At 40.8% G+C, this 138,220-nt stretch overlaps 8 protein-coding genes across 13 annotated transcripts in view; 1 reads left to right on the forward strand and 7 right to left on the reverse strand.

The window, feature by feature from the left end:
- The first annotated feature begins 11,382 nt into the window (after nucleotides 1–11,382).
- Nucleotides 11,383–18,295, forward strand: LOC133662722 (bolA-like protein 2). Its single transcript, XM_062066848.1, has 4 exons — nucleotides 11,383–11,501; nucleotides 11,732–11,796; nucleotides 15,077–15,174; nucleotides 16,798–18,295. The coding sequence occupies exons 2-4, from the start codon at nucleotides 11,734–11,736 to the stop codon at nucleotides 16,895–16,897; spliced, it is 261 nt and encodes an 86-aa protein (XP_061922832.1). The 5' UTR covers nucleotides 11,383–11,501; nucleotides 11,732–11,733; the 3' UTR covers nucleotides 16,898–18,295.
- Nucleotides 18,296–24,567: 6,272 nt separating this feature from the next.
- On the reverse strand, nucleotides 24,568–31,670 carry LOC133661685 (protein C-ets-1-like). The gene is made up of 8 exons (XM_062065081.1): nucleotides 31,478–31,670; nucleotides 29,467–29,586; nucleotides 29,186–29,389; nucleotides 29,052–29,120; nucleotides 28,845–28,982; nucleotides 26,241–26,420; nucleotides 26,060–26,178; nucleotides 24,568–25,991 (listed from the first exon to the last, which is right to left on the reverse strand). Exons 1-8 carry the CDS (start codon nucleotides 31,605–31,607, stop codon nucleotides 25,779–25,781), a joined length of 1,173 nt encoding a protein of 390 aa, XP_061921065.1. The 5' UTR covers nucleotides 31,608–31,670; the 3' UTR covers nucleotides 24,568–25,778.
- A 476-nt stretch (nucleotides 31,671–32,146) lies between these two features.
- Nucleotides 32,147–49,367, reverse strand: LOC133661674 (glycogen phosphorylase, muscle form-like). Its single transcript, XM_062065062.1, has 20 exons — nucleotides 49,019–49,367; nucleotides 47,193–47,294; nucleotides 47,046–47,124; nucleotides 46,864–46,967; nucleotides 42,084–42,215; nucleotides 41,906–42,017; nucleotides 41,747–41,829; nucleotides 39,447–39,590; nucleotides 39,278–39,370; nucleotides 39,049–39,195; nucleotides 38,826–38,989; nucleotides 38,637–38,751; nucleotides 37,943–38,044; nucleotides 37,727–37,874; nucleotides 37,588–37,646; nucleotides 37,078–37,219; nucleotides 36,778–36,985; nucleotides 36,568–36,702; nucleotides 36,423–36,489; nucleotides 32,147–32,327 (listed from the first exon to the last, which is right to left on the reverse strand). Exons 1-20 carry the CDS (start codon nucleotides 49,259–49,261, stop codon nucleotides 32,178–32,180), a joined length of 2,529 nt encoding a protein of 842 aa, XP_061921046.1. The 5' UTR covers nucleotides 49,262–49,367; the 3' UTR covers nucleotides 32,147–32,177.
- Nucleotides 49,368–55,813: 6,446 nt separating this feature from the next.
- LOC133661663 (splicing factor 1-like) lies at nucleotides 55,814–77,678 on the reverse strand. Of its 2 annotated transcripts, XM_062065045.1 has the most exons (14): nucleotides 77,558–77,678; nucleotides 75,680–76,107; nucleotides 73,019–73,279; nucleotides 69,082–69,213; nucleotides 62,805–62,880; nucleotides 61,252–61,404; nucleotides 61,087–61,176; nucleotides 58,016–58,199; nucleotides 57,835–57,950; nucleotides 57,653–57,760; nucleotides 57,391–57,580; nucleotides 57,106–57,310; nucleotides 56,873–57,037; nucleotides 55,814–56,788 (listed from the first exon to the last, which is right to left on the reverse strand). In XM_062065045.1, exons 2-14 carry the CDS (start codon nucleotides 76,083–76,085, stop codon nucleotides 56,466–56,468), a joined length of 2,409 nt encoding a protein of 802 aa, XP_061921029.1. In that variant the 5' UTR covers nucleotides 76,086–76,107; nucleotides 77,558–77,678; the 3' UTR covers nucleotides 55,814–56,465. The 2 variants fall into 2 exon arrangements, with proteins under 2 accessions (XP_061921029.1, XP_061921028.1); XM_062065044.1 differs by lacking the exons at nucleotides 55,814–56,788; nucleotides 56,873–57,037; nucleotides 57,106–57,310; ... (7 more) ...; nucleotides 69,082–69,213; nucleotides 73,019–73,279 and adding an exon at nucleotides 73,832–75,188.
- A 343-nt stretch (nucleotides 77,679–78,021) lies between these two features.
- LOC133661665 (RNA-binding protein 4.1-like) lies at nucleotides 78,022–81,177 on the reverse strand. The gene is made up of 4 exons (XM_062065046.1): nucleotides 81,026–81,177; nucleotides 79,891–80,317; nucleotides 78,783–79,556; nucleotides 78,022–78,715 (listed from the first exon to the last, which is right to left on the reverse strand). The coding sequence occupies exons 2-3, from the start codon at nucleotides 80,300–80,302 to the stop codon at nucleotides 78,790–78,792; spliced, it is 1,179 nt and encodes a 392-aa protein (XP_061921030.1). The 5' UTR covers nucleotides 80,303–80,317; nucleotides 81,026–81,177; the 3' UTR covers nucleotides 78,022–78,715; nucleotides 78,783–78,789.
- Nucleotides 81,178–81,624: 447 nt separating this feature from the next.
- Nucleotides 81,625–119,503, reverse strand: LOC133661661 (mitogen-activated protein kinase kinase kinase kinase 2-like). 4 transcript variants are annotated; one of them, XM_062065041.1, is made up of 32 exons: nucleotides 119,210–119,503; nucleotides 106,500–106,557; nucleotides 106,340–106,430; nucleotides 106,204–106,268; nucleotides 106,068–106,123; nucleotides 103,439–103,486; nucleotides 103,319–103,361; nucleotides 103,167–103,239; nucleotides 101,158–101,289; nucleotides 101,006–101,068; nucleotides 99,957–100,038; nucleotides 99,782–99,892; nucleotides 99,637–99,715; nucleotides 96,468–96,526; nucleotides 96,340–96,389; nucleotides 95,993–96,031; nucleotides 95,626–95,659; nucleotides 94,909–95,065; nucleotides 94,680–94,837; nucleotides 94,458–94,499; nucleotides 94,197–94,281; nucleotides 93,000–93,079; nucleotides 92,865–92,925; nucleotides 92,670–92,793; nucleotides 87,809–87,867; nucleotides 87,624–87,727; nucleotides 87,363–87,540; nucleotides 87,225–87,293; nucleotides 87,061–87,147; nucleotides 86,707–86,777; nucleotides 86,576–86,631; nucleotides 81,625–83,308 (listed from the first exon to the last, which is right to left on the reverse strand). In XM_062065041.1, exons 1-32 carry the CDS (start codon nucleotides 119,300–119,302, stop codon nucleotides 83,221–83,223), a joined length of 2,595 nt encoding a protein of 864 aa, XP_061921025.1. In that variant the 5' UTR covers nucleotides 119,303–119,503; the 3' UTR covers nucleotides 81,625–83,220. The 4 variants fall into 4 exon arrangements, with proteins under 4 accessions (XP_061921025.1, XP_061921024.1, XP_061921026.1 ...); XM_062065040.1 differs by having other exon boundaries at nucleotides 96,340–96,392; XM_062065042.1 differs by having other exon boundaries at nucleotides 93,000–93,055; nucleotides 94,680–94,840; nucleotides 96,340–96,392.
- Nucleotides 119,504–120,209: 706 nt separating this feature from the next.
- On the reverse strand, nucleotides 120,210–134,253 carry LOC133661662 (menin-like). Its single transcript, XM_062065043.1, has 10 exons — nucleotides 134,117–134,253; nucleotides 128,383–128,842; nucleotides 128,111–128,319; nucleotides 127,920–128,048; nucleotides 123,874–123,914; nucleotides 123,707–123,794; nucleotides 123,508–123,644; nucleotides 121,540–121,684; nucleotides 121,282–121,449; nucleotides 120,210–121,136 (listed from the first exon to the last, which is right to left on the reverse strand). Exons 2-10 carry the CDS (start codon nucleotides 128,819–128,821, stop codon nucleotides 120,603–120,605), a joined length of 1,890 nt encoding a protein of 629 aa, XP_061921027.1. The 5' UTR covers nucleotides 128,822–128,842; nucleotides 134,117–134,253; the 3' UTR covers nucleotides 120,210–120,602.
- A 792-nt stretch (nucleotides 134,254–135,045) lies between these two features.
- The window catches only part of LOC133662723 (macrosialin-like), a 10,173-nt gene continuing 6,998 nt past the window's right edge, over nucleotides 135,046–138,220 (reverse strand). For both annotated transcript variants that reach the window (XM_062066849.1, XM_062066850.1), the window contains exons 5-6: nucleotides 138,099–138,220; nucleotides 135,046–135,530 (exon numbers count right to left, since the gene is read on the reverse strand). The exon at nucleotides 138,099–138,220 is cut by the window's right edge and continues 52 nt beyond it. In XM_062066849.1, coding sequence (XP_061922833.1) covers nucleotides 135,391–135,530; nucleotides 138,099–138,220 — 262 coding nt within the window. In that variant the 3' untranslated portion in view covers nucleotides 135,046–135,390. The remainder of the gene's footprint in view (nucleotides 135,531–138,098) is intronic.

Below are 138,220 nucleotides of genomic sequence, written 5' to 3' on the forward strand. Positions count from 1 at the left end.
CACATCCACCTCCTCCCTGCTCAGGGCCTCTTTGGCAGCACCATCAGCAGCCTCGTTGCCCTCAACCCCCACATGAGCTGGAACCCACATGAAACCCACTCTACTTCCAGCTTGGTTTACTCTGTAGAGTGCGGTCAGCAGCTCACAGACCAGATCTGGTCTGACCTGTGACCTCCCCCCCTGCAGAGCCATCAGCGCAGCCGCCGAGTCCGAGCAGATAACTGCCTGCTGCGGTCTCACCTCCTCAACCCAATTTACTGCCCAACTGTCGCTGATTATGGAAACGTTCAAACGACACTCCTACTTAGTAGTCCGTGAAACTGCCTGATGATAATGAGGAAACAAGATATTTTCTTTTCGAGTACTAATAAACGTTGGAATAATTAAAGATAATGAACAAATCTCCCAGCTGTTTTAAGTCCACCATGTATGTTTATGTTCACGAATTTCTGATTTAAACTTCACCCACGTTGAAAAATGTCAGGCGAACTACAGACCCCGCAGCGAGTTTAGGAACACTTGCGCAGAGCAGGGATGACCACGCCCCGCGCTCCCCGGAGCTCATTTGATTGGCCGCTGCAAAGTCTCTCGCTTGTGCCTTGAGTACTGAAGGAAACACAACTCTACCTTTGCAAACCTCATTATACTATTGGCTAAGTTTTATATTCGTAAATGTTAGTTTCTCAATACCCGACCTGTTTTTTGTGCCTTTAAAAAAGAATTAGAACTCTACGTTAAAACACTCTCTACTTCTAACAACCAAAAAGCTGTGAAAACGATGATGCTGTGTTCCAAATTAAAATTATTTACTGAACTTGTGTGAGCCTATGGCTGTTTTGTACTGTTTTTGTACTTATTTTGATTATTATTTCTCAATTGTTTGTAAATGTTGCATATTATAAATGAAGGTTTATAAAATTAAAAACAAAACAAACAAAAAAACACAAAAAAAACGCAACTCTCCTTTTATTCGTAGATTGTGTAACTGTTCTGGGTCGGCACAATGACGAGGCTTTTTCCACTGTTCACAGCTTCATTTATTTTCCTTCCAACCTGCGGGCGACAATCAGACAATGTCGGTACCCGGTCTTTCTTTGGCTTACGCCCTCAGCCATGTAAAACTTTTCTGTCCATATATACATTTTTAACCATTTACAATGAAAACGCCAGATACAAACAGTCTGTAAAATATTGAAATGTACATTCCAAGCGCCATTCCGTGGCAGAACAAAACATGTAACATTTGCTATAATTAACACCTTAGAAAATAAAATAAAACCACAAACCTGCGGGCGACAATCAGACAATGTCGGTACCCGGTCTTTCTTTGGCTTACGCCTAAACACACAGAATAACACTGTTACCTACGCACATAAGCACACACACGCACGCACACACTGAACAAGTATCATTACCTACACATGTAGGCACACACACACACACGCACGCACGCACGCACGCACGCACACACTGAACAAGTCTCATTACCTACACTTGTAGGCACACACGCACGCACGCACTGAACAAGTATCATTACCTACACATGTAGGCACACACACACACACGCACGCACGCACGCACGCACGCACACACTGAACAAGTCTCATTACCTACACTTGTAGGCACACACGCACGCACGCACACACTGAACAAGTATCATTACCTACACATGTAGGCGCACACACACACACACACACACACACACACAAACACACACACACTAAACAAGTCTCATACAACAAAGAGCGGCCATTTGGCGCCAATGTTAGCGATGTAATGTTACCTGGAATCTGAACTTAAAACTAGAGGACAACACAGGTAAACATATTCACATTCTTGGTACACACATTCATTGATTAAAGACCTAATTTCTACCGAAAAACAAACAATAGGTCGGTGGGATCGTCCGACCGAGACTCACCCTCAGCCATGTAAAACTTTTCTGTGAGGGAGAAAGGGAGGGGCTCCACAACCCAGGGGGACTACAGGAACTCAGAAGGGACAAACATATATTAAACCGCCCTTTCACAGGTGAGCAGAAAAGAGAACTATTTGGAGATAAAATTCACAAACAAAATATAATAAATAACAAAGGTGTATTTTAACTCCGTTACACCCACCCCCACTGAATTTTAGCGAATTAGAGCACACACATTACAGTATACAAGAGACTGTCACAACACGAGAAATCACAAGGGGCCAGCGCAATGGTATCTAACACTAAATGTTTCCTATAAGGATGAAGTGGTACGAAGGCAGCACTTATCCCTCAATCCATCAACTGGCAACAGGGTGCCTTCTACACCCCGTAAGGCCCCATAAACAGCACAGTACTAGCTCACAATACAGGGGGGGGGGGGGGTTGAGCCCCCACAGAAGCGCAAAAATGCCAGTAAAGGCTACCCGAGTTAAGTCTTAGTCAGTAAATGTCTGGAATATGGGTCGATACGTAGCTTTAACATTCAACTCCTCCTGTGTCACATCTTGCCTAGACATGGTCTGTATCAGTCTGTTTACAGGCTTAACCAGACGACCAAATCTTGACCTGACGTGATTGTGTGCGTCAGAGAAGACAGAGCAAGTGGGTAAGGTCTGGTCAGATGTGAGGCAAGTATCAGTCTGTGTCACCTTGCCAGTAGTACAGTCTGGGTGTCTCGCATGAGGGGCAATACCTGCAGCCTTCAAAAACTTACAGTCACCAGGCACAAACTGATCAGACACATCGCTATCAGGTGAGACTGAAGCCGCATGGAGGTCAGGGGTCACAATAGTTACGTCAGTGATGTGCATCCCCGATAAAGGTGAATCAGACAACTGTGTGACCCACTCCACGGTCCTCATTCTTGAGTCCACAGGTTCTGGATCAGTTAACGGGGCATTTTCTTCATCCACAGGTGAGGTAGCGTCATTTCCAGCGTCAAGGCATGACTCAGTCTCACAGAGAGACTCAGGAATGGATGAAGCGACGCTGGACATTTCACTTGCTTCAATCACAGGGAGGAAATTGGCCAGCATCAGCAGGTTCCTGTGAACTACCCTTTCTTGTCCAGACACAGTGTCACAAATCCTGTATGTGTGCGTCTCTGAGTTCACATCCACCACAGTGTAGATTTTTGACTCCCATCGGTCGGCAAGCTTCTTTTTACCCCTCTCCTTTTTGTTGGCCAGAAGTACCCTGTCACCAATCTCAATGGTGGACCCCTTCACTCTCCTGTTGTATAGTTGAGCGTGTCTGCCCTGTTCTTTTTTTGCATGGTCTTGAGCTATCACCATCGCTTCTTTCAAATCGTCAGCGAGAGATGCCACATACTTATCATAACCTGTCACAACTGAGTCATGGAGGACAGAGCGGAACAGAACATCAACAGGAAGGCGAGGGACACGACCAAACATCAGGTAAAAAGGAGGGAAGCCTGTCGTCTCATGGACCGCACAGTTATACATGAATGTCAGCGTCTGCAGTCGCCTAGGCCAGTCAGCTTTTTCTTCAGGAGACAACGCACGTATCATACCACCCAATGTCCTGTTAAACCGTTCCACGCTCCCATTACCCATCGGATGGTAGGGGGTCGTGTGAGACTTCCTGACACCTGAGACCTTGAGGAGCTCACTTATCAGGTGACTTTCAAAGTTAGTACCTTGGTCGCTATGGATTCTTTCTGGAAACCCAAAAACACAAAAGTACCGGTCCCAGAGAACCCTTGCCACCTGCCTAGCTGTCTGGTCTTTGCATGGAAATGCCTGAGCCATTCGAGTAAAGTGGTCAGTAACCACCAAAACGTCAATGGATCTATTTCTGAAGTCTTCGGCTGACCAGAAATCTATACAGACTAGCTCCATTGGTCTGCTCGACGTTATGCTCTCTAGAGGAGCCCTTCCTTCAGGTTCAGCTGTCTTGCTGACAATGCATCGCTGACAGTGACGTACATAATCTCTCACATCTCTATCTAGGGACAGCCAGAAAAACCTTTGTCTTGTTAAGCTGAGGCTCCTGAACTGACCCTGGTGTCCAGCACCGTCATGAACACCTTGCAGAACCTCAGGCTTAAGTGCATCAGGAACAACATATTGAAAGCGCTTTCCCCTGGTTTTCAGATCTTTTGAGATTCTATACAACACACCATTAATCACAGTAAACCTATCCCAGTGTTTCAAATATCTTATAACAGGGACAGACTCATTAAACCTCTCTCTCCTAGAAGGTCTCCTGCGCCTCTCAACATAGACCAATACACGAGAAAGGGTCCTGTCCTCCAACTGTTTATCACCAAGCTCTTTTTCAGTGTAAGCAGGTAAGGTGTCTAGGCCAGGCGGAATCAACTGCGGCAGGAACTGCAAGACATCAACAGCACGGGCCCTTGAGCCAGCATCCCACTCAATGTGAGACTGCAAGATAGCAGACACATCCTCTGACGCGATACACTGAGTCTGCATGGCAAACGGACCGCATGGGGACCGGCCAATTTCGCTTGGTGGGAAGGGTTTCACATGACCACTAGATGACCTGAAGGCGTCCTGAACCAACACATTCGACATATCTACAGCTGTAGAGAGGAGACCTGCATAGGGTTCAGCAAGTAGTCTGCAGCCAACACTCTCTTTAACAAATGGCACACGACTCAAGGCGTCAGCAACGTTGTTCTGGTGGCCTGGTACATATTTAATACCAAAGTCGTAACTCGCCAATTTAGCAACCCACCGTTGTTCACAGCAGTCTAGCTTCGGCTTTGTTAGTATGTGAGTCAACGGGTTATTGTCTGTCCAAACTGTGAATTTGTGGCCCTTCAACCAGTGACTGAACTTGTCACAGACCGACCATTTCAAAGCTAGAAACTCTAAACGATGAGCTGGATAATTTTTCTGGGACTGAGACAATGACTTGCTGGCGAAAGCTATCGGTCTGGCACGCGCTTCACCCTCTTGAATCTGTGACAACACAGCGCCTATGCCATCCAGGGATGCATCAGTTGACAACAGGAAGGGGCGTGTGAAGTCAGGGTGGGCTAGGACCACACTGTGAATCAACGAGGATTTCAGTTTCTCAAACGCTTGTTCCTGTTCCACTGTCCAGTCAGAAGAGTGCAGCTTCCTGCATGACATTTTGCTTTTATGTTTCAACGCCTTCATTTTCACACCCTTTAGCAGGTTAAAGAGTGGCTTAGCAATGGCAGAATATCCTGGCACAAAATGTTGATAGTAATTTACCATCCCCAAGAATGATCTTATCCGCTTCTGGGATGGGGTCACACCATCGAGTTCCATTAAGTCAGCACTTGTCATGTTTACGATGCTCTCAACTTTGCTCGGGTCTGTTGAAACACCTTCCTCATTTATTATGTGGCCTAGAAACTTGACAGACTTTTTGAGGAGAAAGCACTTCTTAGGTGCCAACTTTAAGTTATGACTGCGCAGCTTGTCAAAAACCATTTCTAGGCGCTGCAAAGCAATGTCCTCATCAGGTGCAAACACCAACAAATCATCCAAATAGCACAACAGACTTAGATAATTTTGGTCCCCAAAAATACTGGTCATCATGCGCATGAAACTACCAGGACTGTTGCAGAGACCCTGGGGAAGACGATTGTATTCATATAAACCCATGGGAGTAGTAAAGGCAGAATACTTTCTATCATCTTCATGTAGTGGCATGTTATAAAAACCTGAAGTCAAATCCATGGTACTGAAAAGACAGTTGCCTCCCAGAGCGGCCAAACAATCTGCTTGGTGGGGAAGGGGATGAGCATCCTTCAGAGTCCTCTTATTCAACCAGCGAAAGTCTGTGCAGATGCGGAGGTCTCCATTTTTTTTCCACACCAGCACCAGTGGCGATGCGTACTCGCTGGTTGACTTTCTGATGATTTCTCTTTGCTCCATGTCACTCAGTACTTGACGCAGCTTCTGGTACTGGCTAGGAGGCACTCTCCTGTATGGGAGCCTGAATGGCCTGCTGTCAGACAGATGAATGCGGTGCACAAAACCCTTTGCCTCCCCACAGTCCAGTTGGTGGCGTGAAAAGACATCTTCATACTGCAAAACAAGATGAGCCAGCCTCTTCTTACAATGTTCTGACACCTCACACGACTCAATGTCAATGTTGCACAGTCCAACAGACTTGAGCTTGTCTATCACAGAGTCAATATCAGCGGCAGGTGGCATAGCTGATTGGGTGCAACTGAGCAGGGGAGCTCCTGAGAGTTGGGCAACATCCATGTCTTCAAGGGCAACACAGGAGTAAACATCAGCCAGTTTAGCATTGCGCCTCAATAGCACAGGCCTGTCAGAAGTGTTAATGAGTTTTAGAGGGACCCACCTATCTCCCCACATTGGGGATACGATCCTCGCAACCAACACACCTCTAGGAGCTGAACGGGATGACGTCGGCTCAGTCATGACGGCGCTGCCTGGTGAAACCGCAGTGTTCCTGGGTAGTTTTCCCCAGATGAGGTACTCACGACCAGGCTCCAGGCAGACAGCAGAGTTGCACCTGACTGTGCCGATCCTGTCAGGAGCATCCTCACCTCTCCAGGGGTTCAGGCCAGCCAGCATGGACAGGAAACATTCCACCTCTGGATCTGTGTGTGAGCAGGGACCAGAAACTGTTCTCCAAAACGAGTCACATCTTTTAGACTGGTGTAGAATGTATTTTAAAACATTAGTTCCCAGGATTAACTCATCCTGTTGACCAGGGACAACAAGTGTGGGGACCAGCATTTTACAGCCATACACTTCCATTTCAATGTCAAAAGCACACTTTGGCTTCACACGTAAACCCCCACAACCAATAAGAGTCACATTCACATCGATTTGATTTTGGCCAGATAGTACACCAGTCTCCCTCAATCTCATTTCCACTGTCTCACTAATGCTGCAGGCCATCGAACCACTGTCCATCATGCCACCCAATGTAACAACCCCACCCACAGTCACAGGTGTGTAAAAGAGACTGTCACTCTGTCTAACTCTGTGAATATTCTGATAAACAACTTCAGAGTCATTGCAGGAGGCCTTGGTGGATGTGTAAACCGTTTCAGCATCAGACATGTCATCAAATAGGGAGTTTGTGTGAAGACCTGTACTGCCTCCCTCCGAATACAGGTCAGCTAGTTTCCCTCAGACTGGGGCTGGGGGGAGTTATTGGCAGTACAGTTCAGTTTGGTGTGGCCAGGAGCAAAACAGGTGAAGCACAGTCTGTCAGACATGCAGTGGGAAATGGTGGTGTGGCGCGGATCATCACAAATTCTACAGGCTGCCTCCCTGGGACGTCGACCCCGTGTGGCACGCTGGAATCTCCCACCTTGACTTTGATGAGCAGTGTCGCCTCGCTGCATCTTATCCATCATCATCTGGAACATGTCAACCATGCGGGTGAGAAGTCTTTCTTCTGTCTGTTGGAGATTTTGCACCACCGCTAGAGCAGGGGTAAGGCTTGGGGAACGCTGGTGTTCATTTGGAACAGAGGCAGACATTGGGGGAGTGAGAGGGGAACAGTACACATGACGCTGAGCTTGGGGAAAGAGAGGAGAGGGAACTGGGGCGCGACACTCTTCAGACACTGGCAGGCTTACTGACGGTGGACCGGCCTGCTCAGAGGCCACAGCGGTGATGTGACTCTTTAACTGTGCAGTACCAGCAGCTCTTCTATTAGCCCTTGACTCTCCCTGGTAGTCATCGATTCTCTGTTGAACATCACGGGACGTCCACTCATGAAGTGGCTTACACTTTAAAATGCAGGATAGTTCCGGGTCAGGACAGTGTTTGACAAACATGAGAGCCACTTCATCATACATGTTCTCTGCCCGTTTTCCTTGTCTGTGAAGACCCTCAAGAGCCAGGTCTGCTGCTTTGTTCAGTCTTATCCAGTAGTCTACTGGGTTCTCTCTGTGCTTGGGCAGAGTAGCATAAAAGTCAGCAAGAGGGAGACATGACGGAGCATCACTGAAATACTGGAGTAGGATATTGTATATTAGTTCAGGTCTCTGTCTAACATTCAGTCCAGGATCACTACGCAATGCTATCTGCACTACATCCCTGGCTTTGCCCATCAAATGGTTCAAGATTTCCTCCGCCTGATCATCTACAATAACATTGTGTCTCTTGAGGTAAGTCGTAGTCATAACAATCCAGTCTTGCACTGAATACCTGTCAGTGTTGTCACCTCTAAATGTCTGGAGGTCTTTATCTGACTTAACTTGAACTGTCAAATGCTGGAGATCATGCTTGCTAACTCCATTGTGTGTGTTCTGCACAGCAGGACTACTCTGACAGTCACTCTGCATATTCACAACACCAGCTGACATTAGCTTTTCAACAATGGATTCACCAATTTGGGCACCTAACTGCCCAACCATGTCAGTGAGGTGGTGGATGGCATCAACATCACTGTTGGGTGTGGAAGTGTGAGGTGTCTCCCTCATGGACTCGTCAACAGGGGTGAACAGCAAACCTCGACCCAACCCCTTATTTGTACACCCATCAGCTGTAATGCTGGAACGCCCCACCTCCCTACTATTAGTGAATTCAGAACACAAAATACCCCTACCTCTTGATAACACAGGGGTAATAAACTTATCCATCGTGATGCCAATAATGATCTGTACTTGCGTTGTGTAATTATACCGGAACAAACGGACTCGGAAAAAAAAATAAGACGTGTTTTAGCACAAAAATAATGTACTACCGAAAGTTACCAACCCACTGAAAACAAAAGAGGGAGAGAAAAAAAAAAAATCACTGTACCCAAACACACTGTTTTGAGATCCGACCACACAATAATCATCAACTGTAGATCAGGACAGCAGCGCAGCATCCGCGGCGACAAGCATCAAGCCGATCTGAAGATCCGGGTCACGGCACCAGTGTAACTGTTCTGGGTCGGCACAATGACGAGGCTTTTTCCACTGTTCACAGCTTCATTTATTTTCCTTCCAACCTGCGGGCGACAATCAGACAATGTCGGTACCCGGTCTTTCTTTGGCTTACGCCCTCAGCCATGTAAAACTTTTCTGTCCATATATACATTTTTAACCATTTACAATGAAAACGCCAGATACAAACAGTCTGTAAAATATTGAAATGTACATTCCAAGCGCCATTCCGTGGCAGAACAAAACATGTAACATTTGCTATAATTAACACCTTAGAAAATAAAATAAAACCACAAACCTGCGGGCGACAATCAGACAATGTCGGTACCCGGTCTTTCTTTGGCTTACGCCTAAACACACAGAATAACACTGTTACCTACGCACATAAGCACACACACGCACGCACACACTGAACAAGTATCATTACCTACACATGTAGGCACACACACACACACGCACGCACGCACGCACGCACGCACACACTGAACAAGTCTCATTACCTACACTTGTAGGCACACACGCACGCACGCACGCACGCACTGAACAAGTATCATTACCTACACATGTAGGCACACACACACACACGCACGCACGCACGCACGCACGCACACACTGAACAAGTCTCATTACCTACACTTGTAGGCACACACGCACGCACGCACACACTGAACAAGTATCATTACCTACACATGTAGGCGCACACACACACACACACACACACACACACAAACACACACACACTAAACAAGTCTCATACAACAAAGAGCGGCCATTTGGCGCCAATGTTAGCGATGTAATGTTACCTGGAATCTGAACTTAAAACTAGAGGACAACACAGGTAAACATATTCACATTCTTGGTACACACATTCATTGATTAAAGACCTAATTTCTACCGAAAAACAAACAATAGGTCGGTGGGATCGTCCGACCGAGACTCACCCTCAGCCATGTAAAACTTTTCTGTGAGGGAGAAAGGGAGGGGCTCCACAACCCAGGGGGACTACAGGAACTCAGAAGGGACAAACATATATTAAACCGCCCTTTCACAGGTGAGCAGAAAAGAGAACTATTTGGAGATAAAATTCACAAACAAAATATAATAAATAACAAAGGTGTATTTTAACTCCGTTACAATTACATGCATAACTTGCAAAATGGCCGAAATCTGTAGTTTTTCCTCACAGAAATCTTAGTGAATGTCTAACGTTTGATGACCTATATTGTTTAAGCACCACATATCAACTGCCTGTGGAACTAACTTCAATCATCAGGGTTCCAAATAGTTTGTGAGGGAAAACAGCATTACAGCTTGTGAAGAAGTTTTCACAACAAAGGGCCACATAGCATTAGCATAGACTACTAGAGCAGTGTTTTTCAACTACTGTGCCGCGGCGTACTGGTGAGCTGTGCGATACAGTCTGGTGTGCCATGGTAGATTATCTAATTTCACCTATTTGGGTTAAAAATATTTTTTGCAAACCAGTAATTATAGTTTGCAAATGACGTGTTGTTCTTGAGTGTCGGTGCTGTCTAGAGCTCGGCAGAGTAACCGTGTAATACTCTTCTATATCAGTAGGTGGCAGCCGCTAGCTGTTTGCTTTGTAAATGTCGGGGAACAGCGGGAGGCAGTGTGCAGGTAAAAAGGTATCTAATGCTTAAACCAAAAATAAACAAAAGGTGAGTGCCCCTAAGAAAAGGCATTGAAGCTTAGGGAAGGCTATGCAGAACGAAACTAAAACTGAACTGGCAACAAAATAAACAAAAACATAATGCTGGACGACAGCAAAGACTTACTGTGGAGCAAAGACGCCGTCCACAATGTACATCCGGATAAAAACAACTGATTGCTAAAACAAAGTAGATGCGGTAAATATCACTCAAAGGAAGACATTAAACTGCTACAGGAAAATACCAAAAAAGAGAAAAAGCCACCAAAATAGGAGCGCAAGACAAGAACTAAAACACTACACACAGGAAAACAGCAAAAAAAAATAAAATAAGTCACGGCGTGATGTGACAGGTGGTGACAGTACACCTACTTTGAGACAAGAGCTATATTGATGCATGCTTGGTTATGGTTTAAAGTCGTATCCAACAATTGCGACAACAACTTTTTACTGTCAACGGAGTTTAGTTTTTTAATGATTTCTGCTGGTGGTGTGCCTCCGGATTTTTTCAACGCAAAAAATGTGCCTCGGCTCAAAAAAGGTTGAAAAACACTGTACTAGAGCATGCAGTTGGCAATCACAATTTAATCCTATTTAACAGTATTAATATCATGGTCTAACCTACCCCTAAAAGTGGATGTTCCTGCTTCCTGGCTGCTGGTAGTGTGTACATTTGGCATGATGACGACTGGCGAGTGTCAACTTTTCATCACATCTTTACTTTACGAATGCTTCCTTCATTCAGCAGGTGTCATATTGAACACGACAGCGACCGATGGGGGCAAAAGTGGCGCACTGCATGAGAAATCAGGGATAGTAGCTAGAAGAAGAAGAAATGACTTTGCAGCGACCAATCAAATGAGCTCTGGGCCGTCTGGGGAACGCGGGGCGTGGTCAGACCTACTCTGCGCTAGGTTTCTAAACTCGCGTACAGGAAATACAAGAATTATCAGGACATACAATCTTCCGTATGTACAATATGTTTGTTTTTAAATATATAATGTGTTTAATTAGGTTTATGCTTTAAATCAAACCAAGGATGAAGAGTTAAAATGGGGGTATGGGGAAACGTGTACTTTCGGTTCTGGTTTGGCTAGCAAAACGCATTGTGAATCAGCTGTTTATGCAGGGAGGTGGTCCATTTTAAACTAAAATAATCAATTTACTTTTTCTGTCATCGCTTGTTTTGTTGTTCTAGAAATGGCCGTAACCTCTGATCATATCCGGGACAAACTTAAAAAAGAGCTTACGGCTGAACACGTGGTAGGTTTCTGTGTGTTGTTTGTTATTAGCATGATTGTCATTCAATGTGTCATTTTATCTATGGATGTTCTCATTCATCATTGTATTCTCAGGGCATTCAGTGGATTGCAAGTGTATTGTTCAGTTAATTTTAGGAATAGGGCTTTCAAAATTAACGAGTTAACTGATGTGATTAATCACACAAAAATATTGCATTAATCATTTAAGTGGATTAATCCTGCAATATAGTTTGACCATACATTCCTTTACCTTATCAGACTCTACTCGCGTTCTTCGATTAAACAATCAGAGGCCAGGTCTTTCAACAAGTCACAGGTGGAGAAAATCCTCAGTGCTGAACTCTGTAGAATTTTCACCTGGCTCGCTGACAATAAGCTATCCATACACTTGGGTAAAACGGAATCCATCCTATTTGGGTCCCAGATCAACCTTAAGAAAGTCAGTGACTTCACTATAAAAGTGGGTGACATTGTTATCACCAGGAAAGATGAGGTCACCTACCTAGGTTCCATTCTAGAGGCTAATCTTTCCTGTGATAAAATGGCAACTAAGGTAATCAAAAAGGTCAACCAACGAACGAGATTTCTCTATAGAATCTCCTCACTGGTCAACAAAAGCACCATGAAGATTCTAGCGGGAACTCTCGTTCAACCCTTTTTCGATTACGTATGCACCTCCTGGTACCCTAGCACCTCCAAAACCTTCAAATCTAGACTCCAAACATCCCAGAACAAGCTAGTCAGATTACTTCTAGACCTCCACCCCAGATCCCACCTCACTCCTACCCACTTCTCCAAAGTGGGCTGGCTCAGGGTGGAGGACAGAGTAAAACAACTTGCACTGAGCCTAGTCTATAAAATCCGCTACACCTCCCTGATACCTAAGTACATGTCAAACTACTTCCTTAATGTAAATGACCGCCATAACCACAACACCAGGGGGAGCTCCACTAACCACGTTAAACCCAGATTCCGATCTAACAAAGGTCTTAACTCATTCTCTTTCTATGCCACATCAATATGGAATGCACTCCCAACAGGTGTAAAAGAAAGGGCATCTCTATCCTCCTTCAAAACCACACTAAAAGAACACCTCCAGGCAACTTCAACCCTAAACTAACACCCTCCCTTCCACATCCTACCTCCCCGTTTTGTAAATAATAAAATGTAGATACTTGTTCTTATGCTTTCTGATCTTTCTCTCTCAATATGTCCACTACTTGCTGTACATATCCTACCAAGTCAGTCCTACACTGTTCCAATGTCCATTTCTCTGATGATGCAATTGTTGATGACTGAAGTGTTGATATCAACCAAACCTAAACCCCCCCCCCCCCCCTCCACATCCCACACACCAGATTGTATATAATGTCAATAATTCTATGTATATACTCTGATGATTATCTTGTGTGATGACTGTATTATGATGATGGTATATATCTGTATCATGAATCAATTTAAGTGGACCCCGACTTAAACAAGTTGAAAAACTTATTCGGGTGTTACCATTTAGTGGTCAATTGTACGGAATATGTACTGTACTGTGCAATCTACTAATAAAAGTTTCAATCAATCAATCAATCAATTTATTCAAACAGGCCACAGTTATATGTTACAGCACTGGTCTCTCACCTGCAGAAGCCTCACCGGCTGCGTACGTAAGATCCACTGGCCAGCTTCTGCCCAAAAGTGAGTCGCCATCACAAATTGTTTGCTGTTCTTATATATAGACCTTGCCAGGATGGCATCTTTAGGGCCAGATTGGGTTCTCACGAAGGTGGTAGCGAGTCTTTTCAAAGGAGGGGGTGGGAATCCAGGGGCCAAAACAGTAACAGTCCTTGAGAAGATGGCCATCTTGAGACACCAGAGTGCTGCCATTGTTAATACAAACAGACAAACAAAAAAAAGTACACATTCTGGAAAGGCAGGCCAGATGGTACGAAAGAGGAGTGAGGGAAGCTATCTATGTCAAGGTTGAAAAAACATCCCTGAACAGAAGAGGTGTCCTTTCAACCATTCCCAAGAGACTCTGCAATTTAGCCTCCTACAAATAACAGGAGTTAGAAACATTCTGGTCACAGAAGGTGACTACAGTGCAATGTGTTTACAACTGAATAGAATGATTCCGACTACTTTGGACTGGTAGTAGTCGATCCACAGCGATCGTTCTGCCACACAATACCTGAATGCTAACGAGGGGAAATTACACTTCAACGACTGTCGCTGGCTTTGACAGTTAGGATTGTTTGTTTGCATCTTAGCAGTTGTTTTTCTCACTACGATAGGGCGAAACCATTCTTGCCTAGGCACACCTTCCAGGTTTGGGAGTATTATTATTTGGGGTTTTGGCACCAGTCGCCAGACTAGATCTGACCAATCTAAGTCTATGAGCATGAACTAATGAGGCCGACTGAGCTATCGGCACCAGCCGTTAGACAAAATCTAGGTCTTATGAGCATGAACTGATGAAGCTTACAACGATGAGAGGCGAAACGTCTTCTCAGACAACCCAAACAGTCCAGTTGCGATCGATTGCATGCCCTGAGATGACAATGACCTGGATGAATGAGAACATCCATAGACAAATATTAGGCTCTTTTTCAAGTTATTTTAAATTATGCCAGCAACTAACAACCTGTGATTATTCATGACTGATCCAAATTTAAAAGTGTGATTAATCAGATTTTTTTTTTTAAATAAGACGTTTCGCCTCTCATTCAAGTAGGCTTCATCAGTTCATGCTCATAGACTTAGATTGGTTAGATCTCGTGTAGATGCTCGTGCCAAAACCCCAACTATTTATCGTTCAACACAAGGAGGGGTGTGCAAGAAGGGTTTGGCCCTATTGTAGTGAAAAAACAACTGTTGAGATGCAAAAGAGCAACCCTTTAGTCAATGCCAATGTCAGTAAATCCCCCTTGTTAGCATTAAGGTATTGTATGGCAAAACAATTACTGTGAAACGACCACTACCATCCCAAAATCAATTGTTAGACTCACTAGAATCACCCACTTAACATGCTACAATCACTACCATGGGGCGGAACCATCCTTGCCCGGGCCCCACACTCCTTGTGTTGAATGATAAATAGTTGGGGTTTTGGCGCCAGCTTCTGAACTAGATCTGACCAGTCTATGAGCTGATGAAGCCTACATGAGGCATAACGTCTTCTAAGACAAACTGAACAGTCCAGATGCGATCGATGGAATGCCATGAGAACATTTTATGTATTACTATTACATATCACATTTGGTGCTGATCACTTGTCTTGTGTTCTCCAGGACGTGGAGGACACATCACCCAATAGATGTGCAACCAGCTTTAAAGTGCTTGTGGTTTCCACCCAATTTGAGGGCAAGCCATTATTACAGAGACACAGGTACTACAACATAGCCTACACACAAATCACAGAGTGGCCATTTAAGTGCATTACTGTGTTCTATAATTGTTTAATTGCTAAATTTTGTTTAAAAAATGTGTAAAAAAAAACAAAACCAAGAGAATCATATAATATAAACAAATTAGATGATAAAAAATAGACATTTAGCAATTTTTATGGGTGTAACCTTTATCTGTGCTTTTTCACCATTTGCAGAGGTGCCTTGGAACGTATTCATCCTCTTTATATTGCTGGGTTGCATATCACATCACATCCATTTTTCTTCTTCGCGGCTTAATTCACATGATGGTCAACCGGCTTGAGCGTAGCATTGAAATGAGTGCATGTAGAGTTTGAATAGAAAATGCCATATTTCTGTTCTGCTCTTGGGTGTTCCAGTCGTTCAAATAGAGAGACAGAGTCCCGAAAGAAGTGCTCATAAAGGTAAAGTCAGGGAAAAAACAAAAGTACATCGAAGAAAATGGCTCTTAGAAATATCACTTTCAATATGTGGTGGAATGCAATCGGACATGCTTGTGTCTGCAGCGATCACTTTGTATAATGTTTGTTAGAACAGTTGATTTGTTTGAGAAACTCTGTGATGCAATCGAGTTTATTCTCTACTATATTAGTAGTGTTTGAGAGCAGAACTGAACGTAAAGACTGGACAAGAGAACGCATTAGTTTGTGTTCTTTTGTGGTTGCTATATAAAATAACTTCGAAGACCTGCTTGTGCAAATAAACCATTGTCATAAATATTGTAATTGTTGGTTCAATCCACCGTATGTCCATTGTCTATTTTCATAACGGAAACTAAAATCCTAGTTGTTTTGCAGGAAAGTCAAATGTCGACAGGGATGACCACAAAGTGTCTTTGGTGATATTTGTTAGCATCAAGAAAATATCCTTAACAGTATTAATAAACTAGATGAATAAATCTCTCAACAGCATATACGGAATCTTGATATTGGTAGCAAACATTGCTGAACAACAGGGACATCTAAAGCTAAATAAGACCAAATATGAACTTCACACTATAAAAACAACTGCAGACATGAATTGTGGATGGGACTAATATTTGAAGCAAAAATATTTTTTCTCAGCACTACGGCACTCGTTATTTTAATCAAATACGTTACTTTCATGGATTAGTGGACCACTCCAGATGTAACAACGTGATGTGCCTCCAATAGTTTCTTCTCTAAATTCGTGTAAGTGTCAAATGAAGTGAGGCTGTAGCGAGCAGTAACGCCTTGCTGATGATGTATGGTTTAAATCTTTCAAAAATATTTTTTCTTAATAGTGTATAAGTCCACTCCATCCCATTTAAAAATAAATAAATAATAATAAAAAAAATTATTAATGATCGCTTATATATATATATATATATATATATATATGCCTCTAAGGCCATGTCTACACAAAGTCGTTTAACCCCTTGAACAAATAATTATTTAGCTTTAGCCCCGTTTCAGCCACACTAAACCAGCGTTTAAAAAAGCATATCACAATATCAACCTTAAACTTTTATTTTACATAAACACAACAGTAGTTGTGCAATATGACTGCACAGTGCATGAGTGCTGCTGTCACGTGACATTAACAAATGTATCTGTTAACAGGATGGTGAATAGCTGCTTAGCGGAGGAACTGAAAGACATCCACGCCTTTGAACAAAAGACCCTCACCCCAGAACAGTGGGAGAAACAGCAGCCAAAATGACCCAGACATGTAATGTGATGCATTACATACATAAAACAAACAAGTGCCCGTCCCATCAGTTGATTATGTGGAGACTATAGAAATATATTTCAATGTCCTGTTTTCCCTTTTTTCTGGTTTTAAGATATGTATCAGTTCCTTATATTGGCGGTCCAGCATTTGCTCCCTCACATATTTGCTAATTTTTTTTCTCTGCTTAAATTGTAAAATTAGAAAAGTATATTGAAAGTAAATTGATGGCGCTATCTGCAGGGAGGGAAAGAGTGCTCCAGCGTTTTTGTAAGTGCAACACTGAATCCTGTCATTGTTTTTTTAATGTGCGAAACAATTTAAAATTTTATGGAAAACAGTAAGAGGATTAAAGTATAAAACAAACACTTCTAGGGCTTTTAAAGGTTGCATCCAGTGTTAGTGGACGCAAACAATGCAAAAAAGCACAAAACCTCCGGAGTCCAAATAAAACTTCACATGCATGTGTGTGAATAGAACATTAACCAACAATAGCATTTGAATCAAAGTGAAAACCAAGCAATGACTGCTGAATATCAAGTAGATGAACACTTCACTGCGTAGTGCACTTGTTAAACCGAGCAGAGGTGTCCCTAATAGTGGACAGACGACCCCCTGCCTGTGCAACGCATTAGCCTTGTGTACTTTGTTCGGCCAGGAGCTCCTCTTAGGGATCTATTGATTTCACAGTCGGCCATCTGAGGTTTGATGACGCCGCTGCAGTCACTCACAGCATTTTAATCCAAGTTATTAAGTACAATGTAAACATTTTCATTGTAAATCCACAGCAAATTGCTGGTGAATAATCTCATTACTTTCACAATAATATTTATAGTATTTTACTTAAACTGCGTGACTGTGATTTTACGATTGATTACAATAAAGCTTAAAACTATCAGAACTGTGATTTTACAGCTAATTACAGTGCCTTGTTGTAACACAGTTAAGTGCCTGTTTTACATATTTAACGTGAAAGTAATGTAATTATTAGCCGGTAATTTACTGTGAGTATACAATTATGCAAATTAATTACTGGAATTTACCACATCAGGTAAAAAACAAAACAAAAACAATGTTCAATTCATCATCTTAATTACGGTTCAAAACATGTTTTTGAAACATACAACCATCAAATAAATGCACAGGGTTCAAACACGTCAGAATGTTGCAGTGGAGATTTGAGGCTGTCTCCAAGTCAAAGATGGCAAGTTTCAAACAAGGTCTGCATGGTTCTGCAAAACATGGGAATCCCAATTTTCTTGCTGAAAAGACAGCCAATGTTGGGGCAATGTGTTTTGGTTGGAAATAATTTACTTTTTTTGTTATCATTGTTGTTGGACTTCTCATTGTCTTGTTCTGCTTTTAAAAAAAATAAAAATTCTAATGGTCTTACTGCCATTCATTATGGGAAGTCGCAGAGGGACAGTTGATAGGGAACTTTTGTTTTTTATAGAAATGAATAGAAAGACAAAATAATCCATCAAGTCAAAAACATAACATAGTTTTTTATAGAAATGAATAGAAAGACAAAATAATCCATCAAGTCAAAAAATAACAGACTCACTCAAAAATACATTTGTGCCTGAATAAAGAAAAGTCAATTAATTAATGATTGTGTCTCCTGATAGCTGATAAATAATAGCAAAAGTGCCTCGCCATCCAGGGCAGCAGATCCAACTCACTTTGGCCAGCGTGGCTTGCTGGGGGTCGAGTAGAGCGAGGAGCAAATATGGGCAGTCACGCTAACGACAGTGCAGCATGAGTTCTTGAGTAAAATATAATTTTGTGATGCAGCTTGTATTGGTTCTATGGAGCTCTTAATGCAAAACACTTGTATCTCAAATCAAAATCTCCCGTTGAAATGAATTGAAATCAATTTAGTTGATGCTCTGCCTCTCCAAAACAGCACAATTACAACATATAAAATATTTTTAAAAAGTAAAACAAACTTTTAGATAAGAAATATTATATAAAAACAATAACTGCAGTAGTTTTATGAAATGATGTAATAATATTGTACAACACAGTATCTCCTTACAGCTGCTTCTCCATCAAACACAACATCCACAACATTTTCATGGATAAATGTCTGCCGTTTAAATAATATTTTAATATTCTTGGCTTGTGTTAGACTCATTCTATTTCAGCATGATGCAAACTATTAGTGATACGCTCGAATTGCTTCGCTAAGTTGGCGACACGCACGGTCATGTTTTGATGATTTATGTCTTTATTTCAATGAATTTTGTCCTCTTCTTCTCAGCACTGTCATTCACACTCACTTTCCTCGTTCCAATAGTTGGAAAACAATCTAGCTATAAGCTAATGGTGTAAGACAGTGGTCTCAGACACGCGGCCCGGGGGCCAATTGCGGCCCGCACCTTAATATGAAAATTTTATGTTAGTGCGGCCTGCAAGTTGTATATGAATGCCGCTTGACAGCGTCATACTTCCAACCCTCCCGATTTTTCCGGGAGACTCCCGAATTACAGGGCAACCATTCTCTCGAATGTCTGCCGATTTTCACCCAAACAACAATATTAAGGGCGTGCCGTGATAGCACTGCCTTAGCGCCCTCTACAACCTGTACAAACAGCGTGCCAGCCCAGTCATATGTTGTATTTGGCTTCTGTACACACACGTAAGTGACTGCAAGACATACTTGGTCAACAGCCATACAAGTCACACTGAGGCTGGCCGTATAAACAACTTTAAAGGCCTACTGAAATGAATTTTTTTTATTTAAACGGGGATAGCAGATCCATTCTATGTGTCATACTTGATCATTTCGCGATATTGCCATATTTTTGCTGAAAGGATTTAGTATAGAACAACGACGATAAAGTTCGCAACTTTTGGTCTCTGATAAAAAAAAGCCTTGCCCCTACCGGAAGTAGCGTGACGACACCGGAGGAAGGGCTGCTCACATCTGCACATTGTTTACACCAGCAGCGAGAGAGATTCGGACCGAGAAAGCGAAGATTACCCCATTAATTTGAGCGAGGATGAAAGATTCGTGGATGAGGAACATGAAAGTGAAGGACTAGCGTGCAGTGCAGAACGTATCTTTTTTCGCTCTGACCGTAACTTAGGTACAAGGGCTCATTGGATTCCACACTCTCTCCTTTTTCTATTGTGGATCACGGATTTGTATTTTAAACCACCTCGGATACTATATCCTCTTGAAAATGAGAGTCGAGAACGCAAAATGGACATTCACAGTGACTTTTATCTCCACGACAATACATCGGCGAAACACTTTAGCTACGGAGCTAACGTGATAGCATCGGGCTCAAATGCAGATATAAACAAAAGAAATAAACCCCTGACTGGAAGGATAGACAGAAAATCAACAATACTATTAAACCATGGACATGTAAATACACAGTTAATGCTTTAATGCCTGGCGAAGCTTAACAATGCTGTTGCTAACGACGCCATTGAAGCTAATTTAGCAACGGTACCTCACAGAGCTATGATAAAAACATTGGCGCTCCACCTACGCCAGCCAGCCCTCATCTGATCATCAACACCCGTGCTCACCTGCGTTCCAGCGATCGACGGAAGGACGAAGGACTTCACCCGATCATCCGTGCGGTCGGCGGCTAGCGTCGGCTAGCGCGTCTGCTATCCAAGTAAGTCCTCCTGGTTGTGTTACTACAGCCAGCCGCTAATACACCGATCCCACCTACAACTTTCTTCTTTGCAGTCTCCACTGTTCATTAAACAAATTGCAAAAGATTCACCAACACAGATGTCCAGAATACTGTGGAATTTTGAGATGAAAACAGAGCTTTTTGTATTGGATTCAATGGGCTCCGAATACTTCCGCTTCAACTGTTGACGTCACGCGCGAACGTCATCATATCGAAACGTTTTCAGCCGGAAGTTTGCCGGGAAATTTAAAATTGCACTTTATAAGTTAACCCGGCCGTATTGGCATGTGTTGCAATGTTAAGATTTCATCATTGATATATAAACTATCAGACTGCGTGGTCGGTAGTAGTGGGTTTCAGTAGGCCTTTAACACTGTTACAAATATGCGCCACACTGTGAACCCACACCAAACAAGAATGACAAACACATTTCGGGAGAACATCAGCACCGTAACACAACATAAACACAACAGAACAAATACCCAGAATCCCATGCAGCCCTAACTCTTCCGGGCTACAATATACACCCCCGCTACCACCAAACCCCGCCCCCCACACATCAACCCCCCCCTCCGTGCGTCGGTTGAGGTGGGCGGGGTTGGGTGGTAGCGGGGGTGTATATTGTAGCTCGGAAGAGTTAGGGCTGCAAGGTGTTCTGGGTATTTGTTCTGTTTATGTTGTGTTACGGTGCGGATGTTCTCCCGAAATGTGTTTGCCATTCTTGTTTGGTGCGGGTTCACAGTGTGGCGCATATTTGTAACAGTGTTAAACTTGTTCATACAGCCACCCTCAGTGTGACCTGTATGGCTGTTGATCAAGTATGTCTTGCAGTCACTTACGTGTGTCTGCAGAAGCAGCATACAACATGTGACTGGGCCGGCACGGTTTGTATGGTGAAAAAGCGGACGCGACAACAGGTTGTAGAGGACGTTAAAGGCAGTGCTATCACGGCACGCCCATAATATTGTTGTCAGGGTGAAAATCGGGACAAATTCGGGAGAATGGTTGCCCCGGGAGATTGTCGGGAGGGGCACTGAAATTCGGGAGTCTCCCGGAAAAATTGGGAGGGTTGGCAAGTATCAGCCCTTTGAGACACTTGTGATTTAGGGCTATATAAATAAACATTGATTGATTGATGTTGCTAGGGCGGGATAGCCATTCAAAGAAGGTGAATTCATTAAAAAGTGCATGCTAGATTTTTTTAAGAAAGCTTTTCTTGCGGCCCAGCCTCACCCAGTTTCTGCATCCAGTGGCCCGAGGTGAAATTGAGTTTGAGACCCCTGCTGTAAGACCAGATGTTTTGCGCAGATCTTACGGTGTTCAATGGGACATTTGTTACGCCAACTAATGACTGGGATGCTTGTAATTCACATTGCTGGCAACTTAAAGCATAACAATTAGTCGAGAGACAGCTCTTATCTCAAAACACTTACGTTTGGGCACTCTTTAGTTGAAGTACCCCTGTATTTTTTTATGAAATCAATACCATTTAGAAATTTGCAGGTTGCAGGTTGAGTCAAGGTTGCAGTTTCTTTTCGATTTTTTGTGTAGCCCGAATTCACATATAAGTTGAGCAGGGCTAAATTGGGGCTCCAAGGAGAATTTCACATAACAAAAATGTTTTAATGCTATTTTTAAGCAACCTTGAATTGTATTTGATGCATGTTTTGTACTAAAACTAATTAATGGGAAATAAATTGTTCAATTACCTTATCAGTGCAAAATAACAAATTTAACGTAATTAAAACATAATTTGCCTATCTTCCTGTGATAAAAATATAATCGCAACACTTTTGTTTTTGCCCTCATTTTTCATGAGAAAGATCTAAAACTTTTACCATATACACAAAATACATATTCCTCTGAAATACTGTTCACAAATCAGTCACTGTGTTAGTGAGCATTTTTTCTTTGCCAAGAAAATCCATCCCAACTCACAGGTGTGGCATATTTGGATGCTGATTAAACAGCATGATTATTGCACAGGTGTGCCTTAGGCTGCCCACAATAAAAGGCCACTCTAAAATGTGCAGTTTTATCACACAGCACAATGCTACAGATGTTGCAAGTTTAGAGGGAGCATGCAGTTGGCATGCTGACTGCAGGGATGTCTACCAGAGCTGTTGGCCGTGAATTGAATGTTCGTCTACCATAAGCTGTGTCCAAAGGCGTATCAGAGAATTTGGCAGTACATCCTAACGGCCTCACAACCGCAGACCACATGTAACCACACAAGCCCAAGACCTCCACATCCAGCAGGTGCTCCTCCATGATCGTCTGAGACCAGCCACCCGGACAGCTGCTGCAACAATTGGTTTACATAACCAAATAATTTCTGCACAAACTGAGAAACCGTCTCTGGGAAGCTCATCTGCATGCTTGTCGTCCTCATCGGGGTCTCGACCTGACTGCAGTTCGTCGTTTTAACGAACTTGAGTGGACAAATGCTCACATTCGATGGCGTCTGGTACGTTGGAGAGGTGGTCTCTTCACGGATGAATCCCGGTTTTCCCTGTTCAGGCCAGATGGCAGACAGCATATGTGGCGTTGTGTGGGAGAGCGGTTTGCTGAGGTCAACGTGAATCGAGTGCCCCATAGTGGGGTTATGGTATGGGCAGGTGTATGTTATGGACAACGAACGCAAGTGCATTTTATTGATGGCAATTTGAATGCGCTGAGATACCGTGACAAGACCCATTGTTGTGCCATTCACCCGAGACCATCACCTCATGTTGCAGCATGACAATGCACAGCCCCATGTTGCAAGGATCTGTACACAATTCCTGGAAGCTGAAAACATCCCGTTTCTTGCATGGCCAGCATACTCACCGGACATGTCACCCATTGAGCATGTTTTGTATGCTGTGCATCGGCGTACACAACAGCGTGTTAAAGTTCCTGCCATTGAAGAGTGGACCAACATTCCACAGGCCACAATCAACAACCTGATCAACTCTATGCGAAGGAGATGTGTTGCACTGCGTGAGGCAAATGGTGGTCACACCAGATACTGACTGCTTTTCTGACCCCCCCCCCAAGAGCCCAATAAAGCAAAACTGCACATTTCAGCGTAGCCTTTTATTGTGGGCAGCCTAAGGCACACCTGTGCAATAATCATGCTGTTTAATCAGCATCTTGATATGCCACACCTGTGAGGTGGGATAGATTATCTTGGCACAGATTTAGACAGATTTGTGAACCCTATTTGAGAGGAATAGGTATTTTGTTTATATAGTAAATGTTTTACATCTTTGAATTCATCCATCCATCCATTTTCTACCACTTGTCCCTCTTGGGATCGGGGTACACCCTTGACAAGTCGCCACCTCATCGCAGGGCCAACACAAATAGACAACATTCACACATTAGGCCAATCTAGTGTTGCCAATTCTTATGGAATTGATTTTAAATCCTTCATATATGTACTTTAATATAAATGCACAGGTCAATGTGTGTGCACAAGATTGTTTATCACACTCTTCACGGAGTATTAGGTGTGCAGCCGAGTATGCCAGCGTTCGGTGCGTGTGCCGTGAATTTGTATGACAAATTATGTTGATTTTATTGCCGCAAAATTGTCCAATCGACATAACCTACACTCGGCCACCAGGACAAAGACTCTCCTGTCTTCCATTAGTGAAAGTGGTGGAAGTAATCCTAGCACACTCGCTCGCTGTGTGTGTAACACCTTGTTCACTGACTTGTAAAATTAAATCAGTGTGGGCACTTGCCTTTTTATCATGCTTTAAAAATCCATGTAAACGTTGACATCACTTAAAGGTTGTTCAATATGGAGGCTGTTAAAAACATGTATCTACCACTGTTACCATTGTTGCCTTTAAGGACTGCCCATTAAATATTAATGCATTATAAAGATTAGTTTTAAAGATAATATGCCTCTGATTACACGTGAGATGAACTTCTGTTGAAACTTATGACCTGACTTTGAACAATGGCTAAGCTGCTGCACAGACCTTTGACTAACTTTTAGTTTGATGTGCAGTATCTAGTACAGCGGTGTCAAACTCATTTTAGCTCAGGGGCCACATGGACAATAATCTACTCTCAAGTAGGCCGGTCCAATCACGGCACGATAACTCGAAAGTAAAGACAACTTCAGATTGTTTTCTTTGTTTAAAAATAGAACAAGCACATTCTAAAAATTTACAAATCACAATGTTGTTGAGGTTTTTTTACACTTACATGTTGCGGTTAATTGTATTCTATCTTTATTTGTCGTTATTTATACTTTCTGAATGAGTTGTGTGTTAATGTTCATCAGTCAACTGATTGGTGTTCATTTTCAATCTATCAAGATAAAAAAAAAATATCAAAATCAAATTACAGGATGTTATTTATGTAGTTTGCTCATTTTCCTTGACTGGTGCACTAACAAGTGTTGTTGTTTTTTACATATGTAGCATCATCTACAAAGATACAAAGAATTGCCATTGTGACATGTAGTGGACACATTTAGAACAGCGGTTTCTTTAATTAAAACATTTGGGCTCATTTTTATACCTGACAAACTCATCCGCCATAAGTTTGACACCCCTGATCTAGTATCAGTATAGAGGAAACAGAAATTAGACAGGCAAATTTTGTTCTTCAATAGACTGTAATGGATTTTGCTTTGTCACTGATCAAATCTGTTTGGTTAAATCACTGGTCAGCACTATGCTCAGACGAGACATGTAAAGTCATCAATAAAGAGACAGAGAAAGTCATCCGAAACAAAATTTGACTGTCGAAGTGCTTGCCCACACACGATCCAGCAAAAGTTGGTGTTGTGTCGACAACAACCAAGAGAGGCTCTGTAAGTATATGTCTTTGTGTTGATGCAAATAAATGTGACAGGTGGAATATTGAAAAGAGTGTCTGACAAAGTGTCTTCTCCCTCTGATCAAAAGGAACATGCAGCGAGTGGATTGAGTGCAGGTTATAGGAATCCATCGCCGAACACCACTGTGGCACAAAAAGTAACGGAAGATGTGTTTTGAAGCGCTACAATCCGAATGACTTTCGGGATAAACCACCCGTCTCGTTTAGAATGAAATTTTGATTCGAATGTCCGTGATCGGGTCATAATATTCCGAATGGCATGTTTACATGAAGCATTTTAATTCCGGTTAGGCTCTTAACCCGATTAAATGTGTCCATGTGCACATAGCTGATGTGTATGTAAAGTGACAATGCTGCTCGCGCTCACGTGTTCGTTAGCGGGCCTTGGCGCTGATGTCCAACATGGCGTGCAACTCGCCTGGCTCGTATCCCAGCAGCCCTTGCAGGTTGCATACAAAGCGGTAGACGTAGCGCTTGCCCGCCGTCTTGCGGATGATGTTCTTGTCGTAGTAGTAGCGCAGGCCGCGGCTCAGCTTCTCGTAGTTCATCTTGGGCTTGTGCTTCCTACGACCCCACAGCAGCGCCACCTGCAGCAACGAAACACTTTTGACCGTGTGCACTTTAGTTGTGGTCCGCGTGAGCTAACAGGTTCTACCTCATCCGGGTCGGTCAGCTTGAACTCCCAGCCGTCTCCTGTCCAGCTGATACACGACTGACAGCTGCGGTCGGTCAGCAGCTCCAGTAAAAACTGCCACAGCTGAATGGGACCACTTCCTGTGGACCCATCAACAGTCAGCTAAAATCAAGCGGGATCTTGACTCTCACAAGTGACTCACCAGTGTAACCAGCGAGGATGGCTGCCGGTATCACCGCATTGCCCACCTCGGTCTTGTCTCCCACATACTCCTTGAAGCTTTTGTACGGATGTGCTAAAGTGAATATGTCTTCACACTGAACCCCGGTGCCGGTCCACATCAAGTTCCCGCTGGGAAACGTCTCTGCTTCGGAGTCGCTCTCTGGAAGTTATATATTAGAGCAGTGGTGTGAAACTCATTTTAGATTGGGGGCCACATGGAGAAAAATCCACTCCCAAGTGTGCTGGACTGGTAAAATCACGGCACGATAACTTAAAAATAAAGACAACTTCAGATTGTTTTCTTTGTTTAAAAATAGAACAAGCACATTCAATGTTCAAATTATGTTTTTTTTACACTTACATGGTGTGGTTATTAGTATTCTATCTTTATTTGTCGTTATTTATACTTTCTGAATAAATTATGTGACAATGTTCATCAGTCAACTCCTTGGTGATAATTTTCAATCTATCAAGATAAAAAAAATATCAAAATCAATTTACAGGATGTTGTTTATGTAGTTTGCTCATTTTCCTCGACTGGTGCACTAACATCATGTGGTTTATTTTGTACATATGTAGCAGCATCTACAAAGATACAAAGAATTGCTATTGCGACATCTAGTGGACACATTTAGAACAGCAGTTTCTTTCATTCAAAAATTTTGGCTCATTTTTATACTTGGCAAACTCATGCCGCGGGCCGGATAAAACCTTATCAGGCCCGCAGGACTTACGTTTGACACCCCTGTATTAGAGCACCTGTACTGATAACTAGTGAAGCGACAGTAGGGAATAAAGAGCTGTCTCTAATTGTGCTTTGGGTTTCAAAAATTGGGGTTAAAACCCTCCCCACCACTTGTTTGCGTGGTAAATATCATAGTGAACTCCAAAAGATTCGGCCAAAACATGAGGTTTTACTTGCTAGCATTATCTTATAGCAAGAGAGCGACATAACATTATTTTTCCAACCATGGAAATGTGACTGTGTGAGTTCCCTCCGGCTTCCTCCCACCTCCAAAGACATGCACCTGGGGATAGGTTGATTGGCATCACCAAATTGGCCCTAGTGTGTGAATGTGAGTGTGAATGCTGTCTGTCTATCTGTGTTGGCCCTGTGATGAGAAATGGATGGAGACGAAGAAAGTGAGTGTGGAGAAGAGTGCTGAGGAGAAGAGGCGGGTGATCTTCATTGAATTAAAGAAAGAAATCATCAAAAACATGACAGAGCGTGTCTGCACCATACTGAAGCAGAATGAGTCAATAACACCAGTGAAGGACCTTAGAATCATTTCTAAACGACAGACATGTATTCATGAAAATTTGAAGTTAAAGTACCAATGATTGTCACATACACACTAGGTGTGGTGAAATTTGTCCTCTGCATTTAACCCATCCCCTTGTTCACCCCCTGGGAGGTGAGGGGAGCAGTGGGCAGCAGCGGTGCCGCGCCCGGGAATCATTTTTGGTGATTTAACCCCCAATTCCAACCCGTGATGCTGAGTGCCAAGCAGGGAGTTAATGGGTCCCATTTTTATAGTCTTTGGTATGACTCGGCCGGGGTTTTAACTCACAACCTACCGATCTCAGGGTAACCACTAGACCACTGAGTAGAAGAAGCTGCTGATAGTGTGTTTGACGGAGAAATAGCTGGAAGGAGATACCATATAGAAGTCCGCTTTCCAAGGTAAATGCTGTACATTATTTCATAAAACTACTGTAGTCATTTTGTACTTATATTCTATATTACAGACGATTTATTTAGTTTATTTGGAAACAAATACATTTTACTTTTTTAAATGATCATTTTTATTTACTTAAGTAATTTAAATGTAAATCACAAAGGGCCGCAACTACCAATTATTTTAGTAAAGGAGTATTGATGAGTTTGTTCAATTAACCGAGTCATTGGATAAAACTGACTTTCTACCCTCAGTGTGTATTTTATGGAAAATATTTTTTTTTCTTATACGTGGCCCATTTAAATTGTACTTTTTAACAAATGTGCATTAATAAAGAATAAATAATTGGAAAAACTCCACCTCAAAGAACTCGGCACCCACCTACGTCTCTCGTGTGCGCTCTGTTGCAGCATCCGTGCGGAAACCGTGTATGCATACTTAAAGTTCCGGTCACTCTATGCGGTCCGAGTTGTCTTTTTTTTTTTTATTAGTTACACTCAAACGATTAATCAAAAACATAATATAAGTTGAAGCTTTTTTCATAATTGATCGATTAAAAATTATACTGTTTTTGTATGATATTCAGATTTTAGGGACACTGTGTAAAATAGTGCAGCATATCATTGCACTTGACTAAAACGTGTGCATTATAATAATGGCTTACAAGCACGTTGAATACATTTGCACTAATACAACAGGCTTCCTGGCTGGTCCAACATGACCAAATATCCCACATAAATCAATTAAGTATTCTTGTATAATAAGATGAGTTCTTGTCCTCTTTGCTTTTGGAGTGCAAATTAGACCCTAAAAACAAAGACATAAGCACTTTTAACATGTACTTACAGCGGTGAACCAACCCTTATTAATGATCATTGCCTATTATAGTGTTTGTGCATTTTTACCGCTGTTTGTTGCTGTCTCAGAAGCCTGATTGTTCCTGTTTGGATGTTGGCTTTTGAGCAGATAGTATTGATGCTGGGCTTCCTCCACAGAATTGTGCTGTGTCCTCTCAAGGTACTCCACTTGGTAGCTTTGCTTGTCTGAGATAATAAGCAAGGAATATTCATTGACAGCTTTTAATTGCACACAATGTTGTGGACGATATTCACCTTTAACGCTATGAAGCTGGCAGAGAGATGATTCTGTGCACGCGATCTGTGCAGCATTGCAGTCATTCTCTGCAGGTAAGAAAACACAGATGAGGGCTTTTGCATGATGGCCGTAGGTGTTGCCGCTTCTTTACCACGTCTCATGATGTCCAGGTGCTCCCACAGGATCTCTCCAGCCGTGTAGTCAGACGTGAGGCCCAGGAACGCGTCACGGTCAAGGCCACACAGCTCGTGACCCTGCAGGCCCTTCAGGTCTGACCCTAGCGAATGCAGCCCAAACTCGGCCCGGCACCAGTCCAGCCAGTGGTTCACCTCCCACTCGGACCATAAAGTCACGTCTGGAGGACAATTAAACCCACCCCCCCACTTTAAATCTGCTCATGGAGGCCTCTTGAAGGTTGATGAGGTGTTTCACCTTGCGGGAAGCGATGCGTGAGCCTCTCCTGAGTGAAACCGGCAAAAGTTGCGCTCAGGGCCTCGCATAAAACCTCCTTACTGGTTGGGGTTAGAGGGGGAACCTCCAGGGGGTCCATCTCTGTCACACACACACACGCACTGATATCACATAATACCCCTTTAGCATCTACTAATCCCCATTTGAACAGGTTTACAAATAAGGAAATGTAAAGAATAAAAAACATTTTGGCAATGTATTTTTCAACAATTGTGTAAATCGTATATTTTGTACATTACAAATGCTAAAATCAATCTATATAAATATATGCTTTTTTTTTAATCTAGTTTTGCCTTTTTGTAATAATTCACCTTGTATACAAATTGTGCTGTATAATTGTAGAAGATGAAGACATTGTAGAATTACATACTCTATTAGTGATGTTCAAAGCTGGAAATAAAGTTCTTCTGAAAGACTTACAAAAGTTATTTGTGTTCACGTCTAAAGATGAGAACCACAGAAGGCCGTATGATTTTAAACATCCAAGAGTGCGAACAAATTTGAAGCAAATGTGCTTGTCAGCAGCTTGCTGCTGTTGTGAAAGCATGGAATTCTCTAGACAAAGACTTAAAAAGTTGCAAGAATATCTTTGAATTTAAAAAGAGTTACAAAAAGAGACCACTGGAATTATATCAAACTGATTTTTGATTTTGATTGGACGTGTAATTTTGAAAATGCTTGAACGAAAATTTAAAGTATTTTGGAGTTCGGGTGTTGGAGGGAACAGTGATAAAGTCATCTAAAATAATTTGTGTTAAAAAAGGGGGCAGATAAATATAAGAATAGTATTCTTCCATCTGCTCCTTTCTGATCATGGAAATGTATAAGAAAAAAACAAAAAAACAATGAAAGTGTCAACTGTATATGGCTTGTATATATGCATTTTCATGAAAGGAATAAAAACAAATGATGATTGTGCCTTATCTTGCCTATAAACTATCTTAACACCACACCTTAACTTCTTTTGATAGGTGACAAAGCAAATTAGTATATATAAAATATCTCATTAGAAATGTATTCAGTTCATTTTTAACAATATGCCAAATATAAATTAGCTGCAGGCTGACTCTAATTATGCTTTTTATTCATGACATTTCATGGAAATTTAACCAGTATAACCCAGCAATACAACAATAAAACACAAAGTTTGTCAAATGCAATTTAGAGATGTCAAATTGATACTGTATTTAAGATAAAGCCATAAAAAATAAAAACATCATATGGCATATTTTTAAGACAAACTGTATATAATAAAACATCACACTTCCATAATTCTATTCAAAGCACACACATATATATACACACACACATATATATATACACACACATATATATATATATATACATATATATATATATATATACATATATATATACATACACATATATATATACATATATACACACATATATATATATATATATACATATATACATACATACACATATATATATACATATATATACATACATACATACATATATATATATACATATATACATACATACATACATATATATATACATACATACATACATATATATATATATACATACATACATACATATATATATACATACATACATATATATATACATACATATATATACATATATATATACGTATATATACATATATATATACGTATATATACATATATATATACGTATATATACATATATATATACGTACATATACATATATATATACGTACATATACATATATATATACACATATATATATATATATATACATATATATATATATATACATATATATATATATATATATATATATATATATATATATATATATATATATATATATATATATATAAAATAAACTTCATTCATTGAAACCTATATATATATATATATATATACACAACAGTAAAAAATAAAAATAAAAAAAAATTTATACAAGCCTAACTTTAGAATAATTATTAATAAGAAAACCCAGCAATGACTTACCATAAGCGCTGCAATCCATGTCGGAGTGATGAGCAGCCTCAACAAACGTGGTGTTGGGTGGGGGATCAGGTAAGACCTCCAATAGTTTGATGTGACAAACAGGGAAGGTGGGAGAGGAGGAGTCATACATTGACTGACAACTGTCAATCACTGGGCAGTGGGCAGGGAATATGTTAATTGATTCATTGGCTCCACCTGCACAGCCCGATTGGGGTTAGGATTGGGGTTGTCCGACTGCACCAATTGTGTTTGTTTTTTTTTAGATTCTAAAGAAACCAAGACATAATTTACATATGTCGACTAGTTTTGTCATTTATTGACCAAGAGACAGTTTAGTATTACAGTACTGGGATTAAATACAGACACACACACGTCTAACAGAGTCACGTGTGTGAGGGACAGACAGCCACATGCATTAAACGAGGGACACCAGAAGACAGCAGGAAATCACGTCGTCCTCCATGGAAGACCTACAGTAGACACATCACAGTGGAGTACACTCGGCGTTCTGGACTGTTTTTAAAAGGCTTTCAGGCATAATGGGCAGGGAAAGGCAATGTGGTCCCAAACGCATTCACAACTCATGTTTGAATACATGGATTAGTGCTACACAGTGAATGCTAACAAGCTTTATAAAGAACTGCGCAGGGGTTTGGGGGTGCGTTAGAAGTGGGCGGGGCTGGGGGAGTCTACGTGCACTTTAGCGGGGATCATCTGGGGCACCCAGCTTCTCCAAACTGGGCTCGATGTTCCAGATCTCCCTGGCGTACTGGGAAATGGTGCGGTCGCTGGAGAATTTACCAGAGGCGGCAATGTTCCGGATCACCATCTTGGTCCACTCTTTAGGGTTCTGGCCAAAAAAACACACAAAAAAACAGGATGAGGCTGAGCATGGCATGGGATGGGTGGGTCCATCCAAACAGCGATACTCATACAGAGATGTAAAATGCAGTGCACTACCAGTAACCACATGTTGCAAAAGGTTGAGTGTGCAGCGATTGCCCATAAATCACCCCCAATAGTCGCCATCTTAGCTACACAGCTGAAGGAGAGAGAGACTAGACGAGTGGTTGCAACTCACAATTAAAAAAGGAGAGAGGACAAAGAAAGTACCGTAATGAATTTGGGACACTACACTGTCAAAATCATTGCCCTCAAGAACAAAGTACACAGTATATTACTTATTGAAGTGTACTAATGTCCAAGTACTTGCCGTGCAATGCATTTTGCAGTACTGCACCTGTATGCACACAAAACGATGTTATACTAAAAGATTTGCGTGTATTAAACATATGCAAACATGATAGCGCAAACTAACCTTGCGCGCAGAGGATTGTCTCTAATGAATGAGTGAAATAAGGAAGGAAATCCATCTAGCTTGTCTGTATTCATGATCATCTGAACGCCCACAATAGTAGGAAGAGGAGACACAAATATAATCATTTAGCACTCAGTGTGATTTATCAAATTGAAACCGTTTAGCAGCCGCTGTTTTGTGCCTATATTTAGCGCGTTTGGAATGTGCGTGCAAAAAATTATTTCCGGGTGCGGCCACCGCTGCTGCTCACTGCTCCCCTCACCTCCCAGGGGTTGAGGGTGATGGGTCAAATGCAGAGCGTAATCTCACCACACAAAGTCTGTGTGTGACAATCATTGGTACTTTAACTTAATTAACTAGCAAAGTTACACACAAACGGCCTTGCTGCATTCAGAAGAAGGCGATAGCTACAATATGTCACCCGGGAAGAGAGACTCTTCCGTGCTCATGTTGACGATCGACATATTTCTAGCAAATCGTCTGTCCAGAAATTCTATTTTTATACTGATAAATTAAGGACTGATTTGGAGACACCAAAACAATGTCTGCTGGTGTTTTTTTGTTTATAATAAAGGTGTTCCTTTTTCATATGTTGGCTATAACGCCTATATAGGGAAAAAAACAAGTTATTGCAAAATGCATTTTCATTCCAGTGCGCTATCGCAGTTACTGCTGGTGTTGTCGTGCAGTCTCTTAGAGTGCATCTTCAGCATGCTAAAAATAGGTTTGGTTGTCTAGACTGGGATTCTGTATTGCAGTAAGGGTGGTACAGATTATAGGATATAGCGTTGTGGGGACTGGCTAGCCATTGTTGCTGGACAAAGTTTTTGTTTACATAGCTGTACTCTAACAGCGGTATTGTAAGAGAGCAATTAACTGGATTAAAATGGATCGTAGTGAAACAAACTGCACCCTGTTCCAAAAGCTTGCCACATTTGAGCAAGTTGACGAATTTGTCCCGTATCTCGATCGTCAGAGTTAGTTTTTACACAGGTGAAACATTTCGGAATGCCAAGTCGGTAAAGGCTCTCTGGGTATATGCAAAACCTTGGAATTTTACATCAGAAAGAGATGTAAGTCAACAGTACTTTATGTCAAACTAAATATATTTCAAGTCTGAAATACACTTTGCATTAGTTTGGGAAATATTTAAAGTCTTCTCAGTTATTGATCTATGACAAGGGTTTAGGTATGTATATTAATTACCATACAGGTAATTTGTGCAAATAAAGATGTGAACATATGCATTTTGTGTTAGCATAAGAGGTTATGCACCCACCGGCAACATCATGATATCGCTTCTCACAGCAGGGAAGTCTTTTATCAACACCTGCTTTTTAGGTCTTAAACAAGTTAATCGTACAAGGTGCAATGCAGTTATGTAAAGACCACACAGATCTATCACTGTGTTTCTATTAATTACACTCACTATATACATCCATCCATAGTCTACCGCTTGTCCCTATAATAACATTTAAAATAATAGTAATAAAGTCATGAATAATAATATCAGGCCTGCTATACTCGGTTGTTTCTATCAAGCATTTGAGAGTCTTGTGAGTGTGAATGTTGTCTGTCTATCTGTGTTGGCCCTGTGATGAGGTGGCGACTTGTCCAGGGTATACCCCGCCTTCCGCTCGAATGCAGCTGAGATAGGCTCCAGCACCCCCCGCGACTCCAAAAGGGACAAGCGGCAGAAAATAGATGGATGTGTTTTTCTTTCATTTGTTGGTTTCACTGTCTTTCAGTTAAAGACTGAATAAATAAATAATAAAACAGCCTGACTAGTATTGTTAAGTCTTGCTCTAAAATTACCGGAGTAAAACTAAGAGACTTAAACTTCTTCTGCAACCAGCAAATCTTCTGAAAAGCAAAGAGCATTTTAGCCTCCCTGAGCAATGTCCTTGCAGGTGAATTGTCTGTTGCCTTCAGGGCGATGTTATGCCCTTTGTAGGTGTAAAACAAATCGCTTTTCCAAATTATTCGTCTCCTCTGCACTCAGACTCTTAAACTTTTAAATTCTTCAGAGGGTTGTATTGTTGTACTGTTTATGTAGTTATTGACTTTATTGTGGGCCATGTGTAGGACAACCTGCTGCTCCAAATTTGCTTCTTGAGGGACTAATACAGTTGTTCGAATTGAATAACAATGTATAGTATTCATGTGTATTCACAGACCTTTAACATGATCTCATAATAAATATTTAATATAAATCAATAAAATCAATTAACATGTTAGGTGGGTGTGCATTTTTTAACAATAGGAATTGTTATTCGTGTTTATGTTGCATACAAACCTATTTGAGTGACGGACCGGAGGCCAGTGTTGACATATTTGTGTCTGTGTCGTGTGTGTATTATAGAAATAAAAAACCCAGGGATTATTTCAAATGTTTGACTGGATTAATATTGGCCTGTCAGGCTGATGTAGCGCCGTAGCTGCTGTCATATGTTAAATGGTGTTCGCTTCAAACTGACATTTTTATTATTCGCGTGCGTGACTTTGGGGACTCGGAAGAAATGTTGTGTTACAAACTTTGGTGTGGTGTTGCTTTATTTGTGATTATTCAAAGCTGATTATCAACTACCCGTGCTTAGTAGCGTCACTTGAACCGAATATGACACCGTGTCAAAATGATGACGATCAGCTGGATTAGTCATTAGTCCAGAATTTTAACGGTCTTTCTGGACTGATCCAATTAGGAACTGGTACCGAAAAATACCAGTACTCTGTATATAATAAGGGTATTGCTTTTTCCCCCTAAATACTATAAGTTTTTCTTAACCCGCAGATAGTTTAGCAGCTAATGCCAACAGCCTACTAAAAGCTACATGCGCAACAGAATAAAACCGGCTTTGAATCAAACCTACCAGTGTGAAAATGCCATAAACACACCAACATGTACCAGGTGATGGCGTTAAAAGTGATGTTTAATCATCTCACAGCTACTGTCCAGGCTAATTATTGTCGCTTTATTAGCTCATTAACCGGACTTCCTTGGCTTTGCTTCTACGCTGGAAATGAGACAATCCATCCATTTATCCATGCATTCATTCATTCATTTTCTACCACTTGTCAAATCCCAAATAATTTTTTTATGAAGAGATCATGACAACCATTGTGGCAGTTAATTATGTCGCATGTTTGCACCATGAACTTGTTAAAAGAACACAACTTTAGGACTGAGTCCTGCATTCAGCCATTTAAAAAAGCTATTCAGACACAAGCAAGAACCACAATGCATTGCATTTCCACATCACACTTTCGAGACGTGTGCTACATGTTCAAAAACGTTGCAAAACAGCACAGGTAGGAGAGCATGACAACATGAATTTAGATGGGAAATGAGTGTCTCTATGATGACAGCCAGGTTAAAAAATCCTCATTTAAATATGGTGGTCTGCACTACTTTTGCATTTAATTGCACACGGTTTTAGTAGATCTCCTGCAAGACACCCACTAATAACACACAATTTTACAGTTTGCACATGCTATTCGGCACTTGTTATTTGCATCTTAGTAGATCAGGCCCTAAGTGGTAGTACATAATTAAGACACGGGCTGTCTGGCTTAGAAATGTCCTGGACAAAGCCTTGGAATTAAAGAACTGTTGATACATTCACTGACCTTGTAGAGTACGTTCACTTTCTCCTGACATTCCATGTACGCCTCGTAGTCTGCAAACACCTTGAACCTGCAAACAAAGTCCACCCAGACCCAGTTATTTATGATAGATATTTTGGACTATTGAAAAAACTGAAAGGGCCAGGACCTGTCGTGGTGCATCAGCATGTTAACCAGATCTTTGAAAAGGTCCACTTGGTGCGGGCTGAACAAGCCTCCTGCTATCTGAGACACAGCCTGCTTCAGCTCAGGGATGCGGTTGTAGTACGCCAACGCATCATAGCTGCACAAGCAACATGTCGAGCTTAGTTAACACACCAGGAAGTAAAGTCCATGATTAGGAAATCCCCTTCCTCACCCTTTCTTCTCCAGAGCCTCCACGTCATCCACTCTCATGCCAAAGATGAAGAAGTTCTCCTCGCCGGCCTCCTCCGCCATCTCCACGTTGGCGCCGTCCATGGTGCCGATGGTGAGGGCGCCGTTCAGCATGAACTTCATGTTGCCCGTGCCGGACGCCTCGGTGCCGGCCGTGGAGATCTGCTCGGACAGATCAGCCGCTGGGATGACTGTGGAGTTCGGCAGATTTCGTCAAAAACCTTTTTTGTTTTTTTTTTATAAATAAATGTGTGACGTGAATATGCCGGAATGCTTTCTTCACCTTTCTCTGCAAGAGTGACTCTGTAGTTCTCCAGAAAGATGACCTTGAGACGATCTCCCACCACTGGGTCGTTGTTGACCACGTCGCCGATTGATGTGATCAACTTGATGATCAGCTTGGCAATGTGGTAACCTGGCGCCGCCTGGACACAGAGTTATAAAGCTAATGCATGTTTCCTGTCCAAGTCACCCACTGTCTCTTCTACCTAGTAGTATTCTTTTACCATCTTATTAGTATTCTCCTACCACCCTAGTAGTATTGTCCTACCATGCTATTAGTATTCATTAGTATTCTCTAGGGATGGAACAATATCAAAATCTTACTTTACGATATTATTGTGGGGAAAAAAACATTTAAAAATGCCACAGTGTGTAAAATGAAGTGGCAGGAGTGTTTAGGATAAACAGTTACTGTAATTGAACACAAACATAATGTTAAAATGTTCTAATCATATTTATTACGACAAACATCTACTGTGTCTCAACTTTTACTTTTAGAGAACAATATTACCTTTCCTCCGATCATGACGGTCCTCGGGGTCCAAGGTTTGTTGGGCTCCTTCCTGATGCCTGCAAGTGAACATAAAAACAGGGAAGATGTTCAGATCCTCTTCAAGCTGCTGCCATCTGGCTGAGAAAAAAGCACCCACGGTTGTAGAGCGTGATGATGTGCAGGCAGTTGAGCAGCTGCCGCTTGTACTCGTGGATCCTCTTCACCTGCACGTCGAACATGGAGCTGGCGTTGATCTTTACGCGGTAGTGCTCCTCAAGGTGGGCGGCAAACTTGATCTTGTTCTCCTGCAGCCCAGAAAAGACATCGCAGTTTTTGACTGGCAGCAAAACAACTGTCTTATTGGGGATCTTACTTGTTTGACTTTGGCGACGTCGCGGATGAAAGCGTCGTCGTCTACAAAGTCCAGAAGCCCCTTCAGCTGGTCAAGATCCCTGATGTAGTCCTCGCCAATTCTCTGAAGAAGGTGGTCAAAACCCAAAATCAAAGTCAGTCAATATTTCCCGAGCGCAGCGCACGCTGTTGCTCACTGCTCCCCTCACCTCACCTCCCAGGGGGTGAACATGGGGATGGGTCAAATGCAGAGGACACATTTCACCACACCCAGTGTGTGTGTGTGTGTGACACTCATTGAGACTTTAACTTTATAACTTCAAAGTTGAAACATGCATTTGTCATCTGGTGAAGTCTTGAAATAAACAGTGAACTAAGATTAAATAAGCTCTGCTTCTTCCTACTCCTTTTTGGACTTGAATTGTGCAAAAATGTGATGTCCCTCAATGTTGGAAATCAACTCAACCATTGTAAAGGAGGCCACTAGCTGTCATTTCAGTGGACGTGACACTGCAATGCTCAAAGCTACCACTAGAGGGCGACCAAATAAACTGACACACAGAATAGTGGACAATAGGAGTGATCAGATCAGCAATAAAAGTCCAACATTATCAACATTTTTAGAGAGGGAAACATTACTGAAGGCTAACAAGTTCCTATTTCTGTCAATTTCACTATAACATTATCACATAATTATCGATCGTATCTCCACACACCTCGGCGATGACATCGGCTAGTCCTGGGTTGCACATAAGAAGCCAGCGCCTCGGTGTGATGCCGTTGGTCTTGTTCTGGAACTTGTGAGGATCCATGTTGTAGAAATCCTTGAAGCTGCCCGAGTCACAGCAAAGATTGGTTATTTGTTTACCAAGCGCACACGAACAAGCACAGACGAGAGGCCCTACACAGTGCTTTTGATGATCTCAGAGTGAATGCGGGCTACTCCGTTGACGGCGTGCGACCCCACGATGCACAGGTGAGCCATGTTGATCTTCTTGACGTCCCCCTCCTCGATGAGGGACATGCGGCGTACGCGGTCAGCGTCGTCGGGATAGAGCTTAGTGATGCGCTGGAAGCACAGGCCGTGATGATGACGACGGCAAAGAGACAAAGCCAGAAATGCTGTACCTCCAGGTGCCTCCTGTTGATCTCGTAGATGATCTCCAGGTGACGAGGCAGCAGGTTGTGGAAGAGATCCACCGGCCAGCGCTCCAAGGCCTCAGGCAGAACGGTGTGGTTGGTGTAGGCACATGTACGCACCACGATGTCCCACGCCTGACAGACAGAGAGTCTAAGTGGACTACTTAAACGGTCGATATAAGCTGCCAATGTTCTATATAATAATAAGTTTATAAACCTTCTCCCAAGGGAGTTTCTCAACATCGACCAGGATCCTCATCAGCTCAGGGATGGCTAAAGCAGGATGTGTGTCATTCAGCTGGATGGCCACCTAGCAGACACAAAGAACGTGACCGCCCCCATGTCCTCACAAACAACCCCCCCCCCCCTCCTTTTTTTGACCCCACCTTTTTGGGCAGCGCCGACAGATCCATGCGCACAAACTCGGTGGAGCCAAACTTGGAAGCTTTGAATCGCCGAATGATGTCTTGAAGCGTGGCGGCGACTACAAAGTACTCCTGCTTGAGACGAAGCTCCTTGCCCTCGAAGAACTGATGTAACACACAACATTCTTGTCAATCATCAAATCATTGCATGGGAACAATTGTCTCTCTGTGCTCCCATTTTATAAGCGCTAATGCAACCAGACAGCATCTTGAAATTTCTCTCTTCAATTGACAATACAATAAAAAAAAGTAAACTTGGATAGAGTAGTCAGTGTACAGCTTGTATAGGACTATTCACTGGAAATGACTAAACACAATGATCGATTCTAGATAGTTTGCAACACATGCTAATAATAATGGATTAGATTTATAAAGCGCTTTTCTAGACACTCAAAGCGCTGCAAAGAACTGAGAATCCATCACTCATTCACTGAGTATTGGGGTTTGGAGTTGCAGGTTTGGTATATTCCTTTAAATCATACTTGATATGTCAGAAAGTAAAAACATGAGCGCTGTACTGCATTTTTTGGGAAAAGCTTATTTCAAATGTCCAATTTTTAATGTGTACCTTTATTTTAAGACTTGGTATTAGCACCATGTTTCTTTACATTTCACATGCATGTCTGCTGCTTTGTTGTGACGTGTGTCGGAGTCGTGTATAGAGAGAGTATGGACAACCCGATTTAAAGCGATCTCCTCAAAGATTGGTCAAAAGGCACCCATGTGACTACAGGGCGCCGTGTTACGTACCAGTTTGAAGCCGCAGCCAAGCTACACTGCTCGTCCTCATTATACATTTATTTTGTTGAAGAACGTTTTCCGAGTGTTTGTTGTGTAAACATGCCCTGTTGAGCGGCGTGGGGATGTGCCACTCGCCAAAAATGCGGGAAGCAATTGCCTACGTTTGCAGCAAACCCTAACAGGAGAAGAACACCGGAAGTGAAAGTTCGCCAGGAAGGCTGGATAGTGCATAGCCAATAAAAACTGTTTCTTGTGTGAGGTAAGCAAGCATACATGCACATGGGAGACGTGGTATATCACACTCTCAGTGACAGTGAATTAATACACTTTGCATGACAAAACTTTGCTTCAAAATTGCACCTTTTCTGCATGTGTCACCAATAATCCAAACTAAACTAATAAATATTGTAATAAAAAGCAGCATTAGTTCAGTATTCAAGTTAATATGGTGACAATGAAATCAGGGAGTCATGACTCGCCACAGCAAAACCTATGAAAAATAGCAAAAGTAAAAGCACAGACATATATAGCGCAGTGATTACAAACAATACATTGGAGGCAAACACCACAGTTGACATCCTTCACACAAAAGTGATAATTTCTCCGTAATTGTTGGTCCAAACCTAATGAGGATTTTGGCAAAATAAGGGTAATACGTTTGTTTTTGGTCGGTTTTTTTTAATGTACATTTTGCTGGCGAGAGCGTGCTAGAGAGCCGCTGGTCACTAAACATTGCATGATTATTATAATACATACACTGCTTTGACCAAATAAAAGCATGTATTACGCAAAGTTTATGAGCCGCTGTATATTTAGAACTATATTTGAACTTATTATTTTGGTTTCTTTTTATGCGGAACTACAATGCAGAGTTAGTGCATGTGCCTCACAATAAAGAAGGTCCTGGGTTCGATCCCTGGCCTCTGGGTCTTTCTGTGTGGAGTTTGCATGTTCTACTCGTGACTGCGTGGGTTCCCTCCGGGTACTCCGGCTTCCTCCCACCTCCAAAGACATGCACCTGGGGATAGGTTGATTGGCAACACTACATTGGCCCTCGTGAGTGAATGTTGTCCAGGGTGTACCCCGCCTTCCGCCCGAATGCGGCTGGGATAGACTCCAGCACCCCCGCGACAGACAAGCGGTAGTAAACTGATGGATTTTGGTTTATTTTGTCAGGAAAACGAACATCAGATCGACTGCAAATGCATCCTTCCGGGCAGAGCCGCACACGTCCTAGTAACCAAACATAGCGCCTCTCATTTAGTTGCCCATACGCTCTCTATACACGACCCTGATATGTGCGCCTCACTGTTGCCTTCTGCAGAGCATAGGTAGTACTGCATGAGTGAACACCTCCAGTGAGACTGAATGGTTTACATTTGGTTGAAAAGTCTTGGCGGGCCACCTATTGAGGGGCCCTGCTGTATACAGCCTACTTTAAAGTATGTCCAAACTTACTTCCTTCCTCTCGCTTTTGTCAGAAACTGCCTAATACTGCAAGAAATAGCCCTGATACTCACATTATCGTTAGGGTAGAGGACCCTGGAGATGTTCTCAGCCAGGTTCCTGTCGAGCACCGCTTGGATGTAGCCACCAACGTTAACTATAGTGCAGCAACAACAACAACAACAGCAAATGACTTTCTCATGCTATTCTTGAGGGCAAAGTGTTTGACTGACAGTCCTGGAGGTTGAAGTCACACGGAGCCTTAGCAGACCACAGCCTCATGGTGTTGACGATGTTGTTCCTGTATCCTGGCACGGGGGTGTCGTACGGGAGGGCCAGGACCACCTGGATACAAAAAACCAAACATTCCTATCAATTGTGGAAGTCTGATTGTTTACCAGAAGCACTTACCTGCGTGTCCACCCATTTGATGCCGTCGGCCGTGTGCTCCACTCGTCCGTAGAAGTGGACAGGGCGCATGTACTCGGGCCGAGCCTTCTCCCAGGGGTTGCCGTAACGCAGCCAGTCGTCGGCCTCCTCCACCTGTGCAGTCGTGTTGCTTTAGCTCCACAGAAAGCCTTGTGCATTAACATTTTTTAAAAGGTACCAGTCTAAAGTTTGGAGACCTTTTCTCCTTCAAACTTTGGACTGGTGTTTGTGTATTTTGCGAATTGATGTATTAAAAATAAAACATTTTTTTATTATTTATTACATGCATATTTCTGCCCATTCTAATGCCACAGGGTGTTTGAACAAACTATTGTTGGTTGTGTACTTTTTCAAACAAATACATATCGACATGATGGCAGGTCCAAGAAGGTCAAAGATGTGATCCTTGCAGGATTCCACCAAGGTACAGATAGCAACCAGAGTTACTCACCTGCCCAAGAATGACACCATATCAGCCCTGAGTTTAGTTCAAAACTGGAGAGACAAACGATTTTGCAGCAAATTAAAAAAAACACCCGAGTTCTCCTGTTTCTGATTTCGCCAAATGTGTGATTTGCATAAATAATTGCATTCTTCAAGGCCTCCGTTTAAAACTCCTTTTTGTCAGTCACAATTTTTTTTCTAAATTCTTAATAATAATAATAATTTCTGATTCATGTAATGAAGGAGTTGCTGTAACTTGTTTACTTCAGATGCAGCCAGAAATCATTTGTTTATCTTCTTCGATTACTGGTGTTCCTCAAAGTTCTATTTTAGGTCCTCTCTTTTTCATCATCGACGGAGTTATTCAACTTGTGGCCAACGAGTTAAAAAACAAAATGTGTGAGACTAACATTTTTGCAGCAGATTCCCTACACATAATGATTTTCGACTGCCTTTTTTGTAGTAGGTCCTTGAAAACATTGAATCTGTCATATGTTATGGCATCTCCACATGGTTTGGAAATCTGTCTGTCAAACTCAAAACCCAACTTTAAAACCTTATCAAGAGAGCTGGTAAAATAATTGGCATGCAGCCCCTTTGCTCCCTTCAATAAATATTCAACAAGACCGCAAGGAAGCAGGGTCTTAAAATCACCCGTGACCAATGTTCCCTCTAACTTTTCATGTGTGTGAGCAAACGCACAAACTCCCTGAGCATTCAGTGGAGCACATGTGAGCAACATCAGATGTGCACACTGTGTACCTGTCCCAAAACTGACATCATAACAATTTAAATGTTTTATTAAAATAATTTTCTGAAATAAGTGATTTTGCCCTCTTACAATGACAATAACAAAAAAACCTGTTTTTCATGACCTATGTGCTTGTATTGTATGTCTGGCTGTGGGTCCTGCCTTTAAAAGAAATGTTACCCCTTTCAGAGATTACATTTAGTTCCTGTAACTTTCTGTCTGTAAAATACATCTTTTTATTAGCATTTAGGAAATCTAGTGACAATGTGTCATGAATAATATCCTTAGATTAACATTCTTAATAAATGGCAGTAAAATAAGCACACATCTGATTGAGGAGTCAGAGTGTTACAACCTGGCATTTACACATTGTGTGGCGTTGGGGTTGTCCGACTTTTTGTGTGGCCATAAACGCAGCACTGGCTAAGTGCCATGAGTGCTTGTGTTGGTGCAGGTGAGAGAGCGAGCGGCTGCTGTTGAAACGACGGATGATAACGTTGGTTTAAACCTGGTTTGTATGGCAGAAAATTGCCAGTTTTTATAGATAAAAGTTTTTTTACTCATGTTTTTGGTGTGGTTACAAACAGTTTTGCTCAATAAAGTGATTGATGGAATTCCTGTCCTTAAAGTGTCTCGACAGACAATAATTGAACTGTGTTGACAAAGATTGTTTTATTCATTGGGGCCACTCTTGTTGTCACCTGTCTCTCACAGGGTTGCATTGCAAAATCATACAGAATAAATTGTAATGTGTTTATTTCGTTTAGAGTTCAGATGGGATTTTTGATTTCCTGCGCGGCATTAATTTGCTGTGCGCAGAGGACGCGTGAGCAGAGCGCAATTGCGCAGGCGCGCACCATAGAGGGTACGTGGCCCGTGACCCACACCACATACTTCAGTGACATTGTGTTGATGCCAAATGGTAAACGGTACAGAACAGCAACATACAAACTCAACAGGTATAGATTTCCCACTGGCAATCAAAGCACTTAACAGAAAACTACTGTAATAATAGGATGCAATCATAAGGAGTGCAATATTGGGATAGTGCAATACGGGAGGTGTGCAATACGGGGGGAGTGTAATGTGTGATCTCATAACCAACTGATACACCTGCGCACTAGGGGTGTAACGGTACACAAAAATTTCGGTTCGGTACATACCTCGGTTTAGAGGTCACGGTTCGGTTAATTTTCGGTACAGTAAGAAAACAACAAAATATAAATTTTTGGGATATTTATTTACCAAATTTGCAAAATCTTCCAACAAAAATATTTTTCTTAGTGGAATATTTGATGTGAAGTAATCAGAACCTTGGATAGGTCAATAATTCATAATAACATTGATTTTGATTCAATATTATCTTTTGAGCAATGACAGTTTGAAAGAAAAAAAAAACAGCTTTGTTTTATTAGTCAACATTGCAACTTTTTCTAAATTACATTTCACCTTTAAGCTCTTATTTCACTTTTGTTATGTTTTTGTTTATTTTATTAGTATTTTTAGAATGTGCCGTGGGCCTTTAAAACATTAGCTGTGGGCCGCAAATGGCCTCCGGGGCACACTTTTGACACCCCTGCTATAGATAATAAAAAATGTAATCTGATAAATCTATGGATAAAAAGCAGAGCCTGGCGACGCATGCGCGTTTATCATAACTCTCTCGCTCTCTCTGTCTCTGCCCCTCCCTCAAGAATGCTGCTGCACGCACAATTTGTTTTGTTTTTAACCCCTTCTTAACCCTGAACGTACATTGTTAATACACGCAACCCTAACTCAAAATGCCGGACATTTGAGGCATTTAAGAAACTCCGCCTGGACAGCCCCGCAAAAGAGGACATGTCCGGTGAAAAGAGGACGTATGGTCAGTCTATCCTAGCCCAGACATGTCCTCTTTTGCTAGCATGCTACGATAGACTGACCATACGTCCTCTTTTCACCGGACATGTCCTCTTTTGCGGAGCTGTCAGGGCGGAGTTTCTTAAATGCCTCAAATGTCCGGCATTTTGAGTATTGTTTACACAACGTGCAGTACGCTACTTAATATGTCCGTGTGGAAACTCGTTCGGTACACATCCACACCGAACCGAAACCCCCGTACCAAAACGGTTCGATACAAATACACGTACCGTTACACCCCTACTGCGCACTGTTCACTGTATTGTCAGATGAACTGTATGTGTGTATGTATGTATGTATGTATGTATGTATGTATGTATGTAAAACGCTGTGTCTTGATGTCCAAGACAAATTTCTCCTCTGAGACAATAAAGCTAATTATTATTATTAAATCAGCAGGGCACTCCTGTAACTCTGACAACATAAATTGACCAAAAGCAGAACTGTCCAGAAATGTGGCCCCTATTTACTTGAACAGCACTGTTGTACACACTACAGCAGACCTGGGCAAATTAAGGCCCGAGGGCCACATGCGGTTGAGCTTTTCAATCTGGCCCGCCGGACATTCCCAAATAATTTTTTTAGATCTTTAAGATGGAAAGTGTAGCTGCCATTATGATGTGCAGTGATGTTTTCTAATGACCGTAAGTCTTCAACTATACAAAGTATTTCTATGGTTGGAATCTGCGCTTATGGATGATATACCAGTTACTTTGGTAATCTAATTAGTTACTATGGTCATCTAATTAGTTACTATGGTCTTCTACGTCAGTGGTCCCCAACCTTTTTGTACTTGCGGACCGGTCAATGCTAGAAAATTCGTCCCACGGACTGGGGGGGGGGGGGGGGGGGTTTAGTAAAAAAAAAAAATTTTTTTTTTTTTTTTTTGGCATAGAGAAATACAATCATGTGTGCCTACGGACTGTATCCATGCAGACTGTATTGATTTATATTTATATAATGTATATATTGTGTTCTTTATGTTGATTTAATAAAAAAAATTAATATATATATATATATATTTTTTTTTTTTAATTTCTTGGGTACCGGTCCGCGGCCCGGTGGTCGGGGACCACTGATCTACGTCACAGCAGCTCAGACGAGGCACCAAGCAGTGTGGGCGGGAAGCGTTTCCACAGACGTGGAATTAGATTTTTTACAACAAAGTTCTGAAGCTTAGTGATATATAGAATAGAATAGAATAGAATAGAATAGAATAGAATAGAATAGAATAGAATAGAACAGAATAGAAAGTACTTTATTGATCCCTGGGGGGAATTCAGCAAATATCGGATGTATCAGATTGTAGGTGGGTTTATTTTGTACCCCATCGTGTTCATATTTCACTGTTTGTTGCATTTTTGTTGCGTTTCACTTGATTGTAAAATATGTCGATCGAAAGGGGGTGTGACATTCATATTTTGTCAATATTCAGTGTTTTATCGTTCATAGAAACATTTAAAATTCCATTACGTTTTTTAAGGCGGTCTGTCATAACGTTTTTAGCATTCAATCAGACATTATTGTGAGGTTTTATATTAGTGTTCCTAAAAATAGATATACCGGCCCCCAGACACATTTTTTTCTCTAAATGTGGCCCCCGAGTCAAAATAATTGCCAGGCCTGCACTACAGTGTGTCCGAAGCAGCTCTAATTCCACCATCATACCTGTCGCCCGTCCACAATCTTCTGATTAAAGATGCCAAACTCGTAGCGGATTCCGTATCCGTATGCAGCCAAACCCAGAGAGGCCATGGAGTCCAGGAAGCAAGCTGAGGACAGAACAAAAAGGTGATTCAAAGAAACTTCCAAGACACAAGACCGTCAAAGAGGCCACCGAGGAGACTTGCCAGCCAGACGACCCAGACCGCCGTTGCCTAGACCCGCATCTTCCTCGATGTCCTGCAGCTCCTCCATGTCTAGGCCCAGCTGGGAAGACAGCACAGTGAAACCACAGCATCCACAACACATTGCCTCGACTTCCTCCCCCGCCTCACCTGGTAGGTGGCCTCGTCGCAGGCGTTCTCCAAGGCCAAGTTGACCATGGTGTTCTGCAAAGTGCGACCCATGTAGAACTCCAGGGAGAGATAGTAGACCCGCTGCACGAAGAGGCGGGGGGAAAATAGGATATAAATAACACAAATATGCATCGCTTGTTCGCCCCCAAAAAGGGTCGTGTGACATTCTTTCTGGCAGGAAAAAGCCGCAGACTCATCACTTCATTAGGCATCATTACAAACTGTTTTTTGCTGTATAAAACCAGGTATGCAATATATCAGACCTGGGCATTCTGCGGCCCGCGGGCCGCATCCGGCCCTTTGTGAGTCCCTGTCCGGCCCGCGTGAGGCCAATTATAAATTACAAAATAAATTTTAAAAAGTATCTATGTCGAGTGTGCAATACAACGGTGCTGCTTTGTTTTGAAAATCGTTATTTGTATTACTTCCGTGTGGACGTATGCGTGATTGTGAGTGAATGTGAACAACTGCAATTACAAAATAAAGTTGAAAAAACATCTATGTCCTGCGCGCAATACAACTGTGCTGCTTTTATTTTGAAAAGTATTATTTATGGGCGTGTGTCCGTGTGTAACCTGCGAGTGAAGGTGCACATGCAGCGACAAGTGATGCACGGTTTACACCCGAGACGCCAAAAAGAGAAAAGTTGATGAGGAATGCCGTGTTTTCAACAACACATGAACTGCAAAGCAACGTCCCCTCACCTAAGGTGCGTGCCTGCGCAATTGCGCACTGCTCAAGCGTCCGCTGCGCGCAGCAAGTATATATGCCGCGCACCAAATCAAATCCCATCTGAATTATAAACAAAATAAACATATTTATTCTATGGAATTTTGCAATGCAACTTTGAGTGACAGTGACAACAAGCGGCCCTAATGGTGTTCGTCAACACCGTTCAATTGAACACCGTTCAATTATTGTAACGTCTATCGAGATGCTTCGAGGACAGGAATTATATCGATCACTTTATTGAACAAAACTGTTTATATTCGGACATAACCACACCAAAAACATGAGTAAAACAATTCTATCTCGAAAAACTAGTCATTTCCTGCCGTACAAACCAGGCCAAAACCAACTTGTCATCTGTCACCAACACGCATAGCACTAAACCACTGGTGCGTTTAAGGCCACACAAAAAGTCGGACAACTCAAATACCACACAAAGTTACACTATGACTCCTCAGTCATACGTGTGCTTATTTTACTGTCATTTATTTTTAATGTTAATTTATATATATTAGTCATGGAATGCTGTTACACACACTATGTTGAAGTATTACTATTATTATTATTATTATTATTTATCTTACGGTATATATCAAAAATAATATTGAGCAAAATTTAATTGAAATATTGTCGATGTGGCCCTCCAGCAGTGCTCGGGTAGCTCATGCGGCCCCCGGTAAAAATTAATTGCCCACCCCTGCAATATATGTATAGTTGCCATTATGGGTTTCCTCTAGGGATGTCCGATATCTCTAGTTTCCTCACATGAAAATATGCAGTGGAGCGCCTCACACTCACAGTGAGGCCATTTTGGGAGGTGGGAGGTGGGAGGGATGCGGAGGGCGACCTGCTCCGTTACGTAACGCATCATCCAGGCTGCACTGCGGGGTAGCACCAACATGTCTGACAGCCAGACGCACTCATGCTAGAGTTAGCAACAAATGCTACACTCATTTAGTTTGAGTGCATCAGCTGGCACACTGCAGCGTGGAGGCCAGTGAGCGCGCCCCGCCCCTCCCCTCCCCTCCCCTCAGCGGCGCGTACGTGCAGGATTGAACTGCGGCACTGTTGCTTACTTTGGGGTCCGTCTCATAGTAGTGCTGCTGAGTGCGGATCCAGCGGCCCACCAGGTGGTCTCGGACGGTGTTGGCCAGCGCGAAGTAGTAGTCCCGCTTGGTGGCCACATTCCTGTCCTTGACCAGCGTGAAGTGAAGATGTCGGTTGAAATTGACTTTGAGCTCCGCGACGTTTTCGACGCCGGCCAAACCTCGAACCGAGATCTGTTTCTTCTTCTCCTGGTCTGTCAGCGGCTTGGACATGTTGGCTGGCGACTCCAGTAGTCTGGCTGTCGAAGTGTGAGACGTAATAATGTCACCTGCTAACTGCACGCAGTTAGAGACTCCACTGGCGAGCAGGCGGCAGGAAGCTGGCGCCGCTATTTATTACTGCAGGGCAGTTCGCGAACGATCCGAAGGGAGCCGTACATGGAGGAGCTGTTCCTCTCAAAGAGCCGTTCCAAAAACTGGCTCGTTTTTTGATTGATTGATTGAGACTTTTATTAGTAGGTTGCACAGTGAAGTACATATTCCGTACAATTGACCACTAAATGGTAACACCCGAATACGTTTTTCAACTTGTTTAAGTCGGGGTCCACTTAAATTGATTCATGATACAGATATATACTATCAGATATATACTATCATCATAATACAGTCATCACACAAGATAATCACATTGAATTATTTACATTATTTACAATCCGGGGGTGTGTGTGTGTGTGGGGGGGGGGGGCATCATGCGATGATCTATTAAAAAGAGCATGTATTGTCTTTGTGTGATGATGTAAATGAGGTGTGGTTGTATTGTATATTAAGTATGTGTCAATGAAATGGCATTTTATTTTATTTATTTTATTGAACAATTTCCCTTGTGGATCATTAAAGTTTATCTAAGTCTAAGTTATGACTTTTCTTAATTTGATTACATGCTATAGCACAGGGGTCGGCAACCCAAAATGTTGAAAGAGCCATATTGGACCAAAAATACAAAAACAAATCTGTCTGGAGCCGCAACAAATTAGAAGCCATATTACATACAGATAGTGTGTCATGATATATAAATTGAATTAAGAGGACTTAAAGGAAGCTAAATAAGCTCAAATATAGCTACAAATGAGGCATAATGATGCAATATGTACATATAGCTAGCCTAAATAGCATGTTAGCATCGATTAGCTTGCAGTCATGCAGTGACCAAATATGTCTGATTAGCACTCCACACAAGTCAATAACATCAACAAAACTCACCTTTGTGCCTCCATGCACAACGTTAAAGGTTTGGTGGACAAAATGAGACAGAAAAAGAAGTGGCGTAAAACACGTCCTAGAAAGTCGGAGAAAGTTACACATGTAAACAAACTAAGGTGAGTTCACGGACCGCCAAAATTAGTAGGACAAAACGGCGCTCGCCAAATACTCGAATCAGTGAAGCCTGTTTAATATAAACAGTGTGCTTTATAACAATTAGGGAGGTTTGTGTCATGTTTGTCCTCCTACAGTAACCATACTAAAACAAAAAATGTTTTTTTTTCCCATCATCTTTTTCCATTTTTCATACATTTTTGAAAAAGCTCCAGAGAGCCACTAGGGTGGCGCTAAAGAGCCGCATGCGGCTCTAGAGCCGCTGGTTGCCGACCCCTGCTATAGCATGATTTTATTGTCATAATTTTATTGCATGATTTTTGTATCCCTTTAATTTAGGTAGCCAGGGACTGCAGATGGAAATTAGCTATTTAAAATGGTAAATGGGGTTGTACTTGTATAGCGCTTTTCTACCTTTTTAAGGAACTCAAAGCGCTTTAACACTATTTCCACATTCACCCATTCACACACACGTTCACACACTGATGGCGGGAGCTGCCATGCAAGGCGCTAACCAGGATCCATCAGGAGCAAGGATGAAGTGTCTTGCTCAAGGACACAAAGGTCGTGACTAGGGCTGCAACTAACGATTAATTTGATAATCGATTAATCTGCTGATTATTACGTCGATTAATCGATTAATAATCGGATAAAAGAGACAAACTACATTTAAATCCTTTCCAGTATTTTATTGGAAAAAAAACAGCATGCTGGCACCATACTTATTTTGATTATTGTTTCTCAGCTGTTTGTACATGTTGCAGTTTATAAATAAAGGTTTATAAAAAATAAAACATTTAAAAATAAATTTAAGAAATTAAAAAATTGCCTCTGCGCATAGCATAGATCCAACAAATCGATGACTAAATTAATCGCCAACTATTTTTATAATCAATGTTAATCGATTAGTTGTTGCAGCCCTAGTCGTGACTAGGACGGTAGAAGGTGGGGATTGAACCAGTAACCCTCAGATTGCTGGCACAGCCACTCTCCCAACTTCGCCACGCTTAATGAGCTTAATGTTTCTGGGCATTGTCCCTTCAAATAAAGACTAAACTAAACTAAACATCTTTTAAAAGCAACTGAAGTAGTATGAAGGAAACAAGCAGTTGTAAAATGAGATGTGGTTCAGAATAATTCAAATATACACATCCCACAAGGAAGTCTCCTACAACTCCAGGACCAGTATTGTTCCGTCGAAGCAGGACAGTTTTGTTTTTTTGGGGGGGTAAGGGTCGTCCCCCGCCAATTTGGAATTGGCATGAATAAGAATCGCGATTCGATTCGGATGTATAATTTATTTTCCTAAATCCAATGAATATCATTCGCTTACACACGACGACATTTTTGGTATTCGGTCAACCTCTTGACTAGGATGGAGATAAAGATCTTCTCTTCCATGAGCGCTTTGAGTATCTAATAATAGAAAAGCGCTATATAAAATCTAATCCATTATTATTATTAAAGAGCGCGATGCTCCTCAACTGCCTATAATGGTGATGGAGTTGATTTATTTGGGATGAGGACTGTAACCCCTCTTTGCCATTCTGACGGGATGTTCTTCCAAGCCACTCTCAGGAGGTTCCACAGGACCTCTAGGCCAGGGGTGTCAAACTCATGTTAGCTCAGGGGCCGCATGGAGGAAAAACTATTTCCACGCAGGCCGGACTGGTAAAATCATGGCATTAAAACTTGAAAATAAAGACAATTTCAGATTGCTTTTTTTGTCGTACTTTGGCAAAAAATAGAACACGCACATTCTGAAAATGTCCACATTACAAATAATCCTCTTGGCAAAACACTTCAAGTTAGCTGAAAATTATGAGGAAAAAATTGATGCGGTTTGAAAAACACCATGAAGAACACAATGAACTTAGACTTTGTCTCTGTGTTTTTGCTCAGCCATTAAACTTTAAGCGCTTCCTGTTTTGAATTCTCATGTTGGCAGTTCATTAAAAACGTTTGGAAAAGCGCAATGGTGAAATCTGCATACTGCCACAACACATTCATTTATCATCATTCAAATATTACACTCGTAATATAAACAAAACAGTTATCAAAATGACACACCGAAATCAAGGTAAGATAACTACAAACTTAACCAATGTGAACATGCTCGATTTGAATATCAAATAAAATAGAACAAACACAGCACATGTAGAAACACACAATTTTGGGCGCTCGCATCGTACATTCAACCAACTGCAAGCGATGCATGGAACTCTAACTACAAAGATGATTGTCAAGTTGACTGCAAGTCTTTGCATCTTACCGTTTCGTTAATTTATCCGTTGATCATTTACAATAAAAAAAAAGTTATTGCACATCCATAATGCCGCCGTCTGCCGCCAGCCACAACAGGAGACGCTGATTGCTTGCACCTGCGCTGATTGGACTAGCGACAGCCAATCCAGAGGGCGCTTAAAGTCAGCTGACACTTAAACACTGTCATGTGTGACGTGTGTTGCACTTGAATTGCAATTGCGACATCCAGTGGACACATTTAGAGCAGCAGTTTCTTTCATTGAAAAAAATGCAGTTCATTTTTATATTTAGCAAACTCATCTTGCTGTTCGCGTGCCTGATGCGCCTCGCAAGCCGTACGTTTGACACCGCTGCCCTAGGCAGGACTTGTACAGCTTATGAGGTATCCCATTGGGGCCTGGAGCTGAAGCTGAGCTTGCTTTCCAGACAGAGCAGTGTTGAAGAGGACAGATGTGTGCTGAATGTGGAACATACCAGCGGTCATCCCAGCGGGGTTTGACTTTACTGCTCCCTGATGTAACACTCCAGCTCTGCTTGCGTGATCTCCAACTCCCCGCTTCTCTTGTCCTCCAGAAGTAGCCTCGCATTTGGTAACAGAAGAAAAGAAAGTCCAACACAAATACAAATAATCGGAGTAGATATTGACAGAGTAACAGAAACCACATTTTTGAGTGGGGAAATAGATGACAAAATGAATTGGAAATCTCATATAAAAAATATGCAACATAGGTGGCAAGAATATTTATATAATGAATAAAGACCAAAAATCACTTCATATTCTTAATTGCTCGATAGTGTTACTATATCTGGGTTATTTTGTAGAAATATGAGGAAATAACTCCAAAAGTACAGTTCACTCACTCACTGTGTTACAAGAGAGGTCAAATTCCCTCAATTCCCCCCAAAAACGGATTAACTGGCTGCAATATAAAGACAATATAACATACATCCATGAACGTGGATGCCTATGAAAAAGTGCAATATATTTATCTGTACAGTAATCTATTTATTTATATCTGCACCATATTGCTCTTTTATCCTGCACTACAACGAGCTAATGCAACAAAATTTCGTTTTTATCTGTGCTGTAAAGTTCAAATTTGAATGACAATAAAAAGGAAGTCTAAGTCTAAGTTAGTATAATACATACTGTTGGATATAGAGGACATTCAGATCCTTTATTTTGTGAATCCAAACTATTAAAATGCAATAGTTTGGTGCATTTGCAAACAGCTAAAATAATGCACAAATCAAACTATAACCTGCTACCCAAGAATGTACAACAATTCTTCTCAACAAAAGAGGAGAAATATGACCTTAGAGGCACATCTAATTAAAAAAAAATTAGTATATCAGTATGTGGAATTAAATTATGGAATGGGTTAAGTAAAGAAGTCAACCAATGTGCTAATATAATCCAGTTTAAGAGGCTGTTCAAGCTGCAAGTGTTTGTAAAGTACAGGGAAGAAGAATTGTGAGAAATGTCTTGAACTTATTGAAATTAGGATATTATTCATCTCATGAGCTGAGAACTGAGAACAGAAATCATTGATGTAAATTGTGTTACAAATTAAGAACAGGAAGTTAACATCTGTGTTAGTAATTGCTATGAAGTGGAAAAGGGCTAGGAATAAATTGGCCTTGCTTCTTCTTACTCCTACTCCCTCTTGAAGGGCCGACGGGTTGTCTTCATGGTTAGTTTCCTTTAAGGAGCTGTGGGTAAGGTAACGAGCCTGACACCCCGATGCAGTAGAACAAATCTTTATTACAAACTTTACATTAGTTCCCTGTAAGTATTGTACACTAACGTTACACAGAGAATCGCTTTTACACAAAACAATTAGGACACTGATCAATTGTGACCTACAGCTTTCTCTTGTGGTCAACACGACCCACTAATGTCGTAATGGTGCAGTCTTTCGACAGCAGGTTAGCAAATAATCCAACTTCGTACTGGTCCATGTTGACCAAACAGTCCTGTGTAAAACGTTAATAACGTTTAGACATCAGTGCAGCTAAGACGGCATGAGATAATTGCCCATTGCCCACATAAATACATCTGTCACACGATGACATCACAAATGGCCCACTGTTAAAAAAAAGATTTTAAAACAGTTCAGAGGCATCCAGAACTGTTTGCAGGCTCATGTTCAAATGCATGAATCATATGATTTGATGCAATGTTTAACACAAGTATCCAACATTCTAACTAGTCAGAAAAAAAGACAATCATCATAGGTCCACTCAAAAAATTGAACGGCAAAAATTACACCATTATTCATGGAGGTTACAAAATGTCATGTAAAAAGTATGGGAATCTGTAACACTGTATTTACAGATCTATATAGCAACATCTGCAGTATCACCACCCCCTGCTATTCGCATGGCACTTCTGAGTCAAGCTAGGAAGCTATTTTGCAATACTGGCTTGGGCCCGCCAAAACAAAAGCACTTTGGGTGTTAAGAATGGAACACATGATGAAGAGTGCCACTTGTAGCTACTTTACATACTAAATGCACTTCATGAGGCAGCCTAGAATGATGACGGGGATGATGACAATTTATGTAGCTATTTTACTGTTTTGTGTGAATGTGAGTGTGAATGTTGTCTATCTGTGTTGGCCCTGTGATGAGGTGGCGACTTGTCCAGGGTGTACCCCGCTTACCGCCCGATTGTAGCGGAGATAGGCTCCAGCGCCCCCGAAGGGAATAAGCGGTAGAAAATGGATGGATAGATGTATGAATGTCTCACTGCGAGCCTAATTTACCTGTGGCTATAAATTAAGAAATGGAATCAAATCTAATCTTACATTGCAAAGTACATCACAAGCCTCCCCATGAACAGCAACCACCACTATATCTATATACACATCAGCATTTACAAATGAAAATGTTTATATTTTAGCCATAAAACCATTGCAATGCTAAGACTACGCCAACATATAAAGATGGAGATTTGAGTGTCATTTAAGTCAAGTTTGTGGTTTGATGAAAGGGACCTCTCCCCCTGGTCTTGCACATCAAATACATTCACTGTAACAAAGTTACTACTTAAAAGCCAGAAAATAACCAGCTCAAATGTTCAGGAAGAAGTCCTTGCCCCTGTTTCCTGAATAGTTGCAATCCCAGGAAGAGGTTATATAATGTTTGAAAGCTTACTTAAGGACAAGGCGCTGCAGTCAAAGGTCTAATGAATCACTTTATTTCTAACCAAGCAAGTCATTCAACAGACCGAGTCCAGAAAGGGAATAAAACCAACATTTCATCGTTGTGAAGCAACACAAGCGATGTCCAGAGATGTTTGACTCTCCCTTCTATTCATGTGACAACCGAGACTACATGCACATTGAAAAAAAGAGCATATAACACTTCACATCTTATTACAAAAATATTACTCTTGATGAACTCAAAGCTCTTGAAATGGATCATGCAAAGCTTCTATTTGAAGGACTGAACAAAGATCGATCGTGTTGCTTTGTAAAAACGAACAAATGTGTCCAACATTAATTAAACTTAGCGATGCCAATATGAGCTTTTTGTTATTCAGTAGACTAAACAACATAATGCATGCCTGAGAGCAAGTGTTTGGACGCACGCACGCACACACACAAACACGCACGTGCACACGCACGCGCACACACACGCGCACACACACGCACACACATAGCTTTGCATTGATGTTGTGAAAAGGTGTGATTTTTCAGTTTGGACAAGTTAAAGTGAATTAATCCTGGTTTCAGACACGTCTTGACAATAGAAAATAAAGCACTGGTTATATTAGTGAGCAGGCAGTCTATTGGATATGATGCAGGGTGGTGCTTCTCTCCAGACTGGGCTCTTAATTCTGCGGTGGAGGAGGTGGAGGGGCAGGGGGCATTCCAAAAGGTGGCAAGCCAATCCCCATCATGGTAACAAAGTTGGAAGGGTCCATTGGAGGTGGGGGCGGCGGTGGGACGTACATCATGCTGGCTGAACCAGGGGGAGGCGGAGGAGGTGGAGGGGGCGCGCCAGGGGGTAGGGGGGGCTGGACCCCAGGGGGAGGTGGCACCATGGAGGGGTTACCCATTGGTGGAGGAGGCTGGACTGCCGAGGCCGGGGGCTGCTGAGGCTGTTGCCATGGATGCAGGGTACCGGTGCCAGGGCTGGAGGTTGTGGGGGTGTCTGCAGGAAGGGAGGTGGAACAACCATCAAAAGTTGACTTACACTTAATGAAGGCCTAAAAAGGCTCTCAGATTGTGGTCTTACTTTGTTGCCATGGCAGCGGTGTACTCGTTGCCATGCTGCTTGTGGGAGGAGGAGGAGGCGCCTGCTGTTGCCATGGAGGAAGGGGTCCAGAAGGGGGCGGTGGTGGCTGGTTGCCAGGAGGAGGAGGTGGAGGGGGCATCATGCCCATCGGGGGTGGCATCATGCCTAGAAAAGACAGATTTTAGTAGTCTTTACTTAATGATGATTGGAAGGCAGTCGGTGAGAGCCCTTACTCATGGGGTGTCCATGTGGTCCAGGGCCCTGGCCCATGGGCGGAGGTGGAGGTTGCATCCATGGGGCAGGCATGCCATTGGGGTTCGGGGGCATCGGAGGGCCCCCCATGTTGGGCATGGGGGGAGGAAAGTTGTGGGGTCCTCCATGCATGCCATGGTAGCCCCTGTTCTCATTGGAACCAGACCCCATCCAGGGAGGCCGATTCTGTAGCGCACACACAAAAAGTCACTCAACAAACGCGACTCTTCATGAACAAACGTGAGTTTCTTCTGCTAAAAACCAACCGGCGGTCCCTGGTTACTGTGTGGTCCAAGAGGCCGGGGGCCTCCTCCATGTACATGTCCTCCTCCGGATCCCGGGACTGGAGCCTCACCCAGCTCTGCCATTAGTGACAGATACTCCTTGTCCATGCGAGCCTTGTCCTGCGCCGACTGTGGAGGCTCGGCGCCAGGTGCTCTTTGTGCCGCAAAAGAACTGCACAGAAAGGTTTAGAAAATGAGACAAGAAAAAACAAAATACTTTGTTGCTTCAAGAAAAGATCCTCACCTGGTGTACTTGCAATCAGAGGAGATGTGTCCTGCTCCACCACACTTGGTACAGAGGGTGGTGTTGGTGATGCTGCGAGGCTCGGTGTTCTGCCAAGGACGTAAGATCCTACACAGGAAATAACCTTAACTGCACGAGTCGTGAATGAAATAAATATATGGAGTCAAGAAATATCAACTGACCTGTTGTCATCTTCCCTCAGTGTGCCATTTAGTCTCGCCAGCTCTCTCAGCTGCATCTTACGCAAGTCGTTCTGATCCTCAGGCGTCTCAATGCCTTGCTTCAGGATATTGCGAATCTGAGGGTACATCATTCATTAAAATGCGCACTGATGTGGTAGCAACACTGTGAGAGAACACCAACCTGCTCCACAGCTTTCTTGACGTTCTCCATCGTGTTTGCAGTGACCAGAGCGTGCAGAGGCTCGTCTTCCCCGGGCAGCATCTGTCCATCCTTTCTGCCAACCTTGCCCTCCTTCACGGAGCCTTTACCACGGATCATGATCTTGGCACAGCATTCCTTCTCAATGTTCTTCAAGGTGTTGCCACTGTGTGCACAAAAATAGAAACGCTGGGGATAGGTTGATTGGCAACACTAAATTGGCCCTAGTGTGTGAATGTGACTGTGAATGTTGTCTGTCTATCTGTGTTGGCCCTGCGATGAGGTGGCAACTTGTCCAGGGTGTACCCCGCCTTCCGCCCGAATGCAGCTGAGATCCAGCACACCCCGCGACCGCAAAAGGGACAAGCGGTAGAAAATGGATGGATGGATGGGTTACGTACTGGGGAGGTTTCATTGTACAAGGGGAACCCACTTATCTTGATGCCCTTGTACTGGCTAGTCTGGCATAGCAGACATCCAAACTAACAACTGTCTTGCACATTTACTGGTGACTTTCACCAGAAACGCAAGGATGAAACCTTGACAGTTTTGTTGTTTTCCTTCATTTGTGCACATTTTTCTGTTTTTATACAATATGTGCACCACAGTATTGTGTATGGGTTGTGGTGTTTTCCTGCATGTTAGAGCCAGACCAAGAGAGCAGAGAGCCGCATTATTAAAGTGTGAAAAATACGTCTTGATGTCAGGAACAGCAGTTTCCCCATACTGCACATTATTTTATATTTGTGGCGGTGCGTCTAAATTAATTTTCGATCTTTACGGAAGAAGTTGGCGCTGTCATTCATTTCCTATTTGACTAATTTGCTAATTTGACTTGAATTTGTCGCCATCTGCTTCCCCTCTCGCACCCATTACAATGAATTGTCTGATTGACAATTTACAAACTTGTCCGCTAGACGGCAGCATACATCATCAGCTTGTTGACACTTCGGCTCAACTAGACAGATGGAGATCAAAAAGAAAAACAATCCTATTCATGGTACAAAACAAAATATAAACAGCACATCACACAATAGGAAATATGTTTCTTTAAATTGCCAGCTCGTGTTAAAGGACGCACGCAATCTGCACGAACTAAAACCGACCCTCATTAAACTATTAACCTAATACCCTGTTGTCAAAATTTTAAACCAAGATGGCACAATTTTTACTGCACAAGTCAAAACTCTTAGTTTTACCTGTACACACACACAAACACTAAGTTTTGCATCATAGATGCAAATCAACTTCGGCCATTCGGTCCCCGTCCACCAAGACCCATGCCTAGGGATGATACTCGAAACCGGTTTTCCCGGTTGTTCGATAAGAAAAGAACCGAGTCCTCGGACTCGAATCCCTTTTTGAGAACCGGTACCCGTTATCGAGACCACTATAGTAAAGAAAAAGAGTTGGTTCTTTATTCGAATCCCTCGGAACGAATCCCGTCCAGACCAGAAATGCCCCGTGATACATCACAAGAAATGACGTCACGTAGCTCAGTCATTATCATTAGGCGCAGATAGGGAAAGCAGGAAAAACAATGGACCGGAAAAAGCGCTCCAAGGTGTAATAAAGTTCAAAACAAAAGGTATAATCCAATGAATAACTTTACTGAGAGATTTGAGCAGGGTACAAACACATGACGAACACTTTTACGACCAACCGGAAACATAGCAACCAGGCTAGCAACGCACCTCCTTTACGGCAGCTGTCGCAACGTTCTTAAAGCAACCGCAGCACATACATATATATACACAACATATATGACATGATCTCCCTTTTTTAACTTTTGTTTTTCTTTCCTTGTAAACAAAACAAAATCACACTGTATATGTGTTGTCGGTCTAATTATAAATAATGCAGACGAGGCGTGTTGGCCGAGTTCTTGACGTTTACTTTCGCAGCGTGCTTATAACCTCATTCTTAGCTGCCGGGTGGCACATGCAACAACCCTTTTCGGGGCTACCGCGCATGCTCGTCACTCCTGTTGCATGCTGGGTAGTGTAGTTGTTATATTCCCTAGCCTAGCTCATAAAATCACATATTTCCCCCTATAAAGAAATAATGTTAACTCAATAAAGTGTATTTATTTTTTTAGCTTTAACTTTTCATTTTTTAGCATTGTAACCACATTTGCAAACAACTTTTCTCTTCATAGATTTTTCTTTCCATAAAGAAATAAAGTGCAAAAATGTCAAAGCATCATAACAAACAGTTATGTCAAATAGCAGCAGAAATGCACTTTTTGGAGAGCTGTATTATTTTAAGTTTTGTGCCAAGGGACTGATTTTATTTAACACTACATTATTATTTATACACCTATAGTGATCACAGAGACAGGTTGTTTTTGTGTTACTGTATATATTTGTTTTTCTGAAAAATCCCACTTAATATACTTTGGGTAACAACAGTCAATATTTATTTATTTTATTTTTTTAGGGGGGTAACAGTCAATATTTATTTATTTATTAGATTGTATTTTTTTGTTATATAATAAAAGTGAGCTTTTGTTAAACCAAATATTGTGTGTTTTTTTCCATATACAACAACCTATCTGGACTCGATAAGAGAATCGATAAGGAATCGGTTCGATAAGAGGATTCGATAATAGGCTCAAACTCGATAATTTCTTATCAAACATCATCCCTACCCATGCCACATTCAATCTGCAGACTGCTTCATTGTCATCATTCCACCTACCGGATAAAGGTCGGATGACTGAAACCCTTTGGGTCTGATAAAAAGGTTAATTAACATATCAAAGGCATTTAACTGAAGAAGAAGAGTGCTTTGTTTTTTTGTAGTTTAGAATTTTTTTTATATAACTTTTCCACTTGTTGGAGGTCCTCGCAGTGTTCCTCTTTGTAATCAGTTTCCACTGTACTACAACACATCGACATAAACAAACGTTTGTATGCTGAAAAATGCGGCCAACCATATATCGCGACGTCAGCTTAAGTGGGAACTTATTAATAACATGGTTGACCAGGACTTGAGTTGTTTGACGGACAAGTTATGCGAGACCGAATGTATTAATATGAACTTCATCTCACCGAGGTCCAATAAGCAGGCCAACAAAGTTGATTTCAGGGTACTCGTCTTGAGGAATCATGACTTTGTCGTTAACTCTGGTGGCTGGAGGTCTGCACAATAACAAGACAGTTTTACTTTGAGCAGCAAACCAACAAATAGACAAACTGTGCATTAGAGACACATACTTATAATCTGCTGGCGGTTTAAAGTCAGGGTTGAGTCCAACCATCTCAGTGATAAGGGAGTGGCGCTCCTCCTCGATCTTCTTGCGCGTGCGATATTCACGCGTGTTCAGCCTCTTACCCTCGCTGTTGTAGATGGGCTCCGGCGAGGGAGACCTGAAGGCAGACACAGGACAAATAGAAACACCATGAACGCCTTTTTCGCAGCTCATGTGCAAAGTCACAAAAGCTCCCTACAGCTGACTAATCAACCATTAAACTGTATTGAGAATTAAGAATTGCGTATTCTTAGACTAAGTGAGTCATGCCAGTGCTAACAAAAAAAAAAGTAGATTTAGTATGACGGCACTGACATGACAGACAATTGTTGAATAGTATTTAGTGGCTAGTCGTGTTCCAAAACAAGCAAATGCATGGCCATAATTTCACCTGCATACAGGATTGTTGGCCTAAAAGAGAGAAAAGTTGGAAGAAAAACAAATCCTAAGCAGAGGCGCTGACTCTGAGAGCTGCTTGGTGTTGACGTGGTGGAAGAGGTCCATACCCCCCGGATGCTGAAAACCTGCGTTGCTGCATTAGGGAGGCTCTGTGCTTGAAAGAGGGTTAGGTTGACGTGGGGTAATTTGGGTTAGAGGAAAGGAATTAGGATTACATATCCACCTTTTCCTACGCTCTCCCGTCAAGAGAGCCACATTAGTAACCACGTGCTGTGACGCTTAAAGGGGGGGGGGGGGGACTCCTGAAAACTTCCAGCGGTGACAACATGAAGCACCACCGCTTGGTTCTGTCCCAATAGATTAGGGAAGCTTCATCTGAAATCAACCTTTGGGTTGCTGTGGAATTGTCTGTTCATGTTTACAAACTCTATAACATGGACAGGCGACAGGGATGCTGACTTTATAAAATGATATTTTTTTAAAGTTAACTTTACACATTTCCTGTGGGAACATGTTTCCTTATCTGAGCTTTCCCACAACACATCCAGGACTCTGTATAAAGAATGTTCATGAAAATTAACTAAACTATTTATAAAAAGTAACTATTAAGGTGTAAAAAGCTGTTATGTTATTGACGGCAACTTGTTTGTGAACAATAGTTACTATACTGTGCCACAAAACTCTAATGCACATTAACATGTAAGGAACCTTAACGCATTCATATATTCTAGTAAGATTTACAGGTTCTCAAGAGAATTGCCAAAAGAGTCTCTTATTTTGTGTATTTTTTTTGTTTTATCCAAGACAAAATCTTTGGATAAATATACTAGACGATATGTCTTTGCAAACACTGTTGTTGTCGTGGGTACAAGTGTAAATGCATCCATTTGTCAAAATGTGAAATTTACATCAGTCTCCTACATTGCAATGAGAACAATAATCAAGTGATTAGCAGTAAAGATAGCATACATTTAAGCAGCTGAAGTCTACAACACAGCTGACACTCATTCTAACCACAACACTATATATACACAAATATGTACTGAAAATGAGCATTTTTCTTCCAAAAAGTCAAGGTAGAGAAAGTGTTACTGTTCATGGATTTAATCTTTTTCCGACCTGTCCTCAGGGTTAACAGGGATTCCCAGGTCTCCTGTACGCAGTTTACGTGTCAGGTCTTCAATCTGCAGTTGGACTGGAAGAATTCAGGTTAGGAAAGAAAAACAAGGATGGAGAGAAATGTGGTTATCACAACACCTTTAAAACGAGTACATTGGAGCACGGTCTCAATCATTAATGCACATGTATTTGAGCTACATGAAAAACAACGCCAAATCAAATGTATATCTGACAACATATTAGTTGTTACAATGGAACCTGCTTATCTCGACGCCCTTCCGATTGGCTAAATGATTTTGGCACAGGTGACTGTCAACATAACCGAAACTAACCATTGCTTGCACATTTATTTGTGACTTTGGCTAATGACTTAAGGCAGGGGTCACCAACCTTTTTGAAACCAAGAGCTACTTCTTGGGTACTGATTAATGCGAAGGGCTACCAGTTTGATAGACACTTAAATAAATTGCCAGAAATAGCCAATTTCCTCAATTTACCTTGAACTCTATGTTATTATTAATAATTAATGATATTTACACTTAATTGAACGGTTTAAAAGAGGAGAAAACACGAAAAAAAATTACAATTAAATTTTGAAACATAGTTTATCTTCAATTTCGACTCTTTAAAATTCAAAAGTCAACCGAAAAAAAGAAGAGAAAAACTTTAAAAAAGAATTTATGGAACATCATTAGTAATTTTTCCTGATTAAGATTAATTTTAGAATTTTGATGACATGTTTTAAATAGGTTAAAATCCAATCTACACTTTGTTAGAATATATAACAAATTGGACCAAGCTATATTTCTAACAAAGACAAATCATTATTTCTTCTAGATTTTCCAGAACAAAAATTTTAAAAGAAATTCAAAAGACCTTGAAATAAGATTTAAATTTGATTCTACAGATTTTCTAGATTTGCCAGAATAATTTTTTGGAATTTTAATCATAATAAGTTTGAAGAAATATTTCACAAATATTCTTCGTCGAAAAAACAGAAGCTAAAATGAAGAATTAAATTAAAATGTATTTATTATTCTTTACAATAAAAAAAATACATTTACTTGAACATTGATTTAAATTGTCAGGAAAGAAGAGGAAGGAATTCAAAAGGTAAAAAGGTATATGTGTTTAAAAATCCTAAAATAATTTTTAAGGTTGTATTTTTTCTCTAAAATTGTCTTTCTGAAAGTTATAAGAAGCAAAGTAAAAAAAAAAAGAATTTATTTAAACAAGTGAAGACCAAGTCTTTAAAATATTTTCTTGGATTTTCAAATTCTATTTGAGTTTTGTCTCTCTTAGAATTAAAAATGTTGAGCAAAGCGAGACCAGCTTGCTAGTAAATAAATAAAATTTAAAAAATAGAGGCAGCTCACTGGTAAGTGCTGCTATTTGAGCTATTTTTAGAACAGGCCGGCGGGCTACTCATCTGGTCCTTACGGGCTACCTGGTGCCCGCGGGCACAGCGTTGGTGACCCCTGACTTAAGGAAATGTGGCAACAAGGATTTTTGAACCTTTGTTCAGTTTGTTGTTAGTTGACATATTTTCCTCCATTTGTGTAGATGTTTGTTTTAAGTCATTTTTTTCATGTAATAATCAAGATTTACAAGTTTGTTTTTCTAATTAAATGTATGATATATGCAAAACAAGTTAGGTGAAAAAAATTGTTTTGGTTGGGGTGGGAAGCATAAATTAAGTGGATTCCAATTAATCGAAATAGAGAACATTTTTGAGTATTTTGGGTTAACCTTATGAGTTCCATCACAGAACCAATTCAAATCGCAAGCCAACATACCACTTAGGGCTGGGCGATATGGCCTTTTTTTAATATCTCGATATTTTTAGGCCATATCACGATACACGATATATATCTCAATATTTTGCCTTAGCCTTGAATGAACACTTGATACATATAATCACAGCAGTATGACGATTCTATATGTCTACATTAAAACATTTTTGTTCATACTGCATTAATATATGCTCATTTTAAACTTTCATGCAGAGAGGGAAATCACAACTAAGTCAATTGACCAACACTGTATTTATTAAACAGTTATTAAGCAGTGCCACAAACATTCATTTAATTTCCAAAACAGAAAGTGCAAAATTGTCAGTCATTTTAAAACAAGCTATTAGTGCACTTTTGTGCATGATGTCTCTAAGATGACAAATCAAAACAACACTAAATTAAAGTGCACTTTTTGTACAGAACGCCACTACAATAGTTTAAAACAAATAAAGTGCACTTTTGTACATGATGTCACACAAGATATTTCAATAAGTGTCAAATAAAAATTAGCTGCTTAATAGGAAATCAAATTGTGTACGTCCTTCGCTATGTGGTAGGTTCCTGCGGACGTTATCTCTTTTGTTTTTGACTATTTTTTTCATACGGTGTTGATCTGGAAATGCTTGCCTCGGCATTTTGATGGTGTGGGCGTGTGGCACCGAACGGAGATGTTGACATGCGCAGTAAGCACTCTACATTCTCTAGCAGGTGACTTTTCAAATGATGCTATATATTAGCAGTAATGCTACTTTTTGTAGCAATGCGTTTTCCCCACACTTGACAAATTACGGTTGTCTGTTCGACATATTCCCACTTGAAGCCAAACCACCGCCAGACGATGGACCCTGTGCTGTTTTTCTTGGGAATTAATTGTTCCTTCATTTGTTACCAGATTCGCACCTTCTTTCTCTCGTATTACCACACGCACCACAGCTAACTTTAGCCATACTGCTATTTCTCTGCTGCGCGAGGGCGTATACGTATGACGTGACAGTATGTGACGTGTGTAAGAAGGTGCGCTCGCTGTCTGTGAGAAGGACAGACAAGAAAGAGTGGGATGAGCCTGTAGTGTAATGTCCGCAGCTAAAAGCAACTGCGTGAGAACGTATACTCGAATATCACGATATAGTCATTTTCTATATCGCACAGAGACAAACCCGCGATATATAGCGTATATCGATATATCGCCCAGCCCTAATACCACTGTACTATTATCTAACATAGCTGCAGTGGTTAACTCGCTCTATGTCTAATACAATGACAATAAAGCTTTTGTATTTGGGCAAATCTTCCAATGGCTAAATATCTAAAATCTAATTAAATGGGTGTACAATGTAGAGGAATACTGTGCTCTTACTTTCCACCAAACAAAGTCTTGGTGTGCACATTTTAATGCTGTGTAACTAGACAGTAGTTAGGTTGCTGCTTTCCCGACAACACTTCACTTTCAGTTTTGCAACTGCTAGTAGTGCTAGCGAAAACCCAACTTTGACCCCAATATGAAGTGAGATTAAAATCTGTTTGTGTATTATTTTTCAAATAAAAAACCTTATTCCAGAATGTATATGCATGTACATAATTCATTGCAGTTACTTACAAAACTTTAAAATAAAAATACCATCTATTTTCTTTTCAAATCACTGCTTCACGCAATCCGATTCGGCCCTGTCCACAGGCCATGGCCCAGTGGTTAGGACATGCTGTGTTTAACAGACAAGTTGTCGAAATAAGTGGGTTCCACTGTACACTTTAGTAGTTATTAACATTAGCAAAAACAGGCTTTCTTCAGAGCTTGACCATGTAAAACATTTGATTATAGTACCTCAAGGAAAGTAATCATTGTGCCGAATGTGACATTTGCGTTACCAAATAATAAGCAAACAACACACAATGATACCAGCCTTATGGTTAAATCAACTATGTGTGTTCACAGAGAAAGTACAAGCTTTTTGTGTTGTATGAACATTAATCTCCATCTCATTTGCATATATTTTATTCGGTTATTTTAGAGATACTAAAACAGACCGAGAGATTATCCCAATTTCACAATGGTAAAAAAAGCAAAAACAGTCAATCCTAACTTTCTCTGTGAACCAAACATATGTTCTGTGCCCATAAATTCAAAAGTCTTGTCTCTTTACGTGCCTTGACTAACATTACTTACTTCATTGAGGAGAGATGCACCAATTGCATTTTGAAAATGCTTTTGTTAAGGCCAGAAGGTCAGATTTTTTTTTTTTACATTTTGTTTGTATTTTGAGCCTGTGCAAAAGTGACCAGGCAATGCAGTTTTTTTTGACCGACTAAAGACATGTTACAGGCTCATCAATCGGTGCATCCCTTTTAAAAGGGTAACGATTAAGTAATTATGTCATTTCATGCACATCAGGAAAGTTGCAATTAAATGTGCAGATTCATCAGTCACTAAAATAACAGGATCTTTAGAGGAATACTTATTTAACGCGCTTCTTGTATATTGCATTAGTAAATGGGCAAAAAAAAGAGCGTGGGAAAAGTGTGACAACATAAAGCGGGCACAAATGAATGCTTGAATACCAGCTATGACCAACCATTACCAATGACTGAACATCAATAATAATGTCAGTTATTGAGGAAAGGACTCCTGTTATTTGTTGGTGCTACACTGCTGCTGAAAGGCACTTAGAATTCAAGTGACTTGATTATTTCCCCCACAGTGCCAACACTCGTGATTTGTTTTCCAATTTTGCTGTAGTATATTAATAATTACATAGCAGGGTTTCCCACAGATTGCCACTATATATGTGACGGTGGGGGCGTGGTCACTGTGACCTCATCATATTGGCGTCATGATAATTTTGATTGGCAATGAAGCATATGTTTAAAAAGCTTGAACAAATGTTTTATATATCTAATGAGTTGTAAAAATTCTCTGTGAAGCGCTTTGAGTGTCTAGAAAAGCGCTATATAAATCTAATCCATTATTATTATTATTATTAAAACAGATCTGTTATCCATATTTAAAAACAAATGTGTTATTAGTACAATATTTTTTTTTCTATATTCTTCTCTATTTTTCAATTGTGGTTGTTTATTGTAAAAGGTAACATAGGTTACACTTTAGCCTGCCCTTGCTGAATGTTGTAATTTAGTTGGACTAATATGTAAGCAGACTTTTAAATTAGAGATGAAAATATAATTTGAGGTGGTTTATTGATATTCTCCTCAATTAAGTCACTGTAAAACTAAGTACACTAGGAAAGCACATTATATATACACACATGTAGGAATCACATTAAATTAATAATACAGTTTGGAATAAACTGAAAAAAAAGTTATAATTATACAGGATGAACGTTGGCTCTAATGCAGCTAAGCTTCATGCTAACGTATGTACAATGGACCAGCTCATTGACAGGCTAAACAAAATTAGCATTGCCATCACAGCGCACATACATAGAAAAACAATCATTCAAACTCACATTCATACCTGGACAATTTACAGTCTCCAATGAACCTAACATGCATATGTTTGCAATGTGGTAGGAAATCGGTGAACCCGGAGAAAACCCCACGCACACGGGAGAACATGCAAACTCCACGCACACAGATGTCCAAATGGAGGTTCGAAGACGCACGTGGCGTAAAACCAGACATTGTCGGTAGTAATGTCAAAATGAGAGTTGTTTACACAGGCTTGAACAAGAAATGCCTTAATTAACCTTGAAATATCTTTGTCTTTAACTTTCTCTCCTTACTTTTGTCGAGTGTTAACAGGTGTGCGACCAGCTATAGCGCTGCTGACAGACGATTTAGATGTATGTTTATTCCTTCTTCAAAATAAAGCATAAAACATGATTATGGTATTTGAGGTTTTTAAAACGTATTATAGCCAATAGTATGTGAATAATAGACTACAGTATATCCATTCATATTTAAATTTGTTTTCATGTAAAAAAAAACAACTTATTTTTTAGGTGTGGCGAGTTTTGTTTTGCCGTGGTGATTCGCCACGATCAATTACATGTAGGGGAAACCTTGCATACCATTGATTGATTTGCCATTGAAGCAGCAATGCTCACACTTTAACCAAAATACACAGAGTAAAACTTTGGCAAGTTAAGTCATTATGAGCTACACTTCCATGCACAGGAACAATACTGATGTGTTTTGAGGGGTCAGGCAAGACAGTGAACTATGACCTGCAGCTTATAGACACAACCCACTACAACTTGCTAATGGGTGCCCAATTGTATGCAACCCATACATCTTTAGAAACAGTTGCCACTTTAACACCATATAGTTTAGATTTAATGACTTTGGATGGCTTTGGCAAGGACAACTGAAGCACAAGTTGTCATCATTAAACATACAGTAGGTATGAAATACAAATGGAATTGTGATTCAAAATATCAGTCTTTATATAAAAATGTGTTAGGATTAACGACAGCACAAGAAAATGTGACAATATCTTGAATTAGAACGTGTAATTGCCGAATAATTACCTATATAGGCTCTCTCTTGATCCCGCGTGAGACCAGGGGGGATGACGGTAGGCATGCCCGGAATGACAGTCTTCTGATCGGGGGTCTCACTGCTCCAACGGCTCTTCTTCTTTTGCTTCTTTTGGCTGAAATCTGTACAGGGAAACCGAAGGCTGTTTGGCTCTTGCATATAAAAAAATCTTAAACTGTGCACTGTGGAATACCATATCCATCTGTAATGCAGGAGTCCCCAAAGTGGGGCCTGAGGGCCACATTTGGCCCGCCATGGCTAATACATTTTCATACTAACCTTTTTCAAGCTCACACAATCATTGATGGCATGTCCGCAAGGTTAATTTGTTGCCATCCATCGAACTTGACTATCTATTCCTCTTTCAATATACTGGTATGGGGCTAAACTGTTTACTTATAATTATGTTGACTTAAAATTGCTGTTTGGCCTGTGTCCCATTTTTACTTTGGACTTTAGACGTAAAATGTTTGGGTACAGTTGCGTCCTGACCAGTCTTCCTCTCAGGGAATAAAAGTCACTGGTCAATCCCAAGTTCTTTTGGATGACATACAGTATATGTTGAGTAAGAAGGACCATCAAGACAGAATAGGAATATTACCAAGTTTTTAACTAAAGCTTTAGGAGACCAGTCTTACAATGCATTAATAGCGGCATCTAGAAGCGGTCTAAAAATCAAACGGAAAAAGACAGCTTATTGAGTACCAAAACAACTCCCTCCCGCCCAGAAAGGAACACAGCCTTATTGTTCTAAAGCAGTGGTTCTTAACCTGGGTTCGATCGAACCCTAGGGGTTCGATGAGTCAGCCTCAGGGGTTCGGCGGAGGTCAAAACACACCCGACTCATCGTGTGAATACAAACTTCTCCTTATCGGCGTATTACGGATACGGCAACAGCTGACTGATTTGCAGGTGTGTAATTTGTTGTGAGTTTATGCACTGTGTTGGTTTTGTTCTTTGAACAAGGTGATTGATGTTCATGCACGGTTAATCTTATGCACCAGTAAAAAAAAACATTGTAACACTTTAGTATGGGGAACATATTCACCATTAATTAGTTGCTTATTAACATGCAAATTAGTAACATATTGGCTCTAACATATTGGCTCTTAACTGGTCATTATGAAGTACTTATTAATACCTTATTCGGCATTAGAGGGTTATAACCTTAACCCTCTAACCCTGACCCTAACCAAATAACTCTAAATTAAGTCTTTATTACTTAGAATATTTCCCCTAGTGTCCAAATAACTCTAAATTAAGTCTTTGTTACTATGAATATGTTCCCCATACTAAAGTGTTACCAAAAACATATAACTTTATCTTTAATTTTAAAAAATAAATACAATTTAATTTTTCACTAAAGGGTTTGGTGAATGCACATATGAAACTGGTGGGGTTTGGTACCTCCAACAAGGTTAAGAACCACTATTCTAAAGGGATAAGGTAAAAGGAGAGTACATCATACTCCCAATACACATTCCAACGCCTTCGAGGTAAAGCACAAGAGTTTACTTGCGGACATAACATTCAAGCACAAAGTGTACACATGGGAACATATTAGCTGCTTTAAACATGACTATGAATAAAGGAAGAACTTTTAAAAATATATGCATTCTCCACATTACCCCTTCTGTAGTGTGAAACTGATTTAAAGGCCTACTGAAACCCACTACTACCGACCACGCAGTCTGATAGTTTATATATCAATGATGAAATCTTAACATTATAACACATGCCAATACGGCCGGGTTAACTTATAAAGTGACATTTTAAATTTGCCGCTAAACTTCCGGTTCGAAACGCCTCTGAGGATGACGTATGCGCGTGACGTAAACCGGCGAACACGGGTATGCCTTCCACATTGAAGCAAATACGAAAAAGCTCTGTTTTCATTTCATAATTCCACAGTATTCTGGACATCTGTGTTCGTGAATCTGTTTCAATCATGTTCATTGCATTATGGAGAAGGAAGCCGAGCAAGCAAAGAAGAAAGTTGTCGGTGCGAAATGGACGTATTTTTCGAACGTAGTCAGCCACAACAGTACACAGCCGGCGCTTCTTTGTTTACATTCCCGAAAGATGCAGTCAAGATGGAAGAACTCGGATAACAGAGACTCTAACCAGGAGGACTTTTGACTTCGATACACAGACGCCTGTAGAGAACTGGGACAACACAGACTCTTACCAGGATTACTTTGATTTGGATGACAAAGACGCAGACGTGCTACTGTGAGTATGCAGCTTTGGCTTTTTTTTGCGTATGTACGTAACTTTTTTTAAATATATAAGCTTTATGAACCTTGGGTTAGGTGAACGGTCTTTTGGGCTGAGTGATTGTGTGTGTTGATCATGTGTTTGAATTGTATTGGCGTGTTCTATGGAGCTAGGAGCTAGCAGAGGAGCTAGGAGCTAGCATAACACGTACCGTACCGTACGTGCGCATCACGTACGTAACTTTTTAAAAATATATAAGCTTTATGAACCTTGGGTTAGGTGAACGGTCTTTTGGGCTGAGTGATTGTGTGTGTTGATCAGGTGTTTGAATTGTATTGGCGTGTTCTATGGAGCTAGGAGCTAGCAGAGGAGCTAGGAGCTAGCATAACAAACACGCAGGTGTTATTATGCAGGATTAATTTGTGGCATATTAAATATAAGCCTGGTTGTGTTGTGGCTAATAGAGTATATATATGTCTTGTGTTTATTTACTGTTGTAGTCATTCCCAGCTGAATATCAGGTACCGTGAGTATGCAGCCTTGGCTGCTAAACATTCGATAACTTGACCGTATGTGCGCGTCACGTACGTAACTTTTTAAAAATATATAAGCTTTATGAACCTTGGGTTAGGTAAACGGTCTTTTGGGCTGAGTGATTGTGTGTGTTGATCAGGTGTTTGAATTGTATTGGCGTGTTCTATGGAGATAGCAGAGGAGCTAGGAGCTAGCATAACAAACACGCAGGTGTTTTTATGCAGGATTAATTTGTGGCATATTAAATATAAGCCTGGTTGTGTTGTGGCTAATAGAGTATATATATGTCTTGTGTTTATTTACTGTTGTAGTCATTCCCAGCTGAATATCAGGTCACCCCCGGCTCTCACAGCATCTTCCCTATATGAATAGCTTCAACTCCCCACTAGTCCTTCACTTGCACTTTACTCATCCACAAATCTTTCATCCTCGCTCAAATTAATGGGGAAATTGTCGCTTTCTCGGTCCGAATCTCTCTCACTTCATGCGGCCATCATTGTAAACAATAGGGAACTTTGCGTATATGTTCAACTGACTACGTCACGCTACTTCCGGTAGGTGCAAGCCTTTTTTTTATCAGATACCAAAAGTTGCAATCTTTATCGTCGTTGTTCTATACTAAATCATTTCAGCAAAAATATGGCAATATCGCGAAATGATCAAGTATGACACATAGAATAGATCTGCTATCCCCGTTTAAATAAAAAAAATTGATTTCAGTAGGCCTTTAAGAACAAAATGGAATACACTACTACCCCGCAACCAGCAGAGGCGCTGCAGATTCAATCTCAACTAGACTACGATAAAAAGACGACGATGACCCCACACAGTCAAATACGCAAGAAAAATACAACGAAGCACACACACACACGATCCGGTAGGTATGTCTAGCATCAAGCGCAACGAAACTATGTACAAACACAAACAACTGCTCATCACAGCACATTACAATAAACATGGCGCAATTTCATTTTCACTTGGTGATGCTGCTCGGGTAAACATGTGTATCCACATTAATGGTTGTTTATTGTTTAGAACAACTACTAACCATATGTTAATACAATAAAAACGTTAAATGTCTCCTTCTGATCGAGGTTGGTGTAAGTGGGCCGTTAATCCGTGCTAGCATGCTCCCTCCAGTCGCATACGTTAGCTTTAGCTCGGCGCTAAACTTACCCTGAACAGCTGATGGCTGGGGAGGCTGAGGTGAAAACCCACCGGCCGCGTTGTACTGGGTTGTCTGTGGATAGGTGGAGGGGGGAATCGCCGGCTGGAATCCTTGAATCGGCGAAAATGAGGCAGGTGGTGCCGGGCTTGGAATCAAGCCGTTCCCGGCGCCAGGCCCTGCCTCGAAGCCTCGTTTAGCGCCAATGCTGGGATGCAACTTTCCTAGAGGAGTCGCGTTTGCCCCCGTCGCCATTTTGGCAGACCAATCAACTCGTTGTTTAAAAGGTTAGTCAAGTTTGCCAACTATATAACCTTGGTGCAAAACAGGTTAGTTACCTCGTACTTCGAGATCTTCTTCGATCATGAAAATCAAAATGGCGCCTTGCGTTAAAAACACAAAAGACTATCCTGTCAGTGAGGGACGGAGCGCTGCAGTATGGCGCTCTCCTATTGGTCCACATAAACCACGCCCCACGCTGGCTTGTAGAGTGTGATAGACGAGCATAAAAAAATAGTCCTTATCAATCATTTCACTGCAAGTGTATACTGGAAATACGTTTAAGGGCGCAATACTAAGTCGTTTATAAATAGTATGATTAAAAATAGTATATTCATATATGAGCAGATGTCAATAAATTATAGTTGAATGAATTAGTGATCTCAAGCTTTGACTGACTTGACATTTAAAAAAATAAAGGGGTGTACATTGCCCCCAATCATTTCTCCCTCGTAACCTGACAAAGGCGTAAGTCCTTGTCAAATCGTGCATTTTGTTATAAAGAGTGTAACAGTGTAAAACTCAGAAGCGCACACACATTAGGGCTTTAGTCAGTTTATTCAAAAGTGACAATACAGACGATCTTCAAAGTTACAAATAAACATAAAATGAAGATGGTGGAGGGTGTTTACAATTCAGTATATTTGCATGGCCTCCAAATGATTTTTTCCCCCAAAAAATACAACCCAAATACAAGTATGTCTATATGTGACATGTAAGCCTAAAGTAAAATGCAATTAAACACCATATCTACACTCTGCAGCTAGCTTCACTACCCACAACTAAACTAAAAAGCACAAACACATTAGATGGTTAGCAACTGACCTTTAAAAACATGCACCATGCACTAAGTGATTTAACTGAATAGTGCTCCTTTGATGTTATTGAAACTTATTCTCACATACTGTACTTTCTTCCTATCTTGTCAAATGTTGTGTTAAATTACACTGCTTTTTGTCTTAAGACAACCAATTGAGTTACTAATACTTGCACTTGCTAATGGCTAAGCCAGCCCACTCCTCAGCTGTCACGTGGCTGTGTGAGACAAAAGTCAGTGGAAGCGTGTGTGTGTGTGTGTGTGTGTGTGTGCCATGGCCGCTCGGCGCCTCGATCCCGCGGACAATTATAGGTAGTACCTATGGTGAGGAGTGCCCCCCGGGGGCATCTGCGAACCCTGATATGGGTATCCTTCGGCCTCGGCAGGGACTCGCCGAATCGGACTCCGGTCACGTGTGTGGTACGAGGGAACCGGCACTGGTGCAGAAGGAACCGGTGGACACTGATATGGGTCGATGCTAGTGGCAGGCGCTCGTTCCCTCATACCAGCCGAGGCGGATGACACTGTTGAAGCAGGCGCAGGCACAGCACGTTGTTCCTCGAAATAACCACTGTACATACTGGCCCTGTACTTCCCGTAGTAGTCCACAACTCCGTACGGATCCCTTTCCTCATAAGGCGACCGCCGCACCGGGTAGCCTGGTACCGCACCATAGTATGAGCCGTCGCTTTGGTATGCCGCCTCGCTGCCGCCAGACACACCGTAACCTGGATGTGGCCCGTATCTCGCTGCATTCTCGTAGCCCGTACCCGCTCGGTACCCCGCCGCGTTGCTGCTGTGACCGGAACCACGGGAAGAGCCGTGCACAGGAGCGTAGCGTCCACCATAATCCGCTTCCGCGCCGCTGAAGCCCGCTTGATAACCTCGGCGGTGCCCATCAAATCTCGAGGCATCGTATCCATCAGAGTTTGGCTCTGAGCCGTTTCTGTGGTAGCCGTTCTGATCTAGAGGGCATTCTTTGGACCAGTGGCCTTCTTGCCCGCAACGATAACAACCCGCTCGGTCTCCCATTCCCGGCGCAGTACGGAGGCGGCTAGTCGAAAGCTTCACGCTCATCAGTTTGCCTTGAAAAGAAACACTCAATAAGGACTTGTTTACAATCATTTGAAAAAAAGTATTTACTCCCAAATTATGCTCTAAAAACAAGACTTGAACATCACATCACATTGGCATTAAAGCTGAAATCCGTAACTTTGCGTACTGCAAATTCAATTACTTCAGAGAGAAGATGTTTCGTTGTGCTGAATCCTAAGAAAGATAGTTAATAAAATTAGCAGAGCAAAGCGGATTACAACTCCTCCAAATAATGTGGACGCAGGGCCGCACACAGCGCACGATCGTAAATGCGATTCATTTCTGTATGACACGTTCTAACAATACCAATCGACATGCTGTATTACATTACGGATACCAGCTTTAAAACTTGTCAGGTTAGCCCCAGTCTCACCAATTGACCTTTTCACTCACCTGATGCACATTCACGACTTACCTGTCCATCTATAACAAGAAAACAAATTCAAGGCATTCCCCCAATACGCCCAGCCCAAAAGGTCACCTTTAAACGCTGTGTTGTCTATCTGATTAACGGCCTCCATGGCATCCTCCATGCGCTCCATGTGAACAAAAGCATAGTTTTTCACGATGTCACACTCCAACACCACACCAAACTCCTCAAACTTAGCGCGCAGCTCCTGGTTGGAGCAGGCAATGTTGCCAACATGGAGCTTGGCGGACCCTTTGGCCTTGCCATGACTCAGCTCCACGTTCATGGACTGTCCGTTCAGCTGATACTGGTGGAGTTTGCGAATAGCTTCTTCCGCCTCAGACTTGCTGTCCATGTGCACAAAGCCGAAATTCTTCAGGATGGAGCATTCCGCGATCTTGCCATATTGGGAGAAGAGCGACCGCAGTTCATCTGACGTGGTGTCTGCTGACAAGTTCCCCACAAATATTTTCACCATTGTGACGATTTATACTTCACACCTTAAGGACAAAAAAATAATGATCAATAAACTCTAGTAGAGGTGTATTTTTAATTTTTCAGTGCGGTACACCGCATACGTTTTCCCACATGATGCACCTGAAGTGAGGAAGCACACATTTAGGGAGTAAGCATGTAAAGAGGACGAAAAAGGAAAAATATGGGCGAACGAAATCAATGCCGATGAGCATTTGGCTAACAAGGAGAATCCAGAGACTTATGTTGTTTAAAGTCTGCTATTTTAAAAACTTGTCCTTTCTTGTGAAATGCACCGACGAACAGAGGAAAGTATGAATTGATTAACGTGGACCCCGACTTAAACAAATTGAAAAACGTATTCGGGTGTTACCGTTTAGTGGTCAATTGTACGGAATATGTACTGTGCAATCTACTAAAACAAGTCTGATTCAATCAATCAAAGTGGATATGACGAAAGACATGGGCTGGCATTGTTTAGTAGAGATAGGAAATGGGCTGAGAGCTGCCATTACTTGGCCAAAAAGTAACTTTCATTTACTAATCCGCACTGTGTAAACTATAACTGTTGCACTTCCCCAAAGTGCAACCTGCATTTTTTTCCATTATAAAGATAATACATGATTAGATATTACACTAATCGGTTTTGTCACATAGCAAAGCGTACACAGATAATATACTAGAGTATATTGACCTACAGTTGATTGGTTTTAGCATCTTTGTGCATTTCTTTGATAGTTGTTTATTGGATAACTACCTACCAAAAAACATGCAGTTTTTGCGTTTCATTTGGAAAATCACGAAATTATCTGTACCAAAACGTGACCTTAACTTTACCAACCCGTAATTATTGCGTCCCGTTACATACTTACACGCAATCGTCGATTACATGTTTCCATACGTTTGACGTGGGGAAATTTGATTTTACGTCATTAGGGGCAAAAATCGCGACGAACGAGCTAGCATTACGTGAATCTTGCTAAAACACTGACCGGTCTTTTGTGCTCACTACTCAAGCTAAAATGCCTAAAAATGACCGCAATTGCTTGAATTAATCCACGCCATCAACCAACGCCAATAAATTGTATTAACAATAAAATAGGAAGGGGCCCTCAACATCATCGGTCCTATTTGCTATGCCAACAATATAAACTCGCAGTAGCATGTAGCTAGCCGCCTTAGCACACCAGAGACGGAGCACTCAGATAACAGTTAATATAAACATAGTATCGAAGATTTTCAAATTCGGCAAGAACATATTTTTTTAAAATATACATAAAAATGTAAAATAATGCTCAGAACAAGTATACACATCACGTGTTCAAAAAGAGCGTCGACGCTTCATCAATACTTTTCGTCGCAGCGGTTTAGTTTTACAATATAACCTGGCATATATCACGTATTTTATAAATGTGTATGTATATATAAGTCCGGATATATAGCGGTTTAATTCCCATTTGAGATAATTACACCTACCTTTCAGACTGTAGGGCGCGTTCACTTGCTTCTGAGTGAAAGAAAATGGCGACGGCTGCTTAAAAGGCCAGAACTACTTTCTGCTCAGACCAGGTAACGCCTCCGCGGAGTGCTTTTTCTCTAAGCCTCATCACCGAAGATTAAATTATTGAATATATACGGGTCAAAGCAAAAAATGTTAATTTTTTTTACCAGTTTTGCACTTTATTGCAAAATGTGTTTAGTTTGCATGTATGCTGGAATCATTACAGCTAGTATGAAAAATACAATATTCAACTACAGTATAGGCAAAACTAAGGCATCTAAGAAACAAAAACACAGTGCCTCTTTTGACATTCACTCGAAGCCCTGAGTCCCTCAATTCGGTTGAGCATCATCTCTGTAGTTAAAAGCAACTGCCAAAGACAACATATCAATGTGATTGTGTGAACCAAAAAAGCTAGGTGAAGAACATAGTACATCTGTTACACATCTGGCTGCCATTCATGACACTTTATTTCAACAACTGTCACTTCAAAAAAAGGATATAAAATTCGACTTGTTAGCACAAATTGAATGAATGGGAGAGGCTGGAATGTCTTGTCCTCACAGCAGTTCAGTGAGAAATTGATGGCAATGGGATGATTTTAGGTGGTATTCAAAATGAGGCACGATCTGTTCCATCATGTGCCCCTTATTAAATAAAAATAACACAGAAAGGGAAAACCATCTTTGTATTAAGTTCTAAAAAGAAAAACAAGCACAAAAAAATCCCACTGAGCACAATAAAATACGTTTGGATCTAAAGCGACGTTCATGAAACCAAATTAGAGTAAGTCAAAGAGCTTTACCCAACCCAATGTTTGTATAAATGTTGATTTAATGCTCCTTTACACAAGTAAACAAAAAAGGTAAAAAAAGACATGAATAAAAGTGAGCTGAATATCTGCAAAATAAGCCAGAAATTATAAAAGATCAGCATAGACCTATTGAACATTCTTAATTGAAAACTACAGGTATAAATGTAGCTTAACTGACAATCTGCAGCAAGAACAAAAAAGTGGGACTCTGTGCTGCAGGTGTTGAAACAATTTCCATTCTGAAGTTTCCAAAAACGACGCAGACTGATGGGAGTCAGGAAGCTGACCAAATGACCGCCACGGAAAGTCCGCAACACACCTAAAAAGAAAGATGCCATGGTCGCTCTTGTTTAGAACAAACAGTTCTTCATTCGAATGTTGCTTACCTTGAGCTTAGTAAGGAGCGTAGCGTTGTACATAGTGCTCCTTCGGCCGCGGCACCGGGTACGGGCCTCTAGCCACAGGCACGGGCGACAGGCGTTTTCGCTCGTAGGCATAGCCTGCCGAGGAGATGGGTACTCGGCTGATTGGGTTGTGCTCTCTCGCATAGTAAGCCGCGGCGGCGGAAGCGGATGGCACTGGAGGAGGCGGGGGGCGCCGGTCGTACGGATCCATACCCGAGTACTTTGGGAGGGAAGAGGGGGGAGGAGGTGGGGGAGGGGGAGGGGGAGGAGGGAGATAGGACATACGGCGTTCCTCGAAATAGCTTGAGCCGTAAGGGCGAGCTCTGTACTTCTCATAGTAGTCAACACTGCTGCTATAAGCACGTTCACGGGCGTAAACTGGTGACCTCTCACCGTACCGATCTCCCACCTCAGCGCCACCAGGCCTCCGCGGAGGGGGCGGCATTCCTGCGTCATAACTTGGCCGACTATACGCAGAGCCTGGCATGTAATCAGATGGAGCGGGGGCCATACCGTGGCCACCCCTGCCGGGGCCACCCCGTCCGGGGCCTCCCCTTCCGAAACCTGGGGGACCGCGTGGAGATCCCAGACCGCCGTGACCTCTCATGTCTTCTTCGTTCTGGCTATTGTTGCGATCGACTGGACAATCTTTTGACCAGTGACCATGTTTCCCGCAGACAAAGCATCCGGTATGAGCTCCCATTCCCGGGGCGGTGCGAAGCCGACTGGTGGACAGTTGTACACTCATCAGTTTGCCTTGTAAGGAGAGAGAAGACACGCATGAGACCGGAAGCTTCGCACACGAAAGCTCTCACCGACTTTAAAGACACGCTAAATGCACTTGACAGAGTTGAACGGTGTAAAACTGCAGCGGCAGGAGCTATTTACCGTCTTTGTAAAAATTTTTTTTTAAAAAGGAGGCAAAGAGAGGTAATTTTAAGTCCGCCTGATGAGTGAAAGCAAAGGTTAGCGTCGCTGCCTTTATAATGGGAACATTTTTAGCTAATTATTTGTACTAGTCACGAGGAGGTATACAGCAAGAGCACACAATCCAAAAGGCTAACTAACTCTCCCCCACCCAAGAGTTCACCTTTGAAGGCAGTGTTGTCCATCTTATTAATGGCTTCCATGGCATCTTCCATTCTTTCCATGTGAACAAAGGCAAAGTCCTTCACTACATCACATTCGACTACCGAGCCAAACTCTTCAAACTTGACCCGCAAAATTTTGTCGGTAACGCCTTCTCCTAAGTTGCCTACATGCAACTTGGTGCTGGACTTTGGCCTGCCTTTGCTCAGCTCCACGTTAATGCGCCAGCCTTTCAGCTGGTGCTGGTCGAGGTGCCGAATGGCCTCCTCCGCCTCGGACAAGCTGCTCATGTGCACAAAGCCAAAGTTTTTGACTATGTCACATTCAGTGACTTTACCATACTTCTCAAAGAGGCCTCGAAGCTCTTCTGCGCTGCTGTTGCAGGCAAGATTGCCGATGAATATTTTCACCATGACTGGCACTGGAACCTACGGGAGTCAAAGGAATCATGTCAATTCATAACCACATATATGATTTTATAAAACTTGCACAGAGCATCACTCACTATAAAAACCCTGTTGCTTTTGCTCTCCTATTATTACCCAATTTTGAATATTCATTCAGAATCAATTTTCTAAAATGTGCTTGGCGCTCAAGATAACTTATAGGAAGTTGTTGATTTTTTGTGAAACGCAGCATTATAATGTGATCATGTGACCAACGATGAACCATACAGCAGCTAACACAGCAAATCGAACTCTGCTCTGCAAACGTGATTAAAGTTTCAAACAAGGCGGTTGTAAATGTGGTATTCACTATATGACGTACATTAAGAACAACCTCTACTACAAGCTAACAACGTGTGCTAATGCTAACATGTGGCTGAAAGTATTGTATTCGGTTATAAAGTGCAGTTCGACTCATATATCTATTGGTTCCAATAGAACATCAAAAGTAAAATGTGTTTAATAATGCGAGGTTGACTCGAAAACACTTCAAATAATCCAGTTTTGCAATGCTAGCTTCGAACGTTTAGCGAATGAAGGCGGACACCTTAAATAAGCTAATAAGCTAGCTGGAAAACATCGCTGATTAAGGCAAACACGACAAGAATAAGTAACACCGGGAGAGGATGTAATAAAAGTTCTGGGTGCGTTTAGGGCGCCACTATTTGACCTTAAAATATTTTAACTTACCGGTAAAAAAGAGAAACAGGCCTCAGCGCCAATGAATGAGGAGGGAAATGGCGCCTGTTCTGTGGCGGTGACGCTTCGTCTACCTCTGTGAGGATATTCGTGCGGCTCAACGCCACAAAGGCACGTTGCTGCCCCCCACAGGACATTTGTGGCGGACAAAGGATGATTTCAGTCCTTCGAGGGCTCAACAGAGGGCACTGCGATTCAGAACGTATGTGGCGACAGATTAACAGCTGCTGATAAAAGTATGACTTATTTTTTTTTGCCATACAATTGTTACACAATGATTTGCCAATGCCATCAACCTTCGATCCCCGCTTCCGCCATCCTAGTCACTGCCATTGTGTCCTTGGGCAAGACACTTACCCACCTGCTCCCAGTGCCACCCACACTGGTTTAAATGTAACTTAGATATTGGGTTTCACAATGTAAAGCGCTTTGAGTCACTTGAGAAAAAGCGCTATATAAATGTAATTCACTTCACTTCACATTCTGCAGTGATTGAATCTGCTGTACGATATTATTACATATAGTTCAACTAGGTACGGACCACAGTGAGCACGCCCACACACAGGGCACAAAAAACATCAACTCATGGCTTGCTAAACTATTTTTTTTATTTGAGATTAAACACAGTATTTGGTTATAGGTCCAACAGTATTAATCCTCATTGTAATATTAAGATATTTAATCATACATGAATGCAGTATATCAGCATATCTAAATCTTCTAAAAAATACAGTTCACATATACAAATCCTCTCTTACACTTTGAGAGCATACAGTGTAAAACCATTATGAACACCAAATGTATTTATTTCTTATACAGTTACTTCAAAAACAAAAGCTATATGTCTTTCAAGTATCTCTGGGGGATAGGTGGGCCTTAACTGTACAGTGCACATTGCATAAATAATATAAATATGATACAAAACAAATTTAATGTAGTGTGAATGACATTACATAGGTCAAAAAGAAAATTCCCTTTTCAATTTCTTTCGTGAGTCCAGTCGGGAAAAAATCTATGAGAAAGGGTCTGCTTGTCGAGAGGAAGTATGTTTGGCTATTGGCATTACATCGTCTCTTTGACAGTCTAATAAAATGACACCATCATTTGGGGATTTTGAGTCATAATCATGGTGACAACACTTGGCCTCATTCAATCTAGTATGACAGTAATTGCATACTTGTTTTGATGGATCTCATCATCTCTCATAGCATCAACAAGCAGTGTACTCAAATTAAATTACAGCTACAGTGTCACGGCTGGTTACAGCCTTTTATGTTGGGTTTTGTTAGTGTTCTCCCGTGTTTTGCATTAGTTCCTGTCCTGTGCCTTTATTTTGGCGGCTTTTCCGGTTTTGTTGGTGTTGTCCCATGGCTGCTTCACCACTGTCCCAGATAATTTTTCCTCATTTGTTTTCTGTTTGTGATCAAGACTATTCAAGTTGATCCTTTTTCTACTTTCGTTGTTGGGACATTCTTGATGTTGTTGCTATCTGTACTGGTGACTATTGACGATCCTTTGATGCCAAGCTCTCGTACACTCAAAATTTGTGGATGCCATTTACTCCACAATTCCTGTGAGTGTTTTGTTTACTTTCATAGTCTGTCTGTTTATTGACTTTCTCCATGTTATATGCATAATGTTAATTTGACTCTCAGTAAACTATCAAGCTGCCTTTTTGGCTGGGAAATAGAATTTAAAAATAGCTTTTTTTTCCTTTTTGTTAATTAGTGTCAGAGTTTTTAAAGTCTTCTAGTACAATATACAGTAAGCCCATATGCTGTTGGCAATCACGGTGTGTGTGTGTGTTCCCTTTTGTTTCCATTTAAACTGGTGCAAAGCACTTTGTGTTGTTCTTCCCACCTTCTACCTTCCTAGTCACGTCCGTTGTGTCCTTGGGCAAGACACTTCACCCTTTGCCTCTGATGGCTGCTGGTTAGCGCCTTGCATGGCAGCTCCCGCCATCAGTGTGTGAATGTGTGTGTGAATGGGTAAATGTGGAAATACTGTCAAAGCGCTTTGAGTACCTTGAAGGTAGAAAAGCGCTATACAAGTATAACCCATTTATTTATCTATGAAAAGTGCTGTAGAAATAAAGTAATAATTATATTTTGATATGTTTCACGTAAAATCCAAAATCGCCCTAATTTTTCTTGCTTGGATTTGGAAGGACAATCTCATCCATGCTGTCAAACGCTGCTCTCATGGCCTGTCAGAATGTAGACGTTGCTAAGGGCTGACGGGTCGTCGGTCGGTGTGCTCTGGAGAATGATGTCTCTAGAAAGTTGAAATCATATTAATAATACATTTGTAGAGCATTGTCATTCAAAATACTGTGTATAGATGTTTAAAAATAATGTAAACACAGTATAGGCATAAAATGAAAGAGTAAACAAGTGGGTTTAGTGTGGCCTCAACAACTTCCAAACAGAATGTTTGTCTGACATCTGTCTTGGTTTTCATTGCAGGTGTCTTTTTCCCTTCCGATACGATAGCGATATTGCAGCCTTAAATATCGGCCAATACCGATATCAATCCAATACGATATCAGCACAAATCATATATACTCGTATTACTTATTTTATTTAAACAAGTCAAATTTAAGGAACTTCCGGCTGAGCATGGTCGGTGCAGGACGTGCTTAGCGGGGGCTCTGTAGAAAGGTGACTTTTCTTATATCTTATTGGCACTTTTACTAACTCCATACTTTTTCCTGGCCTGTTGTGTGCAGCTATTTTTTGTGGACTGCGCCGGTGATTTCCGCAATGTCTGGACGGAGGAAATCTGACAAGCCGGGCCGCTCCAAGCCTCGTGCATCTCCAGATCCAGATATCATGGAGAAGTCGGTCTTTGACTCTTTAAAAACCTAACTACCACACGTGCGTCATTGCATCTAAATATACGATTACTTTTAAATGAGGATTTTTTGGATTTTGTTTCGCGTCAAATAGATTTTTTTGTGCTCTTGAACAAGTCACCCGGGATGTTGGACTTTGGGGGGCGCTGAAGTCATACATTAGGTGGGAGACTAGTTTGACACAATGCATAACTGTTATAACTTGTACTCTACCTATCAAAACCCATATACTTATAAGGAAAGGCTCTCGCTACAGGCAGAACTTGATATCCTCGCGACAGACTGTGCTACGGAAAAAATACTCAGTACAAGATCTCAGTTTTATGAACATGGCGATAAAGCTGGTATTAACTATTGGCTCATCTACTACGCCAGAAATCAGCATCTCATTATCATTCGCAAATTCAGTTTGATTCACGTATAGTAGTTAACGATGATCTTGAGATCATTAATGTATTTAGGAATTTCTATGCGTCCCTCTACTCCAGTGTTTTTCAACCTTTTTTGACCCAAGGCACATTTTTTGCGTTGAAAAAATCCGGAGGCACACCACCAGCAGAAATCATTAAAAAACGAAACTCAGTTGACAGTAAAAAGTCGTTGTCGCAATTGTTGGATATGACTTTAAACCATAACCAAGCATGCATCACTATAGCTCTTGTCTCAAAGTAGGTGTACTGTCACCACCGGTCACATCACGCCGTGACTTATTTTGACTTTTTTGCTGTAGTGTTTTAGTTCTTGTCTTGCGCTCCTATTTTGGTGCCTTTTTCTCTTTTTTTGGTATTTTCCTGTAGCAGTTTCATGTCTTCCTTTCTTTTTTTATTTCCCGCATCTACTTTGTTTTAGCAACCAATAATATTTCAGTTGTTTTTATCCTTCTTTGTGGGGACATATTTGATTGTCATGTCATGTTCGGATGTACATTGGGACGCCGTCTTTGCTCCACGGTAAGTCTTTGCTGTCATCCAGCATTCTGTTTTGGTTTACTTTGTAGCCAGTTCTTTTTTAGTTTCGTTCTGCATAGCCTTCCCTAAGCTTCAATGCCTTTTCTTAGGGGCACTCACCTTTTGTTTATTTTTGGTTTAAGCATTAGATACCTTTTGACCTGCACACTCAGCATCTAGGGTTAGAATTGGGGGTTAAATCACCAAAAATGATTCCCAGGCACGGCCACCGCTGCTGCTCACTGCTCCCCTCACCTACCAAGGGGGTGATCAAGGGTGATGGGTCAAATGCAGAGAATAATTTCACCACACTTAGTGTGTGTGACAATCATGGGTACTTCAACTTTTTTTTTAAACGCTGCCTCCTGCTGTTTCCGACATCTACAAAGCAATTAGCTACCGGCTGCCACCTACTGATATGGAAGAGTATTACACGGTTACTCTGCCGCGCTCTAGACAGCACTGACACTCAACAGCAACACATAATTTGCAGACTATAATTACTGGTTTGCAAAAAATATTTTTAACCCAAATAGGTGAAATTAGATAATCTTCCGCGGCACACCAGACTATCTCATGGCACACTTGAAGTTTTTTTTCTGGTGAGAAACCATAACACTTAATTTGTCATGATTTAGCTTGTTACCTTCTTTTGATGCTAATAAACAATGGTAACTAGAGAGGGATTTAGTGTTATTGGAACTGGTGCTGTGTTACAATACTTTAATTGCAAACAAAGAAGGCATTTTTGTAAAGGTGGGCAGTATGCCTCATGATTGAATTGCATCAACACGGGACGCAAGGTTCGACTTTTTTTTTAGGCGTACATCACGCTACACAATAAGATTTGGAGGGGGATGACTGTGCTCGCGTTAATGCAGCAGCATACACACATTGCAGATGGAATAGAGCAAAAGTACAGAACCATGGAAATACCTAGTAAAGGAGGAACATGGAAGAAAATAAGATGTATGACAACCAGTGTTTAACTACTTTCACTACTACGGGGGAATAATGAACAAAAATTAATTGAAGTGATAATCATGTAATCCCACAATAGCCTGTCTGTAGACAAGGGGACATACAGCTACCAAAGCACATGCATTTCCTGTATTAATTTTCTAAAGCAATTAGCATAACACTGGTGACAATACAACAGTTCATAAAACTGAAATCCATCAAAGTTGGATCTTGAGGAATTGTCAGGTGGCTATAGGTGTGAGTCATTACCTTGGGAAACTATAGGGAAAACTAGAGAAGAAACCAGTAACAAAATAACATGCAAAATACGGTGGAAATAAGAACAAGACAGGAACGTGGCGTGACAATACGTTAAAGGAAACTATATGTAGCATTAACTTCACTATGGTGATCAAATAGGTTTTGTGCCTCTAAGTGGGTTTTGATTAGGTGGAAACGGGCCCAAATAGCTTTTTTGGTGCAAAAGATTGCCAACCCCTGGTCTAGCCAAACATTCAGGGGTAATATGGCGCTCACTGGCTGCCCTCTGTAGTTTTGTAGAGAGCAAATTTGTCTTGCACATGTTTTTTTCGGTATTAAGCGTACCCTTAAGAATGAATTAATAATGAAAACCAAGGTACAGTATCACTGTACAAGGTGTTAAGAGCTTGTTGTTCAGGGATACAAACTGACATCTGTCTGAAAAGTAGGTTTCAAGTCTGCCAAGTAAAACAAACCTAAAATCAAAGTCAAACCAACAAAGTTACTAAATTTGCATACCTGTTAGTTCCCAAAACTCGGAATACTCGACTCTCGTCTGTAATCTCTTGGGTGACCTGCAAATAAATATCCAGTCAAATGGATCAGGTGAAGGATTTGCACTCTTGCATTAATCTTAAAACGTAATTTACCTCATTAGAGTGAAAACTCTTCCCTTTAAGGCCATGCTTCCAGAAAGCTAATACACTGTCCTGCAAGCAAACTGCCACAAACAAAATAAATGTAAATCAAAAAGGTAGTAAGTAAGTAAGTAAGTAAGTAAGGGTGCGTTTGCGTGTTCGCTTAAAATAAACTAGTCAGTTTGCTTTGCTAGTAAGATTTATTTGGTTAAAAGTGATCGTGAACCGAGAACAATTTAGGGATTAGTCTTGGTCCGCTTGCTAATGGAGTCTATGATTCATTTTTTTTTAAAGTTTTTGATCCAGACTACAAGCGTGAACACACCCTTAGTAATTTATTTTAAGTGATCGTGATGTTGCTGTTACCGAGCGTTTCAATGGGGAAGTCAAAGACCATTTCAGCAGCAAACTCCTCGGATGGAAGACCCTGCAGGTTGACAATCTTCACGCTTTCTGTAGCATCAAAGACCACAGTTAGCACATTAGCATCATTCCGAAGCTTTGCTGTCACTTTGATAGACTTGACTTACTTTCTAATGCAATGAGAACAGTGTCTCTGTCCAACTGGCTGACCTGGACGGCCTTGACTTCACCATTTTCTGCAAAGAAACATTGTCAGGAAGTGAGTTCCAGCTCTATGAACAGGAAGTAAACCAGTGCTATCACACCTGGCTCTGAAATGGCCGTGCCATTCAGCTCGATGATATCAAACTTGAGTTTCTGGCTGGCGGATTGGTTCCCATTGGTGCAGCCTCTCACCCCGACACATAGCTGAGGAAACTCGTCGGTGACCAACACCAGCAGCTCAAATATTGGCAGAGAGTCCGGTAGCCTTGTGGTTATGTGCTACGAGCAGAGCACAGAAATCGGAATACTTTGAAAGCACCAATAAAGTTGTTTTTATTTTTTTTACATGCAACACCACAAACCTTTAGATGCATGAACTTCTGGAGGGGCTCATACCACAAAAGCAGAACAAGGCCAGATGGAACTGCTCCGCACAAAAAAGTACTGTCCGTGTAGGGGTTTCTAGCTAAAAGACACAACAAGTTACGTGATTTGTCTAGTGACATTCGACACTGAAGAATAGAATCGACATCCTGCATGACCTTACCTACACTACATCTCCTGCAGCCTTTAGTGTCAGGGATCTTCACCGATAAGGAAAACTTTCTGTGGAGCAACACCCACAATACGGTGGGAAAAACAATGATTGATTTTGTAAGTTTACAACATAGCTGTCCACATTTGTATTTCAAAATACGGGAAATTTCCCAAGAAAATGGCTCAAAATAAGGTTGTTTTTTTTCATCACAAATTACCATTAAATACATTAAATAAATAAAACAAGCTCCCAAAGGGACTTTAGCCATTGTACCCTGTATTACAACTAGGGCTGTCCAAAATGCCGAGTTAACTCATGTGATTAATCACAAAAAATGATTGCATTAATCATACACACGTATGTAGAGTTATCACACAATTTATGCTTGCTCTTTAACCTGAAAGGCGACATGGGTCAGTGATCAGGTGAATGCATGTCAGTGTAAAGATGAGTGAGTATAATCTGACAGGTGTGCTTACTGACAAATTTCACTTCAAAATACACCCTGACTGGACTTTAGATAAAACTATTCGCAAGTTTTGAGCAAATAAAATGACGTAATACATTTATAAAAATAGATAATTTACAATTTATTTATATGGCCCTGAATCACAAGTGCCGCAAAGGGCTTCACAAACCACAACGACATCCCCTGATCTGAACCCAAATCCGAGCAAAGAAAAACTCCAAAAGCCCGAACTGGGAAAAAGACGAAACCTTTAAAGGGGGCTGCAGCTGTGCTCCCCTCCCCTTCCCGGGTGACTGGCTGCAATGGATGCCAAGTGGGTACACTTATTGAATTATTATAATAATGTGAGAATCCGGTCCATCAGGAAGTCAGCACAGGGTCGTAGGGGGAACTTCTTGCATGTAGACAAGTCGACAACTAAATGTTCCTGTATTACATTCTGACAATAAAATTGCATTTGTGTCAAAATATTGGGACTTTTTAAAGTTAATTTAAATTATGCAAACGACCAGTGATGGGCAAGCTACTTGGAAATTGTTGTAAACTAAGCTACAAGTTACTCTCAATTAAATGTAGCTAAGCTACAGGGGAAACTATCCCCGGAGATGTAGCTACACGGCAAAAGTAGCTTGCTACATCAAAGCTACATTTTTAATGGAATTTACTGTATAACTATGGGCCCACATGTATAATATCAAAGTTAATGTAACTGAGAGTGTACAAATGGACCCAATAAGGGTCTGTCATAATTTTGCTTCCTGGTTTGGATGACCCGCCTTATCTTTCCTCTGATTGGCCAGTCCGTAATGTTGCGCTCTAAACTTAGCCAATTGTGACTCATCATACGAACACCAACCAATCATCATGGATTTTCTCCGTATGTGACCTGGGTGTTGTCATTCACCCAGGTCATTGTATTTTCTCTGTATTTTTTTGTGACCTGGATTTGCAGTCCATTTTCTCTCTTTGTAGGTTGTGGCTTTGATGTAAGCTACCTCGCTTCATGGGTCTAAAAGTAGCTAAACTACAGGAAAAGCTACTTACCGTATTCAAAAAGCAGCTAAGCTGCCGCCAAGCTACTAACCACTACTACTAACCACTGCACCATTCACTCAGACTTACAATAGGTTGTTAGCATGACTGATGCAATATATGTTATAAGGCTTCTTCGTGAGAAAACCTGTTATATTGTGTAAATGAATATAAAAACACAATGCTGGGCTCTTTCACAGCACTTATGGAGGAGACAGTTTTCAAGATGGTGCACAATTCTTCCTCAATCTTACAGAAAACATAACAATGTGTGACCAGCTGCATGCTCTTCATTAAGTACTCAGTGGCCTAGTGGTTAGAGTGTCCGCCCTGAGATCGGTAGGTTGTTAGTTCAAACCCCGGCCGAGTCATACCAAAGACTATAAAAATGGGACCCATTACCTCTTTCCTTGGCACTGAGCATCAAGGGTTGGAATTGGGGGTTAAATCACCAAAAATGATTCCCGGGCGCGGCACCGCTGCTGCCCACTGCTCCCCTCACCTCCCAGGGGTGAACAAGGGGATGGGTCAAATGCAGAGGACAAATTTCACTACACCTAGTGTGTGTGCGACAATCATTGGTACTTTAACTTAACTTAAAGATAAAAAACTGGGAAGACGCCAAAAGAGAAGGACAAAAGACAGGATTTCCGGGCAAAAATAGGAATGTTAACTTGTCTGGTGAGGGCTGTCCCGATATCCCCGAAAATGTATTCCATTACTTTTTAAAATAAAGGGGACCACAAAAAAAAGTAATTTTTGGTTTCATTTTAACAAAAAAATCTAATGACACATTAAACATATGGTTCTTATTGCACTCAAAGAACAATTTTAGAAGATTACCGGTAAAATAAAAATTTAAAGGCATTAAAGGCCTACTGAAACCCACTACTACCGACCACGCAGTCTGATAGTTTATATATCAATGATGAAATCTTAACATTGCAACACATGCCAATACGGCCGGGTTAACTTATAAAGTGCAATTTTAAATTTCCCGGCAAACTTCCGGCTGAAAACGTTTCGATATGATGACGTTTGCGCGTGACGTCAACAGTGGAAGCGGAAGTATTCGGAGCCCATTGAATCCAATACAAAAAGCTCTGTTTTCATTTCAAAATTCCACAGTATTCTGGACATCTGTGTTGGTGAATCTTTTGCAATTTGTTTAATGAACAATGGAGACTGCAAAGAAGAAAGTTGTAGGTGGGATTGGTGTATTAGCGGTTGGCTGTAGCAACACAACCAGGAGGACTTACTTGGATAGCAGACGCGCTAGCCGACGCTAGCCGCCGACCGCACGGATGATCGGGTGAAGTCCTTCGTCCTTCCGTCAATCGCTGGAACGCAGGTGAGCACGGGTGTTGATGAGCAGATGAGGGCTGGCTGGCGTAGGTGGAGCGCTAATGTTTTTATCACAGCTCTGTGAGGTCCCGTTGCTAAGTTAGCTTCAATGGCGTCGTTAGCAACAGCATTGTTAATCTTCGCCAAGCTGGAAAGCATCAACCGTGTATTTACATGTCCACGGTTTAATAGTATTGTTGATCTTCTGTCTATTCTTCCAGTCAGTGGTTTATTTCTTTTGTTTATATCTGCATTTGAGCCCGATGCTATCACGTTAGCTCAGTAGCTAACGTGTTTCACCGATGTATTGTCGTGGAGATAAAAGTCACTGTCAATGTCCATTTCGCGTTCTCGACTCTCATTTTCAAGAGGATATAGTATCCGAGGTGGTTTAAAATACAAATCCGTGATCCACAATAGAAAAAGGAGAGAGTGTGGAATCCAATGAGCCCTTTTACCTAAGTTACGGTAAGAGCGAAAAAAGATATGTTCTGCACTGCACGCAAGTCCTTCACTTTCACGTTCCTCATCCACAAATCTTTCATCCTCGCTCAAATTAATGGGGTAATCGTCGCTTTCTCGGTGCAAATCTCTCTCGCTGCTGGTGTAAACAATAGGAAAATGTGAGCAGCCTTTCCTCCGGTGTCATCACGCTACTTGCGGTAGGGGCAAGGCTTTTTTTTGTCAGAGACCAAAAGTTGCGAACTTTATCGGCGTCGTTCTATACTAAATCCTTCCAGCAAAAATATGGCAATATCGCAAAATGATCAAGTATGACAGAATGGATCTGCTATCCCCGTTTAAATAAAAAAAATTCATTTCAGTAGGCCTTTAAACACAGTGGGCTTTTGTGGTTGCACCCAAAGAACAATTTACAATTTTATATATTACATGTAGACAGCCATAATCTATGATTAGGTCAGAATAGAAGAAAATCAAAAGCTTTACAGGCATTATGCTATATGATTTATGGTTGCCACTCTTACTCTGTGCTTTAAGACAAATACAATCATTAGTAAATACTAAAAACAATACAATGGCTGACACTACGCAGATAAGACATGTAGCAGGTAAAACACACATTGTTAAAGATAAAACACAAATTGTAGCCATTTTTTAAAATAAAATTCAGTCATTTCACTTGCATTAGTTTGCGCTACGTGGGCGTTTTTAACTTTGATAATATTTAGCGACAAGCCAAACAGCTGTACGCGTCTACGTACCTGTATGGGCACAACAAGAGAGCTGAAACTAATTTTGCAGGTCTGGATGATTGTTATTTAAATGTTTACCTAAATTTGAAGCGCAGGTGGTCAGACTGTGCAGCGTGGTGCTTCCGTGTTTGATGTGTCACCTTGATCGATAGCTTTGAAGCCCAGATACCTCTATATTGTGCTTCACGCACCTTCTTTATTAACCAGTAGAAATGCCTTTATTTGCCATTTTTCCTCTCCACACTGTTTCTCCTTGTGTGCTTGGTAAGTGTGCGCGCTGACAGACTAAACATGCTCCTCAGCTCTGTACATCATGGCCGCACGGCAGCATGCGGATGAAGAAAAAGTACATGTATTTTTAAAAGGCAGTATAGTATCGTTTTCAATTAATTAGTACCGTGGTACTTTTAGTGCCGGTATACCGTACAACCCTCTTGATGGTTTACCCTTTTACAAAGATATGAACAAATGCTGACCATGAGTCCAACAACGACATCCCTACTGTCAAATATTGAGGTAGAAACATTCTGCTCTGGGGATTTTTCTGACTAAAATTCCTCCTGTGCTGTTTGCAACGCTGCTGGCAAACTCCAAGAAAAATCAGACCTCCACCAAGTACTAAATTACAATATAATTATTTACCTAAATCAAATACAAATTAATCTATGTGCTTCAAGGTTTTTAACACTGGCTAATAAGCATATTTGCATAGTGTGTGGCGACTGCTGTGACATACTAGCGGCCTTTTTCAATCCTAGCACACAATTTGGAGTTCAAAGTACGGAAAAACATAACGACTGCTTGGTCCTACCTGGTGCCGATCCTCTCTGTGAAACGACTTGTGCCGAGCGACAGACTGCTGTGTTTCTTCTGCAAGTGTCCCTTCTGCTCGAAGAGAGCGGTCAGACTGTGGGAATAAAGCTGAGACGACTTCCCTGCCGGTTAAATCAAGGTGTGAGTGTTGCCTGGAACAGTTTTTATGACGTTAAACATACTTAAAAGCTACCTGATACGGACATCAGCACGTTGTTCATAGCGTACAACCACGTGCATCTCTGAGGGAGCAACTGTGGGACGATTATAGTTATCATGAATATTCATTCATTATATTATCATGAATATTCCATAGTTATTTCCTTACCTTCTCTAGCGTATCCTCATGAAGTTCATTCAGGTTGAGTGTATAGATCCCCTCCTCTGTGCCAAGAATAAGGTACTGATCTGATTGAGACATTTCATCAATCAAATGTCTAAACTTTTTTAAAAATAAATATGAAATACTCACAAAAAGCTTTGGATATTGGGCTTTCAAGTGAAATTTCAGGATGAACTAGAGATGGGATTTTGTCTTTTCAAAAAGCCATTCAAAAGATTGGCTCGTAATTATTGTTCTTTTTTTTAATCTTGTTTTTTGTTATCAAACAAGCAATCATTGGTAGTCATAAGATAACATTTACACCAATATTACTTTAATGGTGGGATTCATTCTAAAATATTGAAGATCATTTTATTTTTGTTGTGTTTTTATTGTAATAATTCCATCAGTGGTGTCATATTCCCATTCTTTGACAGTACTATTACTAAATTACTTAATTGTCCCTCTCTCACTTAAAACATTTTGTAGCACAAGATCATTTAAAAAAATACAGAAAACAATACACAAAAAATAAGAAAATAATAACATATATAAAAAGGTTTTTTTTTTGGCCAATAGGGGAGACCAAACCAATGAGAACGAGCTGTTCTGTATCGTGGCCACTGATTGGCTCAGCCTCAGCAAGCTTTACTATATTGGATTAAAAGAGTGTAAAGGTAACTAAAGGGTGTCTTAGTGGAAATTCATTTATCGCGGTTATGTCAGGAACTAATAAAATTTGAAACCTGGAAATGCACATGTCCAACTGTTGAATGTTTGTTTACTTGTTGCACAACTTGTTTTCTAACAAGGGGCTGAACAGGTGTGTGATCCATGAATGGACCAATACATTTCCTGTTGCTTAGAATTGGTATTTAAACAGTTCTCTTCATCATGCAGTTCACATTTTGACTTCAGGAGATGAAGAAGACACCTAACAGTTAATTATTGTGAAAGTTCAAACAGAATGTCTTTCACTGAGCTTATAGTATCACATGGTTGAAAAATAGTTACACAAAAGTCTGGAAAATTTAAAAAAAAGTCACCTGAATTTAGCCGTTCAGCTTTTTGTTAGAGAACGGTAAGTACAAAAAGGTGTTAAACATTAAACAGTTAGACATTCAAAATTCACCCGTAAAAGTGCATTTGAGGTACACCCTGAAAGCAAAATATCCCAAACTTTTTGTGAGTAGCGTATTTTACCTCTCGTTTTGGGGAAAATCCAGGTGACAGCAGAGTGGATTTTGAGAGGGCAGCCATTGAAGACTTTGGAGAAGCAAGCCCCCATCTACATCACAGACAAAGAAGCTGACCTCATTGTTTCAATATATTCTACTCAAATTGACATATTTGCATTGAGATATCTGTGACTATGTCAACATCTGGCAACATTCTGTCATATGCAGACTGAGGAGGTGGAAGCAACTTTTGGGGGGATTCCATGCGGTTAGATTGGACACTTACATGGACTTGGGGGGTAGGAGGAAGTCCATGAAAATCAGCCCTCTAGAAATATCAAAAGGTTACAAAATAGGGTAGGACAAAACACAAATTAAAATAAAAACCTTACTTGGTTAAAAGATTCTTAAAAAGGTTACAAACAATTCTTAAAAAGGTTACAAACAAACGATGTTAGCGTATGAGACAAACACAGAAAAACAACATTAGGGGAAAAAAGTGGCTTACAGAGTCTTCAGTCTTCCTCAGCGTGCTCCATTCCGGCGAGAGCGGAGTCTCCTTTTTGGGGGAGCAGACAGTGCTGGCAGTCAAAGCGCCCCCCGCAGGCAGATATGGGTCACTGCAGCGCTGCCTGATGTCTTGTGTGGCCGAGCACCTTGCCAAAACTTCTGACGGGAAATGTTTTTCTCAATCCTATGCAGCTTTCAAGAGGAAAGGTGAGGTGGCGAAAAGCTACCAGATGAGCCGGTGGAGTCCGACGTGACAGAAGCATCCGGACCCAACGTACAGATCGGCCTCTGTGTCGCATCTCTGTCGCTTGTGTTGAGGCTGAGAGAGCAAAAGGCTGGCAGGGAGGCTGTCGTCGGACTGAATAAACCGCTTCTCTTCCCTCCCTGGAACATCATGAAACATTTAGAAAACAACAACAATGGAGTGACTGCAAGATGTTAGCAAAATACATAGGAAGACAACCTTTTTAGATGTAACTAAAGTAAGCACTGTACATATTTTAATAATCAGCATTCATATTTTTAAGGATTGCATGTCAAATAAATACAAATTAAATTAATGCCCAAAATAATCTGTACATGCAATTATCTATGTGATGATAACAATAGTAACTATTAAGGATGTTCCGATCAGGCTTTTATGCTGCCGATTCCGATACAATATAACATTTGCAGACTCTCCAGACCCTGGACTGCATCCTGCTGTGTCTTTATTTTTTAAGCAACACCATTTGGCCCTCAAAGGTGTCTGTCGAGAACAATTCCGGCCCCTCAGAGAAATGCTGGACCTCTGGCCTAGCCTTTAGCCTGGCTGTCACGCTCTGTAGTGCTTTATGCTTTATTATTGAAGGCAGAATGTCAGATAAGTTGGGATCTACTGTACTTCAATTAGCAGTGAATGAGGCTTTTTTGTTTGTTTTTGTGTGCATGTAGTCAACACTCACATCAGTAGATGGCACCCTCCTAATGGTTAAACTCCTGAAAGAAAAAAAAGGCGCAAACTAACTAATTGGGTCAGAAGAAGTGACATAAGGGGATTAGGAATGACACACTTTAACCAGGGCAAAAACAATAAAAAGAAGACTAGGACAACAAAAATACTAACACAAGAGACAAAAAGCAGACAAACTAGTGGGTTTGTGGTGGATCACAGCCAAAATCCAGATCATGAGTACGGCAGGATTTGAGAGGGATTGGGGTCTGGATTTACAGAAGGGGAGGGGGTAGGGGAACACAAAGCCACTGAGGAGGTCAGGGATGTTGAAGCTGATGTTTACAAAACAACATCATCATGGCATGGGCATGGCCTACCTCAGCTGCAGAGCTTGCTCCACACATTCCAACAGGCTCCTGCAACAGGAAGACCTGCTGTTTATCCGACTACAGGCCTGGCGGCCCACAACAATGGCAGGGAAGGACCCGGGGGGTGGGGGGGAACATCTCCTGGTCCTCTAAAACAGCTCATGATGCTGACATTTGCACTTTTATCCAATCTAAGAACACACACTCTCAATACTGAACCCCTCCCAGGCAGATTGGAGCCAATTAGCGGCCATTAGAATCCTCAATTCTTCTCTCAGTTCCCAGTGGCACACATTCTGTTTACAAATCTAAACTAAAGATTACTTTGGGTAAAAGAAAGACAGAAGAATTCTTACGGTGAGTTGTCTTCATCTCCAGACAGACTCCAGTCGTCATCGTAGGAGCCCTGCTGGGAGGACGATATATTTGGCATTTTTGTTGCAGGTGTCAGCAAGCAGAGCACTTGGCTGTAAATGTCTGTTACCAAATCAGGGTAGGGTTCAGTGACTTTTCTCAGTGGGGGTCCAAATTTCACTTGGTCAACTACAAAATACAAAAATAACAGTCACATGCTGGTAACAAGTGCAGACGTTAAAGCATCACTAAGAAACAATGTCATGTGTCCAAGCTGGTCCACCAACATCATTGGCCCGCACAATTTATTACGTCAGCATGTCCCTGAAATGTCCTATTGTAGCTTTAAATGTGGTTTAGTAGCGTTCGGACCCATCAACAGCAGCTTCATTGATCGTTTGCTGCTGGGCCGAGTGTGGCGTAGCGTACAGTGAGCAGAACAGTACCAGCGTGTGTCACACACCACTGGCATGTCCTCTCTGGCGTCCCACATGTATGGACCAACTGAGGGGCATTTGTCCTCCTCTGTGTCATGCAGATGACACCATTGAATATCGAGACAAGGCAGCCACTCTTGAACACGTGATATGTTGTCACATCCGCTTGTTGGAGCTACATATTCCTTGAGAAACCCGCTTACAGGACACATTTTAGCACGCTTATTATGTTTTGTCCAGGGACACAATCCAATAGAAATGTAACTTTAGAGTAGAAAGTGTGCAGCTTGTATAGCAGTATAGATTATAATATCCACTGAAAATGAGTCAACGCACATCCATTGTCTAAATACTGGCAACGCGAGTTAGTTTACCTCACAGTGAACAGATAGTGTCCTTGGTGTGAATATTTAGTGTGAGAATTATTGTTATTTAGCACTGCCTTAATCCTTTTGGACATGAGGCAGCCGCACATTTCAATTGGGTTCAGGTGTGGAGGGGACATACTTGGACACTCCATCACCTGTTTGGGCTCCCTTTCATGTTGGAAAACTGCCATGCGGCCCAGTTTCTGCTTCACAATGTCACTGTACATGTTGAAATGTAATGAACCGAAGCTTCCTTGTGCCAGCAGCACTCGTGCAGCTCCAAACAATCGCCACCATGCTAGACTATATCAACAAACATCTTGCTACTCACTTATGTTGCCAGCTAGACAATAATGTATGTGTTGACTCATTTCAAGTGTATGGAAATCTATACTGCTGCACAAGCTGTACCGTGACTACTCTAAAGTATACCCAAGTTCACTTTCTATTAGGGATTTATGCTGCGGATTCCATTGAGTTAGATTAGCCAATACCAATACAGATACCGATCACATATATTGCTTGGATTTACATGACGTCACGTTCGGCTCATTAAATATGCGTGGTGGTCAAGCCAGCGTCTGTTCTCACTGGATACTAGGCGCCATTTAGCCTTTCTCGAAGAAAAATGCCCTATGCATGCATTGTTTTCGGCTGTACAAACCGTTGAAATTGTGAAAATGGTAAACGTTTCTTTAGTTTCTCGAGAGGTAATCAAGAAGGGCGGAAGAGTGCAAGATTTTATGAAACGACGACGAGAAAAGTAGCATGAACTCCAGTACAAGGGAGCAGAGTCGAAGAATGCGAGTTTGTGATCAGTGATCACTTCGATAAAGGTTTGTCTGATATACTTTCAACTTTTAGTATTTCCCATTTGTCTTGATATTATTTATGTTTTATCTTGTTTCGGATTTCTTAAAATGCATTTTTGCTACGTGTGTTTCATAAAGCTCGAAATTGGAGAGTCTAAATAAAAGAAAGCAAATGTGAGCAAAATCTAAACGTTTACCAAAGGCAACAAACACGAATGGTGTTTTCAGCACATACACAATGTTGAGAGCTGCAGTTAGTAAGCGGCGCGTGCAACAACAACAAAGCTACAAACATGGCTGTGGATGCGAAGGTAAATCATGAAATGCAACTTTACCCGAGCAAAAACAATGCATATTTATCCGGGAGAGTCTTGATACCATTTTCCCTGACCGAGCCACACACAAAGAAGTTGTGACCTTCATGCTTTTCCAAGTTTTCATCTGTTTTGTCGTGTAGACTGACGTTGGAGCGAAAGATAGTTTGATATATCTGGGAACTCGATCGATGGATAATCCTTGATATCAATCGACAAATCTTTTTTGATAACGTATATAGATAGATGTTTTGCTCGTATCTGCTTTTTGCAGGAAGATCTAGGCCCCTTGCGCACTGCCGCACAACGGCCATCTTGGCTTGGTTGACCACCACTGTCTTTCACTTCTGGGAAGAAGTCATGTGACTGAATACAAGCAATTAACTGTAAATTGTTCATTTTATTTATTGTGAGTGCTATTAACAGTTTAACAATATCAACACAATATTTAAACTACTTCCTTGTTCTATTTTATTACATTCAATTGAACAAAACAAAGTCAATAGTACACAATAACTAAAAGCAAAAACTATTATCTATATGTAAACTACTCTTTTAAATCTTTTTTGCTCTCAAAGTTCTCTGGTGTCAAGGGAATTATTCACTGAGTTTGTAAACATTAACAAAAGAAGCAAATAAAGATTATGAGGAAAATAAAAATATCAACCTTGTCACTCTATCAATCACATTCTGTTGCTACTCTTGGTATCAACATCATCAATGTATGGATTGATCCATCTAGTGACAATGCTGACACAGCAACAGTTGTTGTTATAGTATCCACTAATGTACTTTTTAATCTCCTGTTAATATCGGTTTACTTTCTTCTGTGATGTGGTTTCACCTACATTTCCTAAAATGTACTAAGCACTTATTTCTTCTGTTGCTTCAAGCTAGTTTAGCGGTCAGTTTAGCTATTAGCATGCTGGCTCCCGGCTTGTGTAACATGTTCAGCTTCATTCTAATACTTGATAATGACACTTGATAATGATACTTAATAATACATTCAGTTTGTCATAATTAAGGTGATTTTTTATTAACTTATATGAGTGTCTCCACACTGTGTCTGGAGATACAAAATTAGCTTCTAGATTATCAATCAGGGATTAAAAATTAATACAGTGTCAGCCAGAGGGGATCTGCGTTTGTGATCGACATTAAAACGCAATAATCTGCAATGGCGATCACATACTTTTTCATGACAATCGCCCGATACCGATCTGTGGCCTGATTGATCGGCACATCCCCACTTCCTAGTCTTGTTTGTGATAAGATTTAACGGAATAAAAATTATTGCTTAAATTTGAAGACCGTATTCACTTTTTTAAGACAGTTTTTGTTGTTCAGTTGTGTGTGGACATCACTCACATTGCTCTTCTGACACGGTCCTCTCCACAGGCAGATGTTTCCCTGCAGAGCGGATCTTGTCGGGCGCATCGATCCCAATCTGTCAACAGTGTTAGCAGCTGATATGTAAATATCATCATGGAAAAGCAACTCGTCGACTGCCAACCTCCAGTTCGTTGTCGTCCATGTCGTGCGGGGTGTGCAGCTCGGGGTTGTTGGCCATGTCCAGTAGCTCAATGACCAGGTTGCGCGTCAACAACTGCGTCACGAACGGATGCTGGGGGTGGAGGAGGTCAAGGATCACGTCCTGGAAATGCAAGACATGACTTGGCAAAGCTCACCTGTAGCAGCGTCTCAGCAGATGGCCTTTTGCGAGGGTTTTTGATGAGCGCCATCTTCACAAAGCTCTGGAAGGCCGGACACCTGCAAAATGAAAAGAAAGCTGACTAAAAGGACTCTTTTTAAGATGCTTATAAGCACCAAACGTGAGACGCATCTATCATCACCCTCTTTTAAGGAGTGCTCGCTTTTGAAGTTGCCTTTCATGACTTACATATATACTGTATATACAGTATATATGTATGTATATATATATATATATATATATATATATATATATATATATATATATATATATATATATATACACTGTATATACGGTATATATATATATATATATATACACACACACATACACACACATATACACACACACGCATACATATATATACTATATATATACTGTATATACACACATTCATATATATACATATATATATACACACACACACACATATATATACAGTGGGGCAAAAAAGTATTTAGTCAGCCACCCATTGATTGTCAATGGGTGGCTGACTAAATACTTTTTTGCCCCACTGTACTATATATATACTGTATATAGACACACTCATATATATAAACATACATATACACACACACACACACGCATACATACATACATACATACATACATACATATATATATACATATATATATATATATATATATATATATATATATATATATATATATATATATATATATATATATATATATATATATATATATATATATATACACACATATTCATATATATACATATACTGTATATACACACAAATATATGTATACACACATACACATACATACATACATATATATATATACCTGTATATATATATATATATATATATATATATATATATATATATATATATATATATATATATATATATATATATATATATATATATATATATATATATATATATATATATATATATATATACAGTATATATAAATATATATTTTTAAAAGCTCTGCACTTAAGCTTCTTCACTGATTTGGAATGATGGGACATTTGAGGGTGAGAAAAAAAACACTCACCATTTAGTTTTCTCCTTTAGCTTTGGTGGTTGAAAGCTGCTCTTGGACATCAACATCAAAGCCCTGAAACACAAGAGCACAAAGAGTTCAATGTGGCTGCTGACCACAAGCCAAAACGAGAAAAAACAAGGCAGAGGTCTGTGGTGCCACACCTCATTGGGTGGAGGTCAAACATGGGGGGCTGGAGCTCGGCCAGCTCGATGGCTGTGATGCCGACGGCCCAGATGTCGCACAGGTGGTTATAGCCGCCCTTCTTCTCCACGGCCGCCACCTCTGGAGCCATCCTGCACACACACAGGAAGCAGAGAGTCACACATAGATGTCATGGATAGATGGCTGCCTAGAGGGAGATCACGTTCCAACAAGCTGAGAGAATTATAACAGACCGTGCAAACTACGTCCAACTAATACATACATGCCGCAAAATGATAATGTAATGTTACAACAGCACTGTTGTTGGAAGTGTCTATGACATTCACTCACTGGTCCAACAGGAATGAAAATAAAACAACCATCCTTGTGCACAGGTGACAGGCATGCACATTTGCGCGATACACGTATGATTGACAACTTCTGATTGTGATAAGTGTAAACATGTATTTGAAAAACCTGTTCTCTCAAACAACTATTGGTAACATATCCGAGCTGTATGTGGTGTTCTTACAGTTTAGGCTTTCAAAAAATGTAATTTGGAGTAGAGGTGGGATTTATGGCTCTTTGAAGAGAGCCGGATCTTGAGGAGCCGTTCCTTTAAAAGAGCCGTTCAAAAGACTCGCTCCTTTCTATATTTATTTATTTTTGAAGCAACTTGTTTTCATAAAGGAAACAATCACTCGTGGCAGTAATAAGATAAACGTTTGGTCAATAAATCAAAATGTATACATTACAACAATATAGACACTATATGTGAGAATTATTTTGAATATTGATAATTATCTAATTTGGATTTTGTTTTAATTGTTAACATTCCCCATTTTTTGACAGTGATGTCACTATGTCCGCTTTACCTTGTATGTCATCACCCCCGCGGATTGCGTGGAAGTTCATCAAAATGCTATGTTTCCTTCGACTTTTGTTTTCTTTTCCAGATGCTAATATCTTTTTGTAATTCCGAATAAAGTGGATAGTAGGCTGCAGTAATTTCAGGTGTTTTTTAAACTCCTCCCCTAAGTGAGCTGTCTGCGTGAGTGCGTGCGCAGGATTGCTTACACATGAATAGAGCCTTCTGGGATGACTAACTCGGTGAAGTCATTACTCCTTCAACATATAAAGACAATAAAGCTGTTCTCATTGTCATTCTGAGATTCCAGCGAGGGCAATTTGCATAAAAAACGGCTTTCAAACGAACGCATTTCAACAGCAAATCGGTTCTTATCGATCACTTGAAGGACCCGACTCGTTCGCGAACGTCACATCTCTAATTCAGAGCCTTCTGCAAACTGAACCTTTAAGTTCCATCCATCCATTTTTTACTGCTTGTCCCTCTCGAGGTCACGGGGGGTGCTGGAGCCTATCCCAGCTGCATTCGGGTGGAAGGCGGGGTACACCCTGGACAAGTCGCCACCTCATCGCAGGGCCAACACAGATAGATACAGGCACTAAATCAATCTGTGGTTGGAGTTCCTCAAGGTAGCTTTCTGGAGCTTTGTTGTTTGCAGCTTACTGTGTGTGGTCAGGGCCACCGCAGGCTAAATTGGGGCCTAAAGCAACATTTTTGTTTGAAGCCCTCCCACTGAATTTGTTTTCACACTTTTTTTTTCATTTGAAATTAGTTTTATACATTTTTAAAACGAACTTGAATTGAATATTATGCATGTTTTACAATAAATTAAATTCATGTTCAATTCAATTTAATGTTCAATTATAATATTTTGTGTGTAAAATAATAATTTTATCATTGTCAAAACATCAATTCAAAAAACCTAGTTCCTCAACTCCGACTGGGATTTGAACCCAGTATTTTCTGACTTACAAGACAAGCCTTAATTATGTAAGACAGCAGTCTTACCAGTGACAGAGCAGGAAGCAGGTAGGAATACGCTTGCAGTAACATTTCATATGAAGCACTCATTTTTACATGCGCTTCGTCATGCATAACGGGGCCCGCACGCACAGTCTGTGTTCGGCCTGTTGGTCGCGGCGGCCCTGTGTGTGATCCTACCAGTAAGGCGTTCCTATGAAAGACTTCCTTTTGGCCACAGAAGCGCTGATCTCTGCAGCCACACCAAAATCCGCTGAAAAGCACACGCACACACATAATCATGACGGTCATTTTATCAATACTAATTGTGTTGGAAGCAGGTCATAACTGACCAAGTTTGACGTCTCCTCGCTCTGTCAAAAGGATGTTGGCGCCCTACAGGGAACACATTGCATTTTTAAACATGAAGCATTAAGAAACAACCAAAAAACATTGTAAATAAAAAATGTTACCTTGATGTCTCTATGCATTTTGCCCGTTTCATGCAGATGATACAAACCCTGGAAAAGTATATAGAATGTTGCATTATAGCACAAACTCCATCCATCCATCGATCCATTTTCTACCGCTTGTCAAACTAATGAAGCAAAATATTACCGAAACAAATGGTGCCCTTCAAACACACTTCTATTTTGTAAGTATTGCATTGGTGTACTCAAGTGCAGGGGTCTTCAACATTTTCCAAGCCAAGGTCACCCAAACTAATAGAGAAATGGAGCAGGGACCCCCTGCTTATAGAGCTTGTAAAAAAGTGTGTTTCAAATTTAACTGGTTCTAAAGATACATTCTTATTGTACAATACTCACCTGTCTCTCCTCATTGGAGGAACAGGCGAGACCTCGGGTTATGAGACAGTGAGTTAAGTTTTATAGTGCAAGTCTGATTTTATACCTACCTAAAATATACATAAATTAACTACTAGGTCACTCACAGTATACATGAAGGACATATAAAATACACTAATAAAAATAATAGATGCAACAATTAAATGAAACGGTTGTAAAATAAGAACTTTTGTGAAATACTTTTCTGAGACACCTATTTACATCCAACTTTGTCTCTCTCCCCATCACGTCACACATTTCAGTTGTCAAGCGATCCAAAACTAACCACACACTTTCTCAATACAAGTGCTATGCTCTACATCCGGTCTGACTGCATCGAATTTAATAATAAAATTAGAATATATACGAGTTACAGATTATAAAGATATAGTAAAACTTCACCTGCAGTGTTCAGTATCCAGCATGTCATACTGGTTGAATTTTAGGTTAAAGTTACTGAATCGATTTCAACTCACTGAATCGTTTCAGATCGTATTGTTTCTAAATAAACTAATATCGCCCCTGAATCATATTGCAACCTCAAATTAGGATTTGAATCAGAGTTGAAACGACTCGTTACACCCCTAGTAAACAGGAGTAATCAGAATGAAGTGAAGCAAAAGGAACAAGTGGGCGTGGTCACAAAAAGGGCATTAAGAGTGGAGATTAAGCGTGAAAATCACCAGCATGTAGATTACGGTGGATTAAGTGCAGATTATAAACGAAACCCTGAACAAGGTCGGTCATATTTACAGATAGTGCTTCAAACACAATGTATCTGCTGGAAAACACATGAGTAGGTGGCCGACAGACGCAAAAGTTCAGCAAGGTCCAAATGCTCCAAACAGAAAGAAAAAGAAAAAACAAACGAAGACCTTAAAACAATTTCACAGAGAAAATAAGCAAATAAAAATTGTACAATCACATCAACATGCTCTGGTTCTCATCTCTATCATGAGATTGGTGTGTTTTAAGTTATCCCTACTGTCATTGTTATGCCACTGCTAAAACTTCGAATAGCCCTGAATTGGCGTCTTTTTCTTGAAATGGCTAAGGGAAAGTTTTATCGGATGTAAGAATTGTCTATCTAAATCAGACAAAGTCAGCAGTGGGAATATATTCTGTTTTCTGGGAAGCTAAAGACCTTCGTCACGGTCGATGCTCCTTGGCCATTTCACATACAGCTGTTTTGTGACCCCCAGCCACCGACCACTCACAACAGAGTAGACGTGGTCGCGGAAAAGGCTGCTGAATCTGAGCATGAGCATAAAAATGCAGATTTTCCCTGAATGGTGCACAACTTGTGATTTATGGAATATTGAATTCAAATAAACTTACAATAGTGGCCCACAGGGATATAACATAAAGCCCTGAAATGAGAAGGTTATGGCCCTTTTAAGTCTTTGAAAACAGATATCCCTGTTGTGTGGTGCCCCTGATCATAGAACGCCGTACTGCATACTAGGGGTGCTCAAAAAACAAAAACAATTCACATTTATTTAGATTCTAAATCGATTCCTAATATTTAAAAATCTACCCAAAAAAATGAAGTAATAACAAATTATTTATAAATATTTTTTCAATAATAAATTTTTTATTTCTATAATTTTTTTCCCCCTCCATCTCCGTGCTTACTTGCTGTGCGTGTACATCGTATGTCAGCAGCCAAGAGGAGCTGTGTAAATTGTAAATTTAATACCAAATTATATATTGCGAAAATCGATTGAAATCAAGAATTTTGTTGGATCGATTCTGTATCGACTCATCAACTCAGGAATTGGATTCATTTCAGATCATGAGTTGTTCCCAACCCGACTGCATATGGTTCGAAAATATGCTGTACAGTTGAAACAAGGACACTGGGAACAATGTTTCATAGGTAAGACTTTTTTTCCCCACAAAAAAAATAAAATGTTTATTAAAAGCACTTGTTTTCTAAGGTGGCAATAAAGTAAACCACATGAAAATGTATCAAGTTATGAATTATTTTCAATATACATCAGAGTGTATTGCATTTCATAAATGGGAAAATGACCCCTGCTAAGATGACCGCCACGTAGACACGTCGCTTAGCATGGCTGCTACACTGCGCTGACTTACAGTTATATAATTACGCCCCTGAAAACTTGGCTAACTTCATTGTAATTTGGCTAAACTTTTTTTTGTTGCATGTGTTTTATTGTGTTTTAGGTTTTGGATCGTACATGAGTCCTTGTGATGACGTTATGTAACATTTCGTAAAGTAACCTTGTTTTACCTGGAGAGTCTCCCTGCACACGTATGCAATCTGTTTCTCCTTCAATGGGCCGGTCACTGTCCAAAGCAATAGGATTAATAAAAGGTCTGACAGTCAACAAGAAAACAACATAAATATAAATATACAGTATTTGTACCATGGTATATATCCTGAAGGGAGCCTCCCCCGCAGTACTCCATGCAAATCCACAGTTTGGTGTTCCTGCCGAGTGACACAACATGTCTTAACCGTTTCACATAATAAAAAAAACATGCTTCAAGAAGTAAAGGCACCTGTGGTAACTGCCAAAGTAAGCCACAATGTTTTTATGCTTGCACTCCTTCATCATGGTGATCTCCTGTTGGATGGATGTGATGTCATCGCCTGCACAAGAGGACAAGCAAAATTTAAAATGTACATAATAAACACCCTAACGCACACTGCGAGACTGACCTGGGTCCAACTTGACAATCTTGATGGCTGCCAGTTTGGATGTGCGGATGTTGCGAGCCTGGACGAGGAAAATAAGACGGTGCTCAATATAGAAAGATTGGAACCGCGTCAAAAAAACCTCCCGTGCTTATTTTCTCTTTAAAACCATCTGAAAGGCATAAAGTCATGTTGTTGCCAGCCCACAAACACAAAAAGATGCAGAAGACCTGACAAAAATGTAAAAAATACCATCTATACATTTTATTGTGTTTGCAACATGGGAACCTTACACGACATGAGTCCTGGCTGGTCACTAGAGTAGGGTCACCGTGGCAACAACAGACCCTATTCTCACCATAACATTATACGCACAATTTACAAGCTGTAATCTTGAAACCCAAGACTTACATATTGTTGCTTTTATACCCTCGGACAGATGAAAATCCTCCAGCACAAATATTGTCAGTGACTCGTACCAACAACAGAAAGTGCTAGAAGCCCGTAGTAGCTAAACACAAAAGCACTAGTCAGCAGTTTACAGGCTGATTTATGTGACAGGCAGCAACTGGGCTGGAGCCCTCTCACCACATTGATGATGACACAGTGCTTCTCCTGCCATTATATTAGGGGGGAACTACCACCCCTTTATATAGTGCCACATCACAACATAAGTGATGAAATAATTTATTTTATATAGAGCATTGTCTTGTATTAATAACCAGGGCTGTACGCTTAGCTTTTTAACTCGTAGCAACGGTGCTACGAAATGAAAAGAACTAGTAGCACAGAACATTTTTTGTAGAACTGAAAAAATTTAAGACCAAAAATAAATTTCTTAAATATCACAATTTCAATATTTACACTTAAACAAGATACACTTGTGCACTCATACGTATAAACACAATGCATCATAAGGCCTACTGTAACACTCAATTAAACACAGAGAACCTCCCTACACTGTGTTAACTTAGCACTGTCGCTAACAGGAGTGTAGGGCTGGGTGTTATGGATCAAAACTCAAATCCCGATATAGTTTGGCCCATAACCTAACCCATACATGGAAATATCCGTTGATGTAACTAAATATCTCCACCATGCTTTGATTTTACGTTTTAAGGACTGATGGGGATCCCAAATACACAAAATAGGTACCAACAAATAAGAAAAGCAGGTTTTGAATAATAGGATCCCAACTTAAGAGGTGTTTTGAGATAATAAAAAAGGAAAAGCCTTGACAATAATATAATAAAAGTCAAATATAATCTCCAATCTTCCTTAAAAAAAACATTTACCTATGCTTGATACTTAAGATAATACAATCACAAAAGAACAAAATGTGAAATAAAGTGCCCTGGTTTAAGAGGACACGTTTAAACGTCAGCAGCAACATGAAAATAATTTACCTTTAATAACGATGTTTATATAGGTAAACATTATTATAGGACATAAACACAAAGGTTTTAGCCAGGAACACCAACCTGCCAACTGCTTCATGATGCTGTGTGACAGGCTGTGTGCTGAAAAAGACTTTTAAAACGTATTTAATTATGGTTGCTTGTTACTTTACCAAAAAGTAATTCAATTATTAACAGAATTACTCTTTAATAAATGTAATTAATTAATAGGAAAAATAATGAATGCGTTATTTCAAATATCTGATAAGTTTCATATGAAGTGTATATATAAATAGAAAAAATGACATATGTATGTATATACAGTATATATATATACAGTATATATATATATATAGTATATATATATATATATATATATATATATATATATATATATATATATATATATATATATATATATATATATATATATGTATATATATATACATATATATATATATATGAGAACAGGGACGGCGTGGCGAAGTTGGTAGAGTGGCTGTGCCAGCAATCGGAGTGTTGCTGGTTACTGGGGTTCAATTCCCACCTTCTACCTTCCTTGTCACGTCCGTTGTGTCCTTGGGCAAGACACTTCACCCTTTGCCTCTGATGGCTGCTGGTTAGCGCCTTGCATGGCAGCTCCCGCCATCAGTGTGTGAATGTGTGTGTGAATGTGTGTGTGAATGTGTGTGTGAATGTGTGTGTGAATGGGTAAATGTGGAAATACAGTCAAAGCGCTTTGAGTACCTTGAAGGTAGAAAAGCGCTATACAAGTATAACCCATTTATAACAGTGTGTGTGTGCCTTTAAAAGGCAGTGCCTGTTGCCAAGTGACATGTGACTGAGTCTCACAGGCATTTTAGTTTGAGCTGTTTTTGTTAGCTTAGCAGGCAAGCAGCGGCAGTTAAAAAAAAACAAAAAACTTTTTAATTATATGTTTTTCTTTCTTAATATGTGCATATTTTTCTGCTCTTGTGATTGAATCCAAAATATTGAAATTCAATGATTTGGTGCATTTGCAAACAGCTAAAATTATGCACAAAGAAACTATACAACCGTTCTTCTCAACAAAAGAGGAGAAATATGACCTGACAGAAAAAATACATTCAAGGCCTTTGTTTACACGTACAACATTTACGAACTTTAGCATATCAGACAGTGTGTGGAATTAAATTATATAATGGATTACGTAAAGAAGTCAAACAATGTACTAACATGATCCAGTTTAAGAAATTCTTTAAACTACTACAAGTGTTTACAAAGTACAAAGAAGAAGAATCCGGATGAAAATCTTGAACTAAGCCATGCCAGCAACTTGAGGTTCGATCCCCGCATCTGCCATCCTAGTCACTGCCGTTGTGTTCTTGGGCAAGATACTTTACCCATCTACTCCCAGTGTCACCCACACTGGTTTAAATGTCACTTAGATAATGGGTTTCACTATGGAAAGCGCTTTAAGTCCCTAGAGAAAAGCGTTATATAAATATAATTCACTCCACTCATGTAAATTATAACTTATTTAACTATTTCAGTAAATAGTTAAATAAATTCTCAATAGAACTTTATTGTTTATGGATTTTAATTGTGTACTGATTGAGAACAGGAAGTGAACAAATGTGTGTAATTGCTGTTAAGTGGAAAGGGGTAGGATTAAATAAGATCTGCTTCTTCTTACTCCTTTCCGGACATTTTGTAATGAGAAACTGGAAATAAGAGGGCATGATGTTGAAGCAAGGGGATACGGCACCAACTTATAGAATATTTACAATAAAAAACAAAACAAATTTAAATTATAAATTTCAATGATTTTGATCCACAACTTATTTTATAACTGCTACCAGGGATTGTTTCTTTGATAACAACAAAAACAATAATAACAACGAGCCAGTCTTTTGAACGGCTCTTTAAAGGGGAACTGTACATTTTTGGAATTTTGCATATCATTCACCATCCTTATGTAAGACAAAATCACATATGTTTTTCTTTTTTTATGCATTCTAAATAGTAATTAAATGCGATCATAAATCCACTTACAATCGAGCTTATGGGAGTCGCTCTATTCTGCCTATAAAGCGCTTAAAAAAACATCCAAACACCTCCATCATGGTTTTATATACATGCTGTAAGTATATATGTAATGTAGTAATGGGAGCATTCATAATAACATTTAATATTTACGTATTTTAATTATTTGAAGCATACGTGGCGCATTATTTCAAAAATGCATCACAACCTTTGCGTTTCCTTCGACAACAGCACTGATTACTACTCACTGCAGACTTTATGAGCGCCGACAAACATAATCGAACATCACTTACTGTGCAATGTCTGCTCTCACTGCGATGCCGACTGTTAGGATGTTGACATATTCCCATTTAGGTGAAAAAAAAGACTCATAATGCTCACGAACAAAAAAGGGGGTAAAACCAAGTGTCTTTTCGTGTCTTTCCCGCCATTTCCGAGTTAAATTGGCTGTCAAAGTGTACCAACTTGTCGGATTGCGCCCTCAGCCTTCTACTATCCAGGTTTGAGGCATTATTTACAATCTAAAATAAACTTTCACGAGCACTGAGGCGAGGAAGCAGCTCACAGCACTGCTATAAATGGTTTCTTTCTTTCTTTCTTTCTTTCTTTTAGTTTATTTCGAACATGAACACACTTACAGTATAATACATCACAATTTCAATCTGTCTGCTTTAGCGCTTACAATAACAATATCACAAATACTCGGTTAATATTCAAGTCACAAAATGTAAATGGAGTATTGTTGGCGGTTTTTGGATGTTTTCATTGGGTTTTAGAGAACCTTCCATTTGCTGTGTTGTAAGCTGACTTTTATTTACAAGTTAGGATGCATTAAAAAAAAAGACATATGTCGTCTAGTCTCACATAATGACTGTGAACAATAGGCCAAATTCCCCTTTAAAAGGAACGGCTCCTCAAGATCTGGCTCCCTTCAAAGAGTCATAAATCCCATCTCTCCCCTAAATGTAATTGAAGAAAAGCGTTCGCATTAGTTTGCTACTCTGCGTGTGCATGTGTCAAATTCATTAGCCAAATATCCCCTGGCCCCATACCCCAGACCTGGGCAAATTAAGGCCCGGGGGCCACATGCGACCCGTTAAGCTTTTCAATCTGGCCCGCCGGACATTCCCAAATTTTTTTTTTAGATCTTTAAGATGGAAAGTGTAGCTGCCATTATGATGTGCAGTCATGTTTTCTAATGACCGTAAGTCTTCAACTATACAAAGTATTTCAATGGTTGGAATCTGCGCTTATGGATGATATACTAGTTACTATGGTAATCTAATTAGTTACTATGGTAATATAATTAGTTACTATGGTAATCTAAGTCACAGCAGCTCAGACAAGGCACCAAGCAGTGTGGGCGGGAAGTGTTTCCACAGACGCGGAAGGAGATTTTCACAACAAAGTTCTAAAGCTTAGTGATATATCAGATTGTAGGTGGGTTTATTTTGTACCCTTCATGTTCTTATTTCACTGTTTGTTGCATTTTTGTTGCGTTTCAGTTGATTGTAAAATATGTCGATCCAAAAAGGGTGTGACATTCATATTTTGTCAATATTCAGTGTTTTATCCTTCATAAAAAAATGTAAAATTCCATTACGTTTTTTTAAGGCGGTCTGTCATAACGTTTTTAGCATTCAATCAGACATTATTGTGAGGTTTTGTAGTAGTATTCCTAAAAATAGATATACCGGCCGCCAGACACATTTTTTTCTCTAAATGTGGCCCCCGAGTCAAAATAATTGCCCACTCACACAAGTCAGGAATTTTCCCATGAATATACTGCAGTACCTCTTTCTGACCACTTGTCATACACACTCACACACCGAAGTCATGTAAATCGACCGAGGGGACCATTAAAAAAAAAATGTATATGGCCTATTAGAAGGCCATTTTCTATTGGTTTCATTGCTCCAGCACTGGACCCCACCACATTAGTCAAATGTCAGGTTTTTGCCCCCACCCTTCCCCAACACACACACACACACACACACACACACACACACACACACACACACACACACACACACACACACACACACACACACACACTCTCTCTGTGAAAATGCGTGTGTGTGCCCCTCGTATGTACATTAGTGGTAAAGGTTTGTTCCAAGTTGTTTCGATCACACACACTAGGTGTGGTGAAATTACCCTCTGCAATTGACCCATCCCCTTGTTCCACTCCCTGGGAGGCGAGGGGAGCAGTGAGCAGCAGCGGTTGTTGCGCTCGGGAATCATTTTGGTGATTTAATCCCCAATTCCAACCCTTGATGCTGAGTGCCAAGCAGGGATGTAATGGGTCCCATTTTTATATTCTTCGGTAACAGTGTGTGGAGGGGGGCGTGGTCTGCGGGCCCGCCGTGGAGCGGGGTGTGTAAGGACTGGCCTCAAAGCACAGCTGGCAGGTCATTGGATTACCCAGCTGGGGTTCATCATCCAATCACCTGCCATGCTTATTAGAAGCAGCCGGGCCGAGACACTGTTGTTGGGAGTTGGGAGTTATGCAGCAGATGCACACTGGACATTGAGGAATTTAAAAGTCACCGAGCAGAGTTGTGACCTGGTGTGTTAGCACAATAAAAGATTGTTCAACCCAGACCCCCGGGCTTCCGAGCAGATCTATTTCGGTCAGGAGAACCCACAAGAGGGAAACCTCTTCACAGTGGTACTTTAACTTAACTTTAACAAACTTCAGACAAGCTACTAAAAACGCTTCTCTTCTCTTAGTAAAAGTTATTCTTAAACTCTAAAGCTCTCAGAAGATTCCATATTTGTTGCACCTGTGTCTTAGTTATACCAAATACTATAAAAATGGAACCCATTACCTCCCTGCTTGGCACTCAGCATCAAGAATTGGAATTGGGGGTTAAATCACCAGAATGATTCCCGAGCGCGGCCACCGCTGCTGCTCACTGCTCCTCTTACCTCCCAGGGGGTGGAACAAGGGGATGTGTCAAATGCAGAGGTTAATTTCACCACACCTAGTGTGTGTGTAACTATCATTGGTACCTATTGTGAAGTTGAAAGACTTGAAGCCACAATACTGGGGACACAAATGACCACAGACAAGAGGCAAGGAAACCACAACAAGGGCAGCTTCACAAAGGAATACTTGGATGAGTGCGCCGTTTGGCGAGTCTACAGACTAAAATAACAAAGATGAATAAGAATTATTATTAGATATGAAACTGTTATTTCTCCTATGGCACAAAGCAAATATGTTTATTGACCTACATTAATGTTAAAAAGTATGTCTTTCTCTATTCTTTCTCTGCATGTGGCCCTCGCTGGAAAAGGTGAGTACAAGATGTGGAACACACTGTTATTTTCTTCACTTCCTGTAAGCATCCCAATATTTCTGCACCACTATTGTAACGTTGGCCACTTCCTCGCCTCCTGGCAGTGACGCCATTCATCACATTTTCACTTTGGCATCCACGACCCGCCACAGAACGTCATCACAACCTGCGCTCACTTCCTGTTTTCTTTCCTGTTCTAGCAGCACATTTCCTGTCACCTAAAGCGAGAGAATTTGCTTTTTTTGTATTACACAAGCCTGAGATGTTCATCTCTTGACTGATTCTTGATGCTTCAGGCCTCACGTGAGCTTCATGAAGGCCCTCACTGTCACACGCGCAGAGGTCTGACCTCCCACTGACTCACTGACGACAGTGGGAGGCTAAAATGTGCCATTGTTTCTCCGTGCACTCTTTCTTCATTCAAAGAGAAAGGATAATTTTTTTTCTATCAAGAAAAGAATATACAGACTCAGAGAAGACTGACATCTGTGTGTTGGCGTAACACTAAAAACATGGTTAGAGTGTCCGCCCTGAGATCGGTAGGTCATGAGTTCAAACCCCGGCCGAGTCATACGAAAGACTATAAAAATGGGACCCATTACCTCCCTGCTTGGCACTCAGCATCAAGGGTTGGAATTGGGGGTTAAATCACCAAAAATGATTACCGGGCGCGGCCACCGCTGCTGCTCACTGCTCCCCTCACCTCCCAGGGGGTGATTAAGGGTGATGGGAAAATGCAGAGAATAATTTCATTACACCTCGTGTGTGTGACAATCATCGGTACTTTAACTTTGACTTAATTTAGCATGAGAATACTGTAAAAGGATGAGCAAATAAATCAATGAACTAATATTAGCCTGTTTGAGAAACGGTCCAGCTATAAGGTGTTTAAAAGTTTTGAGATATGGTATCTGATATCATTTGTCCTATCCTTTACGTCAGTGGTTCTCAAACTTTTTCACCAAGTACCACCTCAGAAAACACTTGCTCTCCAAGTACCACCGTAATGACCAACATTAAAATACGGTGGCATAGTAGGCTTAAGTTCCCGGGCGCGGCACCGCTGCTGCCCACTGCTCCCCTTACCTCCCAGGGGGTGAACAAGGGAATGGGTCAAATGCAGAGGACAAATTTCACCTAGTGTGTGTGTGACAATCATTGGTACTTTAACTTTAACTCTAACTTAAGTATTCATTAAAATAAGGCAGCGGTTGTATTTACTAAGTATATTCAATGCTTTTGGCCACTGTAACATTACATACAGTTTGAACAGTAACACTGTGTTTGAATATAGAAAAATAAAATCTATTTTAAATATTTTTGTAATTCTATTTCTATTGTAACGGACTGGGTGATATGTTATGTTATGTTCCACATGTAGTTTATTCAATGATGTTGTTGTTTCCCATGGTCTTGAAGGCATGATTGTTACGTGCAGCTTTCTTTGCCAATGTTCATCTTTGTTTACATGTATTCTGCGTGTTGATTGGCTGGGGGGGCTGGGATAGGGCGGACGCAAGCGCAGAACGTGGAGAACTTTCGGTTCCCACGTGTGTTGAGTGATAGAAAAGTAAGATGATAAGGCGGCTCTGTTTGTGTCGTAATTGTTTATTTTAGATTTTTGGATTATAACGACTTCCACTGAAGGCTAATAAACATTTGATAACGGCTTGAGTCACGTCATTACAATATTTAATAAAGTAATTTTTTTTAATGTTTCTTCTTTTTTTTTTTAAGTGATTCTTTGGCGTACCACGAGATAAAGCGCGAACCACAGTTTGAGAATTCCTGCTTTACGTTATTTGCTGAGTTCATATCCGTTGTGCAATGTCACTTTGTGACTCCTGTATTTATTCATCTTTAAATGACCGAATGTATTTTCATGTATACACTCTTTTTATAAATGTATAGATTAGATGACATGCCTAACATAAGAATTGCTGAGACGCGGAGAAAAGCTTGTCATTTAACAGTTGGACGAATTTACGTCTTATTTGAACGACTTTGTCATGCTGCTGGTAAACATACGCACACAGGGATAGGAGGAAGACAATGAGTAAAGACTAGTGTTTTGTGTATTATGTATGAATATTAAAAAACATACACAGTTGCACTTCATTTCTTTGCTGCATTAAGTTGATTTAGTTCATTTTCTTATCCAAATTCACTTTATTTTTACATGCAACCTTTATTTAACATATCGCATCACCAGTCCACTGTAATTCTTTAAAAAAAATGTTTTTAATTTTACATGAGTCATTTAGTGATGATCCAGTAATTTGGAGTGCATAAAGAAAGCAATACAGTTTGGCACAATAAAAAAAACACACAAAAAACCGTACCAATAGTAATTACTGTAATTATAGATATATATTTTGTAAAGACAGACTATTGGATGTCATTAGACTAACCAAACAGCTGGAAAATATAAAAATATAATATAATATACAGTTTAAATGTAGAGTGGATCCTTGCATATCTGTGATTTAGCCTTTGCTGTCCCAGATATTTGCAGATTTCTGACCAAAAATGTTTTTTTCTTTATTTGTGGAAAATTCGAACTTTTGATTTACGAAAATGGTATTTTTTTCCCCACAGAAAACCCGTTTATAATAACATGGAGGCGGGACCACAGGAGACGAAAGAGACGTGACCGCGTTTCCGTCCGTTCTCCTATCAATCATCTTTCATTATTATTTGTTTGTGGTGACTAAAGTTAAAGTACCAATAATTGTCACACACACACACTAGGTGTGGTGAAATTTGTCCTCTGCATTTGACCCATGCCCTTGATCACCCCCTGGGAGGTGAGGGGAGCAGTGGGCAGCAGCGGTGCCGGGCCCGGGAATCATTTTTGGTGATTTAACCCCCAATTTCAACCCTTGATGCTGAGTGCCAAGCAGGGAGGTAATGGGTCCCATTTTTATAGTCTTTGGTATGACTCGGCCGGGGTTTGAACTCACAACCTATCGATCTCAGGGCGGACACTCTAACCACTAGGCCACTGAGTATAATTTATAGTTTTAACATTTAAAACTTAATTATAATACATTAGGACTTTTTTCCAACTTTTGCTGTTGTTTTTTCTTGTTTAATTATAGTTGTCCATTTTGCAGGGGCATCTAAAGAGCTGGAACTTACACTATATATGGTACATATACAAAAAAGTTAAATTCAATTGATATATTAAAAAATTAACAGAGAATTATAACAGTTTAATATTTAAAAAATATATTTACAAAGAAACCATTTTAAAAGGTAAAAGATATTTAATGAATAAAAGATATACAATATAACACATATAAAACATATGAACTTTTTCACTTTATAGTATGCTATTTTTGCTCTTTCTCTTAGTTTTCCTTTTGAATTGTATTATTAGAATGTGCCAATAAAAGAAAAGCTGTGGGCTTCAAATGACCTCTGGGCCACACTTTGTAGTGTGTCAAAAATGGGCAAATTCATGGGTGCCTAAATTAGTCTAGGTTTTTTTCTTCAGATCTGCTTATTTTTTTTAAAGAAATTTGATTAAATAATTGGAAACATTTATACCAGGGTTGTCATAATCAAGTTGGCCCAGGGGCCGCATGGAGGAAAATCTATTCCCAAGTGGGCCGGACGGGTGAAATCATGGCATAATAACTTAAAAATAAAACTAGGACAACTTCAGATTGCTTTCTTTGTTTTACTTCGGCCCAAAATAAAACAAGCACATTCTGAAAATGTACATATCACAAATAATCCCCTTGACAAAACACTTCAAGTTAGTAGAAAATTCTGAGGAAAATGAAAGTTTCAAAAACACCATGAAGAACACAATTAATTTAGACTTAATATCGGTGTGTCTACAAAGCAGTTCAACTTTAAGTCACAGCCCATCTAGGATTGAACCAAAAACAAAATAAAGCATAAATAAAAACTATTCTATGTATCAACTACCTCAGTTGTCATTTCCAGTGTTCACTTCCTTGGCATTTGCACAGAAGACATTAGTTTTCACAGAACTATATCAATGTGCACTGTCTCATGCAGCATTTTAACTGGGGTCAACAATTCTTTATTTTACTCCTGTTTGTTTTACAGGGTCGAGGAGGAGGAGTCGCAGCCCCGCTTTATTGTGTACCTCTTGCTTGGTATACTTGCCCGCTCTGGTATAAACTATTTGCTTGCCTAACAGAATTGCTATTGCGACATCCGGTGGACATATTAAGAAAAGCAGTTTCTTTCATTTAAAAACACAATATTACACTCTGCAAACTCATCTTGTGGGCCGGATTGAAGCTGTTCAGCCAGAACAGGCCTGCGGGCCGCATGTTTCACATCCCTGGTTTACACAATAAGTAAGTTTTTTTACATGTATGTATAATATGAATTACAAATGAAAATAAAATAATTAAATTGAATAAAGTAAAACCAAGAAAAGTATGTATTCCTATATACTGAATACATTGAATGAAAACTGTACAGTGCTACCTGAACTTAAGAGTGTTAGCTAATAGTTATACTTTAAGTTTCCAGCAAACATTTGAGTTACAAGCATTCCTCGCCATTAGTTGGCGTAGCAAATGTCACAGTGAACCCCGTAATATTCCACCAAAACATTGGGTCTTACTCGCTAGCATTAGCTTGTAGCCAGCGATCGACATAACTCTGTTTTCCAACCATGGCAGGGAAGAAAAAAGAGAGTTTGAAGGACAGTGCTAAGAGGAAACGGATGACATTCATCAAATTAAAGAAATAAATCATCAAAAACATCACTGAGCGTGTAGCCAGCTCAGTGTTTTTCAACCACTGTGCCGTCTGGTGTGCCGTGGGATATGATGTAGAAAAATATTTTTTGCAAACCAGTCATTTTAATCCGCAAATAATGTGCCGTTGTTGAGTGTCTGTGCTGTCTAGAGCTCGGCAGAGTAACCATGTTATTCTCGTCCATATCAGTAGGTGGAAGCCGGTAGTTAATTGCTTTGTAGATGTTGGGAACAGGTTGCGTGAGGCTGATAAATGCTTTAAAATGTAATATCGGAAATTATCGGTATCGTTTTTTTTATTATCGTATCAGGTTTTTTTGTTGTTGTTTTTTTTTATTAAATCAACATAAATAACACAAGATACACTTACAATTAGTGCACCAACCCAAAAAACCTCCCTGTCCCATTTACACTCATTCACACAAAAGGGTTGTTTCTTTCTGTTATTAATATTCTGGTTCCTACATTATATATCAATATAGATCAATACAGTCTGCAAGGGATACAGTCCGTAAGCACACATGACTGTGCGTGCTGCTGGTCCACTAATAGTACTAACCTTTAACAGTTAATTTGACTCATTTTCATTAATTACTAGTTTCTATGTAACTGTTTTTATATTGTTTTACTTTCTTTTTTTTATTCAAGAAAATGTTTTTAATTTATCTTATTTTATTTTATTTTTTAAAAAAGGACCTTATCTTCACCATACCTGGTTGTCCAAATTAGGCATAATAATGTGTTAATTCCACGACTGTATGTATCGATATCGGTAATTAAGAGTTGGACAATATCGGGGGGAAAAAAGCCATTATCGGACATCCCTAGTAAATACTGTACATTATCATTACATTACTTTACAAAACTCTGCATGTTACATGTTAAAATTTTGCAATTTGGGAGCTGTGGGGGAAAAAAACCCACCAAAAAAATGTCCATTAATTTTAACAGGAGATGTTGATTTGAGATACAAGTGTTTTGAGTCAAGAGCCCCGTCACAGAACCAATTAATGTCGGGATTTGAGGAGCTACTGTTTTAAGGTTGTACTTCCAGACTTCTCCAGGGACACCATGTTCGTTGTTCCCTTGAATAACTACCGTGATGCGTGGAAGTCAGCGGCACTGTCAAGAACGTTCTGGAAACAAGAAGTGTCTTGCCGCCACAAGTTTGCGCGTCACTAGTGTTGGCACGAAGTGTTGGACAAAAAAAAAGGGCAGCTGAAGAAAGCAGATGAGAGAAGTGTGACGACAAGACTCACCTTGAAGACATCCCCGTAGGTGCCGCACCCAATCCTGTGGAGGAGCTCGTAGTCGTCCAGTGGGTCGAGGAACGACACCCCGATGTTGTCCATGTCCTCCGTCAGGCTGACGCCGAGCTCCTAGCGGCACATCCCGCCTGAAGAGGACAGGACGTCTGCGCGAGGACAAAGAACACGAGGGACGTTTCGAGCCCGCTGCCGAGACAAGTCATCGGACGCCGACGAAACGGACGGAAAGGTTTTGTTGAGAGACACAAACGCGAAAGAAGTCCACATCCACGCTGCGTGGAACAACTGAGAGAGAGAGTCAATCAACACTCGAGGTGGGCAGAGCGATACAAAGATCAATTGTATCGATACCAGGCTGTATCAATAGTGGCTCGATACTGGTGCGACAAGATCGACATTTTTCCCATAATTTATTGTGTATACGTGTATTATTTGTTAACACAGGAGAGTTTTGTTGGCAACACGACAAATGATTTGAATGAGAAAATTTTCATTTTACTATATTTTGCACTATTGACTTAATTTTGCTCAATTTAATGCGATGACATTGAATTAGTATATTATTTTGTTTTGACATTCTTATATCTTTGTGATAATATAATACTAGATTGGTCTCAAATTATTTTTGGTTTGCCTCAAATCTTTGTCTGGTTTGGTTCTGAGTTTAATCATTATCAACAAATTAAAGGAAAGAAAATCACAAAATCATTGAATGGACTTGTTCGAGTAAAAAGTACTGTACCTAAAGCACTGGAGATACTGGCCCTGCATTTACTTGATATCAGATTGATACCAAAATTTGCCGTATGGCACACCTCGAACTGCAAAAATGTCGTCATCTCCAGCAACAATAACAATGAGAGCCTCTGCTTCAAGGACTCATGTCCAATCAGTAAATATACTAATACAATATTTGATCAGATTAAAAAAATACAAATATATGTTACATGAGAACAATGTACTGAAATAATAATAAAGACCATGCAGCGTCTAATTTGATCAGATCTTTATTACTAGCAGATAGAAAACCAAGAAGGAAACAATGCACAAAGTAGCAGGACCAGCTAGCGTGGCTGTGAGGACAGTGCTTGGTCTTTCTAGGCTTCTCTACTCTAAATCTTCCAAATAAAACAAACAAAGGCGACGTAAGGCAACATCGAGCTAGCAAGAAAGAAGCTATCCTTAGCGCGGTGGTGGACAATGTTACACAGTAACTATCCTAAATTGAAGATATGTTGAGCTTTCAGTCATGAACGGTGTTCAGCAGAAAAGCAACAAACACAGGAGGCGGAGCTCCGAACACACTCAGGTTTGTTAGCGTGCTATTGCTGGTAGCTACGAGAAGGTGGAGCTAAGGATGAAGACCAGTGTTGGCTTTCACAGCCTAAAGAGCCTTGCGCTGCCTCTTCATGAAGGACAAGGAGTAGTCCCCAGGCGGCGTGCTTTTCTGCCTCTTCATCTGGACCTGAGACTGAGCAGTTAGCTGCAGTTTGATGGCGCTGGAGTTCACCTTGGCGGCGCACAACAGCCCCTTCATGCCTTTCATCTTCTCGCTCTGGAAGATGACCACTGGGGCAGCTGGGCAGGGCGATGCCGCCTGCTGCTGAGGGGAGGGCGCCGCGTTGGGGCCAGGGGACTTAGGCTTGCCCTCAGCCCCCTCTGCGCCCCGCTGGCCTTGGGAAGAACGGCGGCGGGCCACACCCTCGCCTACTTTCTTAGGCTGAGGAGGCGCTGCCGCCGCCCCGGTCATCTGGGAGGCTGGGGAGGTCGGGGCAGCAGGGAGGGGAGAGTTCTGTTCCTCCAGTTTGGGCTCTCTGCGGGAACCTCGTCTGCGGCCCTCCCAGGGGTCCTCGCTGGACGCGTCGTCGTCCTCCTGACATTCTGGCTCTTTGGTGATGATGGACACTTTCTGACGCACCTTGGGACACAAACAACGTCATCTTTAGGTTTCAAAATGACACTACAGGACACTTCATTAAGCACATCTGTGCAGCGACTTCGAGTGCAAGAGCAGCAAGCATGAATGCAAACATGTCACGTTTATTCACACGCCTCCTCCTCACCTGCGCATCAAAGCGGCTGAGGGACTGGACCAGGTAGGTGGCCCAGCCCACATGCAGCACTGGCGTGGGACTGCCCTCCTCCCACTTGCAGATGCCGTCGTAGAAGGAAAGCAGGTGGGCAAAGCATTCTGGGTCCTGCAGGGCAGAGAAGGCGGCTGCCTGCTTTGGCTGCGCCAGGAAACACAGAGAAGACTTTTGTTTGAGGACTTCACTACCCACAATGCAACAGCATCTTCTCTGCAGGCCAAGAACACTTACTTTATCACTGACTTCTCCCACCTCGCCGCCCTCAGATGGATTTTCAGCAGCGACGGACGTTTCCTTCAGCAGAGTTGGAATGACGTCGTTTGCAACGTCAAAGAATTCCTTGTAGATCTCCTCGTCCTCACGGAAGTAGTTGTAGCTGCAACAAGAGAGACTTTTTTAGGAATTCAGTTCGCTTTTATTTGCATCAAGACTGTAATGGGGAGATGGGACATATCAAGTTCCTACTAGGACGTCACAAAAATCTGAAAAAATTATGCAAAATATTCCTGAGCATGGAAGGAAATGACAGAACAATGAGGGGGCAGCAGGAGGAAAAGGAAGCTGCTAGATTTCAGCTCAAGGACTATATTTAGCTGCCGAGGTTCACTTTGTGAACCACCGCACACTCTGGTCATGGTGTGAGATTAAACATGAAATATTTTCAATCATTTCTAAACAATAAGTGTATTTATGGCAGCTTTGATATTCCTGTCAGTTGGTGTTGATGCCATGTGGATTGACTGCCCTCTTGCGGTCATATGAGGTAATGTCCACACTAAGATGATAATGCTTTATTCTCAGGTGTCCCTGATAAGTGAGTGTTTCCCATACATTCTTTTATTAGTGACGACCCGCCACAAAAAAATTAAGGGGCAACACAAATATAAAATGCTGCTCTCGCCTGGCAATCAGGTTCCACACAACATTAACTATATTATTTGATTTAAAAAATTAGAGTTTGAGGTTCGAGCAAAAGGCTTCCGTAGAAAGTCAAAACACGGTGCAGAGCAGTAGACTGGCTTAGTAGTGCAAAGTTAGCGTCAATATTTGTTTCCGGTTTGGTGAATATATGCCTGTAAGTAGGAATACATTTTCTGTTTAATGTCAATTTTCTTCTGTTAAAATCTAATTTGTTAAATGTTGGTTCAACTTTAAAACAATCTCGATGCTAGTTTTTCCTAGCCTGTCAGTAATCATCTGTTTGCATTAAGCTAGTGGCATAAGTGCAAACCTTTGTCCTGTATAGTTGCATCTTTTCAGTTTATACAAAACTGTATTGCTGATTTAACATGATTCCTACATTTATGTGCAATTCATGTGTATTTTAATGTACTTTCCTTTGTGTGCTTTGCTTTAATAATAATAATAATAATAATAATGGATCAGATTTATATAGCGCTTTTCTAGACACTCAAAGTGCTTCACAGAGAAGTGAGAACCCATCATTCATTCACACTTGGTGGTGGTAAGCTACATTTGTAGCCACAGCTGCCCTGGGGTAGACTGACGGAAGCGTGGCTGCCAGTTTGCGCCTATGGCCCCTCCGACAAACCACCCATCATTCATCATTCATTCACCAGTGTGAGCGGCACTGGGGGCAAGGGTGAAGTGTCCTGCCCAAGGACACAACGGCAGTGATTTGGATGACAAGAGGCAGGGAGCGAACCTGCAACCCTCAAGTTTCTGGCATGGCTGTTCTACCCACCAAGCCATGCCGCCCCTTTACTGTAACTTCATTGTGAAAACTATCAATTAAAAGCCTCAAGTTTTTTTCCTCTTTAATTTTAAAGACTGTTTATCTTTCTGCCAAATTAATTTCCAACATTCAGGGAAAGAAGAATAACATATGTTAAATAAACCCTAGTGTACAAAGTACAGATCGTGTTGCATCATAGTAGATTTAAGATAAACAGCAAACATTAAAAAAAAATAGATCAAAACAATATAATGTTACAAGAAAAAGATATGTTGAAACTAATAACACAGATTTGTCTTTAATATATGTATAATGTTTTTTAGACTTTCTTTTTATAAAAATACATGCGTCATAGCCAATTATGCAAACTATATGATGTAATCTTAATACCCCTGACCTAACAGCCCTGGCCCCACCCACACTAATAGATTGCCCTTCTTTGGGAAACACTAAGTAACACTAGTGATAAAGTAATGATAATAATAACCAAGTAATTAACTTACTCCTGCATAACCTTGGCGGCGTCAGCCCACGCTCTCAGTGCGTCCCGCACGTTTTTGTGCCTGTAGTGGAAGCCTGCCAGGTACATGTAAGGGTAGATGTGCTCGTTGTGGTAATGTTTCTGGGCTGAACTCACAGCCTGGCGAGAGAGAGCAAAATGAAGCATCTGGTGCCATGAAGAAGAATGACAAGAATCCTTACCTTGAGGTGAATTTCTATTGGGCTCTCCTTCCCTGGGATTGGCTCTTGGTCCTCCAGGTCTGCAAGAGTCCCCATGGCCATTGGATACCTGGCTCAGGGAAAAGTAAAAAGGTTGAGGATAGTGACATCAACATAAGTTTTTGGCATCTTGGCTGCAGCACTCTCACCTGTCCAAGTTGCCTCGGTCATACAGCAACCACAGCAACTTCTGGACAAGAACAATGGGAAAGAAGTGATTAACACTTATTATCTCATGGATGCGTAAAATGCAGGCAAAGCATAATAGGTGGTGTAGCATGATTAGGGCTGTATGATATCCTTGTTTTTTTGGGATTAGGCTTTTGTTCTCCAACCACAGCCTGCTTTTTGTGCTTTAAGTACAAAGTGTTTATTATGTAAGATACTTTTTTGAAACCTTTATATTGTTAGCGCAGTCAAACCAGATGTGTACAGCACTGTTATTTTGAAGGGTGGAAGCGTGCTGCTGGGCGCTTGACAGCTGCTATGTTTCTGAGTGGAAAAGAGGCTGTGTTAAAGTTTAAAGAAAATACATGTCAGGCAGCGGCCATTCCGCTTGATAATCAATTACACTTAACATTTTTAGAATTAGCTAGCATTAAAAGTGGTCAAGTTATCAGTAACTTACCAGTGACGATGTTAAAAACGCTAGATATATATATATATATATATATATATATTAGGGCTGCAACTAACGATTATTTTGATAATCGATTAATCTGTCGATTATTACTTCGATTAATAATCGGATAACAGAGACAAACTACATTTCTATCCTTTCCAGTATTTTATTGAAAAAAACAGCATACTGGCACCATGTTCTTTCAACTTGCCAAATAAAACAAGGAAAATGTTACAAAAATGTTTTTCTTTTTTATAAATCAAATCAAATCAACTTTATTTATAAAGCATATTTAAAAATGTACCACAGGGGTAGCCAAAGTGCTGTACAATGGGCAGGTTAAAAGACAACACAAGAGAAACGAGCAAGCACAACACAACACAAACAGAGCACGATAATAGGAGAGATATGTTGGAGCGAGGTTGTTCAGACATTTAAAAACAAATAGTAGGAGTTTAAAATTGATTCGGTAACGCACAGGGAGCCAGTGAAGGGACGCTAGTATAGGGGTAATGTGCTCACGCCTGCGGGTCTGTGTTAACAGCTGCAGGCGGGCGAGGGAGGCCTGGCTAATAAAAATCTCCTTGTTAGCAAAATAATAAAAACACACAAAGACGGACACAACGGATCAATGTACCCGGACTATGGACTTAAAAAGTTACATACCGTGAGTTCTTCCCTTCATCCATGGCTGCAACAAACTATCCGTACTGTTTTCCTCCGCCATTTTTCGAATGTTTCCAGCAAAGGAGACGGCGTCGTCACGTGAGTTGCACATGAAACATCATTGGCTGGCTTACCCCCACCTCATGAGACGTAGCTGTTTTGTACTGTTTTTGTACTTATTTTGATTATTGTTTCTCAGCTGTTTGTAAACGTTGCAGTTTATAAATAAAGGTTTATTAAAAATGAATTTTTTTTTTTTTTAAACGTAGCCTCAGCGCATGCGCATAGCATAGATCCAACGAATCGATGACTAAATTAATCGCCAAATATTTTTATAATCTATTTTAATCGATTAGTTGTTGCAGCCCTATTATTTATATTTATATATATATATATACATACATGTACACATTTTGTGGGGTAGAGAACTGTTTTCCTCTCAACGTTATTTAGTTTTTTTGCTTGGCATCCCAAACATTCTGCAGTAAGCAAGTGGTGTACTGAATATTATAAGACTTGTATTTCAAGTTAACATTTACTAAACAACAGTTTCAAATGATAAATTATTATTTGTATTATTTAATTATTTGTATACATCAGTGCTTCGCATCCAGTGCTTTGGCAAACAGCAAACGGTTACTAACATTGTGGAGTTTTTTTTAACCCAACTACTGTAGCTTATATTTAATTAACATACACTAAAGTGCAGTTTGAATTTGAGGTACTGTAAAATAATGTGCACCAAAACATAATACAAGTTTAATGATTATTTCAGAAACAAAATGTTTTTTATCCAAAAACTCAAAAATTATTTGAAGAGTCTGTCTGCAGAGTTTTTAGTACATGTTATATCAGAGGAGTTGAATCTTTGCAAACACAAAAACAAAAAGTCTGATTAAAAAATATTTAGATATAAAAAAATATTTTTCTGATTAAACTAGTGGTTGTGTTGATTCTCCCAGTCAGGATCAATATAGTAGTTCAGTCACAAAGACATTCTGTGCCTTCCTGCTTGCCAGTCCGCATTCAGGGCAGGATGACTAATGAGCTGCTGGTAAAACTAAAGTCTGTCACTGAAGTTTTTGCTTCTTCTCAACATTGTGTTTCAACTTATATGCTAGTGTTGGTCATATTTATTTATTTTGTTCTTCTGGGCTGTACTTCCAGCTGTGTAAGGGGGAAGAGGCACAACGCAGATTGAACATTAATTACGTTGTGACTAGGGTTGGGTATCGTTTGAATTCGAACGATTCCGATTCCGATTCCAATTCTTTGTTTCGATTCCGATTCCTGTCGATTCTCGGTTCCGATTCTTTTAAGAGGCAGGGTCAAAAAAAAGTTTAGGATATTTTAAATGAGCTAGCTAACCTACAGTCTTTCTGAATGAAATAGTCTGACATTCTCCATCAATTTTAATTCTATTAACTTTTTATGAACTTTACTATAAATTCCTCACAGGGCTGTTTTCAACTAGAATATAAATATCAAATCTATGAACTTGAATATAAATATTATAAATTATGAATACATTTTCCCAGGGGTACACTTTCCTCAAGAGAGCTTTATTTTTAAAAACCTCATGAAAACACATTTACACACACAAGTGTATGATGCTGCAGGTACTTAAAAATGTTACCGTGCTCCCACTGATGGGCTAACCTGGTGCAGAAAAGCAAATAAACAATAAGAAACAACTTGCAAAACCCAGTCCAGATTAGCAGCAGGTGCAGTATAAAATCAGAGACAGTTCTTGTTTAGGAAAATGACCATATCCGCCTTCTCAGGCAGGATGCGTGAGCGTTCTGGACAGATAGTGTCTCCTGCTGTGGAAAATACACGTTCGCTGGGTGTGGAAGAAGCTTGAACGCATAAATAGGAGAAAGCGCGATCTGACAGCAAAGGATAAGTCTTTTGTTGGTTCCACCGGACCATCACCATGCAGCAGGGTCGTCAGACATAAGTATCGGTGGAACGTCCTGGTACATCTGCAGCTCTCTCTCCACTCGTTTCTTGATGGACATGGAGCTCTGTTATTTCGCGGTTATTTCATTTTTTTTTTGTAAAGTAAAGCCACACTTTCGACCGCCGACGCCCGCTATCCATGCTTGAGCTTGACTGACTCGCTCGGCTATGCTAACACTTCCGGCGGTGGGCGCTTCTTCGTTGGTGCTCATCGGCTTCTTCTTCCGGTTCGGCGGACATATATATATATTTTTTTTTCCGGTCAGCGGACTGGGTATCGAAAATAGGAATCGAAATTTAAACTTTTGAACGATTCCGGGAGAATCGGAAAGTTAGTCCCGGTTCCAATCGATACTCGATACCCAACCCTAGTTGTGACGAGCCTGACTTTTGCGACGGTGGACAGGGACGTGCACGCATCACAGCTTCAAGTACATTAGCAAGCTGAGGGAAACCCTGCGTCAGGCCTGACTTTTCCCTTTGAATGTTCAGTTATGTTGTATTCAGCCTTCTTGAGGTAGACATACACTTTCTTTTGGAATGGAACACATTATTTGTGATGTACAGAGTTAGTAAATTGCAACTGCCCAAGCCTCGTCTTGCTTTGAAGGTAAATAATTATAGAAATTACTATTTGACTACATTTAACTTTCTTTGCTAAACCTATACATGAGTTTTTAAATTGTAAATTTGCCTTCTAAGTTATAAGGAGGGTTCATTACACGTTAGACATTTTCTCTACTTGGACATCAGGTTTTAGGGTTACGGAAATATCTCTTCTGTCCCACACATGTGAGGTGGTACAGGAAATAAAAGAAACTAACCAAGAAAAACAGTTTTAAGGAGTGGGAGTAGTAAACATAAATGTAGGTAAAAATGCTAAATAACTAGCATGGACTCCAAAGGGTTAATGTTGTTTGTGAGTGTGTGATGTATGCTGCTGACCTGCTGTAGCTGCAGGAGCTCAGAGCTATCTGTGTGCAGATCCAGTGAAGGGTTAATGGCACAAACCATGAAGGCTACCTCCATGTTTCTGTCACATTTCATGTAGGATCCCTTCAGATAGAGCCAGCTCTGAAGCAGAGACAAAAATTTCAGCAACGTTTCGTACGTTTGGAGTGTCAAGTGCGGCTCACCTTTTCGCTGACTCCGGCTGTGACTGTCTGTCCTCGCCTGTCCTCATTACCCTTGCCGTGCCAGGTGACCTCAGCTGTTTCTTCTCCATTCTTGCCAAATATGACCCAGGCGTGGTCCTCGGACAGAGCCAGGTGCACATCCTTCAGACCCAGGACTTGGCAGGCTGCCACCACAGCAAAGGCCACCCCCGAGCTATCCAGCTTGGTCCCTTTATAAAAGATGACATCGGTTTGGTAGGAAAACAAGACGCCTACAGTCTAGCTTGTCTTACCAGTGATGAGGCTAAAGAGAGACTGGATATGAGCTCGATCTTTAAAGTACGAGCGACTCAGACTGTTCCAAATCACGTCGGAAACTTTCTTCACCAACTCGCGACTCGAGCCGGCGGATGTCCTCCTGTACTGCGACAGGTCCACTGCCCCGCGGATCTGCGCTGTGAAGCGCTCATACAGCGCCGAGAGCATACCCAGCTCTACAGTAGGGAAGCACGAGTTGGGACAGTCTGGCTCCAGTGGCTCAAAGCGCACGCCGGGCACGTTGACAGGCACCACGCGGTTGACGGCCAGGAAGTGCTCGACGAAGCCCAGGACCAGCGAGAGGAGGGCTAAGTCCGGCTCGGACTTGCGGAGTTCGGCGTCGAAGAGCTGAACAACGCCGTCAATCCCCCGCAGGGGAAAGTGCTTCTTCTGGGACGTGTGCAACCCCATCATGTCTTCTCAGCTTCACCTGCGCTGTAAGACAATTCAAAAAAGAAGAAATTATTAGGCAACAATATACCATATACTATTATCAACTATTATAAGAAAAATGAATACAGCTGCAAAAAGCACCAGTACATCATTACAGCTGCATGTGTCAAACGTGTTACCATTCATTTCAAATCAAAAACAATTTTGCAGCTGTAATCAGTCAATGCACTCATTATACAAATGCATAATATTTGTTAATTATTTAACAATATATGTTAAAGGCTGTGTTAGGGCTGGGCATTTATGGCAAAAATCTATATCACGATTAATTGAACCTTTTACCTCGATTTTGGTTAACGTGCGATTATTTTACTCTACACTCACACTATTCTTTTTGGTCAACTTCCTCCTTATTGTAGTCAAAGAGTGTTTAAACTACTAAAACATAATTCATTTTGGCTACACGGTGCTCACAACGTCCTGTTGGTTCTGTTTTTCAGTTTTCCTCCATGACACTTCCATGTAGCGGACTGAATGAAAGTGTTACTTGGTTGCAGCAGCTTCTTCTGCTGGGTTCCGCTTTGCAACACCTGGCTTCCTGTGACGTAACTACACAATCAGTACTGTAGTTTAAGGGAATGGTGTATATGTACAGTAGAGAGTCACAACAATCTAAATCATTTACATGGCAGTTTACTTTTCAATTATTTTTCAATTAATCGTCCAGCCCTAAACTGTGACTATCTTTTTCTAAACTTTTATAAACTGTGTTTTAACTTTCTTTGTAATGTCTTATAGGTAAGTACTAAAACGTTTTCTGACTTCGGTAGAATACAATGATGGCCACTGGCCAATGCATGCAATAAGATAGAATTGAATAGAACGTGTGTTAGTTTATAATTTGCCTCGTCAGTACCCTTCTTTGTACAGCAGCTGGCTCCCTTGTAAAAAGAATGCACATTTTGGGGTCACTTAGGGGCCAGACAGAATCAGGAATCAACCACTGAATGGTTTGGTAATGTAAGAGCCATACCACATGATTTATGATACTTGAAGGTATGACGTGCATTATGGAGGAAGGGCTATACCTCCACCTAATCAGAAAAGCGCTCTCTCTCTCTTTGAGTTGATCTATAAAAGTCCATGCATAGATTACTCCTGGTCCTATTTTACTTTTCAACAGACTTTAAATTCTCCTTTTGTTGGAAAACTTGTTTGAAGCAGCGCGTGGAAATGGTCAACGAGCCTGACGGACGCCCAGGTTATCAAAAAGAAAAAAAAGGTAAAATAAATAAATAAAAAATCTTTAAAAAAAACAACCTGGATTCACACTAAAATTTGATCAAGTTGATAAATATCGATGAAAAAAGTGCATAACAAACTGAAAGTGCAAGCAACACAAAGCAACAAATGCCATTTTACTTCAGAACACGCGCCGCACTGTTAGCATGATGGTTGAACTTTCTCATCACTCTCCCTTTCCCCCAGTAAGCTCCTCTGGCCACAGGGCAAGCTACTGCTCTGGCTGGTGAAGAAATCATTAATCATCTTGCAGGAGAAGCAATTGCATTAATAAGTGACTTTTCTCTCGACCTGCTATCATGTCCTGAATAAATGTAAAAATTTTTGGACTTGATAGATTATTTTATCTTTCCATTAAAAAAAAGTAACCGGGCAAACCAAATCTACCATGAAAAACTGCAGAAATATTGTTGGAAGGTTCTTTAAAGAAGAAAAAGGCAATAATCAAAAAATAGCTGTTTATTTAACAAAAGAGCACATGTTTCTGAACATGGAGTGTGTGTATGTGCGAATATGTGAAAAAATTATCCCAGGGAATCACGATCTTCCCAAATCTAAGAAATACATTTGAGATTCACATTTTAGGCAGACTCATGCAGCCCTGATTAATATTTGTTGTTTTTAGATTCGTAATCGTCTGGTTCGGCATTAAATTAACTTCCAAAGAGTTTTCTGCTGCTCTTTATAGGAGGTGCCTGAAATGGCAGACCGGTAGGAATAAAAAATAAAAATAAATCAAGAACTAAAAGAAAAAAATACACAAAATGTTCCCTATACACTCCCACGCATAAGGCAAGTCAAAAGAAAAGTCAATGTATTATTGCGATTGCTTCTCACACAAGATAATGAATGATAACCAGCGTGGAGGAAGTGTCAGCTGTCATGTCAATAACAGTGTAGAGCAGGGGTGTCAAACTCGTTTTCATTGAGGGCCACATCGCAGTAATGGTTGTCCTCAGAGGGCCGTTTTAACAATGAGTAATATATGAATAATGTATAAATAAATACATTGACAATATTTTTTTTTTTTTTAAACAAAAGTTGGAATAAAAATATTTAAATTTTACTTTAAAAACTGGCAGCTCAGTCACCAGAATTTTACAGTAAAAGCAGCGTTTTATTTACAGCATATACATTTTTTTAAATTAATGGAATGGAAAAAAAATGCCACTGTTTTTAGCTGTAAAATTCAAGCAACAGAGCTGCCAGCTTTGTTTTGAACGTAAAATCTTGTTTTAATGTTTTTTGTTTGTTTGTTTTTTAATGTTTTACTGTCTTACTGTATATGGGAAAAAACAGTGCTGAAATGTATTTTACGGTAAAAAAGTCAGTCGGCGGAATTTAACCGTAAAATCTATTGTCAATTTCACAGTCTACAATTTGATTGATGATTTGTTTTGAAATCATAAGTCAAGCAGATATTTATGTACAGTATTTATCTCTATTTTAACAAAAAATATTTTTGAAATACAATATTTTGATTTTGATGATATTGAATTTTGAACAGATGTGGGTAGTAATGCGCTACATTTAGTCCGGTTACATCTACTTGAGTAACTTTTGGGATAAATTGTACTTCTAAGAGTAGTTTTAATGCAACATACTTTTACTTTTACTTGAGTATATTTATAGAGAAGAAACGCTACTTTTACTCCACTCCATTTATCTACATTCAGCTCGCTACTCGCTACTGATTTTTATCGATCTGTTAATGCACGCTTTGTTTGTTTTGGTTTGTCAGACAGACCTTCAAAGTAGGATCTATCGCATGCCTGCGTTTCACCAATCAAATACAGTCACTGGTGACGTTTGACACCGTTTCACCAATCACATGCAGTCACTGGTGACGTTTGACTTCGTTTCACCAATCAAACAGAGCCAGGCGGTCACATGATTAACAAGCGTAAGCTTACAAAATGAACTCAACGTCAAATTTGAGGAAGCAAATCGCCGTAAGTAACGTTAGTAGATATTTTGCCTGTCACCGTAGGCTGATGTTAGCTTCCCTGCTTGATTGATTGAAACTTTTATTAGTAGATTGCACAGTGAAGTACATATTCCGTACAATTGACGACTAAATGGTAACACCCGAATAAGTTTTTCAACTTGTTTAAATCGGGGTCCACTTAAATCCACTTAAATTGATTCATGATACAGATATATACTATATGCTATGAATCACTGTCAAATGTACATCGTGTGGGGACATTTATTAACGTACTGCAGCCTCATAGACACACACACACACACACACACACACACACACACACACACACACACACACACACACACACACACACACACACACACACACACACACACACACACACACACAGAAACACTAATCAGTGTGTTCCCAGATGCAGCCCACACCTATCAGTTTATGGTTTGCGTAAAGGCTAACTTTTTATTTTCCTTTGTTATCTCTGCCTACTGAGCCTATGGTGCTGTTAAGTTATTGTGGCTCAATTTGCCTTAATTTTTTTTTTTTATGTTAATGTATTATTATTTAATATATATTATTGTTGTTTGCTCTTGAACACATCATAATTATCCCCTCAGCTCCCCCCAAAATGGATTAACTTGCTGGAATAAAAAAGACAATATAACATACATCCATAAACGCGGATGCATATGAAAAAGTGCAATATATTTATCTTTACAGTAACCTATTTATTTATTTATATCTGCACCTTATTGCTTTTTTATCCTGCACTACCATGAGCTAATGCAACGAAATGTCGTTCTTATCTGTACTGTAAAGTTCGAATTTGAATGACAATAAAAAGGAAGTCTAAGTTTTGGTCTAAGTTTTAGTTGCTAAAGAGATATTCCTGGCTCTGAATTTGCTCATTGCTATTTTTATGTTTTTGTGCATTATTTATTGCCGTCATCATTAAACGAACAGGTGACTCATCAGTTACTCAGTACTTGAGTAGTTTTTTCACAACATACTTTTTACTTTTACTCAAGTAAATATTTGGGTGACTACTCCTTACTTTTACTTGAGTAATAAATCTCTAAAGTAACAGTACTCTTACTTGAGTACAATTTCTGGCTACTCTACCCACCTCTGATTTTAAAAGATATGCAATTGCATGCAGTACATAATTTTTAATGTCAAAAAGGAAAGAACAGATATATTCAGTAAGAAAAGATTAAGCATTTTATTAACGCATATTTATACATTTATATTATTTCCAGGCTTTCGCAGGCCACATAAAAGAATGTGGTGGGCTTTGATTAAATTGACAGCGTTATATTAAAATTTTATGAGAATATTTCTGTTTGACTACGTACTTGAATCCTTCCACAGGCTAAATAATGATCGATTAAAATAATCACAATACAATATAGTTTCTGCTCATGTTGAACTTGCTGCACGCAAAAGAGATAGATAAGTGTGAGTCATTGTATGATGTCACATGTTCCATCAGTACAGCTAACCTGGGCTACATTGCGCTCTAGTGGGCGGGGCACTCTCCCGTCAAATACACGCACAATAAATACAATAAATAATACACTTATAGACGCCTTTTCAAGTTTAATGTGATCGGTAATGCCGAAAGATATCGCTTCCAAGCCAACAGGAATCGATATAATACCTGTCCATTGTATTGTGATCTCGCTATTGTATGTGTTAGCATGTGGCTAACCGGCTAACTTTGCAAAGTTTGGCAAAATACGCGTCAGTAATATTTGCTCGAAACGTGTCTTGGTTCTCCGAATGAAAGCTTCGATCATTTAAATAAATAAGCAGCGTAAAGTCAAGAGAAGAGGCCAAACTAATCGTTAGGTAAACGCTTTAAGGAGACATCTGCGGGAGCAAGCTGGCTTGAATGAGCGGGCGATCAGGTGCAGCTAGCTGGCTAACAGCGGCTAGCTGGTCAAACTAGACCGGTTTAGATAACCGCTTGTCGAGCAGGAAGTCTCGTCAAACTGCTTGCTGTAGTTTAACTACCGGATATCTCGCTCCAGTCTCCTAATAACGCTAGTATGTAAAGAACAACGTACCCGGTTCCTCAGTGTGGTAGCCACATGTTTTTTGTTTGTGTCCCACTTCTTTTGCCGCGCACTTCAGGCTGCCCGAGAGTCACCCGGCGTGCGTCATCACGTTTACGTAACATGACGTCACTCGCGAGTGTTTCATGTGCAGTCGGAAAACTGAAAGTTACTCGAACAATCGTCGCCGTTCATTATCTACATTTCTTCAAAGTACATAAAGTATATTTAAACAAATACATGACTATGTATGGTCATGGAATAAGTTTATTTCGAACATACATACAGTTGTAATATAATAAAACACATAACTAGTCGACAGAAAAGAGCTGCATTATTATCATTATTAACAAAGGAAGGCTTTTTGATTGATTGATTGAAACTTTTATTAGTAGATTGCACAGTACAGTACATATTCCGTACAATTCCCCACTAAATGATGACACCCGAATACGTTTTTCAACATGTTTAAGTCGGGGTCCATGTAAATCAATTCATGGTATGGCAGCCTGTTAATTGTATTACGTTCAGAAATATGATTCCTTTGGATATCCGGCGACAAAGTATGACAGCCACGATTTAATGAGAGGTGTCAAGTCCAGTAATAACAATACTACCATTCTGTTTAAATCAAAACATGTTTTTTAAAAGTACATTAAAAAAAGCCATGTTATTATACCCATTGACTCAACTGGGTATTATTGGAATAAATTTCGTTCTTTAATGGCATAAAAAGCATTCAAAGGGAGAAAAATATGCATCTACAGCAAACTTACTGCTGTACACAATGGCAACATGCACAACACAAATGTATTATTAATACATATTTTATGTCTCACTTTATTTTGGCTGTATTAAGCAATAATGTAAACTATTTGCATGTTTTGTCATCAGAAGCCATAAAGCTAGAAACAAGGGTTCTATTCAGACGACCATATATGTACAACCTCGGCTGTAACCCTAATTAGTGCAATTATAATTGATCAGTACATCACATGTCATTCTCAACACATGCAGTAGCATCCCTTTAGAAATCCCTTTTTGCTAATTCACAGTAAAAACGCAACATATATCCAAGTGTATGAGGGGTACATCAGTACAATTCTCATAATAAAAACAACACTTTAAAACAGAATACTAAAACAGAATACTAAAACAAAATGTCAACAGTGGGAAAAAAAAGAACCAAATGTGATTCCAGTAACACATTTTGAGCAAAATGTGCATTTTGGTGCCCTTGACAGCACACCCTGCCTCACCCAGCCACCCCTGGGGCATGGCTGGCCTCACAGCGACTGGTAGCCATCGGTCCTCCTCTTGCGGCCCAACAGGTAGACCACCACTACCACCACAATAAGCACCAGCAGCGTGACCCCTACTCCAATGGCCACGCGATAATCTGGCTGGTCGGCTGCACACGGATCAGCTGAAAAAAAAAATACACAATTTGTTCAATGAATGTTTGCATTAAATCATTGCAGAAAAGTCATGCTTCATCAGAAAAGTATACATGCAGATTTTCCCAAGTCCAAGCTGAATAAAGCATATCAAATGAAAACATATCTGCTCATGTGCATTAGTGTAACAAGGGAGGGTGTAGCCTAAGGTGATCAATACCTTTATATAAAAAGGTGTGTACAATTTTAAGAGCTTTATGTCCTCTGGCTCAATGGATCGAAAAAGAACATTGGACTAACTGTAAAGTCAAACGTTGGAACAAGACTTTCAAAAAGAATGCAGCACCAAATCAAATTGATGGAAAAAAAAGGGTGATAGTTAAAATGCTGTTTTTCATGTCCATCCATCCATCCATTTTCTTCCGCTTATCCGAGATCGAGTCGCAGGGGCAGCAGCCCAAGAAGAGAAGCCCAGACTTCCCTCTCCCCAGCCACTGGGGATCCCGACGCGTTCCCAGGCCAGCCGGGAGACATAGTCTTCCCAACGTGTCCTGGGTCTTCCCCTAGGCCTTCTGCCGGTCGAACGGGCCCCAAACACCTAGGGAGGCGTTCGGGTGGCATCCTGAGCAGATGCCCGAACCACCTCATCTGGCTCCTCTCGATGTGGAGGAGCAGCGGCTTTACTTTGAGCTCTCAGAGCTTCTCACCCTATCTCTAAGGGAGAGACCCGCCACCCGGTCGAGGAAACTCATTTCGGCCGCTTGTACCCGTGATCTTGTCCTTTTGGTCATAACCCAAAGCTCTTGACCATAGGTGAGGATGGGGACGTAGACCGACCGGTAAAGTGAGAGCTTTGCCTTCCGGCTCAGCTCCTTCTTCACCACAACGAATCGATACAGCGTCCGCATTACTGAAGACACTGCACCGATCTGCCTGTCGATCTCACAATCTACTCTTCCCCCACTCGTGAGCAAGACTCCTAGGTACTTGAACTCCTCCACTTGGGAAAAGATCTCCTCCCCAACTTGGAGATGGATCTCCACCCTTTCCCGGGCGAGAACCATGGACTCGGACTTGGAGGTGCTGATTCTCATTCCAGTCGCTTCACACTCAGCTGCGAACCGATCCAGTGAGAGCTGAAGATCCTGGCCAGATGAAGCCATCAGGACCACATCATCTGCAAAAAGCAGAGACCTAATCTTGCAGCCACCAAACCGGATCCCCTCAACGCCCTGACTGCGCCTGGAAATTATGTCCATGAAGGTTATGAACAGAATCGGTGACAAAGGGCAGTCTTGGCGGAGTCCAACCCTCACTGGAAACGGGTCCGACTTACTGCCGGCAATGCGGACCAAGCTCTGACACGGATCATACAGGGAGCAGACCGCCACAATCAGACAGTCCGATACCCCATACTCTCTGAGCACTCCCCACAGGACTTCCCGGGGGACACGGTCGAATGCCTTCTCCAAGTCCACAAAGCACATGTAGACTGGTTGGGCAAACTTCCATGCACCCTCAAGGACCCTGTCGAGAGTATAGAGCTGGTCTACCGTTCCACGACCAGGACGAAAACCACAATGTTCCTTCTTGATCCGAGGTTCGACTATCCGGCGTAGCCTCCTCTCCAGTACACCTGAATAGACCTTACCGGGAAAGGCTGAGGAGTGTGATCCCACGATAGTGGGAACACACCCTCCGGTTCCCCTTCTTAAAGAGAGGAACCACCACCCTGTTTTTCATGTACTCATCATAATTGTGTACAAAAATCCAAAGCCGACATTTACTTTCTAATAAAGATTTAGCTTTGAGCAATATGTTGGCTTGTACTTTAGTTGCTCAATGATAACAATCATGCTGAAAAATTCTACTTGATTAATTATTAAAAATGCATTAAAAAGATGCTAATTCAATGTAATCTCAGAGCATTCAATCGATTGCAACACGCCTCTTTAGTTTGTTTTAGAAGACGTTTTGCCTCTCATCCGAGTCAGCTTCATCAGTTCGTGCTCATAGACTTAGATTGGTCAGATGTAGTTGCGATCGATGAGTGCCCTGAGATTACAATGACCTGGATGAATGACAACATTCATAGACACTAATCCAATCAATCTAATCAGTATATGATAAACTATCTAAAGTAAACATCCACATGTTAAATTTAAAAGATGACAAAGCAATTTAGTTTCATATCTAATAATATATTTTATGAATTAGGATTGGCAACACTAAATTGGCCCTAGTGTGTGAATGTGAGTGTGAATGTTGTCTGTCTATCTGTGTTGGCCCTGTGATGAGGTGGCGACTTGTCCAGGGTGTACCCCGCCTTCCGCCCGAATGCAGTTGAGATAGGCTCCAGCACCCCCCGCGACCCCAAAAAGGGACAAGCGGTAGAAAATGGATGGATGGATGGAATTAATTTGGTTATTTTGCCAAATAAACAAGTCTTGGGCCAAACAAAATCTGCCAGAGTCACACTTTGCACATCCCTAATGTACACTGTAGGTCAACTTTGAATTAAAAAAAAGTTATTGGCCAGAGGAGACGTCATCGAGTAAAATACCTTCTACATATTCCGAGTAAATTAATATGCTTACTGGTGCCAAATTCATTGCTCTTGGTCAGATTGAAGGCCTGCATCCTGTCTTGCTTGACATCCAAATACAGTCCATTCCCCATGTCGAGTGACTCGCTCTTGCAGGAGTACGAGTGGCCGATT

The sequence above is a fragment of the Entelurus aequoreus genome, linkage group LG12 (genome assembly GCF_033978785.1).
Source record: "Entelurus aequoreus isolate RoL-2023_Sb linkage group LG12, RoL_Eaeq_v1.1, whole genome shotgun sequence".
Taxonomy (NCBI): Eukaryota; Metazoa; Chordata; class Actinopteri; order Syngnathiformes; family Syngnathidae; genus Entelurus; species Entelurus aequoreus.

Excerpts from the sequence above, each read along its gene's own strand:
- LOC133662722 (XM_062066848.1), top strand. The coding sequence starts at position 11,734 with ATGGCCGTAACCTCTGATCATATCCGGGACAAACTTAAAAAAGAGCTT. Across the intron at positions 11,797-15,076 it reads AGCTTACGGCTGAACACGTG|GACGTGGAGGACACATCACC; the intron begins GTAGGTTTCTGT and ends TGTGTTCTCCAG. Across the intron at positions 15,175-16,797 it reads CCATTATTACAGAGACACAG|GATGGTGAATAGCTGCTTAG; the intron begins GTACTACAACAT and ends ATCTGTTAACAG.
- LOC133661685 (XM_062065081.1), bottom strand. The coding sequence starts at position 31,607 with ATGTATGACTCCTCCTCTCCCACCTTCCCTGTTTGTCACATCAAACTA. Across the intron at positions 29,587-31,477 it reads CATGGATTGCAGCGCTTATG|AGATGGACCCCCTGGAGGTT; the intron begins GTAAGTCATTGC and ends TGTGTGTGACAG. Across the intron at positions 26,179-26,240 it reads CATCCTCGCTGGTTACACTG|GAAGTGGTCCCATTCAGCTG; the intron begins GTGAGTCACTTG and ends ATGGGTCCACAG.
- LOC133661674 (XM_062065062.1), bottom strand. The coding sequence starts at position 49,261 with ATGTCCAAGCCGCTGACAGACCAGGAGAAGAAGAAACAGATCTCGGTT. Across the intron at positions 42,216-46,863 it reads AGATTGTGGACGGGCGACAG|GTGGAGGAGGCCGACGACTG; the intron begins GTATGATGGTGG and ends ACGACTGCACAG. Across the intron at positions 39,591-41,746 it reads TCCTCTACCCTAACGATAAT|TTCTTCGAGGGCAAGGAGCT; the intron begins GTGAGTATCAGG and ends GTGTTACATCAG.
- LOC133661663 (XM_062065045.1), bottom strand. The coding sequence starts at position 76,085 with ATGGTGAAAATATTTGTGGGGAACTTGTCAGCAGACACCACGTCAGAT. Across the intron at positions 69,214-73,018 it reads CCAGCCATCAGCTGTTCAGG|ATTTCAGCCAAAAGAAGCAA; the intron begins GTAAGTTTAGCG and ends TTCCCTGTACAG. Across the intron at positions 57,761-57,834 it reads CTGAGGGAAGATGACAACAG|GATCTTACGTCCTTGGCAGA; the intron begins GTCAGTTGATAT and ends TTTCCTGTGTAG.
- LOC133661665 (XM_062065046.1), bottom strand. The coding sequence starts at position 80,302 with ATGGTGAAAATATTCATCGGCAATCTTGCCTGCAACAGCAGCGCAGAA. Across the intron at positions 79,557-79,890 it reads GGACAACACTGCCTTCAAAG|GCAAACTGATGAGTGTACAA; the intron begins GTGAACTCTTGG and ends TCTCCTTACAAG.
- LOC133661661 (XM_062065039.1), bottom strand. The coding sequence starts at position 119,302 with ATGGACAACATCGGGGTGTCGTTCCTCGACCCACTGGACGACTACGAG. Across the intron at positions 106,558-119,209 it reads CCTACGGGGATGTCTTCAAG|GCTCGCAACATCCGCACATC; the intron begins GTGAGTCTTGTC and ends TTCCTCGTCCAG. Across the intron at positions 87,541-87,623 it reads AGAAGTTCATGCATCTAAAG|CACATAACCACAAGGCTACC; the intron begins GTTTGTGGTGTT and ends CTCTGCTCGTAG.
- LOC133661662 (XM_062065043.1), bottom strand. The coding sequence starts at position 128,821 with ATGATGGGGTTGCACACGTCCCAGAAGAAGCACTTTCCCCTGCGGGGG. Across the intron at positions 128,320-128,382 it reads TCTCTTTAGCCTCATCACTG|GGACCAAGCTGGATAGCTCG; the intron begins GTAAGACAAGCT and ends TCTTTTATAAAG. Across the intron at positions 121,685-123,507 it reads GCCGCCAAGGTTATGCAGGA|CTACAACTACTTCCGTGAGG; the intron begins GTAAGTTAATTA and ends CTCTTGTTGCAG.